This window comes from Chaetodon auriga, chromosome 11 (assembly GCF_051107435.1).
Source record: "Chaetodon auriga isolate fChaAug3 chromosome 11, fChaAug3.hap1, whole genome shotgun sequence".
In the NCBI taxonomy this organism is placed as follows: Eukaryota; Metazoa; Chordata; class Actinopteri; order Chaetodontiformes; family Chaetodontidae; genus Chaetodon; species Chaetodon auriga.
Window position 1 is genome coordinate 3,188,142 of NC_135084.1, and position 132,065 is coordinate 3,320,206.

Here is a 132,065-nt window from a genome sequence, read left to right on the forward strand (position 1 = left end):
GCCATGATAGGATCAGGTAGAATTCTCTAAATGCAAGAAAAAAAAATAGCTTCATGGTCCCTTTCTTATCTCCTGTAGCCTACAGATACAGATACAGATACAGATACAGAAAAACTTTATTGTCCCCTACAAAAGTAGTGGAAATTCGTCTTTGACGTGCTCACACGTGTGCATAAAATAACACAAGTAAAAACACAGTTCAACATAAAAACAGCAACACAATAAATAAATACAGTGCAGTACATACAACGCAGAATTAAAAAACGATTTTACAGTGTGTTGTTGATGATATTGATGGCGGATGGGATGAATGATTTTTTTGCTAAATAATAACCTCACTGCAATAAAAAATTCATCCTAAATAAAAAGAAGGTAGATACTGTCACTACAGATAAGTCAGTTTGGAATAATAAACGCAGTAAAGCATCAGTACCCTCAACTTGTAGAATATTTGAGTTAATATAGCCTTCATGGTTGCTTTCTACCAGCTGACCTTATGGCATATATCTTCTTAGTACCTGTCAGACCAGAAAGTGCCACAAGGAAATTTATTCTTGAGTGACATAATGACAACATGCAGGTCTAGTTGGAAAGCTACTGTGGCTGGTAAGCTAACCAGTAACATGCTATTGAGCTGGTTATGTGCTAGCACTAGCCAGTCACAACAGCGAGCCAAGGTAGCGTGCTTGACTTAAAAGATGTATTTGTACTATTAACTCCTGTCTCGTGACCGACTTAAAATCATCTTATGTCCTTAATTTAAAAAGTAACTTGGGGCTATCAGATGGTCTCAGACAAGAGAAGGGCTGAAGAAGGAGAAGGGGCCCATGTCTCCACTGTTCCAGCATGTGTATGGTTCTACCACCTGTTGCTGTTTGACACTGATATGGCTGTGAACCATTTCTTTGGTTTTAGAAGTCAATTCAGCAAGATTGGACTTTTGTTGCAGCGGAGGGGGCGATGTAAATGGGCTTCCCTCATGTCTTCCATGGGGAGGGCTTGTATCTGCAGCTGTTCGCGTTAATGACAGTTTATCCCTGCTTTGGACACATGTCCCCGATCAAAGGAGGCCCGGGGAGCGCCAAGCATGACCTCATATGACTATGTCCCTGTTGAGAGATGACAGCACCTCCTTGTCGTTCACCTCGTAAACACTCCCTGGTGTTATTCCTGCAGCCATAGCTGACAGCCGCAAAGTCAGCCTGTTCCCACACAGTGACTTATTGCGAAACTATTGCCATTCTTCACCTTCATATTTATAAGGTGGCAATCTGCAACATTTTAAAGAAGTCTTTTAAAGAAGTTTTTTCCCTCCCTATTCAGTGATAGAGGACTTACACTCAATCACAGGGTGAGCTCATTCTTCACACCTAACTATATCCTTGTCTTCACAGGGAAAGTGTTTCCCATGTGCAGACAACAAATGTCCTCTGATGGGCCACTATGCTGACAGGTTCGCTGTGACTGATAGCATTTCAAAGATGAAGTATTTCCTCAACACAGGAAGTTCAAATCCTTTTGGCTGTAAGTACACTGCTCTTCCTGTCCTGGCAAAAATAAAACTGTGACTTACACTTACACTGTGAAGAACCACTGAAACCTTCATGCCTTTTCAAAAACGCATTATCATCCATTAAAACAAGGCTATTTTAATAACATCCTGAAAGATAGTTCTTGTAAGTGTGAGTGTTATCTTTCTTTTGTGTGGACCTCTAGCTATACCAAATTTTCAAGTTTTCACATAGTGGCACGGTGGCGCAGCAGGTAGTGTGCGTGCCTCACAGCAAGAAGGTCGCTGGTTTGATCCCCAGGTCGGGCAGGGCCTTTCTTTGTGAAGTTTGCACGTTCTTCCCGCATGGGTTCTCTCCAAGCACTCCGGCTTCCCCCCAGAGACCAAAAACATGTTCCTTAGGTTAATTGGTGACTCTAAAATCGTCCTTAGGTGTGAGTGTGAGTGTGAATGGTTGTCTGTCTCTATATGTTGCCCTGCGATTGACTGGCGACCGGTTCAGGGTGTACCCCGCCTCTCGCCCATTGACAGCTGGGATAGGCCCCCCCCCCCACAACCCCGAAAGGGATAGGCGGAATAGAAGATGAATGAAGTTTTCACATTTTTTTGAGCATTACGCATTACACACTTTTATACCAACGTAATTTATACTATTTTATGCTATACATTATCCTGTCAAAATATTAAGTTATAGACTACATGTGGATGATCAAGAATAATCTCAACAGTAACGGCATACAGCTGCGCCAAGCCACAGCGGGGAACGTGTGAACCATTAGTCACGAGCTGCATTGCTTAAAGCAAGCTAAGCATTGTCACAAGGTATTCAAGTGAGTTTTGAAAAGTGTTTAAGTTTGTACTTCTTCCATTTTCATTGCTGTTTAGTTATATATAAATGCAGAATAGGCAGGAGAAGGTCGAGTATAAGGCTATTTCCTGGAAGCAGTACATACTAGTGCAGGCACGGTACATACCATACTTAGAAAAGAATTTTTTGCTTGCCAGTATGTAGATTTTCAAGGTTTTCACTCTAACAACAACATGAAAGTAACAGTGTTCTCTGAAAATTCTGTATTTACCAAGATGTTATGACGCTGCATGCCAGAGCTATGACACAATAATGTGACTTAACTATTTCTTTCCATTTCTAGGTTATAGCTTCAAGATTAAAGTGACCTTGGATGGTCCCAGCTGGCCTAACCCAGGCTTCATGTATGTGGCACTTGCCGGAGAGAATGACAGCACCAAGGAGTACAGGCTTCATGTGTAAGAACATTATAACATTGCTCTGTGAAACACACCAGAGTTTAGACTGTGTGACAACACACTGACTGGGGTGAAGTTACTGAAGGGGAGCTGTCTCTTTGTCATAGATATTGTGCTTCTCTTTGCTGACTAAGCCTGAGAATTTGAACAACTGTACCTTCTCTTATCTAATCATGTGACTCCCAGCTGCCGAGATGACAGATATGATCACTGACTACCATTTTACACCTCAGCCAGTGGACTACCGTTTGCCATATGTGTGCATTGTATGCCAACAGCAGAGGCAGCGTTCATTAAGTGTTTTAGACTGCAGTTTTAGTAATAGCCACCAAATTGTTCCTCCACAAAATCTCACTTTGAAAGTAGTTGTAGCCTATTACTATTAGTAGTATGTTAATGTACTAACTGCAATGAAAGTGCAAAATACTTTAATTGCATTAAGTATTATAATACTGCAGTTTGGAATAAGTATATTTCATGAGCAAACATCACATCACCACCAAACTCTGTTACAGTAATGGTGCTCAGATTGCAGTGTCAAAGCCATGCAAGAAGAAAGACTTTCCAATAAAGAACACATCCTTACATTTCATGAAGCGGGTTTCAAGTGTGACATGTTTCTCCAGGGGTACAATGATGCCTGGACGGACCTACGAATTGCTGTTGGATGCTGAGGTAGACGTGGGTGATGTGACAGAGGTGAAGTTTCGTTGGAACAACCATATCTTAAACCCTATGAGACCCAAATATGGTGCATCCATGGTGGAGCTGCAGAGAGGAAGAGACAAGAAGATGTAAGTTTGTCTTTGCTTTGCCAATAATAGTAAATAGCAATCAATAAAAACACTAGTAAAACACTTGTCATGAACCCTTAACTGGTTTTAACATGCATACATACATTCACTGAGCTGTGATATCTTGTTAAAAATGAGTTGTACTGTGCTACTCTGATGAAGTAAATAGACATATTCCCAAGGTGTACTGAGGTTTTAAAAATCATGCTCATGCTCAAATCAGTTTTTATGGATATGGATATGGATACTGCCATAGGATATGAATTTTTCTGATTAGAAACTGCTGTCAATCTAACATTATTTCATTGTATATTTGTTGAAACTACTACATCTGCTTTTTTAAGATTTATTGGATGTTTTCCTATTAATATACTATGAAAATTAGGTAAATTCAGGATGGTACCCGTAATAAATCAAGAAAGCAAAAAACTCTAATCACAAGGGCTAGTGAAACACACCACAAGAATCCATCACTCTAAAAACTGTGGAGCTGTTGGTCCACTAGATGAGAAAGTCTGATGTGATTCTGTAAAGATCACATCATATATTTACTGGCTGCTTGCAGTTTTATAAGGCCATTAGTTCATTTTATCTATTAATGTTTTATGTGAAATGTTTTGTATCCTGAGTTTACACCTTCTGTTGTCGTGAACAAGAGGTGTTAAATTAAAAACTGATTTTATTCATGTTGTCACTGTTGTAGTACAAAAGGAACTAAGAAATGCAAAAAAAAAAAGAGAAAGAAAACAAAACAAATTGTAACAAGCAGCCATTTTAAAAAGCACAAATTGAAATAGTTCCATTTTGATTAAATGAATCTAGATGAATCAAGCTTCATGTTTTCTTGACAAAAAGGTGTTTAGACTTGTGTCCCATTATGTTAATAAGATTACAAACAGTTGTGAATACATTATGTCTGAACAAATACAATTTTAATGAAATGCTTACCCAAAGAAATCTCACACAACAGAACTGCCGGTAAACAAATTGTATATTATATATATTTTTAGATATATAGTTAATATATTTAGAAAATATATTTTTCTTTTCTTCCGACATCACGAAAAAACAATATGTAGTATGAAGTGGTAACTCTTCCCTTTAGCACAATCCGGGCTTGCTGATTTAACGGTGAGTAAATACAGATATGGCCCTAAGTCATTGTTATTATCATTGCTATTACATACACATAAGGATTTTGTCCCTTTTTATGTATTTTATATGTTACACAAACTGTGCAGGAACAAATATAAACTTCATGGCCAATTTAGTAGGCACACTTGTACAATCTAATACAATCCAACGACATTAACAGTTCTGCCATAAAGTCAACTTTACCATAGTTCATCATAGAGTCCATAGTCAGTGATGTACTGTACTGAGCTGCATTATACTGAGTGGGGTTTCTAATATGCTGCCCCTTCCAACATGTGTGTAAATGGGAAGGACAAAAAATTAGGAACACCTCTCAATATATAGTAGTCCAGGACAACATCACTTTAAACTATGATCTCAGTATTAAACATGTAACTCAGTTTCTGATAATGTGGGTTTGCTAAAAAGAAATAGAAAGAGTATTACTCTATAGTGTTATGATACAGAAGTCTTTGGGGGTAAATGTAGACATTTATAAAAACTGATCAACAGAGAGACTTTGTTTCTGTTGTCAAGCTGTGGCAGTGTCCCACACTGCTGTGCTACAGTACATGACATGGACTAGTTTTGGTCACTGGAGGGCAGTATGGGACTGCCCCTAGTGCCCTCTAGTGGTTAGGGAAGGTGGGGGATGGGGTTGAGGTAAGATGGTATGGCTGAGGACATCCTTAGGATTTCTCTGTATGGTATTAACTGATGCTTTGTCATCATTTTCATATCATTACCATACATCTCTCAATAGAAATAAAAACAGTGACGGGGGAAAGATTTTGCTCATGCTAGAACAAAATTGGAACAAAATAATAATGTTAAGATTATATTAATAATATTAATTATTTCTGGAATTATTTGTGTTAATACGTTTTGGTTTGCCAGCCCTCACTGATTCAAAGCTCTCAGTGGACACTCAGATTTATTCCTCAGTGCTAATATAACTGAGCTGCATTAGATACTGTTGTAAAATTGATACTTAAGACAAAATATCAATTGAACATTCTCTTCTACAATGTCTCACTCAGTCTCTTCCCATTTTTATCTCCTCTCTTTTTTCACAGCAACTTCTTCTGTGGGACAGAGAACGTGGTGGAGAATGCCATCCAGTCTGTGCTTCCATGCCAACCTTAACCAGCCACAATCCTCATGTTACTCAGGGTCTTTCAATAAAGATTTTACATTCAAACTTCTTCAGCTCTCTCTGATTTGATCCTTTGTGCTGTTGTACACGATGTAGTGTGATATGATGTCATATGTTGATCAAACAATGAAGGGAGCCCGATGAAAGGGCAGATCAACTCCAAAGTCACTTAAAGACAGCAGACAGGAAAGAATATGCTGATGAGCCCAAAGTGAACGAGCTTTCCTACTGCATGCTTCATTGACCTGGAATATTAGGCATTGTGAAAGAAGAACAAAAGAACACTTCACATACCTATTTCATGACACAGGTGTGTAGGAGAAGGACGAGGTGACCAAAAGTTGCAAACAAGCTCAAGTGTGTAACTTGCAATAATACAGTTATTTGCTTTGCAACATTTTGGTGCTTCATCAGGCAAATGGTTTGTGACAATGAGAACATATCTTAAATGGGGAATGGCTGTATTTCTGCAACCAGTCATATTCTCCACAGGCAAGGAAAGCATGAATACCAAACAAGAATTTACTATATGACAGTCTCCAATATCATATGTAGAGTATCAATAAGCATATAACTATGAGGCCTTGTAATGTACTATGTGCATTGCCATGTTCACTGAATCCATACATATCAGTGATATCGATTTATTATATGGCTATATTGATCTAAGCTGAGAATAAACAAGTCATCATTTTATGACCCTTTAATACTTTTGTGACAGGAGAAGTGTGTGTAATTACAGAAGTAATTACAGACACGAACCAAATGTGTATCAACATCCAAGGAGGCTGTGAGTAGACTTGCTATAGGGACAACAAGGAAAAAAATAGTATAGCCTAATCTTTGTATTAATTGATTTTATTGGATTACTGCTGTGAGCTTCTGCATAATTAAAGTACAGCATCAGTATTTGACGTAAGAGCCCTTCAGCTTAATTGTAACTTTTTCAAAAGGTTACATGCGCTGTCCTCAGTGACATAAAAATGCAGGGTGTGTGTGGCATTTATTTAAGTCTGGGAGGCAAAACGCACTGGATGTAATCAAGCTTGCACAACATTAACCATCTTGCTGTCTTTTCACCCAGCCTCAGAAATGTTCTGGTTAATTTACATTATGCTCACTGGAACATTTATCTCTGTGTAACGTTCATACAGATTACATTTAACACAAAAGTGTGCTCCAAGCACTTTGGCATGAAGAGACTGGCAACACATGCCAGCTGCAATACATAATGTTTGCCAGCGTGTTATCAAATGTATCAGTTTGGTGAAATGATAACTATTTGTTAAATTCGAATACGACTTGCAACCTGGAACACGGCTGTGCGACAGTAAAATCTGAATCTTTAAGGAGTGAGGTGTTGGTGGTGGATTCAGTGTTTAAGGTGAGGGACACTGGTGCATGGTCACTGACAATGATTGGATGTATGATGGTCTCAGATACCTCTGTTACAAGTTTCTTAGTGATCAAAAAGAAGTCTAATTAGGAGAATGATTGGTGTAGTGGGGAGAAATAAGAATATTCTCTAGATGATGGGATATTCATTCTCCAATGGTTGCCAAGACCATAATCTCCATGTATTGTTTTAATAGTTCAGTAGAGGGCCAGTTTCTTAAGTTACCAGCTGTGCTAGACCAATTGATTGTGCATTTATATATTTGATTATTCTGGATTTTATTCTGGATATTTGGTGGCTCTTGTAATGTAGAGAACACTGTGTCAAAGAAATATTCATTAAAGAAAGTCATTATTAGGAACATATAGGTTGGCAAGTGTGTATTTTCTGTCATAGATGAATGCAGCAATTATGACATATCGTCCTTTGGAGTCAGCAGTTGTATTGTTTTGTGTACTTAAACAGACACCTCTTTGTCTGCTGTTGTAAGCTGCTGAGAACACCTGATTAAATTGTTAAGAGTTAAGGTTATATATTTCTGAATGGGATAAAGGAGTCTCTGGAAGTAAACATTTATCTGCGTTTGGTTTAATAACATGGTTTAAGATATTTATCCTTTTAGTATGAATATGAGTACAAATGCCGTGCACATTCCATGTTATTAAGACGAGTGTCTGTGTTATGTTAGTGTGACTGAGCCCCTGTTAGAGTTGACCTGTGTTTGTATGTGTGTGTGTGTGTGTGTGTGTGTGTGTGTGTGTGTGTGTGTGTGTGCGCGCGCGCACACTTATTGATGACAATGCAACATTTTGTGCATTGAGCAAATACCAGACAATGACACATCCTGCACAAACATAAAAGTGGATCACTGTGAAGGCATAAGGTGAAGGAGTGAGAAAAAGAAGAAAAAACAAAGGGATGGAAAAGAGCAAGAGGAAGGGAGAGAGGTAAGGAATGGGGGTAAAATAGAGAGGAGATGTGAAGTTTGGAGCGTGTGTATGGACATAAAAAACAGATACAAATGAATATAAATAAGTAAGGATGAGACGAAAAATAAAGACAATGCATAAATACAATCCAATTTCAAAATCTATTTAAAAATAGAGTGGAATAAAGACAAGAAGTCAATTAGGGGGAACTCTACTTGACCTCTGAACATCTTCTCATGGATGTAATCTCATTGTGGGTCTTATCTGCCTATAGGGCACAACCCAGTATTGCCCCAGAGACCACCGTATTCACGAGGCTTTATTCTATTCACCTAGAACAGAATAAGGGTCAAAATACATATAAAGAAAAAGCATCAAATCACGGCATAAAATGATGGTATAGGTAGGTTAAAATGGATTACATAGAATGCATTAAAAATCAAGTAAAATAGAACATTTTCAAAGAAATGCAGCAGTGTGTAAGTGCAAGGTAAAGCACAAAAGTTTCAGATCTGTACCAGGAAATCAAAGCTAGTGAAAGGCTAAAGTGAAGACAGATTTTAGCTTTCTTTTGAAAATATTCAGTGAGATGCTTCCCTGGTATTAGAGCTTTGGAGCTTAATGGACAATGGCTGCATCCCCAGTTTTTTTCCGACAGGTATTGGAAACTGATGTCCCCTAATTCCATACTACTGTATAAAGTCTGTGAAGGCTGTGAACTGATTGTTGTGGAGGAGGGTTAAAGCGTATGATACCTTCATGTCCCTGTGTGTGATAGTGGTGGACGGTGAGTTCTTTGTTGCTGTGTCCTGATCATCGTGTACAGCTCCTTCAGACAACAGCATGTTGTAGATTTTTTTTTTTTGATTATCACCGTATCATAGATGACCCTTTAATCTCTGGCCACCAGTAAAGAGACAAGAAGTGTTGTGAGTGGAACGACTTCCCTCCCCTCTGATGGCACAGCAGCGTGGTCCAACAAGAAGCATAAGAAGGATTGGTGTGTGTTTGACTTCGTCGGGCATGTGTACTGCAGAGGACACGAGGCCTGCGGAGACATTGTGTTGAGTGACACTCAAGAAAAAATGAATATTAAACCGTACATTTTGTATAAGATTTAATTTACTTTTTTACACGTGTGTACAGTAAATGATTGTTCGATGACAAGTCACGAACTGTTTTGAATTGGGACTTTTATTTTGCTAACGATGCTCAATGAGACTTTCCCCACTTTGATCTTCACTCAGCACAAAGCAGTTTTCTTGAGGAAGCGGAGGAAAAGTTTTTGTGTCCTCATGTCTGTTTGGTACATCACTTTTAGAAAACATCATCTGTTTTTATGCAGATTTAGTGCCAAATAATAACTTCATTCTAATCTGTATATCACCCAAGGAAAAGACAACATGGTTTCAAATCTCTTTGTAGCATTAAATAGTCAAGACTAAATAAGTATGAAGAGTTTAACACTCAGTATCATCATCAGGACTGTGTCTGCAAGATTTGATCAGATTTGATTCACTGTGGTTGAGTTTAGTTGTTTAGTCTTCCACAAAGTGAGAGACGAATGGTCTATTGAAGCAGCTGAGGCTGAGATATTTTGTTTCCAATATGGGTCAAGCTCAAGGAATGCTATAGCCTACATCTCCCATGATGCCTGCTTCAAACCAGTGAGCACAGCACAGGCAAAACAAAACATACTGAAACCTTTGATTTAAAACAACCAAACTATTCTAACTTTGAGAGAAAATGTGTTCATGTTGGACTTCATCGCTTATAGGTGGAACAGTGTTAACACTGTCGCCTCACAGCTAGAAGGTCCTGGGTTCGATTCCCGCTGTGGGCGTCGGGGGCGTGTCCTCCACCATGCCTTCAGTGCAGGCTGCTCGAGGAAAGGGGCCTTTCTGTGTGGGGTATGCATGTTCTCCCGTGTTCACCTGGGGTCTTCTCCTTAAAAAAAAAACCCTACTAAAAACATGCAAGAAGATCACCAAAAGGACCACCACTCCTGGTCTGCCGCGGAGGAAGGACTTGCCGGGATGGGATAAAAGCAGAGAAAAGAATTTCACAGAAGGCGTGTGCAGTTTCCCTCCCATAACTCTGCATGTTGTGTGAATTGTGACTAATAAAATGATGTCTTTCTTATAGAGACTGAAAAAAATCAGCCTTTAAGCACATTTCTTAACCACACATTCACACTGTGTGTTCATTTGCAACTATTTGTCAGATATGCACAGTTGCAGGTATAGAAACATTATTACCTGCAGCACCATGTGTGGGAATCTTCAGACTTGCCTTTTGATAATTTACAGGAAATATCTGCATATTTTTGCATGTTGAAATACCTATAAATAAATGCTTTGGTAAATATACTGTATTAACTTCTCAACATTTCTTTACACTAAGTTCCTGACTTAGATTAGTCACAATAAAACAGCTCCTGTTCATATTTTTGTACAGATATACGCTTTATGAAACTCAGGTCACTGAACAGGAAGGAAAAAATAACAACATAATGTTTTGCCATTCTGTAAGTCTTAATATAACACATTTCTGATTTCATGCCATCATTCAGTCTCATTGGCAGGAAGAAGCAGCTGACTTGTGGCCTGTCTTTTTTGTTTCTTCATCACATTCCTCATCTTCCTCCTCAAGATGTTTCTGCCTTACGAGTTGCCTTTTCTGATCACACTCATTGAACAGTCATCTACTGTGTAGGGGAGTCAGGTCATTAAACCTTTGAGTTTAATGTTTGCACTCATTAATATAAAAAGGGCATCAACCTTCCTCAGCTCAGAAGGATTTTATTCATTCTTTTCTTTTAATGCTGATTTAATAATAATTAATGAATTAACGATAGATCAGTCTAATCACCTGAAGTGTAAGCTCTCGATACAGTGATTGTCTGTTTCCAGTTCAAAAGGACACTGCCTGACAACGACTTAAATGAAAAATATTATTTATTTGACACAATAATGAGAATGGATATGAATAATGAATGATATGACAAAAAAAATATGGATTATATGATGTAACATAAACAGCTGGATGAAGAAACTATAGCAAAATTATTAAAGAATGAGTTTGGCAATAGTGAGAAGTAGTTTTGAGGAAAAATGAGGACGTGAATGTGGTGTTAATTTCTTGAATGAATGACTAAGTGAGTCTGATGAGAATTAAGATTGTTATGGCCTACGACACCAACTCTTATTCAAATGCAGCATGGAAAATGGCTACTTCTGTGCCAGCGGCGCTCCGATGGTGATCTGTCCCGAGCTGACGTGAAGGGGGCCCCAGGCTGTCGCTCGTGCCTGCGGTCTGCTCTGCGGTCCAACAGGGGGGGCCAGTCGAACCGCGGTGCTGTGCCAATATTGGACAGAGATGCTTCAGGGGTGGCCCTGTGTCGATAACACACGAGGAGCAGCTTTTTCAAATGTTATTTGACCCAGACAGATGGGTTGAGCCTGGCTGCAGGACTTCGGTCCAAAGAGGTTGACGGTCATATGGCAAAAACTTCTGGGTTAATAATAATGTTGAGAATACTTTCGATGGCCTGTTGAAAGTATCTAAAAAATACTATTACGTGATTCACCTTTAACTTTGAAAAAGTTCTGCGGTAATGTCTTTTCACAAAGACTGAAAAGAACTAGAGAAAAATGTTTTTTGGATAAAAGAGTAAACGTGCAGAAACGCAACTTGAAGTACAAAAGCAATTGAAGAGAAAACAAAGACTAGCTGAAAAACTGAAAACTGAGTAAAAACAAAACTAACAACTAACTGAGTTGTGCCGAGAGCTGCGGGGCGTGTCTGTGACGAACAGACCGTCGCACACGGAGAATGATTTCCAGGTGAACGCTGTGATTTCATCCTGTAGAGCAAGGGTGTCAAACTCAAATACACAGTGGACCAAAATTAAATAAATTGTTCCAAGTCGCGGGCCGGACTGGTTCAATGTTTATTGAAAAGTGGTTGAAATGACCATATTGCACATATTGAACCTGGAACTAACACAGCCTGTAAGTTACTGCCTATAAAACAACATTAATCATTAAATAAATGAAAAATCAGTTGTAATCATTTCTTATGGCTTTATCTGCAGCTTTCCATAGTAATTTCAAATGAAAACATTTTCCAACAGGCCAACAACAGCCAAAAAATCATTTCTTTCAAAGAAAAAACAAAAAGGCCCAAAGAGTACAAAAAGTCAACATATCTTAAACCTGAGTGCGCTGCTCTCTGATGCGCACTAGTTTGTTTTTAGTGGGGGTTTTTTATGGAGGATGCCCCAGGTGAACACGAGGAGAACAAACTCCACACAAAAAGGCCCCTTTCCTTGAGCAGCAGGCACTGAAGGCATGAAGGCAGGACATGCCCCCACCGTTCCACCAAAGTGAGATCTCTGTAGATCTGTGTCTCTGAGGGAAACTATCCCAGTACAGTGTGTCCAGGGGACGAGTTGGAAGTCTACACAAGAAGCCTCAAGCTGTGACAGTATCATGCATGTACTATGGTGTTGCTTCAGTCTATATTACCTTCAAGCTGTAACTCCCTGCAGAATGCAACAAATGACGACTACAACAATAAACTGTAATGCAATACCTGATCAAAGCATTTGTATTTTCTTTCTTTCTTGTCTGTAAAAACATGTTTTTCCTTCTCGTGGAATGGCTCCTGATGTCCCTCCAGGCAGGTCAGGATGGTGATGGTGGAAGTCTTCAATCAGGACCAGATCCAGAATGTCACTAGCTGAGACCCAGGAGTGCTCCTACAGACAGTTTAGGCCCTAAACATGATGTTAGTGTTTTAATTTATGGTATGCTACAGTATTTTTTGCCAACTGGTTGTTGCTTGGAGAATGCTGGATCTTGATGAGAGGTATTGATAGTCTACGTTTGGTAGTTTTGTCAAAAATTGTAAGTTAAGTTAATTAACCATTAAGAAACAAAAGTTAGAAATAATTTCCCAGTAGGGTCTTGTGAGGGGACACTAATTAAAAACAACTGTATTTTCTTCATCAGGATCTTATTAATGAAGGTAATCAAAAATAATACCTAAAAACTGATTCCCAGCAAGCTCGCTGTCCAGCAAGTGGGTGTTTGATTTGAAAATGTTACTTCAGTGAGGCTGTAATTTGAATAGCTGTGACTTTGTGATTAGTAGTTTGCGATTTTTTTGTGATTAGTAGCAGCTAGTCATTTCTGTTAGGGTCTGCAGTTTTCCTCTCCTTTCCCAATTGTGTTGTTGTGTTTCCCTTCCCCTCTGTCTCTTTCCTGTCTGTTGTGTATTTGTTTTACTGCAGGGTGTAGCTGACAGGTCTGTTCTGGCCTCCTCCTCTCTTGAGCACACCTGCTCTCAATTGTTCAATCAAGACTCACCCGCTGCCACATTATTTAAACCCTGGCCTTCTTTCCAGTATTCATCGAACCGTCTGTCCATCCTTCTGGTAACAACTGGGACTCCTGTTTTTTGTTTTTTTTTGTGTCTAGTTGGACCTCAGTCTGTGCTTTGTTAGTCTGTCCCGGAGGAGACCTCTGGATCTGGATTTCTCTCCAGCCTGTTCACTCTCTTGTCATTCCCTTTGTTTGAGGCTCTGCAAGGCTTGTCTGTTTTTGAATATTCATCAAACTGTTACCTTTAAACTCTACACCTGTCTGAGTTAAGCATTTGGGTCCAGTTTCTCTGCATGCAAATGTAATATTATCCCTTTTTTATATCATTAGGTGCAAACACGAAGAAAGAGCAGCCAGTAATTATCCTGGGCTTTCTGTGCTTTGTTGTTTTGGTCTAAGGTCAATGCAGAATATGTTTAAGTGTCAACACTAATTAAGTCCAGCACTTGTGTGGGTTACTTGCATTGCAAGCAAAAATGTTCCCTTGTCAGAGCTGTGTTCATAACTGTGTTGTGATATTTGCTTCTGTAATGCACATGAGAATTCATAAAAATACACTTCATTTAAATTTACAGTGTGCTTTTCAAAACTTGTTGACTTTGTCACACATACAGACATTAAGGACAAAGGTGTGGGTAGGCCAAGTTTCACAAGTGTAGTTGAATTAACGTCATATGGAATTCTGCAGTACAATATGTGAGAACTTGAAGGCCTTTTACTCTTATTTGATACTGCTTGGTATGCATTTCATTGATGGACATTATTCTTTGAGTTTACAGACGTTTACACAAGGTGAGATGCATTCTGATGCTGCTATCATATGAAGTTTCAGGTGGAATGGGCCAAGTCACTATTGGACCCTGGATGATCGCCCTAGAGGGTTGTGTCATATCTGAGGGCATCATTGCATTGGACAAATGCAATGTAAGCTTGCATAATGGCGTAATATGTGAACTGGCTCCAGTGCATTGTAATACACTGACAATTCTAAACAGATAAAGTAGTTCCAAGACACAGAAAAGTCTGATGGGATCACAGAGCAGAATTACACAAAGTACCTCATGATATCAGTACCAGTTTGCAACACATATCACTTTATGTAAAACCCAAACTGCACCTTGTTCTCCTTTCAGTCTGTGATCTACACTATTCTCATTTCAGGCACTTCATTGGTATCAGTCCAGAGAGAGAATGCAAGGCCTGCCAGGGCAAGGTTATCTGCAAGAAGATGGTTGTGATCATCTAGAAGAAGTCTGCCACCGTCAATACACACATCTTCACACCCCACACATCTGGGACTTATACAGGTCAGTGAGCTCTTTCTCTTGCTCCATGTGTTGTTTTGACAGTTCGATCATGCCACATTTAAGAGTTGAGTTCAACCTATTGGTCCGGCCTTCCACAACAGTCCTGGTTTCTCATGTGGCCCCTTAAGAAAATGAATTGCTCACCACTGACACAGAAAAAGCCATCTGCTAATATATGTTGAGAAATTACCTAATGGTGCATTAAGACTCATACAATGTTTAGGGAAAGGACAATGTTTAGAGGATGGACAAGTACAGTCCCAACTGTATAAAGCAGAAGCACCAGCCATTTTAGATCAGAGCTCTGTATCTTGTGTGTCGACGTAAAAGTCTTTGCTACCCAGAACTCTGACTGCTGCTGATGACATTGAACACCAACAAGAACATTTTCTTGAACAATTGAGCATAGCTAAAAACTCAGAATTCTTGGTCCATGTGGCTTGGGGCCTCGGTTCCAATACACCACATTAATTTTTGGTGAGCCAGCCAGGAGGGGATAGAATCCTGAGGAATCCACCAAGACGTCCACACTCTGCCACCAGACCCTTGGGCCCAAAAGTCTAAAGGTAAGCAGAGCCTTTATTTTCTGCAAATTCTGAGTGAAGGGTGTGGTCCGCCCAGGTAAAGGATAAACCTTTAATGTTGAGGAAGTGAATTTAGAGAACACCTTTTTTGATGTTTGGGAAGTGTATTCAAAAGAGGTAAGAAGTGACACAGATCCTAGCAAGAAGTAAATGAAGCTTAATGTTGAGGAAATGTAATCAAAAGCGCCTTTGATGTGCAGGAAGCGTATTCAAGGGCTAGAGGAGAGCACCTGTTGATGTCGAGGAAGTGGATTCACTGGTGAGTATCAGGCAAAATCAATTCAACTCAATTCAATTCAGTTCAATTTAATTCAGTTTTATTCGTATAGCGCCAAATCACAACAAAAGTTGTCTCAGGACACTTTCCATATAGAGCTGGTACAGGCCGAGCTCTTTTATCTACAGAGACCCAACAATTCCCTCATGAGCAAGCACTTGGCGACAGCGGTGAGGAAAACTTCCTTTTAACAGGCAGAAACCTCAGACAGAACCAGGCTCTGGGTGGGCGGCCATCTGCCTCGACCGGTTGGGTGAGAGAGGGAGAGCGAGAGAGAGAGAGTGAGACAGACAGAGAGAGACAGACAGACAGAAATGCAGTCAGAGAGAGAGAGAGAGAGAGAGAGAGAGAGAGAGAGAGAGAGAGAGAGAGAGAGAGAGAGAGACAGGCAGACAGACAGAGAGAGACAGAAAGAGACAGACAGAAATGCAGTCAGAGAGAGAGAGAGTGAGACAGACAGAGAGAGAGAGAGAGAGAGAGAGAGAGAGACAGACAGACAGACAGACAGACAGAAATGCAGTCAGAGACAGAGAGAGACAGACAGAAATGCAATCACAGTAACAATGACAGTGGATGTAATAACAGTAGTAGCAGTTGCAGTGGATGTCAGGCAGGGCCATGGCAGGAGACGCAGCTGTAATCCACAATCCAGATTCAGCCACTACTCGTGGGAACCTGCGAGATGACAAAGCACAGAGACGGAGCTAAGTTAGTAACACGCCGTGGTAGGACATGAAAGCATGCAGATGGAGAGGGAGAAAAGGACAGAGGAGCTTGGTGTATCTTTGGAGGTCCCCCAACAGGCTAATGCTATAGCAGCATAAGTAGGGGCTGGTCCAGGGCAAGCCTGAGTCAGCCCTAACTATAAGCTTTATCAAAAAGGAAAGTTTTAAGCCTACTCTTAAATGTAGAGACAGTATCTGCCCCCCGGGCAAAGACTGGAAGATGGTTCCACAGGAGAGGAGCTTGATAGCTAAATGCTCTGGCTCCTGTTCTGCTTTTGGAGACTTTATGAACCATAAGTAGGCCTGCATTCTGGGAACACAGTGTTCGAGTGGGGTAATAAGGTACTATGAGCTCTTTAAGATAAGAAGGTGCCTGGCCATTTATGGCTTTGTAAGTAAGGAGGAGAATTTTAAATTCTATTCTTAACTTTACAGGGAGCCAGTGCAGAGTGGCTAATATCTGAGAAATATGATCTTTTTGTTCTCCCTTTGACTTCAGGCTGTATGCTAGTCACCATTTTTGGCGGTTATGACTGACAGAACACTACAGGAGTGTGAGGTATGTGCACAATATAGCAAGGCGATCACCAAAATAGCAAAGGAGGTGGTGCATCCCTTCTACATAGAAGGGATTGAAATTTATAAACAGCAAAAGCCAGCGAACTAGGAGTGATAGCAAATGTAACATTGAGAAGTGGTCTGCAGTTTAATTACAGGTGGCTACGCATCCCAGTGCAAAATAGGAGACAGAACCAACCCCCTTGTATCCCCCATTCTTTGTACAGCACTACGAGTAAAGCAGCGATATGATGTGAACAAATAGTATTAGGCGGAACCAGGACACTAGGAATTATAAAAAAAACAACACGATCTATGCTCAATATGTGCTCCCTCCACTAGCAAATGGCACACGACCACTGGCAGATGTATTTGGGTTTGTGATGACAATCATCAAGTGAAAGTGACCTTACCAGACCAATGGACTGGGATACGTGCTCCAGCTATGCAAACAGGACATATTTAAACCTTGGAAGCCAGATGATAACATATACGTGGCATGGAATCAAGAGCCTACTGGGTTGCCAGATGAACACCGAGCTATAGAGGAAGACTGGATAAAAACTGGACAAGGGACAGGATGGATACCAGTGGTATCCATTTTCTTTATCTTTTGTTGCTCCTTAGGATCTCTGTTAATATTAGCAAGGTGCGAACCATCAATGACAATGTGACTCTAGAGTCACAAAGGGGGGAAATGTAGTATAATTGTTCTAACAGAGATACGTGAAGCGGTACTCCCTGGCAACTGCCAGCCGACAGCAGAGACCCTGGCGCCCCTCCATCCTCGCCATCAACAGGGCTCTCGCCTACTCTAGGGGAGTGTGGAGGCTGTTGTCATGACAGCGGGAGACCCCGCTAAGTTGAAAGTGGCCACCAAAACTCAAACCCACTGAAAACACTTTTAAACCACCAAAACCTCTTATAAACCATTACAATCATCTCTGAGTAAATCCGTGCAAAAATCAGAGAAACCTCGTACAAACAAGTATTCACAACAATGCATAGTTCTAAAATATCTACGGCTGCGTAGCTTCAGGCTAACGTTAGCTTAGACTAGCAGCTAGTTGCTATCTTTCATATTAGCCACTTGCACTTTGGCCAAAATCTCTTCTCCTCTAAATGTGCTGTTAAATTGTCAGTAGTTTTAAGCAAAGTCTCATCTGGAGATCGATCACTTAACTTTAGAATGATGTATCAGCAGCTCCTCTCGATCCATACATGCGAGACCTGCTTGGCTTCCTCGTTCACGTTCCTGCCGGTGAACGACTGAAATAGCGGCGTCGGTCGTTGACTGAGGCGGCTGCTCAGTGGCGAGTGTCCAGCGGTGATCGGCACAGATCACCAGTCGTGAGGTCTAGAGCTCAGCGGCACTCCGTCGCAGGTAGCCCTGTTGATAACACCAGAAACCCTGGCGCCCCTCCATCCTCGCCATCAACAGGGCTCTCGGCTCCTCTACGGTAGTGTGATCCTGTGAATCCACCGAAACCTGAAAGTGAATGCATGATCCTTCGAAGTCAACCCTTTTTATAGGCCAGCGAACAAAGCCAGCGTTTTAGTCCTTTGAACGTCACTATGTTCTACGTTCCATAAATGTGATTTGATCGTCGCGGATGACGTCACTGCTCAGCGTTATCATTTATTTTCTTCATTTCCATAGCAACAATCAAAACAATATTAAAGTCCTTTACGGTAGCAACGCAAAAACAAACAAATACGCCAAAGTCTAATATTTCCTGAGAAATTTCAGTACATTAAAGGATTGGTTCACATCTTTTCAAGTAAACGTTACTGTTGACTGCAATCATTGCTGACTGTACTGGGCCTGAACAGATCCCTTCCCCAACCCACGCTTGTCATTCATCTAGTATGTGTAGACATCCAAGGAATGAGACTGGTTTTAATTTTCTGTTTTGTGTAAATACTAGTTTCAAAGGTCAGGTGAAGGCTTTGTCGCAGCTCACCAAGAAAACACTATCAGATGAATTACAAAGAAGGAACTCCACACTAAGAAAACCCAAAATCAAAATCTGCCATTTGAGGCCCCGCTTCCACTTCAGCTGTGTTTCAGAATGCATTTTTGCACAGATAGGGCTGCAAATGAACCCCATCACTCACATTTGAATCGCTTTAGAAAAGGATCTCCTCTTAAGACAGGAGGAATGGTTACAAAAATCAGTAACTCTTTCAGTGTATATATGGGCATGTTGGTGATGTTTTAAGACGCACTTTAACTGAAATAACTACATGCAGAGGCCCAGATCACATGTTAGTCATCCATTTCAGTTGTTTAGGTTCAGATGATAGTACCAATCATCAGCTGGCTCTCACATGACACGATTTCAGCATTTTGACTGACGTTTGCGTGAAACCAGAGTTTCAATATGTTTACAGTTTAAGTAAGTTTAGTTTCTACTGTGATAAAGTTGCACAGTTAATGTTAGGGGGTGTTAAACACTGCAACTGCTCGTCAGTTGCAACAAAACATTTCACATGCATCACCTGAGACTGATCTTTGTGACACTTGATTTTACTGAAGGCAGGAAAGAAAAAAATCAGGTACAACTGAGCGAGAGCATAAACAAATGCGTTGATTTCTATTTGTGGTTTCAGCGTTCAGTCACAGAAAAACAATTTTCTTTCACTCAGCAAGAAAACACAACTGAAGAAATGTCCACAACATTCTGTAAAAGCAAGTGTGTGAAAAGTGATGGAAATGCGTGGCTGTCCTGCACAAAGCGGGACATGTGGTCACCTTAACTATGATAGATAAACCGTCTTCGTAGGCTGTGTAGATGTGTAAACACGTTCGGGGCGGATTTCATGCGCTGTTCGTTTTTCATTCGTAGGAGACAACAAACAGCGTGCCTGATTTAAATAACGTTTTTAACATATTAAACAAGCGAAATATAATGAGATATTTTCAGGAGCGATAGACAAGATGTTGTAAAAATAATAATTTAATGAAAACCCAATTTCACCAATATTTTGACTTTCGACCTATTTTCACGTTTTCCTGGAAAAGTGCCAGCGCGACATCCGACGGGTTTTCCCAGATCGATCACAAATTATTAGAAAACTTCAGCCATAATTGAAAGAGATAAACAAAAACAAAAACAAAAAAAAAAAAAAAAAAAATACTACACACTTCAGCCTCCAGGATGATAAGATGTACACTTTGATTAAATAAGTCCGACTCAGGTGAGCTCAGGCTGGGCGCTCAGGGTGAGGGACCTGTGCCCCCCTGCCTCAGCAGGGGCAGCATGGAGATGAACCAGGGCTGATCTCTGCTCTGTGCCCCTTCTGTTTCATGTCCAGGCTTTAGGGATAACATTAGGAGAGTCTGACACACACAAACATCACACAGGTTGATGAGATATCACAGCTCATTTCAACCTGTATTAAATCATTGTTTTTGATCTCTTGGGTTGCCTACTTACACATCCAGCAGATAAGAAGTAGCATTATTAATGTATGGACTCCTTTACATGCAATAACATGGGATGGCTGTTATACCTCAGGGAGCACACTTAGCAGCAGATAAAAGGACGACAGGTAAATCAACAGTATTGTTCTTTCCAGATGAATAGCAGCTTACCAATCAAATGTGACCAATTTTAGAATTTTTGGGAAACTCAAATCAACACTTTACATCAGTCAATCACTGAATCAGCAACTATTCAATAACTGTGTCGTCACCTCTTCAAATTGTAACATTTAATGGTGGTGTTAACTCATGAAAACCAAGCATTTCATTTGTAACTGAATCTCAACGTTGAAAACAGCAGCACAGTGCTGCTGATGGACAGCTAGTTTGTAGTTTCCATGACAGCCTTATTAAACATGTTCGCAACAGCCTCTGAAGACAGGTAGCCACCCACCAGGTACCTACAAGACACAAGGAGAGACTAGTTTCAATTAATGGCTCAATTGTCCTGGTTACATAATCCATTACTGCTGCTTCAAACAAAGACTGTGTTACAAAGGCTGATGAAAAAAGGCTTGCAAAGGTAGCATCACCCTTTACACTCACATTGCATGACACATAGTTTGATTGGGTGCTGACATCAGTTTTAGTCAGAGCTAAAACGATGAGTCGATTGACAGAAAAATACCTGGCATCTATATTGAAAATTGATTACATTTCAGTTAAGCAAAAATCCCCAAAAATGAAAAACACTCTCTGATTGGAGCATCTTAATGAGATGATTTGCTACTTTTCTTTGTACAGCTCAGGAGGTTGATAGAAGTCGTCCACCTATCAGAAGGTTGGATCCCTGGCCTCGGCAGCCTACATGTTGAAGTACCCTTGGGCAAGATACTGAACCCCAAATTGCCCCCGATGCTGTGCTATCGGTGTGTGAGTGTGTGTGAATGGGTGAATGCAGACTTGTGAAAGTGCTTTGAGTGATTGTCAAAAGCACGATGCAAATACAGTCCATTTACCATTTGTCATTATCATTGAAAATGGAATATATTTTAGTTTTTGGTCAAACAAACCCAAGAAATTGACATTTTTTGAAGTTTCACAGACTAAACAATTGATTATTATTACATCTGAGTCTCCCCCAGTCATTTTTGCCAAGGGTGATATTTCTGAACCTCATGTAATCCCTACGAAAGAGATATGGTGTATCAATACACATGGAATATCAATATGAAAGTAATGTTTAAAAATTAATGACCTTCAAATTAATAAAAATCCTCAGCAGGTGGGCGAGACTATCAGAAATCACATAGCTAGGCTTTTTTAGGGTTACCTGCATCAATTGCCTGCCAGGATTGCAAAGTCTGCCTTCAAATTCATGAGAGGGCTGTCCTTTATGAGGAAAAAAAAGATGACCTACCGTATTCTTTTTGCAGCATCTGCAGACTCAGCTTGCTCTGATTTATTTGCCATCGGGTCCAGCAAGAACACAGCCTTCATGGCAGGAAGTACATACTAAAGAGAATATATGAACGTTATCTCAAAGCAACACAAAAAGATACCAGATGAAGTAACAACCACTGACCAGTAACTTCCAGTGAACTCCCCCAACGTTTACAAAAGACAGTATGGCCTCATAGTTGCTGAAGTCTGTCTGTAATAGAAACAAAAACATCAACACATCACTTCAAGTAATTTTCAATTAAATGAGTTTTCTCTTTAATGAAACTTCATATTCTCAAAATTGATAACATAAACAAAATCCTTTAGTTGCACATAATTCATTTCTAATGTTTTTGTTACACAAATTAGCAGGTTCTGGTCTGGACAGGATGGAGCAATGAAAACAAGCATTACCCTTCGCAGGCTGTGCTGTCTGACCCTGTCTGCTGTTCCAAAAAGGATCACACCAGCTGTGTAGTGGTTTAGGATGAAAACAGCCCTTCCAAGGTTGAGCTGTTTGGCGTACAGATGCAATAGACCCTGCATAACCTAATATGGAAGAAGACAGGATATACAGCTGATCAAATAACAATTGTAAACACACAAGTATTATGTAAGTGTAATGAAAGGTCCTTTTTTTAAAACAAAAAATAAAATATGCATAACATCATATATGCTTATATTGTTGGTAACATTTAAATGATCAACCACCTCCCCTCTCAGCCACCGGTGAGGTCGCAGTGAACACAGTTCACTGTGATGTATCAGGAAACTGCAGCCTGCCCGGTTGACAGATGGTATTACAGCAACTACCACTTTGGTGTTCTTTTTTTTCCAGAGTGATTGTAGCTGGGAAAAAGTATAATATATCAATTATTTATGTAATTGGATTAAAATACACTAAAAAATCATCCATCCATCATCTTCCGCTTCATCCGGGGCCGGGATACGGGAACAGCAGTCTGAGCAGGGACACCCAAACTTCCCTCTCCCTGGACACTTCCTCCAGCTCTTCCAGGGGGACCCCAAGATGTTCCCAGGCCAGCTGGGTGACATAATCACTCCAGCATGTCCTGGGTCTTCCTCAGGGTCTCCTCCCAGTGGGACATGCCTGGAAAACCTCCCTGGGGAAGCGTCCAGGGGGCATCCGAAACAAATGCCCGAGCCACCTCAGCTGACTCCCCTCCATGCGGAGGAGCTGCAGCTCTACTTCGAGCTCCTCCTGGGTGACAGAGCTCCTCACCATATCTCTACGGGAGCACCCCACCACCCTGTGGAGGAAGCTCAATTCAGCCGCTTGTATCCAGGATCTTGTTCTTCTGATTCATGACCATAGGTGAGGGTAGGAGTGTAGATTGACCGGTAAATTGGGAGCTTCGCCTTTCGGCTCAGCACTGTCAATCTCACACTCCATTTTTCCCTCACTCATGAACAAGACCCCAATACACTTCAACTCCTCCAATTGATTATAAATGGAATTACAAATGGAATGAAATAATAATTAATAATGTAAAGCTCTGCGTATTTTAATTTAAAGTCCAAAACATATGCAGGAATAAAATGCCTGAGTGATTTTTGTTGGATATGGTTTCAAAATGTGAAAATCCTCCAATAGTAGTGTGGTGGTTACTCCTACCTGCTGTTCTTCATCTTGCTTTTTCTCCGAGACTGTGGCTTGGGTAGTGGTGGGTGGTAAAAGTATGTCCATACATGCTCTTTCCATTTCTTTTACAGAGGGTTCATCATGGTTCACAAGGTGAACCATGAGGTGTGGAGTTGTGACTAATAAAAAGAGAGATCTGTTGTTATTAACCTCTCTTTAGTAATCAGCAGTTAGTCTTTGTCAGGTTCTATTAGTCATTTGAGGTCTGTAATAGCAAGCATTAATTATTATTATTATTTATTGTTCTATATTGTTGTGTGGTTATTATCATCCTTTGGCTTTTTATACCTGTGAAAGACAACTGCATTCACCAGAAAACCAGTGAAAACATCATACCTTTTTCTTGATTTTTAGAGAGTCCTTGTACTCTCTTAAAAGAGCTTCATGCATCCTCTTGTATGTGTGCACAAAATTGTCAAATCTGGTGAGCCTCTTGTGTTGAAAACGGATCCTTTTTAGATCCCATTGAGACTTTCTAAGGATCTTAGATCTAAGGACAATAATTCTCTCATTGCAGTTTATTGCAGTTACCTGTTAACTCACATTAACACTTGCATTTACCTGTGTCGATCTCTGGGCAGCTCTTCTGTATTTTCTTGAGAGCATGTCGAAAACAGGACCTGTCCCGTGCTGTCCAAGGTCTCCTGCAATACAAGTACCTTACTTTAATATTTACAAAAACAATCTGAAAAAGCTTAACATATGTAGGGGAGTAAACAGACTTACCGAGTAACAGTTCTGACCACAGAACTGCCTGAGGCAGAAAGTACTGAAGACGCTTTGGGATGAAGGTGGGGCAGTAATACCCATTTGGCTCTCCCCGTGTGTCCAGGGGTGCCTGCTGAATGACTTGTGTTCATGAAATGGTGTTGGGCTCGATATATCCTGTAAGAGGCCAAATTATAGTCATGTCACCTATTATCTTCAGTGCTTTTTAGAGACAGTGCCAGTTATTATTTAGAACATCCTGTTTTTGTGGTACATGAAATTGTATATATGTTGACTGCATTGTTTGTGATGTCAATGTGTCAATATTTCCAAGCCAAACTACAAATATTGAGTTTAATGAAGAAAAAATCAAGACCAAAAAACTCTCAGAAACTCTGAAATTCATACATGGACCAAAAGACTTACTGTCCATAACTCAACACAGAAAAATTAAACATTTAAATTCCAAATGTAGCTACAAAAGGATAACTTACCTCAAAGTCTTCACCAATGACATCAGAGTCTTTTATGACTGGCTGCGCAGTTGAGGTGAGTTCTTTCTGCAGGTTATGGAAATGTTTCTCAACATTTTCGCCATTTGATGGACTGGAGAGAACCACAGAAGGACAACCTCATCAAGTTGTTGTAGTGTCGTAGCCTGAGTCATAAGCCCGGTCAGATGCATACACATGACGTAGTGCTTGCCAGCACTGTGGGAAAGAATGTTATAAGTAAATATAAATATTGCCAGTACAAAACCATAATGAAATATACAGAAAATAATGAATATTTAGTAGAAGAAGGCATCACTAACTGTTTCTTGCAGAGGACCTTTGCTTTCTTCATGATGTGACTTAAACACCTTTGTAGAATTGGCAGCTCAGTGACATTCTTCTTAGCTTTTCCAGTAACTATGTCATAGTACTGGGCAAGAAGCCCCGCGAGGCTCAGGCCACACGGATTCTGTGAGATGGCCTGCATCAAAACAGCAGAGCCATCGCAAATGTACATCACTGGGCTTTTTTTAATGTTTCTCCCATGTGCTCTCATGCAGTCCGTGATGAACGAGCCTAAGAAATACGACACAGATGCAGTGGTGTGTTCTGCGGTCACAAATGTCGCTACAGGCACGGGGGAGCGACCTTTCAGTGGGCCTCTTACAACAAGTTCATATATGTAAAAAGGTGCACTCTGTCCTTTGTCTTTTTTTTTACACCACACTACCTGTTGCATGAAGATACACCACATCAGTCTTTGACCGCTGATGGAAAAGACTTATAGTCTTTTTTGACCACAACATCAGTCCTTTGGGCTGAAGTATGATTTTTTGAATGAGCTTTTCCTCATTGTCTTCTTTTTCAGACATGAGTTGCAGACTGATCATTTCGTTCTCATGCAACCTATTTTTTTCCTTCTCAGAATATGCTATGTTTTTCAAAATGCCTGTTCTCTGCAACCGGATTCCATCGCATCCTCCTCCAACTTCATCAAGCTCTCAAGATGGTATTGGCGGGGAAGTTTTGAACTGAGTTTCTTTGAAATTTTTGTTCTCGCATGTGATCTTATAGGTCTTCTCTTGAGCTGATCCCACCTGTGATTCACCATGTCCCCATGAAAAATGACATCCGCCTTCAGAGAGTATTTGCTCTCCACTTTCACGTCAACCTGGACACTACAGTCTTTGAACAGACAGTATCCAGAACAGGTGAAGGCTGGACAGTTCTCCTTGGATCCTAGACTTTTTACAGTGTATTACAATGACTGAAATATCCAATAAATAGGTTCAGAAGAGCCATAACTCTCTTTACACAGAATATGCCTGTGTCTGTGGAGAAAATGCAGAATTCATTTTTGTTATGAGACAAGCCGGCCCGGCGCCCAGCCCCACCTCCTAAACAGCACGCATGTAAAGAGGATATCTGATACGCTGCGCCACTGGCCCCATCTAGTGGCTGAAAGAAGAATTGGAATTTGCAATAGTGTTATTTTTAAAGTTGTTACCTCAATTTCCAAGCTAGGTGAGGTTAAATTGATTTAATGCATTTTATCTGTTAGGTCTTTAAACAGGGGTACAGGGCTGAATGAGTCTGTTTCATGTGGGTGTGTGTTGTATGTTTCATTGTCATCCAGTTTATTGTTTCTTACCTCTTCACTCTCTGCTCTGGTCTGGTCGATCTCCTGGTCACCTGACTGGGGTGAAGACTGGATGTTGTATTGTTCTTCATCGTCACTGCCAGAAATGTCCTCCTCCTTCCCACTGCCATGGGTTTCAAAACCTGAACATATTAAAAAAAATGGTTAGGCGGTGTTTAGCTCAGTTGGTTGAGCAGCCACCCCATGTTAGAGGCTATAGTCCTCACTGCAGGCGGCCCTGGTTTGAATCCCGCATCGGGCAGCCCTTTCTTGCATGTCATTCCCCCTCTCTGTCTCCCCATTTCCTGTCTCTCTCTCCACTGTGCTGTATATTAAAGGCAAAAAAGCCCCAAAAATATACTTGAAAATAATTAGTCATGTTCTACTGTTGGATTTAGCATCCAGTGTATTGTGTATTCCTTGTTTACCTTCTTCTCTGGTCTGGTCCATATCCTGGTCACCTGACTGGGGTGAAGACTGGATGCTGCATTGTTTTGCATCATTCCTGCCAGATGTGTCCTCCTTCCCACTGCCCTGGGTTTGATGGGCTTAGCCCTTCAAACGAAACAAACAGTCGTAGATAGGCAACAGCCTGGAAACACATCCCAAGGCGTCACCAGGATGTATTAACCCTGTTGTACCCTTTGGGACATTTTTGTCCAAGGCAGGAAATTTTCACTCATTTTTGGCAATAACTTTCACAGTACGATGATGACTCTGGCCAGGAAGCTTAATTCTATTTAGCAATTTGGTTTTGGAAGTACAGTGTGAGAAATCTTGTCCCATGCACATTGAACTTTGATCATTCTGAGAAATCAAGGCACGCAGCACAAGTCTGAAAACTACACACAAGTCGCATTGTGTAAAAAAAAAAAAAAATGTATCTGACAGTCATTTCATAGTAAAATGAATAGGAGATACACCTGTTCTGAAGCTGTAGCCTGTGGGGCGATAACCATGCAGAATGAGGACGCTGGCGAGCTAGGGCAATACTCCTCATCTCCTTCTGACACTGACTCGTCGGGAAGCCCGTGTCAAAGGAGATGAGGATAAGTCCTGCCTCTTGCTGGCGTCCTCAGATCACTGTTAAATGAATTTTTAATGTAGGCTATGTCAAAATGTAGCTAAATAGCTCAATAACTATGAGCATTATCGTTTAATAACTCCCAGGTCATATGACCTATTGGCCAAAAATCACTGTAGGATAGTAGATCTAATCGTGCTCTATGATATGCACCTCTTTTTATTGCATTTGAACTCATTTAATAATTTTTAATGAATTTTTAATACCAGTCATAATGTAAATATGAGCAATATAGCTCAAAAACTCCCAGGTCATGTGACCTTTTGGCCCAAAATCAGTGTAGGACAGTAGATCTAAGCCTGCTCTATGACACACACCTCTTTTTATTGCATTTGGACACAATTAGTATTTTATATGAATTTTTAATTTAACATTTAATATTATTTTTTAATGAATTTTTAATCTGTTTTAGACTGTAAATATGACATTATATTTTTTATGTAGTTCTCATATTTTTAAAAATAAAATCTTAATACATTTAACACCCCCGTTTTATTTTGAAAACCGGAAGTTCCCACACGCTCTTGTAAGTTAGCGCTGACTTTCCCACTTGTTTCTGTGCGTTTGCCATGAAGTCTGTAATAAGAGCGCACTTAAAATGTTGGCGCGGCTGGCTTGACCACCCAAAAACGAGAGACGGCTGATGTGACCGCAGTGTAAAACTGCTCAGGTTCATTATTTTGGCATGTACTTTTGCACAGTTGGGTGATTCTTCATTTAAGGGAGTTTTTCTGCCCCCAGGATAGATTTTAAAGAAAAAAAATGTTTTTTAGACAAAATAATTACCGTATTTGTTAAGGTCTGGTTGTAATAGCTATGAAAAAAAAACAAACAACAACAACAAAAAAAAACGGTGTCTCGATGACGTTTTAATACTTTTTCAGTGTGTTGAAAATTCAATTGTGCAAGAATTTCACTGTTTTGGGCTTGTCCCCAACCCAGACTTTTTGACATCCCCTCTATAATAAAGCAATAAAAAGTGCTAAATTCATTAAATCTTTACTTTGCATTTCCTCATAACAACTTAAAAAAACATTTTTCAAATTCATATAGTTTATAATTGTTCAATTTGCAATTTATTTATAGTTAAATATCGCTGTCCCTCATACATCTGTCATTACCATCACAACATTTCAGAGAGCAATAAAGTTTTTACAAAAAGTTCTTACATTGTTGTATGCAAATTAGATGCTCCAGAGGACCATTCCCAGACATGAGGCAGAAGCCTGATTTTTTTTTTTATGCCTACATATGTAAGTAATTCGATGTTTTATACATCCTAATCTGAAAGTATGTTAGTCATAGGGTCATTACCACACAAGTTACTATTTGAGTATTTTAATTCATTAACAGGAAATTTCACTTTATTTACATATACTCAGTGTACATTTTATGCTAGCTAACCAGTTAGCTTAGCAAGTCTAAAACTTAACCAACATTTTCTTCAAAGAGTGAAAATTGTCATTACCATCACACAAGTGACTGTGATGGTAATGACAATTTATCTGTTCATTACCTTAAAACTAGAATATATTAGTTTAATTTACTATTTACTACCTTACTATGATACATAAATGAACGGTGACCAACCATGATTTACATTATTTTTGTTAGAAACTGTCAACATGGCCCCAAAAAAATACAGAGACAAAATAAAATCCCAAGTCATATGAGAGGACGGAAAACTATGAGAGCAAATAGGTCAAAAGCTTACCATGACCTTGCTGAGTGCCATCTGAAGCTCGAACATGCTCTGAGAAAGGTGGAGTAGTATAAAAAGAGATATCAAAGGCTCTCCGAGAAGCTGAAAACTTCAGAATCCCCCAAAATGAAATTAAAGCAATAAATGCAGCTAAAACCAAAGGCCCTTCGAAGAACACTACTGTTTCAGAATGTAGTGCTTTCTCAGCTAAAAAAAAAATATAGGGATTCTGGCACAAAAGAAAAACAAGTAGTGTCAAAGATTCTGGCTTTGATGATTCTAAAGAAGTACCACTTGGTGAAAGAAGTGCAAAACCAACTTGGTTTCTCAGCCAAGATGATGAGGAAAAACAGCGAACGGCCCGCTGGTCTTCACTTCCATAGGAAACCCTACAAAAACATAATCAGTGTGGATACCACTGAGAAAACCAAAATTTTCTTGGAACGAGATGATAACAGCAGAGCAACAACAGGGAAAAGGAAGACACTCACCCGACAGAGGGTGAAAAAGCAGAAGCGTTTTCTAAATGACACACTTCACAACATTTATCTGAAGTTCAAGATGGAAAGTCCACTGCTGAAGCTGTCATATACACAATTTTGCAAAAACCGACCTTTTTGGGTTGTGACACCTACTTCACGCAACAGAGATACCTGCTTATGCAAAATACATGCCAATGTGCAGTTTATGGCTGAAAAGCTAACGTAGCATGCAGCCTGTTGCAGTCGCTCCGATTTCTTTTCTTTGTTTTACAAATTCTTTTGCTCTATTCTTGATTATTAATACCTGCAATTTTATGACCATCATTTTGAAGCTGTGCCCTCTCCAAACATGTTGGCCGAGAGAGATCTGGTTTGTTTTCTCACTTTGGAATTACTACTCTCACTGGGACACAGCACCGATGTGCAGCGCATTGTTTACTCCAGAGATCAGCTGATCGCGCTGAGGCCGGCCGGCCAGAACATCAGAGATCCCCACTGAAATCTGGAGGAAAACACACAGAGGATGCTGGGGAGGACAGAAACAGCAGAGGAAAAGAGCTGGGTCGAGACAACAGAGGCTTATTGAGGAGGGGGGCTCGCCGTTCTAGTCAACAACAGATGGTGTAATCCTGGTCACATTACCATCAAGGAACATATCTGCTGCCCGGACATTGAACTGCTAGCTTTTGGGCTCAGGCCATATTAATTGCCCAGGGAGTTTTCACATGCCATTATCGATTATTGATTGACTGATATAAATATAACTCTATGCGTTACATTAACGCTCAACTGGGACTTCTTTCTGAAAAACAGTACTGTGTTTCTAACAATAACAGACTTGTGTATATATATTTAAATTGTTATTTTTTATGCTCTTATTTTAGTAGATGTGTCATATTTTAGTAGATGTGTCATGCACCAATTTCACCAGAAAAAATTCCTCGTATGTGTAAAAGCATTCTTGGCAATAAAGCTTTTTCTGATTCTGATTCTGATTCTGATTTCGTAGCTGTTTATATCCACCCCCTCTGCCAACCCGACGTTGGCATGTGACGTCATTCACTCCGCCGTGGCCCGTCAGCAAACTCAACACCCGAGCGCATTCATCGCTATCTCGGGTGACTTCAACCACGTCACCATGGCGACAACGCTGCCCAATTTCACTCAGTATGTGAGCAACTACAAGAGAGGAGAGAACCCTGGACTTGCTGTATGCTAACGTCAAGGATGCTTACAGCTGCTCCCCCCTCCCCCCCTCTGGGCAGGTCAGACCACAACCTTGTGCACCTCGCTCCCTGTTATGTGCCTCTGGTGAAGAGTCAGCCTACGACCACAAGGACAGTGAGGACATGGTCAGAGGAGACATACGAGACACTGCAGGGCTGTTTTGAGGTGACAGACTGGCAGGCACTCTGTGAGCCGCATGGGGAGGACATTGATGGGCTCACAGAGTGCATCAAGGACTACATCACTTTCTGTGTGGACTCCACTGTCCCAGCCAGGACTGTCCATTGTTATCCAAATAACAAGCCGTGGGTGACAATGGACATCAAAGTCATCCTCAATGAGAAGAAGAGGGCTTTCAGAGCTGGTAATAGGGAGGAGGTGAGAACGATACAGAGGGAAATGAAGGTGAAAATCAAGGAGGCTAAGGAGAAATATAGGAGGAAGCTGGAGTGGAAACTCCGCAGAACAACTTGAGAGAGGTCTGGAGGACCATCACTGGCTTCAGGACGAACAGCTCCGGCCCATGGTCAAGCCCTCTTGGACCCTCTTCAGTTCACTCATCAGCCCCGACTTGGAGTTGAGGATGCCATCATCTACTTGCTCAGCCGTGTCTATGCCCACCTGGACAAGCCGGCGAGCATTGTGAGGGTTATGTTTTTTGACTTCTCCAGTGCATTTAACACCATTTGTCCAACTCTACTGGGTGACAAACTGACAGCAATGCAGGTGGACGCCCCTCTAGTGTCCTGGACTACCTGGCAGACCACAGTATGTGCCCCTGCAACACTGTGTGTCAAACAGAGTGGTCTGCAACACTGGGACCCCACAGGGAACTGTTCTCTGTCCCTTCCTCTTCACCCTCTACACCACGGTCTTCAACTATTGCACAGAGACCATCTTCAGAAGTTTTCTGATGACTCTGCGATAGTTGAATGTATCAGCAAGGGTGATGAGGATGAGTACAGGGCTGCTGTGGACAACTTTGTCACATGGAGTGAGCAGAACCATCTGCAACTAAATGTGGCAAAGACAAAGGAACTGGTAGTGGACCTGAGGAGAACCAAGGCACCAGTGACCCCTGTTTCCATCCAGGGGGTCGGAGTGGACATTGTTGAGGATTACAAGTACCTGGGGGTACATATTGGCAATAAACTGGACTGGGCAAAGAATACTGACGCTCTCTACAGGAAGGGCCGTCGTCTCAGAGTCAGTCGTCTCTATTTTCTGAGGCGACTGAGGTCCTTCAACGTCTGCATGATTATGCTCAGGATCTTCTATGAGACTGTGGTGGCAAGTGCTATTCTCTATGCTGTTGCATGCTGGGGCAGCAGGCTGAGGATGGCGGACGCCAACAGACTCAACAAACTGATCTGCAAGGCCAGTGATGTCGTGGGGATGGAGTGTGACTCTCTGACGGTGGTGTCAGAGAGGAGGATGCTGACTAAGGTACGGACTATCTTGGGCAACGTCTCACACCCACTTCATGATGTGTTGGCCAGGCACAGGAGTATGTTCAATGAGAGACTCATCCCACCAAAACTCAAGACTGAACGCCGCAGGAAATCATTCCTGCCTGTGGCCATCAACCTGTACAATTCCTCCCTCTGAATGGCCCTTGAACTTTTCACTGCCTGATATTATATTATTATACTGATACATATTCGACCAAATTCAATTTTGCACATCCTCTGTGTATACTGTGTTTATTTTTCTCAGTATATATATTTTGTTTTATATTTTGTTATATATATATTTCAGTATAAATATTTGAGTGATACAAAGTAAAAACCCTGACAGGTTGATGGAGACCTTATGCTGTGAAAAGCCAACAAAAGAATGTGCATACAGAGAGTGTAACCTCTGCAAAGGAAAAGAGCTGCAAACTGGTGAGTTTGATCTTGGCTTACACACCCACTGGTTTAACTGAAAACATAAAGTTGAAGAGCATGAGAAGACAAAAAAAGATGGAACGAAACACAAGTTCTATATACACTTAACGACAAAGGAGCGGATATATGGTACCCTTCAATCTCTTGTGGAAGACTTCACAACTGCTTTAAAAGAGAGGTTTGCAAGACATGTCTTCAACATCCGCCATCAGTACTCCATGCTGAGTCGTCTGAAAGAAAATGTTCGGCAGAGTGAGATTATTCTTCAAGTGGATTTTGCTGAGAATTATCTCTGCAAATCTTCATCTGAGATTCAAGCCGTACATTTTGGCGACTCACACAAGCAAGCATCCCTTCACACTGGAGTTGCCTACACAGGAAAAGGGATATCGTCAGTGTGTTCAGTTTCCTCATCAATGAGGCATGAGCCTTTGGCTATATGGGCACATCTCTCTCCTGTGCTCTTCAAGGAACAGAACCCCTCTGCCACAACCCTCCTTGTCATAAGTGATGGCCCTACAACCCCGTACCGATCCAAGAAGAATTTTTACTTACTCTCCACAATGCTGTTTAGGTTTGGATTCAGCAGAGTGACTTGGAACTTTTGGAGGCCAGGCATGGCAAAGAAAGATAGATAGATAGATAGATAGATAGATAGATAGATAGATAGATAGATACTTTTTCAAGGGAAGTTCACAGATGGAGTTGGGTCAGCAATAAAAAGAATTGCAGATGCTAGTGTTGCCCATGGAATAGACGTACCAAGTCCTTTTCAATGTCCTGTCAAAGGAGCAATTAAAGATCAAGCTCTTCCATGTCATTGAAGAAGACATTTCAGCAAAGGATGCCTTGCTACCAAATCAACTGGAAAGAGTCCATGGAACAATGAAAATACATCAGAAAATACATCAAATATTATATTATAATATTTATTTATTAAATTAATCTTTATTTACTATGTGAATGTAGCATATTCAGTAACACCCAATTGTGTTAATTTTTGTACAGATTTTCACCAACAATTTAGGTCATATCAAGTGGCGGGCACTCAGCTGTTTCTGTTCAGCTCCAGAGGAGTGCAAGTGCTATGGCCCGCAGACAGTGGCCATTCAGCGAGATGAGCCAACAACAAGACAGGAAGGATCACCCCTGGATCTGCAGCCACCTGAGATGGACACACAGCCATCACCACTTGTCCCTGTTTCAGAGATCACAGATCAACTGACAGGACAATGGTGTGTCATTCAATATGACTAAGATGTGTATCCAGGCATCATTCAGGATGTAGATGCAGCAGGTTGTACCCTTGTGAAAACAATGAGCATCATTGGCAAGAACCGTTTCTTTTTGCTTATGAAAGATGATGGATGTTCTGTGGTATCAGCCACATGATCTGCTTGGCCTTGTCCCAGAGTCCCAGCCAGTCACAAAAAGGCACATGAGGCTACCAGAGGATGTGTGGGAGATGTTGTGCTCCCTCAGGGAATGAAACAAACTTGTGTCTAAGGTTTATGTTGGTAGCACACTCTAAACTGTCGAAGTAGCTTTTTACAAAGTGATATTTGAATGCTGTTAATTTAAAAAAGTGCTAAAAATAAAGCCAGACACTTTAATTCTGCTCTTGAGGTTCTGCGCATGATGAGTTTTTATATTGTTATGTGCATTTTCTTATTGCTAGTGTGTAAAATCAATTGGTTACTTATGTGGTTGTTACAGTCACAGAATGTGATATATGTTTTTTAATGACTTAAATACCATTTTTCTTACTATACTGTATTTCTTACTAGTATTTGTCTTTTTATGACATTGTTCCGGCAGGTCCCTGACTGTTGTTTAATATGGGTCACACCACTGTTGCTGTGCATGAATTAAAATACTACACACTTATTTGAGAGTGCTGAAAACTTTATTTTCTATTTTATCATTTTTGGATTGGCACCCATCATATGGGGCATTTGAGCTGAACATGCCAGTTCTCTTGTTTGATCCTTTTTTAAGTCAGAAACAAACCAGCCAGCCCGAAGAAGATATTATCACATAAGCAATGCTGTGGTAGTCCACCAACTGATTATTTTTAATGCAAGCAGTTAAAAAGCAGTTTGTTGTAAAAAAAAAACAAAAACAAAAACAAAAACAAAAACAAAAAAATACAAAACAAAACACCCAGTGGCGTCATTAGGCCTATTTTAGGGGGGCTTCAGCCCCCCTAAAATGTTCTTAAGCCCCCCTAAATAATTTGATATTTTTTATTGATTTTTTTTTTTTTGATTTTTTTTTTTTTTTTTTTTACAAAAAAAATCTCTGACAAATTTTATATAATAGGGCAAGAATAGGAGTTAAAATAAATAATCACATTACCTGTCATTAATTTATAATCATAAATCTGTCCATTTCCCTTTATTTCATGGTGTAAGGTAGAGAGCCCCTTCACTGCGCCATTACCCAGTCCATTCCACTTGGCCGTGTAGAGTACGCCCACATCACTGAGAATCCAGTCCATGTTTTCCCTGCAGCGCGTTGCAGCGTGTGTACCTACCTTTGCAGCACACAGAGCCAACTATTGACTAGAGCAGCAGTAGGAGAAGAATGGATATACGAAGGTTTTTCAAAAAAGTAAGTATTCATCACTGCTGGTAGCAATTAGTTAGCTCCAGCCCACAGTTAACAGCAGATTGAACCATGAACCAAGCATTTCCTATTTTACAAAAAAAGAAAAAATATAAATAAATTAAATGAAAAAAAAAAAAGATGTATAGGCGATCTCGGCTCACGTCTTTTACCTCTGTTGTTTTGCGGCCAAGAGGTAGATTCCAGCCATAAAGGAACACTGCATATGCTAATTAGCTAGCCAGTAGCTAATATTATGGTCCTGGTTGTAGTGTCAAGTGTGCCCTGCGCTCTCTTCAGCCTTTGGGGGCACAGCATCAGTTGTGTTTCTCTCACATTATGGATGCACACTGCGGGTTACTGAGTTGAACTGATTCCACTATGATTAATTTATCATTATCGTGAGTGGATGATAATAATAATGATAATAATAGTAATAATAAGCAGGCTAATACTAGCCTACTACTACTACTACTACTACTAGTAGTAGTAATAATCAGAAGAAGAATAATGATGATAGTAATAATAATAGGCTAATTAATAATATAATAATGATTATTATATAATTGATCTGTAGGAGTCAGCAGCACAGAGGAGTACAGAGAGTAAGAGGGGAGAGACCTCTACTGGAAAGGTGAGTCTAAAGGATTTCACAGAATGGAGTCATTTGTGAGTCATAGATAGATAGATAGGTAGATAGGTAGATAGAGAGATAGATAGAGAGATAGATAGATAGATATTATTAAAAACAGACGGCACACTTTGATGCTGCCACCCAGCAAGTAGCCAGCTACTGTTGTGTAATGTGTTGTGTAATATATGTACATAGGTATTTTTTGTTGACAGACTTCCTGAGTTTATTGTTTATTTTTGTTGTTGCAGTAGAGTATGTCTGTTAAATCTGTTGTGTTTTTCTTGTTGATGGTGTTAATGTGATCAAAAAAAAAATTCGGCATGTGTATTAAAATTTAATGGTGGCCTAAAACAATTGAGTATCTCTACTAAATCTGTCCAAAAGTGGGAAAGTTATATCCCGGTTCTTGTTCGTTATTTGTTTTTTGGATTTCCTAATGTCTACTACATTCATTCATATCCTGTGCATCTCCAGGGGGCTAAGCCCCCCCTGTCCTCAGAACCTAGTGACGCCCCTGAAAACACCTGTGTTAATTTTTATGTCATTACCAAATCATGTTGTCATTACCGTCACAATACATTTTTTTGACAGAAAAAGTTGCTTTAACTTGGGTTTTACCTCAATCATTGTGGTAACGTTTAAAAGTCTAAATTTGCATTTTCTGAAAAAAAAAATATACATTGCAATTCAAATATTCTGATTAGTACGCAATATTTCATTGTTGAGACAAGTCAAGTAAAAACATGATATTTCAAACATGATTCTTAAAGAGCATGTTTTGGACTTACTGGAATGATTGTGAAAACTTTGCTTGTAAAATCATTTTCTATTAAAATCAGTGTTTTGTTGTTGTGATGGTAATGACATTTTGCTGTGACAACTTTGAAAAAAGCATCATAATATCAAAATTATCATGAAGTACAATCAAAGCTATGCTACGATCTTTGTTCCAGACCAATTTATAAACCTTTTGAAATAGAAAAAACAGAGATCAAAGAACATTATTTTCTCAAAATTCCAAAAGTCAAAAGTGCCCTGAATTGAAGAATCACCCAGTTACTCATCAGATATTACTTTACTAATTTGCAGATGAATTTGGCTACTATCCCATGATTTAAAGGTGGTTTTCACTCAAAATAATGGGGTTTTTTTAGGCGGAGATAAAAATTAAAAATTTCTAATTTCTATGAATTTACTCTGACACAGTAACACATATCTTGATTCTGGCACTTCTGTAGTAATCTCACAGGTCCTAGCTTTCTTTTGAGACCAAGTTTATTCATACAGTCCTTGTACTTGTGAAGATATACTCTATTTATTTTGGGTAGGTCATTTCGGATAGGAGGCGGACAAAATAGGCTGCGTATTGAAGAGGATTTATAAGGCAACATACAAGAACTTGGTGTGGTAAACGGAGGCCTATTAAATCCTCATCTCTTATTTCTTTATCTTGGATGTCTTCATCTCCAGGACCTTGCGCAAGACTTCAAGGATGGTCTCCTTGTTGTTTAATATGTTGTAAGAGGCCAACTCCACCAGAGTCTCATAATCTTCTTCTGAGTAGGTCACGTTTTTGGTGGCGTATGGAGACTCGCTGGTGCTCACATCCACCTCCCCAGCTTTTATTTCTTCCTCAGTTTCACGCTTCACACCTGTTAAATCATATGACATTAATACAACTGGTTAAAACTTGTTTCATACAACCCATCCATCTATGTTGTCACTTCAGAATAAATAAGGGACAATGAGGGTAGCAACATTAAGTGAAAAATGAAAAAGGAGCCGTAAACTATTATGGAATATTTTGACTCATGTGATGTGTACAATGAAATTAGTGAAATGAAACTGGTCAATTGATTGGCTGCAGTCTTAAAGTTGCACTAATTAACATTTTAATAATATCAATGGACTATGTGTAATGTGAAAGGTGTTGCTTGTGGTGCAAACCCACAGAAAAGACACCCACTCTGAGGTTATCTTTAGTCTTATGGCACATTTAGCATCTTTGAGTATGAAGCTGCATCATTGACTTTAAAGTAAATTTGCATGTAATGCTCAGTAATTCAGCAGACCAAAAATAATTTAGAAATTCTAAAGTTCTCAGGGCAATTGGTTGATGTCTCAAGTGGTTGTGTTGAACATCAGTTTTAATTAGCAGAGTACATGGGATGCCCTGTTGGCCTTGGGGTTAATGAGGTGGGCATCTGGCTGGGGGACCTTTGTTGCATGTCATTATATTGCCAAATTTCCTGTAATCTCTCTATTGTAGCAATCTAATAAGGGTATGAAATGCACAAATAATACTAAAAATAAGTAACTCTGTCCTGCCATTATCAATAACATTTTTCCTTTTGAAAAGATCTTTGTTGGTCCATGACTTCCAGGATAACTAGACTAGCTTGAATAGTAAATCTTCATAGGAATTCTTCCTATTGCTATATTGCTAAAGTAATAAAAGCAACACTGTTGCACGGAAATTCAGCCACTTAAAATTTGCATACCGGGATGCTTGAAGTGTTTGTATGTGACATTGACAAGTGGGAAATGAACCACTATCGGGGCCTTGGGATTCTCCTTATCCTCAAAGATGTAGACCTCCTTCTGTGGCTCCTTTTCCAGACTGGCAAAATCAGCACTTGGGAAGGGGATGTTACGATCTTTGCAGTAAGCCACTGTCTTCTCTAGGACCTGACAGATTAAACATGATCATAAAGAGTAATGTTAATTAATTTATGGAATACATTCAGGAACCATTCTGTCTCTTTCCGGGATGAGCTTCTCCTCCTTCTGTTTACCCTGAGGATGTGCTCTGGATCCCATGAGTAACTCAGACATATGATGACATCCACATCTCTCTCTGGCCGCAGGACAGGCACACAGCCAATATTGATAACATGACCAGAGTCCACCAGGAACATGGTGGGGTCCTTGGGTGTCAGTTGGTTTGGGAAAGAATCCGGATGTTTCTCTGGACAGAAAATAGAAGATAATAACAAATAAGCTTTCAGCCAATTGCAAGAATTGGTGGACAAGTAAACAGAAAGTGAAAAAACTGACCCAGACATACTGTCCATTGTATTCTGTGCTTTACTTTTCTGTTCTTAGGCAACCATTATATGAAAGGATGCTGCCTTGCAACAGCAAACTATGTAAGGGTCCTGACACCAAGGAAGTGAGCAATATCTGTACAGTCTCCTCAACAGTTACTCTGCAAATTCAGCATATTAAGTTAAAGCAAATATAACTAGTTTGTGCATTTGGCTGTGTGTGCGCCGTTAAAATGCTGCACAATATGCTATTACAGTGCAGTTCTATAGCCAAATCTCCTCTGGAAAGTCACTACCTTGTTGTGGAAGACAATCTTATGTTTTCTTTCAATCCAAGAACCCAGTACACATCAGAATGTTGAGACTATTCCTTCAGTACCAAGGGAACAAGACATCCTTTCCCTTTCAGGGTAAAACAGGGGTCAAGATCATTGCCCTCTATCTATTTATCATTCTCCATTTCATCAATCAAAACCTGTCTCCTAAAAAACTGGCCTTTCTTGAAATATACATGATACTTTAACTTTATTTACCCTTAATGCATTGCTGTAAGAGGTCTAGTATTGTGCAAAAGATACTGAATTTTGTGTGACTGTGTTGTGTGCAAGCAACATATCAATAACAGGAGTGAGAGAGCCTACCTTTCCAGGCAACAAAGTTGTTGTTTTTATTGTAATCAAGGTGCATGAAGAGGCCACGCATGAAATTGTACATTTCAGCAATGACTGGACGATCTTTCATGAAACCACTCAGTATGCTTTGGATATCGGTGAGTGGATTTATCAGGTGTGTGTCTAGAGGTAATGGTTGAGAGCCAAGCTCTGTCAAAAGAACACAACATTTTAGTAACACAAGTAACAAAGTTCTGATGTAAACATGGAAGTGTCAGTACTTTAATAGACTATGGTGGTAATTAATACTGTCAAAGGTTTTAAAATACTGTTATATGGTTTGTTATGTAAACAATGAATGATTGCAATGACTTAAGAAAATGCTTTAAATGATTAGGTTGACAATAGTCTATATTTTTCTTATTATTCCATGAAATGACCAAAACCAACAATAAATCCATCCTACTAACAAGTATTGGGCAACTAAAGCCTGATATATCTTAATCCTCTGTGCCAAAGACCTCTGTTGATCAATGAACAACCACTGCAGTGACAGACATGTTTGCCATTATGATGAACATGGACACTGTAGTTGAATTTTAGTTCACCCCACATACAACATCATTGTGCCATACCGTAAGTACTCACTAGCACACCAAAGTTTCCCAAAACAATCCACACTATTCACTCCAGTCTGAATGACATCTGTTAAACATTATGATGGCTCACCTATATATTTTAGGAAAAAGCTGAACCTTTTTAAAAATCAAAGAATATATTTGTGAACTATTTTTAAAGAGGCTTGACACCATAGGGAAGTGAGAAAGAATTGAGAAATGGAATGACACATTGTTGGTTTTGGCCTTAAATAGGACGTACAATAGATTAAATAGAAACACCAGCAGCTGTACCTGATGCATTGACAGATGATCCAAGCCAGGATCTACAAGAAGGCAGGGACTCGGTGGCAAGTGTCCAAAGCTCGGTCAGGTTGACAGAAAATATGCTGCTCCATATTCCTGATAGGGTTGACAAATGAAAATAAAACACTGGACTACTTTAAATCTGTATTGTAGTACTGTGCATGGACACTGCGACAGGCACCGTGGTCTTACCCATCAGATACGGTATGCGGACTTCTTTGTGCCTCTTGATGATGTGACCAAGGAAGAACTCACTCCCAAAGTCCTCACTTTTGACAAATGCCCCATACTTCTGCATGCCTACCTCGTAGGGGGTAAACTCACACCACTCTGTCAAAGAGATTTGTTACATTATTACATAATATTAGAACAAATTCAGTCATTTTCACAGAATTTTCACTTTTTCACTTCTTCACTTCCTGCTGGATATTCACATATGCCCACGGTTGGAAAAAATGTAATATTCATTTCATTTGAAAACCTTTGTATAAAAACATAACATTCATAGGTTTTACTTCAGTTCCACATCAAACCTGCAGTTGTTTTTGGTACAGCTATGAACAATTCCATTTGATATGCTGTATACTGTATGTCCTTGGGCTTCAATTACCTTCCACTAAATATGTTCAGGATTACAAGATAATTTTTCAGCCATTACATTAATTAATGTACAAAGGAAATCCAGAAGAATTACCAGCTTCAGATTCACAGCCCGATAACTTATCCTTCATGTTGACAGCAGTGTATATGGGTAAAGGGTTTTGCCCTTCATCCACTGCCAACTGCTGCTCAGACAGTGTGCTGCTGACTTCCTGTAATTGCAACCACATGTAACAAATATTATTTGAGGAAAAAAGTAGTCTTTGCACCATAATTTTAAGATTTCAAATTAATATATAATTTAAAGTGACTGCAAAGTATTCAGTTACTTACTCTCCCAAAGACAAGATGCTCAAGGACCAGGCCTGCTGTATCAATGAGAGACACAATGTAACCCTCGTTTCTTCTCTTCATCTTTTCGTCAAAGTAATACTGCAGTTTCTCAAGAGAGAAGGCACTCAGAGTACTCTTGGTCATCTGTTCCTTCGCTGCTGAGATGACACGGTTTATGTCCTGCTGTGACCAGTTAGCTTCTTGATACAGAGTAGACATAGCCCTGTTCACATGGAAAAAAGTGTTAAGGGGATACAATGATCTGAAAACAATTCATATAACCTGGTAAATGTATACTTAGACAAAACACAAGGAATCAGCCGAGGGTTTGCCAGCATTTTCTCAACCATAACTCTATTTTTAGGTGTGGCCTCCACGAAAGAATTGTTTAAGGTCAGAACAAATAATTTTATTTAAAACCCATCACATTTTACTTCACAGTAAGTGCACTGCACTTACTTAGCACTTTTCTACCTTAACAGACAAATCATTATTCATCTCTCATTCACCCTCACAGATCAATGCAATGCGATGGCCTGTTCATCAGGAACAACCTGGGGTTGAGTGTCTTGTCCAAAGACACTTTAACAAATGGACAGGAGGAGGGTGTGTGGAACCTCCAACCTGGTGATTAGTGGATGATCCATTCTACCTCCTGATTTTCCCATAAGCTACAGTGACATAATGAGACTAGGGAAGATTTAGAGTGCTTAATTGAAAACAAATCAAACAAAGAAATATAATAAAACACAATAACACTGTTTCATTTTCTTTTCATGTATGCATGTAATGTGTCACAATTAGATGAAGAACATTTGTAAAAGAAAAGAGAGAAAACTTCATCAAATCACAACACAGAAATTAAGTAAAGATGTACGGGGGTGAAGTACAGGTGTTTCAGTGCTGTCCAGCAGAAAGTAGCACACACCTGCCAAATACAAATTACCATTAGTTTTCATGAGGAGGGACAATTTTCTTTTTGAGATGGACACACAATGTCCAAACTGTTTATACTGTGATATACATGAGTGTGACTCTTGTCTCTCTCTCTCTCTCTCTCTCTCTCTCTCTCTCTCTCTCTCTATATATATATATATATATATATATATATATATATATATATATATATTTTCTATTTTCTAGCATAAACAGGTCATGCTCCTTATTGCAATGTTTCCTTGTACACTATGCTAACTGCCTATGAAAATAAGATTGATAGTAGAATACTGTGGACACTGACTACTCAACTGGTTTTCTCACCATGTGGATCCAGAAACTCCAGTGATGTAAGTGGTAGCATCCAGGACCCCAATATCCTTCAGGGCCCTCAGACTACCAAGCAGGCCTGTCATGGCTCTGGTTCCTCCTCCTGAAGCCACCACTGCTATATTTGGCACCTGGCAGAGGATAGAGAAATGTGGTTCTCACAGATCAGTGGTGCTTTACACCAAATGCTAATGTCAGCATGCTCATAACAGTAATGTTAACATGGTGATCTTGAGTAGGTAATGTTTAATATACACCATGGTCACCTTTGTTAAGTAATCTTAGTTTAGCATGTTAGCATGCTAACATTTGCTAACTAGCACAAAGCACACAGCACTGCTAAGGCTGATGGTAATGTCTTTACATTGGCAGGTATTTGGTCGTAAACCAAAGAAATGGACAAACTGACATTTGGATGTGATGAAAGATTTCTGTAGCTACATAGGCTAGATGAGAGGTCACAATTTTTTTACAGTTCATCCTGTGGGCAACATTTATGCTTGTACCATAAATGTGGTACATTTATATGGTACAAATAAATGTACACACACACACACACACACACACACACACACACGCACACATATGTGTACACATACTGGAAGACGTGAACATGGCACTGATGACTATATCCACAGAAAACATCACCGAGACCAATCAGCTGATGTATGCAGCGGCAACAGTCATCCTGCCCATGCTAGGCTACAAGATGAACAGCAGAAGCTGGAAAGAGCAGGGGAACCCTCCATGGAAAAGGAGACTGGAGAGCAAGATCACGGCAACAAGGAGGGAGGTTAGCTTGCTAACTGAACTACAGAAAGGTGTAAAGATCAGGAAGGAAGTGCCAAGGAGATACAACAAGCTGTCCATAGATGAAGCTCTGGAGACTGCCAAGCAGAGACTCATAGCTCTGGCTACCCACCTTAAGAGATACGGCAGAGAAGTCGAGACCAGGAGAATAAATAGACTGGAAGAGTACTCTACTGGAAGAGTATCTGGGAGAAGGAGGCATTGCATAACACCAATGCCCAGTGGTTGCTCAAATTGAAAGCAGACCACAGCAGCCTTCCAGAACAGGAACCAGTAGAATTTACCACTGCAGACATCCAAGAAAGAGTGTCTAAGATGAAGAGCTGGACAGCACCTGGGCCCGACATGATCCACACCTACTGGCTCAAAAAGTTAACCGCACTCCATGAACGACTGGCAGCACAGATGAATCAGCTGCTAAGATCAGGAACCCACCCAGAGTGGCTGACTCAAGGCCGCACAGTCCTCATCATGAAGGACCCACAGAAGGGCCCGGTACCACCCAACTACTGGCCTATAACCTGCCTGAGTACAACATGGAAGCTCCTGTCAGGCATCATAGTGGCTAAGATGAGTAGGCACATGGATCAGTATGTGAGTAGAGCACAGAAAGGAATTGGCAACAACACCAGAGGAGCCAAACACCAACTACTGGTTGACAGGGCAGTCACCCAGGACTGTAAGACCAGAAGTACCAACCTGTGCACTGCCTGGATTGACTACAAGAACGCCTATGACTCGATGCCACACACGGATACTGGAGTGCCTAGACCTGTGTAAGATCGACAGGACACTTAGAGCCTTCATCAAGAACTCAATGGGGTTGTGGAAGACAACTCTGGAAGCCAGCTCACAGCCAATTGCAGAAGTGAGCATCAAATGTGGTATATACCAAGGAGATGCACTGTCCCCCCTGCTGTTCTGCATAGGCCTAAACCCCCTCAGCCAGATCATCACCAAGAGTGGCTTTGGATACTAATTCCAAAGTGGGACAACAATCAGCCACCTCCTCTACATGGATGACATCAAGCTGTATGCCAAGAGTGAGCGTGACATTGAGTCCCTCACTCACCTCCCCAGGATATACAGCAATGACATTGGGATGTCATTCGGACTGGATAAGTGTGGACGGATGGTGTGCAGAAGAGGGAAGATTATCGCCACTGAAGGGGTTGAACTACCTGAAGGCAATATAGCAGATGTTCAGGGCAGCTACAAATATCTAGGGATCCCACAGCAAATGGTAATCACGAGGAGGCAACATGGAGATCAGCCACAGCCAAATACCTTCAGAGGGTGAGGCAGGTCCTGAAGAGTCAGCTGAATGGCAAGAACAAGATCCAGGCAATAAACACCTACACCCTGCCAGTAATCAGATACTCTGCTAGTATAATATCCTGACCACTGGAAGAAATGGAAGCCACTGATATCAAGACAAGGAAGCTCCTTACGATGCATGGAGGGTTTCACCCTAAGTCCAGAGTCCTGAGGCTATACGGTAAGCGGAAGACAGGAGGCCCTGAACTAGTGAGCGTCAGAGCCACTATTCAGGAGGAAACAACAAGCCTCTGGGAGTACATCAGGAAGATGGCTCCCAATGATGACCTGCTGAGTGAATGGTAGCAGAAGCCCAGTAAGGAGGAGCCAGAAGGGTTGGCAACAGACAAGCCCCTGCATGGCATGTACCGTCGACAGCTTGAGGAAGTGGCTGACATAGCGAAAACATACCAGTGGCTGGAAAAGACTGGACTTAAAGACAGCACAGAGGCGTGGCTGCACAAGAGCAAGCCTTGAACACAAGGTCAATAGAGGCCAGGATCTACCACAGCAGACAAGACCCCAGTTGCAGGCTGTGCAAAGATGCTCCTGAGACAATTCAGCACACAACAGCGGGGTGTAAGATGCTAGCAGGGAAGGCATACATGGAGCATCATAATCAGGTGGCTAGCATTGTACACAGGAGCATCTGTACCGAGTATGGGCTGGAGGTCCCAGGATCAAGGTGGAAGACGCCTCCAAAGGTGATCCAGAACAACTGAGCCAAGATCCTGTGGGACTTCCAGTTCCAGACAGACAAACTGGTGATGGCGTACCAACCAGACATAGTGATGGTAGACAAAGAACAGAAGACAGTCACAGTGGTGGATGTAGCGATCCCAAGTGACGGTAACATCAGGACGAAAGAGCACGAGAAACTGGAGAAATACCAGGGTCTCAAGGAGGAGTTGGAGAAGATGTGGGGCATAAAGGCAGTGGTGGTGGTGGTCCTGGTAGTGATCAGGGCACTCGGAGCAGTAACCCCCAAGCTGGGAGAATGGATCCAGCAGATACCAGGAAGAACATCTGAGGCCTCTGTCCAGAAAAGTGCTGTCCTGGGAACAGCCAAGATCCTGCGCAGAACCCTCAAGCTCCCAGGCCTTTGGTAGAGGACCAGAGCTTGAAGGAGGCACAATACCGCCCCAGGTGGGGCGAGAAGGGCATTTTTTTTTGTGTGTGTGTATATATATTACATTTCTACCAGATGTGAATAAGACATGTGCTTGTAACTTTGTTGGTGGAGTGCATGATGTCATGGTGCTGTTTCATATCTTGGTCATGATGTTTGGTCCACTTACATAATATTGCTTTTTTTTTTTTTTCTGCAAATCATTTTTATTTATTTACTTTTACAGTAACCTAACCCTAACACTACGAATAACATTTGTTACATTCAAGCCCTTGGCAAACAAGTTCACTCAGTGCTGATTAAGCCTTTCACCACCAGGTAAATCTCTGCATTTTGCAGTACACCAGAGTTTTTAAATAACAATAATAAGGTAATAACAATGTAATAATGTCCAAGAGTTGCACTCTACCTTTTCAGGTTCTAGTTGTGAGCCAAGGCCTAAAATCTTCTGCAAAGCCTGTGCCACAACACCCTTCCTCTTCTTCAGATACTCTTTCTCTTGAGGTGGGATGTCAAAATCCAGACGAACTGCAAGAGGTTCCTCCTCACTGTGGATGTCCAAGGTAAATGCAAGTGAAGCAGAACACAAAACCAAAAAGCATTGTTTCACTGACTGACTCTTCTGGGTGAGAAGTGTCAAGTTTGTTGCACCCCTGTGCAGTATTGTGTTGTCTATGGTCAGAAGGATGCGCATGTCTGTAAACTTTGGTCTGGCTGTTTTCATGGTTTGGCAGAGGCCCCTTAGCTCCAATGAAGGGAAATCTTAATGTGAAATCATACAATGATATTTTAGACAATAGTGTTCTTCCAAGTCCCTTTCCTGTTTCAACATTACAGTACCCATGTGCACAACAACAGCTCTATAATAGAAAAAGAATCTTAAAAGAATGCCTTTCTAGTTTGGTGTAGAAGAACTTGACTTTCCTGCACAGACCGCTGACCTCAACCCCATCAGACATCTTTGGAATGAACTGGAATGCCAATATGAATGGTCAAGCTCATTTTATTCTGTACACACATCTGTCTCTTCTTTTGTCCTTCCTGAGGCCTCTTCCATTTTTTAAAGGGTTTTTTAGGCAACTTTTTCTGTATGTGAATTGAGGGTCTGAGGATCGATAGTGTCATATGCTGCACATTTTGTGAAGTCCCTTTAGGCAAAATTGATTGATGTATACAAATAAAATTTACTTGACTAATGCTTTTGTGGTAGAATGGGAGCAAATCCCTGCAGCCCTCTCAGAAGGGTGGAGGCTGTTACAGCAGCAGATCAGTGCCCATGGTTTTGGAATGACATATGGTGTAATATTTGGGTGCCCCCATACTGCTGCACCTTACCACTCATGCGTTTCCACATCTAAATCCACTGTGTCCTGTGAAGGAAAAAATGCCACATTACTATAAAACAAATATCATTTAAACAGCCAACAAGTAAGATTTCTTATGTTCATCTCCTATAAATCTGAGGTGAAAGAGAAATGAGTGACTACGGTAACTTTTCAGTCAGTTATTTCTAGCTGGTGAAAGACTTTTCCTGTCTTCAGGTGTCAACATTGTTAATGTGATTGTAGGATCTTTGAAATTACTCAAATGTTTGCAGAGAAAATGTAATGGTATTAAAGATGATGACAGTAATATTGATTAATTTGAATGTAAGGGCTACCTAAATTGGTTTTCTAGATAGCTTAATGAACACATCAATAATGATGGCAAGGGAGTGAAGGACATACTATTTTAACATATCTGAGGCAATAATGAAAAATGACAGCTTGGCCTGGCTCTACTTCATATGTTCAGCTGTTCAATACAAAGGCAGCACTTAATCTAGCTGCACACAAACTACTAAGTCCTTACCTGATCAATAACAAGGGACAATTTGTCAGCATGTTTGGCTGGTAGTGGCTTGACATTTACAGAAGATCGATGAGGAAAGACAAATGTATGATGACGCATCTGAAATACAAAGAGACTAATAACATGTTGTGTTAAACATTCCTTGCATTTTTGATTAATACGTTAATTTGTTGCACTTATTGAAGGCGCGTAGAGAAAAGCAGCTATGAAGTTCTTAAACAAGAACAGCATGAGGGTGAAAAGTTCTTTCTGTCAAACAGATAACACTAACAGACAGTTAAAACTCACTTCCACATTTAGCTCTGTCTCCAAGTCTCTATTGATGAGGAAGCGCAGTTTTGCGGTGTCCTTTCGATTAACTGTTTTGCTCTCCTGAAAGGCCCCCGTCAGCTTCACCACCATTTCCGTAATAGCTGGCAAAAAAATTTAAATTTGCAAGAGAATAATATCACATGCATATCTGTGAAAACTGATCAATAGCATTCAGGGTTGCTTCATAAGTCATTACTAATAGTTAGCATAATTCCAAAGCCATTCATTTGTCCTGAAGATGACGTCTCAAAGGACTCTTGATTTTTGTTATTTGTTGTACGTAACATGTCTCTTGGTCAAACTGAGAGGATCTACAAAGACTGAACAGCCACACTTAGGCTGCAATGTTCACTGTAAATAACACAAATGTAAAGATGGATAAAGCCATTGTATAAGTTTAATATCCATTCTACATTTAGCTCCTGTTCAGTCTCAACCAAGGCAACATCTGGTTCAATGGTTGCTGAATGCTCCACGACTAAAACAGTCAACTTAAGTGATAATTCACTGTGCGTTCATTACCATGAGTGACCCCTTCTGTATTACAGTCATTTGAACCATTGTTAATATAAGAACATTGATTTGAGCAGCTTAAAATTAAACGTTGGCCACCAATGAAGTCATTGTCCCTACAATCTTAAGAGTTCAATGAAGTCATTCATGCCTGTGAAGCTGGCTCAATCATTCTTTCCAATTAATGAAAGCACTATTTGACCAGGACAGTGACAGCTTTAAGTAATTTCAACCTAACTAATTGAATTGGACAGAATTGTAGCCTACATACATGTTTTGTTTAATAGCTTGTCAACATTGATATCGACTGCAGAGAATGGGGCAGCCTGAAAGACACAGACACACAGTTACTCTTGTTAGGGTCATTAAAGCAAGATACATTCATACTTCATAATTGTTTGTGCAAGTATCAGGACCTTCCTGGTCTGTGTTGTGAGGCAGCTTGATGGTCATATATAATCACTATCAAAACTCAAATGCATTGCTTCATTTCCATGTCAAATTAGTGTTTTACTGAAATTCATGGGAGTGTGTGACCTTAAGTTTCCTGTTGATTCCTTGTGCCATTTTGACCAAATTATTGAGAGCAATACATTGAGCTAGCTTGATGGCGATTTACACATTTGCTATACGAACCCTTAGAAAACGACATGAATCAGTGTCACAAGTGTGGCAGTGGGTGCGCTGATATTTTTGGTTTCACTCAATAACACACAGAAAGTCAAAGATTTCAGATTCAAGGGTCAGTGCCAACTTTTTGATGCAATTCCAAAATCCTCCTGCAGCCGCCTTAAAGGTACAATGTGTAAGAATTGGCCACCTGTGGAAGGTTGCTTGGGATTGTCCTGACAGGAGAGTCATGAAGTGAGAGAAGTGAGAGGAAGGTCATTTATCATCAGAGTGGAAAAGCAGCGTCTAGAGCCACAATATTTTCACATCTAGTTTAGAAAATCAAACCAGAATTGGTGATTGTTATAACAGTGGAAAGACAAGAGGTTTATTTTGTTTGTACTGAGTTTGAATGAAGTGTGTAGCTAGCTGGTTAGCATGCTAACTTCAGTAGATACCTCTGCAGCGCAATGCACAACATCTTTGGAAATACATCAGAACTGTTACTTCTTCACATTCTGTTCATAATGTATATACATTTTTGTCACTCTGATCCATGATTTCAATCATCCTGTCCTTGGGAATTACATGGCTTCTTGTATTCCAAGCTGGTGATCATCCATACTTTGTCAGGGTTTCAGCTAACATGGAGGATGGAGGGGTGTGTTTATTTAGACATACAAGCTGAAGCCATTTCAAAAGTCTTACCACAAGGACGCCATTACTCAGATATTCACATGGTTGGTCCTTACTACAAAAAAAAGACATTTATTTTGAAGAAGATCAGAAGGGGTATTAGAAAAAAAGCAAATTTCTGTAAATATCTTGTAAGAACGTAAACACAGCAATATATGAATCTCAGTTACCTGTCAAGTAGCTCAAACTCTATTTGCAGTGTGTCCTCTCTCTATACAGAAATAGACACAGGAATAATCTTGAATCATAATCATTTGGTTAATGGCCATATTATAAGCACATTCACGCTACTAACATGAGAAAGAACATGGCATACACTTAGAAACAACTTCTTTTCTTCTGACCAAGTACAGCTGGTCACAGATCAGTCCCATGCCAAAATGCATCACAATTACAGCAAGTGTTGCAAAAGTCATTTTCAATATTTTGTTGATGCTTTTACCTCAGGGTTTATGATGAAGACCTTGGTCTCCTTCTTCCCGACTGTGAGGTTAGTGATGTCAAACAAAAGTGTACAAATCATGTCATCACGTGCCATTGGGTCCTCATCATACATCCTGATCTCTAAAATGTTCTGGGGAAACAGCAGAGGAACTCACTCTTCGCAAGTGAAGCAGCCACCGTTAAAACTGTAGCAAAAAAGACTACACACTGTTGTCATTTGAATATTAATGTGCTTGCTACACCGCCGAGGAAAGATGAGGTGAACTGTTTTTTTTTTCCAGGGTGGACTGAGCATAACTGTACAGCCAGCCAGATGCTTGTGTTTGATGTCACGCTAATACTGAGTGGACTCACTTTCACATGGCTCGGGACCCTGAAGGTAAAAGTTTCATTCCACTCTGGGTTGTTATTGTTGGACACTGTTTTTGTGCGGTAGGTCCTTGTCGTCGCCGTGGGGAGAGAGAGAATGACATAGCAGTCGGATTCAGACACTGTAACAAAGAGACAGAGAAGACAGGAGCATGAAAACAGATGGCAGTTTCAGTTCAGCAATGATAAAGCACTGCCCTCTGCGTGTCACTGTATATGTCTCATGTGAAAAGGTAAAAATAAATAAAGTCGGTGAAAATGATTTTAAAAAGTGGTTGTCATTCCAAAAACACACACAGTACAAATGTGCTATTTAACAATCCTGTGACCTGAAAGCTGTTCTTACAGTAATCTTCGGATTGATGTGTGTTTGCCTTCAGTACGGTGGCATTCAGGATCCAGTAGGAGACAGCTTCTTTCTGTTGAACGAGCCAAACAAAGCAATTATAACAAGACCTATGCCATGACAACCATTCTTCTAGTTAGGTAGCCAGTTTTTGTTCCCGTTCCTGGTAAAGTGAAGTGGAATTCTGTTTGAAGCTTTTGGACTGGACACCCATCTGGGTGTGGACGACGCCATCATACACCTGCTGCAGCATGCTCACGCCCACCTGGATTGTAGTGGCAGCACTGTGAGGATCACTTTCTTTGCTTTCTCCAGTGCATTTAATACCATCCAGCCGCTGCTCCTGGGTGAGAAGCTGCGAGTGATGGGAGTCGACGCGCCCACAATCTCCTGGATTACTGACTACCAGACAGACAGACCGCAGTTTGTCCGACTGGGCAACGTTCTGTCTGAGACTGTGGAAAGTAGTACAGGAGCACCACAGGGGACTGTTCTGTCTCCTTTTCTCTTCACCTTGTACACCTCAGACTTTCAGCACAACTCTTCATAATGCCACCTACAGAAGTTTTCGGACGACTCAACGGTGGTGGGGTGTATAAAGTATGGACGAGAGGAGGAATACAGAGCAGTGATGGACGATTTTGTGGAATGGTCTGGTAGAAATCACCTGCTGCTTAACGTGGCCAAGACCAAGGAGATGGTTATTGATTTCAGAAGGAACAGGACGACCACACAACCACTGTGTATTCTGGGGGAGGATGTCGCAGTGGTGGAGGATTACAATACCTCGGAGTGCACCTCAACAACAGACTGAACTGGAAAACTAACATCAATACTGTTCACAAGAAGGGGATGAGCAGACTCTATTTCCTGAGGAGGCTCAGATCTTTCAACATGTGCAGCAAGATGTTGAAGATCTTCTACCAGTCTGTTGTTGCCAGTGCACTCTTCTTTGCTGCAGAGTGCTGGGGGAACAGCATCAGAGCCGGCGACACCAACAGCCTGAACAAACTGATCAGGAAGACCGGTTCCATTATTGGCTGCAAACTAGACACTGTTGAGGAGGTGGTGGAGAGGAGGACACTGGACAGACTGTTATCCATCATGGATAACCCTGAACATCCTCTTCACCACCTCGTGGACAGACAGCGGAGCTCCTTATCCAATAGACTGCTCCAGCTCCGCTGTCACACGGACCACTTCAGGAAATCATTCCTGCTACAAGCCATCACACTTTACAATAGCAACTTAAAAAGTTAATCCACCAACCTCATGTGACACCTGTAAAAAGATTTTTTTTTAAAATATATGTTTAGTTTGATTAACATGTTGTTTAATAAGACACTGTCAGCTCTACACATTATTGCACTCGCCAGTAGGGGACAGTATAAGCTCTCTGTGGCGCATTTTCTGCAAACAAGATAGAGACGACCTGTTGCAGCAAGGGGTCGAAGCACATAGTTAGTGATAAGAAAACGTGTGCCCAGTGCTGTGGTACCGCTAGCTTGTATGTGTTGCCAGTATTGCTGCAAAGTAATAAAACTGAAAATTTTTTCTACACCACCAATGCCATCGCAGTCTGAATGCTGTAACACTCACAACCCCAATACTTTATCTGCACTACTGCAATATTGCACAACATTTATTTATATTTACAGGATATTTACATTTACATTTAGTTTTATCTTGTATTCACTGCTGCTTTTTCTGTATATATTTTTTGTCACTTTATTGTTTATTTTTTTTAATTCTTTTATATATTCTATGGTCTTCTGTATGTTTTTTTGTTGATTGCTACTGCAACAAAACAATTTCCCAGATCAATAAAAAAGCAGTCTAAAGCCTAAAGTCTCAGTCTGGACAACACCAAACAGAGGAAAGCCCAGTAGAGTTATTGTGATCAAAATATGTACAACCCTGATTCCAAAAAAAAAGCTGGGATCCTGTGTAAAACATCAATAAAAACAACTGTTTACCAACAATAGTTTTACAAAGTGTTCCTGAGCCTGATATGTGGTAATATCTTTTATATCAGGGGTTATCAAACTTATCACTCAAACGTCTGCTTCTGATTTTTATTCAGGATCAGATGTCCAGAACGATTGGTGATAACAAAACATTTAATCAGTGAATTAAAGTCCACCTCTTGTGATTGAGCCAGCATGAAACCAAGGCAGACAAGGCTCAGACAGTTAGTCCATATTTATTTCTGACTCAGACATATTCTGACAACTACACTTACACCACTTAGTGTGTCCCAGAGAAAGCTAGACACATTCTGTATCTGTGATTTAGGTTAGCAGTTGCCATGACAACAATGTCAATCATAGAGAAATAACACACATTAAATCCACATTCATCTGGACTACACTGTATATTCAACATCACTTGATTTTTTATTTTTTATTGATTAATTGAAAATTTATTTCAAAATAGAAAACATTACACTTCATAATGTACTGTTAGCCTTTTCACAACATGAGGTACGATTACTGTATTTGTCCAAGGGCCCAAATTATTCAAAGCACTGTGGGGGCCGGACTTAATATACATATACAGTATATCCCAGGTTTATCTGTGTTTAATGTTTGTGTAAATATTATGTTTAGATAGTTAACTTCCTTTCTGGGTAAAGTAAAACACTGAAAAGTATTGTTTAAAAGTTTAGTTTGGTTAATTGGTTCAGTTCTGTGTTAAGTCAAGCATTTCCTCTCGTTGCTACTTACCCTCCCCTCCATGTCTTGCAGGTAGATGCACAAGTTGTTTGAACACTTCCTGCATATATATACACTGGGTGACATCATGAGTGATGTCACTGGGACAGACCAAGTATGAGGTGGTTAATTGTTGATTGAGATCTGTGTATGTCTGACTGTAATTGTATAATACATGGTAAACTATGTGAAGTGGTTCAACATGGAGAATGAATAATGTTATAACCTTCCTGTTGTCAGGTAGGTACTGTAGTCACCTGCACCACGTGTGGTACAGACTAGACTGGCTCATGCCTGACGGGGTTATTTTATTTCATTCTGTGTTCTGTGTTTACATTTGTCTCATGGCGCCACTTTTGTAAATAAACCACCTGTGTTAAAAACCTGGACATAGTTTCTCAAGTCAAGCTGTCCTCTGTCTCTGCTTTCTCCCTCCCCCACCTAGCTGCATGTAGATACCTGGCTGGGTCTAATGGCTCCACCCATCCTTTTCTTGTTCCTAGGAAATTATCATTACCACTGCTCTAACTCTGACTCACTTACATAAACAACAAAGAGGAAACAGACAGCAGGGGAAAGATTAGTTACCAGGATAATCTTATTTAGCTCAGTGCTGTGCTCTGGTTTCATTAATAATTCTGATATAGTGATTAATCAAGTACTCAAAAGCATTTTCTCGTCTTCTCTTACAGAACTTATAGGGAATGATCACACTGCACAGCTGCAAATGAAACCACAAAAAGCGCTGCATGAACTAAACCTGTTCACTACCAAAGTTAAGTTAGTCTGTAGGCTGTAGACTTTATTTTAAGTTACTTAATGTGAAATTGCATATTGGGGGGTATTGCTTGCTAGTATAAAGTAGTTGTTGTAGCCCTGTCAAGGCAGTAAGATGCACATTGTGTTTGCAGTTTTTTTTTTTAATATGGATGTATGAAACTCATTTTTTGTGTTTGGTTAGTTGATTCAGATTGTCTTGAGAAGGGTGTGTATGTAGAGGGACATCAGTGGGGAGCCCTAAAACTTCCTCCTCTCTTCTTTCTCAAAAAAACGAAACCAAAGCATGAATTATTTCAATCTAAGTTCAAAACTAAATAGTTGAAACTAAAACATAACTTTAGAAATACTGAGGAATGGAAGAAGAACAGTTACCCATCCAGCAGCTCAAAGGTCACCCAGAGTTTACCCTGGGACCAAAGAGAAGATGGCAGGAAAATATGTGAATGTGTGATGGAAAGCAAACATGGTAATCGTATCACATCCAGGCATGAATCTATCTAATGTCTGCTTCTACAGGTATGCAGTCTGATTTATAGACTGCCTCCAATCTACAGTTTGGGAGTCAACAGCCTTGCTCAAGGGCACCTGAATGATGGTAATGATGGAGGGGGCCTCACTGTCTGTGCTCCAGTCAATACTGTCATTTGTGTTGACACAACCAGAGGTGCTATTAGTGGTGGACAGCAGCGTTACCTCTGCACCACCTCTGTGCTCATGCTGCAGCACAAAATATATAAGTTCCTCCACCATATGCAAACACATTACTCAGCATTTAATTGCATTGAGCAGGCTATTTCATGATGAACTTTTTATTACAATGTCTACTATGTGAGCCTCTACATGCAGCTTTTGAAATGTGGAGCTATTTTGAGACATTCCGAGGTAAAAAGTGCAAGCTCATTTTAACCACTGGAGCTAAAGCTAAACCAGTTAGTGACATTTCCACATCTGCCAAACACGCAGATGAAGATGGCACTGTGTTAGGTGGCAGCTGTTGCTCCGTTGTTTTCGTTTGTCTTTTGTTCTTTTAGTGTGTTTTTCTACGTTTCTTTTAATTTCTATTTTCTTACAGCGTTTTTGGAAACTGCGTCGCAATGTTCGTGCACAGTTTGACAACTTTTTTGGTGGCCTTTCTGTTACTTTTTACACTCCTTGTAACAGAGGGCCATACAGAGGGCAGTGGAGGCATTGTCTACACACGTGAGCAGCTGACCACGCTGTGTAAATCCTCACTGCTGCCCAGAGAGAGGATTATAGTCCCGGACGAGCTGAAAAGACAACGTCGGGGCTGCAGAGCCAGAGCCAAACAGAGGACGAAGGCACGGAGATACGCACCGTTAGTTCCAAATACGATGGACGAGCTTGTCGCGCTAGTCAGGACTCAGTGGGAACGCTGACAGTGCAGCCTAATGACTTTTACAGAGTCATGGTTTGCTTTCAGATGTCCCGGACCGGAGCTTGGAGGTACCTGGCTTCAGCTGTGTGCGGGCTGACAGACACGTGGCTCGGAGTGGTAAGAAGAAGGGAAGAGGGATTGTGCTGGCTGTGAATGAAGCAGAGTGTAAAGTGTATCCCAGAATACATCAAATTCTGTGAACAGACCATACTGCCAACCCGGACTGTACACTGCTCTCCCAACACTATGCCCTGGATCACCAGTGAACTGAAAAGTCTCCTGAACAAGAAGAAAGAAGCTTTCAGGTCAGGGGACAAAAAAGAACTGTGGAGTGTGCAACACGAGCTGAGGGAGAAGCTGAGGCAGAGCAGAGATGCCTACAGGAGGAAGCTGGAGGCCAAACTCCTGCAGAACAGAGTGAAGGATGTGTGGACAGGAATGAAGGAGATCACAGGGCTCAAGGCAAAAGACAGACCAGCAGCTGGCAGCCTTGAGAAGTCCAATGAGCTAAACTGCTTTTTCAACAGATTTAGCTAGGAGTGGCCCTACATTCCCCCGGCCTTCACACCTCACCACTATCCACAACCCCCCTCTGCCCAAGCTTTCTCCCTCCAACCCTCAACCCTCCCTGGTGATCCCTCCCTTGGACTCAACTCAGAATCAGAATCAGAATCAGAATCAGAAAAAGCTTTATTGCCAAGTACGATTTTACACATATGAGGAATTTGTTGTGGTGTATTTGTTGTATGACACATCTACTAAAAATAAGAGTACAAAATATAACAATATAAATATATATACACATATATATATACACAAGTCTGTTTTTTGTTTGTTTGTTTTTTCCGGAAACACAGTCTGTTTTTTCAGAAAGAAGTCCAAGCTGAGCATTAATGTAACGCATAGAGCTGTATCTATGTCAATGTGACAAGATGAGGCAGAGGTGGAGTGTGAAGAGTGTCGGGGGGGTTCCAGGCCTTGTTAATAAGGCTGACAGGAGACGGGAAAAAACTGTTCTTATGGCGTGAGGTTTTGGTCCTGATGGACCACAGCCTCCTGCCAGAGGGGAGTGTCTCAAAGAGTTTGTGTCCGGGGTGAGAGGGATCGGCCACAATCTTTTCTGCACGCCTCAGGGTCCTGGAGGCGTACAGGTCCTGGAGAGATGGGAGATTGCAGCCAATCACCTTCTCTGCAGACCGAATGACACGCTGCAGTCTGCCCTTGTCCTTGGCGGTGGCAGCAGCATATCAGACAGTGATGGAGGAGGTGAGGATGGACTCAATGATGGCTGTGTAGAAGTGCACCATCATTGTCTTTGGCAGGCTGAATTTCTTCAGCTGCCGTAGGAAGTACATCCTCTGCTGTGCTTTCTTGATGAGGGAGCTGATGTTCGGCTCCCACTTGAGGGCCTGGGAGATGATAGTTCCCAGGAAGTGGAAAGACTCCACAGTGTCAATAGTGGAGTCACAGAGGGTGTTGGGGGCAGGTGAGGCTGAGTTCTTCCTGTTGTCCACAACCATCTCCACTGTCTTTAGAACGTTGAGCTCCAGGTTGTTCTGGTTGCACCAGGTCACCAGATGGTCAACCTCCAACCTGTAGGCGGACTCGTTGACATCAGAGATGGGTCTGATGAGGGTGGTGTCATCCGCAAACTTCAGGAGCTTGACAGACTGGTGACTGGAGGTGCAGCTGTTTGTGTACAGGGAGAAGAGCAGAGGAGAAAGAATGCAGCCCTGGGGGGATCCGGTGCTGATGGTCTTTGCGATGGAGATGTGTTTCCCCAGCTTCATGCACTGTTTCCTGTCAGACAGGAAGTCTGTAATCCACCTGCAAGTGGAGTCAGGCATGCTCAGCTGGGAGAGCTTCTCCTGAAGCAGAGTTGGGATGACGGTGTTGAAGGCAGAGCTGAAATCCACAAACAGGATCCTAGCATAGGTTCCTGCGGAGTCCAGGTGCTGGAGGATGAGGTGGAGGGCCAAGTTGACTGCATCGTCTACAGACCTGTTGGCTCTGTAGGCAAACTGCAGGGGGTCCAGAAGAGGGTCAGTGATGTCTTTGAGGTGTGAGAGCACAAGGCGCTCAAAGGACTTCATGACCACAGAGGTTAGGGCGACGGGTCTGAGGTCGTTAAGTCCTGTGGTCCTTGGCTTCTTGGGAACAGAGATGATGGTTGAAGACTTGAAACAGGCTGGCACATGACATGTCTCCAGTGAGGTGTTAGAAATGTCTGTGAACACTGGAGACAGCTGATCAGCGCAGTGCTTCAAGGCGGATGGGGAGACAGAATCCGGTCCAGCTGCTTTCCGGGGATTCTGTCTCCTGAAGAGTTTGTTGATGTCCCTCTCATGGATGGAAAGAGTCGTCACTGAGGTGTCGTGGGGGGTGGTTGCTGGACTGTCCCTTTGTCTTTCAAAGCAGCAGTAGAACTCGTTCAGGTCATTGGCTAGGCATCGATCGTTGATGGAGTGGGGGGCTTTCGGCTTGTAGTTGGTGATCTGCCTGAGCCCTTTTCAGACAGACGCAGAGTCGTTAGCTGAGAACTGGTGTTGGAGCTTCTCAGAGTACAGTCGTGTGGCCTCTTTCACCGCCTACTCCAAGTAATCAGTGCAATAGTCTGGACAATAAGCTGTGCAATAAAAACATGTACATAACAATCTGTAAATACGATCTACAATTTCTTACATTTTTTTTACAATTTCTTTCTTTTTATTTTTATTTAAATCCTCACTCTTTTGTATATACTGTTTTGTGTCTAATCTGCATTGCACTTCTTATATTAATCTTTACTGATGCTGCTGTATTCTGAAATTTCCCCTCGCTGGACAAATAAAGGAATATTGATCTTGATAAACTTGTACTTTGACTCTTTGTATCTGTCTCTGTCCCCACTCCTGAAGGCCTCTTCCTTTGCCAACCTTAGCTGTCTGAGTTGGGCTGTGAACCAGGGTTTGTCGTTGTTGTAACTCACCCTGGTGCGTGATGGAACACAGCAGTCCTCACAGAAGCTGATGTAGGACGTCACAGCCTCCGTGTACTCATCCAGACTGTTGGTAGCAGTCCTGAACACATCCCAGTCAGTAGAGTCCAAACATGCCTGGAGATCCTCCACAGCCTCGCTGGTCCACTTCCTTGATGTCCTCACTACAGGTTTGCAGAGCTTTAGTTTCTGCCTGTATGCAGGAATCAGGTGTACCATGACGTGGTCAGAGTGGCCCAGTGCAGTGGTCCAGGGGACGGCGTGATAAGCATCCCTGACTGTGGTGTAACAGTGATCCAGAATATTCTCCTCTCTGGTCGGGCATTTGATAAACTGTCTGTATTTAGGGAATTCATGCGTGAGTCATATGAACAATGGAAATGCAGGTGTGATAGTCTTATGACATCAATCCTGTATTCAAAGGCAGCATGGAAGATGCCTACTTTTTTGCCATCGGTGCTCTGACAAAGGGCTATCCTGATGGACAGCGGTGGACAGCCGGTGTAGGACAGACATACTTTAGCACCTGGGCCTTCTGGTGTCAGTAACAGCGGAGGAGCGGCGCCTTTAGTGGCTATGTAACCCAAATAAATGGGCGAGGCCTGCTGCAGGACTTCGGTCCAAAAAATGTTGTGTCTAGTGATAAAAACACTGCTGATTGCTCATCGAAATTATCTACAAAAATATTCTTACTTGGTTACCCTAATGATTAAAAAGGAATTTGGCTGTAACTCTTACAGGATATATGGGTGGCATTTGATAAACTGTCTGTATTTAGGGAGTTCACGGAAATGCAAGGCAGAATGTGTGTGGAAGGTGTCGGTATCACACTTGCTGATATGCAATCAACTGCTTAACCAGTTTCACAAAAGTTTTTTATAACTGAAGGCCATAGAGAAAAGAAACTTTGTTGAGAAATACTCTGTAAGGGACTGGACATAGATGGATAATGGGACAATGGAGCCAAACTGACAGGCTTTGCTACAAACATTAAACTAAATACTATGGAATACTACACAGAACATCGTAGGAAATCCTGAAAGGAAACCTGTGATGTGTGTTATTCTTTCATCACACATTCTTACTCTACTCAAATCCAAAAATCAAAACAAAATAAATGAAGAAAAAACTAGATTGGGACATCTCATTTTTTATATCACAACATACATCAAAGTATACACATCACAACCAGAATCAGAATCAGAATCAGAAATACTTTATTGATCCCCGAGGGGAAACTGTTTTTGTTACAGGTGCTCCTTACAAGAATAGAAGAGATAGAGGAGATGAAGAAAAGATAGAAGAGATAATAGAGGAGATAGAAGAGATAAACATGTAGTGTAAGTAAAAGGATATTACACAACTTGAGATATTGCACGGAGTAATTACGCTGTTGGTTATTGCACATGATTATTGTTCTAAGTCGGCAGTGAACTGCAGTATAAATATGAATGATCTGACAGGGAGTGAAAAAGTCCAAGGGCCATTCAGAGGGAGGAGTTGTACAGTTTGACGGCCACTGGCAGGAATGATTTCTTGTGGCGTTTGGTTGTGCATTTTGGTGGGATGAGTCCCTCACTGAAAGTACTCTTGTGCCTGACCAGCACATCATGAAGTGGGTGTGAGACATTGTCCAAGATAGTTCATAGCTTAGTCAGCATCTTCCTCTCTGAGACCATCGTCACACTCCATCCCCACGACATCACTGGCCTTGCAGATCAGTTTGTTGAGTCTGTTGGTGTCCGCCATCCTCAGCCTGCTGCTCCAGCATGCAACAGCATAGAGAATAGCTCTAGCCACCAGACTCATAGAAAATCTTGAGCATAGTCCTGCAGATGTTGAAGGACCTCAGTCGGCTCAGAAAATAGAGATGACTCTGGCCCTTGCTGTAGAGAGCGTCAGTGTTCTTTGCCCAGTCCAGTTTATTGTCAATATGTACCCCCATGTACTTGTGATCCTCCACAATGTCCGCACTGACCCCATAGACGGAAACAGGGGTCACCGGTGCCTTGGTTCTCCTCAGGTCCACTACCAGTTTCTTAGTCTTTGCCACGTTTAGTTGCAGATGGTTCTGCTCACTCCATGTGACAAAGTTGTCCACAGCAGCTCTGTACTCATTCTCATCACCCTTACTGATACATCCAACTATCGCAGAGTCATCAGAAAACTTCTGAAGATGGCAGGTCTCTGTGCAATAGTTGAAGTCCGTGGAGTAGAGGGTGAAGACGAAGGGAGAGAGGACCGTCCCCTGCTGGGCCCCAGTGTTGCTGACCACTCTGTCTGACACACAGTTGTTAGCTCCGATTCTTTTGTTGGAAGCCCAAGAACAGTCTGGCGCAATCTTCAGTTCACAGTCAAAGTACTTACTGAGGTCACACATAAAGCAATGCAGCGCTGTTCTCAGAATGACAGAGCTCCTGCAGGATCTCAGCCAGAATGAGCACAGTTTTCAGGCAAAAGTTCACATTTATCTTGTTGAGTTTGACCAACCCCGTACAATAAACATACATACGTTACAGAACGTAATTGGCCAGTTTCCAAGATGTAGACGTACCATATCTTTGTCCTAGACATGTGATAAACAACCTGTATGTGTGTGTGTTGTCACGAGACGTGGAACTAATGTAACAGGCGTCATAAACAGAGAAGAGAGGAGATGAAAGTATCTGTTGTTATCAGAACTGGTCTTTACCAGTCATTATTATCTTTATAGGCTATGAAGGACATTCGTACCATAACATACAAGCACAATAAAGATCATGGAATGAGAACACATGAAATCACTTTAAAGGACCAAATTGATACATTACAATTCCCCCTTTTGACATGATTCTATCATGTCTCTTCAAATGATGGACGTTATATGTATACACGTCTCATAAATGCTGATAAAATAATGATAAATAAAGTAATGGTAAATCAATTACATCATCAGCAGCATAAATTCTTCATACAGAGATTGTCTATATAGAGACACTATCCGACAATGATTTAAACAAAAACATATCACTCAAACTCAATTAACACAATAAATGAGTACAATCATGAATAACAAATGAAATGACAAATAATATGGATAATATGATGTATCACAAACCACGTGGATTTGGCGATCTTGTAACAGCGGAGGAGCGGCGCCTTTAGTGGCTATGTAACCCAAATAAATGGGCGAGGCCTGCTGCAGGACTTCGGTCCAAAAAATGTTGCGTCTAGTGATAAAAACACTGCTGATTGCTCATCGAAATTATCTACAAAAATATTCTTACTTGGTTACCCTAATGATTAAAAAGGAATTTGGCTGTAACTCTTACAGGATATATGGGTGGCAGAGATGGGATCAAGTCACCCATGTGCAAGTCTCAAGTAAGTCTCAAGTCTTAACCTTCAAGTCTCAAGTAAGTCCCAAGTAATTTTTTTCTTAAGCAAGTCAAGTCAAGTCAAGTCACAGGTAATGTCAAGTCAAGTCGAGTCAAGTCCTGTAATAGATCAAGTCAAGTCCAAGCCAAGTCACATTATTCCAATCTTACCTGCAGAATCTGGTCTTAATAAAGAGAAAACATAAGATATTAGTAACTGTTAGATAATATTAGCAGCCAATTTATCTAACCTGTTTAAAAAGTATGACTTTGTAATTACTGATAAATTTAGTAAAATACATGGAATCAAAACACAAATAACTTCAGGAAGTCATTTATTATTTGTCACCCAAAACTCAATTCCTTCCTTGAAGCATTTTAGTTACCTAGCAAAAAGCAAATAGAGGAAAAGTAAGAAAAAATAAACCTAATAATATAGAGCATCAAAGATGTATATGTGTTTCATCTGTGATCATCTTGAGACACCAAGTTGGACATCAGAGCTCTAAATACTTCCTGACGGTTTTACACACCAAACCTTCACTCTAAATAAAAAACAAATAACTTCAAGTTTTCTCGAAAAAATATTACCTGACAGCCAGGCTACAACATTTAACTTTGTTACATTACAAGTCTGGCTGTCTGTAGAATATCTCAGAAAGTCATTTCTTTTTCACAAATTGTTGCATTTGCAAAATATGAGGTTGGAAAGTGTCTTGTCTGCGAGCCGTGCACGATGTGGCCTCATAATTATGCCACCATGGCTGAAGACCCTTTTGTCCTACACACCGATGCTTCCAACCAGGGCTTAGGGGCAGTTCTGTACCAGGAACAGGAAGGAAAAATGCATGTCATAGTGTACACATCCCAGACCCTTCCTGGCTCAGAGAAGAGCTGCCATCTCCTTTCCGGAAAATTGGAGTTCCTTGCCCTTAAATGGGCCATGTGTGAAAAATTCAGAGATTATTTGATCAGCTCATCCTGCACTGTGTATACAGACAATAATCCGCTTACTTATGTTTGCGAAACTCAATGCCACCAGATGCCAGTGGGTTGCTGAATTAGCGGATTTCCACCTTACCATCAGATACGGACCAGGAAGGGAAAATGTCGACGCCGATAGTCTCTCGAGGATGCCTGTGGACATCAATGCCATGATGGAAGAATGTGTAGAGGAACTGTCATCCCGTTCAGTACAAGCAATAGTACAGTCCGTTGAGACACCAGATTCTCACACAGTATGGTCTATGGCTCTCTCTGTCAGAACATCAGCCTCTCTCACTTGCAGAGATTTGTTGAGCTCAGAGGGAAGATAAAAATATCGGCCCTGTGGTGGAGTGTCGTCAGTCAAATAACAGGCCTGATAGTAAACAATTAAAATCATTCAGTGCACAGATTAAAGACTGATAGGTGAATGGGAGAAACTCACTCTGGATGATGATGGCATCCTGCGTCGGAAAACAGTAACAGGAACACAGCTTGTCCTGCCAAAGAAATACAAGGCAGCCGTCTTGACAGAACTGCATGATGAAATGGGACATCAAGGAGTTGGCAGAACTACCTCGCTGGTAAGGGAACGCTTCTTTTGGCCCTGCATGCAGAAAGACATTGAACATTATGTGGCACAGAGTTGCTCCTGTTTGAAGCGAAAGAAGTCCAGTCAAAAGAATAGAGCACCGTTGACAAACATTGTCACAACTCAGCCATTTGAATTAGTTCCCGTGATTTTCTTGCATGTTATCAAATGTTCAGGTGGGTATGAATGCATCTTGGTTGTTATTGATCACTTCTCAAGATTTGCCCAGGCCTATGCTACAACCTCCAAGTCGGGTAAAACGGTGGCTGATAAGATATTCAACAATAATGCATTGAGGTTTGGATTTCCCCAGCGCATACACCATGACCAAGGAGGAGAATTTGAAAACCACAACTAAAAAAGAACTGTGGAGTGTCAGGCTCATGGACAACAACATACCATCCTCAAGGAAATGGCCAAGTTGAACGCTTCAATTGCACACTCATTCAGATGCTGAAAACACTTGCAGAAAAGGAGACCGACGCCTGGGAAGTCCTGGTCATTAATCCTTTTGCAGGATCATTGACCAACCCAGCTATCATGTGAGTCGTAACGGTCACATGAGTCATGGTGTTTATGGGTCAGTGGATGTTAATGGGTGAGGGATGGTGTGAATGGGTGGGTTGTTGACCCACCTGGCCATCATATCCTCCTGACTACCAGGAAAAAAAAATATTGCCCAATCACAACCTTTTTTTGAATTCCCCAAATCTCTGGAAGGTAATTAGAATACTGAAAACCAAAGTACCAAAGCCCACCCCTTCTTCACATTTGGTATTATTGAAAAGCCCTAAATGTTCTCTGTAGATAGCAAAAGGAGTTAATTCAGTAGTATGCAGTGGGTGAGAGATATTTAGATTTACAAATGTCCTCCACAGAGGACCAATTTGTACTACTGGTAGTCAGCAGGTTATGAGTCGGTAAGGTCACGTTAAGCTGCCTGGGGAGGGATATCAGGACTGTATTGCAAATGGCTGATAAGTAGTGTCGTAGGCCACCTCCTCTGTTCAGTGTTGCTTGTTCCAGTTTGATATGGGTGACTTCTTTCATCAAGTATAAATCCAGTTTAATCCTAAACTGAGGCTTCTGTTGACTTTTACAAAGCATTGCATGTGTGGATGACAGTGCAGTGTCGTCACAGGGGACTGTGATTTCCAGCAGGACCATTTGCTTTGTAGATTCCAATATTCCTTTGTCTGGTGGAGCGGGCTGAGTGGTTGCAATGTTTTTCTGGGAACCTGAGCTGCTTCCTAGGTCAACTAGCCAGTCCCGTGCAGTGGCAAGAGGCTCTCCTTAGGAGCTAGGTTGATATTGTGCCTTCTGCCCTGCTCTGATGAAACTGATGAACAGTTTGGGGGGGCTTGTTGATTGTTGCTGTTTTGAATTGTTGTGACTGTGTCTACCGAAGACCTTAGGACTGTAGAATTTAAGGAATTTACAGAGCATGTTCATGCTTCAAAGTATAGATGTCTCAGCAAAACAGTATGTTTTTTCACAATGACACCAATTAATTCCAATGAAAGTTGAACACTGGACCTAATGGCTCAATTCAAAGATCAAAATTTTAATGTGTGTGATTGATCATGAAATTTTCTTCATATTTTTCTTTTGTAATGGATGTGTGTTGCAAAAAGTCTGTCTACATCAGAGAGCATCATGTGACGTGCAGTTTCAACTGTCGCCACTAGAGCCAAATCACCTGTGTTGCTGGAGGTTTGTTCCCAGTGGAGGAAGCTTTTTCATTTTTGACACTCCATGAGCTTTTCAAACTATGATAATACAAATAATACTATAATACCATTAAATGAGGCCGCCCCTATAGCTCACTTGGTAGGGTGTGCACCACATGTATTGAGGCTGTCAGTCCTCTGCAGTGGCCGCGGTTTGACTTCCACCTGTGGCTCATTTGCTGCATGTCGTCCCCTCTCTCTCTGCCCCCTTTCCTGTTGTACCTTCAGCTGTCGCTATCATAAAGGCTAAAAAGCCCCCCCCCCCAAACAATTTAACAACAACAACAACAACAACAACAACAACAATAATGAACCCCTGCGTTTCCTCTCGTGCCAGCCCCAGAATAAACGTTACATTTTTAGCCCCATTACTATCATTAGCAGCTTGTTGTTCATTGTCATTTTATGTGCATCCCAGAGAGACCAGCAACCACTTTGCTGAAGCTAATGGGGGTGTGTGACACTTTGATATCATGGGGTGAAAAGAACATTGCAGCCTGTAGGGGCTTCTAGCAGGTTTCAGTCATTTAGTTTCAAAGTGCCTCAAGTGGGGACATGTAGGACTACCCATGCACTGAGTCTGTGCCCTTAGTATTCATCCATTTTCATTCTTCAGTTGGCCTGCTACTGATGATCAAGCAATTAAAACAGTTGTGTCTTTTTGTGTGTCTTTTTGTGTTTGATGCAAAATGAAGAATGGTGGTGGTATAGAATTCCTCCTTCATCACATCAAAATTTTTAACAATTTCAGCTATTACAATGAATTGAAAACTCAAATAGCATTAATTTTAAATTGCTTTTTTAAAACCCTACAGATGATTTAGATTTATATGTTCTACAATAGGCGCAGCAGGTAGTGCGCGTGCCTCACAGCAAGAAGGTTGCTGGTTCGAACCCTGGGTCGGGCAGGGCCTTTCTGTGTGAAGTTTGCATGTTCTTCCCGTGCATGCGTGGGTTCTCTCCGGGCACTCCGGCTTCCTCCCACAGACCAAAAACATGCTCATTAGGTTAATTGGTCTCTAAATTGTCCGTAGGTGTGAGTGTGAGTGTGTGAGTTGTCTGTCTGTGTGTCTGTGTATGTAGCCCTGCGATCGGCCGGCGACCGGTTCAGGGTGTACCCCGCCTCTCACCCATTGCTAGCTGGGATAGGCTCCAGCCCCCCGCAACCCCGAAATGGGATGCGCGGGTAAAGAAGATGAATGAATGAATGAATGTTCTACAATAATCCATTGAGTGACCAAGTCTTCAGAAGCACAGTTCACAAAGAAAGTTTATAAGGAAAAAATAAATTATAAGATTCCCATCAATTCCATTTGGACACAGAGGACTTGATAGCATACAAAGCTTTACATCACACCCATTACCACAATCTAATTGTAAGTCTTAAGGCGGTGCCTTCCCTCCAGTTAGGCAGACATTTTCCAACGATAATGCTTTTACCACTCAAAGCCTGTTTGGCCTGGGACCAGTGCCAGACTGTCTGATTTGGAATAAATCTTAGCCATAAACCTTACTGTTAATACTTTGTTGGCAGTGTCTCTGAGAATATACAAGATATGAGTTTTCAAACATTGCTGAGATCTTTGAATAATTATATTGACATATACTTCAAGACAGACATCAGACCATATTAAGCATCAATAAATTCATTGAATTAATACTAATTTATAATCAATATTAATTGTGATGTAGATTAGAGGTCCATCATAGAACATTGCTTTAATATGTCATAGAAGGCCTTTCAAACTCAAAATGACAAATAGTGAACTGCCATAGTTATGAGAGAACAGGGCATCAAAGCTGGTTCAGGTATTGAAAGTTTTCCAGTTCCATGCTGTTTTCCAGTGTTTACTCATGTAATCTTTCTCTGATGATTCAACACTGCAAAAAGAAATGCATGTACAATAAACTGCATACAGTGTTGGGTTGATGTTTATGGATGTCAGCAAGCATGCATGAGAAATTTGGTTTGTTGTTTTTTCTGTCATTGCGATAGATCTATAATTTTAAGGTAGGTGAAAAAGTTTAGGGAATAAATGATAAACAATTTGTGATACTTTAACTTTCAGTTCTACAAAGTGAAGATTAGTATGTGCCACATTGAAACGTTGTTTATAGTGTTGCTAAGCAAATATCCTGCTTAGTATCCTAAACAAGAGAGTCATATCAGGCTTAAGACAAATTACTGTAGCCACATGTCAGCTTGAATAGAGGTCTGCCAATTACCAATTAAGGCAACATACAAGAACTTGGTGTGGTAAACGGAGGCCTATTAAATCCTCATCTCTTATTTCTTTATCTTGGATGTCTTCATCTCCAGGACCTTGCCCAAGACTTCAAGGATGGTCTCCTTGTTGTTTAATATGTTGTAAGAGGCCAACTCCACCAGAGTCTCATAATCTTCTTCTGAGTAGGTCACGTTTTTGGTGGCGTATGGAGACTCGCTGGTGCTCACATCCACCTCCCCAGCTTTTATTTCTTCCTCAGTTTCACGCTTCACACCTGTTAAATCATATGACATTAATATAACTGGTTAAAACTTGTTTCATACAACCCATCCATCTATGTTGTCACTTCAGAATAAATAAGGGACAATGAGGGTAGCAACATTAAGTGAAAAATGAAAAAGGAGCCGTAAACTATTATGGAATATTTTGACTCATGTGATGTGTACAATGAAATTAGTGTTGAACATCAGTACATGGGAGTACATGGGATGCCCTGCTGGCCTTGGGGTTAATGAGGTGGGTATCTGGCTGGGGGACCTTTGTTGCACGTCATTATATCCCCAAATTTCCTGTAATCTCTCTATTGTAGCAATCTAATAAGGGTATGAAATGCACAAATAATACTAAAAATAAGTAACCCTGTCCTGCCATTATCAATAACATTTTTCCTTTTGAAAAGATCTTTGTTGGTCCATGACTTCCAGGATAACTAGACTAGCTTGAATAGTAAATCTTCATAGGAATTCTTCCTATTGCTATATTGCTAAAGTAATAAAAGCAACACCGTTGCACTGAAATTCAGCCACTTAAAATTTGCATACCGGGATGTTTGAAGTGTTTGTATGTGACATTGACAAGTGGGAAATGAACCACTATCGGGGCCTTGGGATTCTCCTTATCCTCAAAGATGTAGACCTCCTTCTGTGGCTCCTTTTCCAGACTGGCAAAATCAGCACTTGGGAAGGGGATGTTACGATCTTTGCAGTAAGCCGCTGTCTTCTCTAGGACCTGACAGATTAAACATGATCATAAAAAGTAATGTTAATTCATTTATGGAATACATTCAGGAACCATTCTGTCTCTTTCCGGGATGAGCTTCTCCTCCTTCTGTTTACCCTGAGGATGTGCTCTGGATCCCATGAGTAACTCAGACATATGATGACATCCACATCTCTCTCTGGCCGCAGGACAGGCGCACAGCCAATATTGATAACATGACCAGAGTCCACCAGGAACATGGTGGGGTCCTTGGGTGTCAGTTGGTTTGGGAAAGAATCCGGATGTGTCTCTGGACAGAAAATAGAAGATAATAACAAATAAGCTTTCAGCCAATTGCAAGAATTGGTGGACAAGTAAACAGAAAGTGAAAAAACTGACCCAGACATACTGTCCATTGTATTCTGTGCTTTACTTTTCTGTTCTTAGGCAACCATTATATGAAATGATGCTGCCTTGCAACAGCAAACTATGTAAGGGTCCTGACACCAAGGAAGTGAGCAATATCTGTACAGTCTCCTCAGCAGTTACTCTGCAAATTCAGCATATTAAGATAAAGCAAATATAACTAGTTTGTGCATTTGGCTGTGCATGCTGTTAAAATGCTGCACAATATGCTATTACAGCGCAGTTCTTTAGCCAAGTCTCCTCTGGAAAGTCACAACCTTGTTGTGGAAGACAATCTTGTGTTTTCCTTCAATCCAAGAATCCAATACACATCAGAATGTTGAGACTATTCCTGTCAGCACCAACAGAACAAGACATCCTTTCCCTTTCAGGTAAAACAGGGGTCAAGTTGGGGTGTATCATTGCCCTCTATCTATTTATCATTCTCCATTTCATCAATCAAAACCTGTCTCCTAAAAAAATGGGCATTCTTGAAATGTACATGCTACTTTAACTTTATTTACCCTTAATGCATTGCTGCTAGAGGTCCAGTATTGTGCAAAAGATACTGAATTTTGTGTGACTGTGTTGTGTGCAAGCAACATATCGATAACAGGAGTGAGAGAGCCTACCTTTCCAGGCAACAAAGTTGCTGTTTTTATTGTAATCAAGGTGCATGAAGAGGCCACGCATGAAATTGTACATTTCAGCGATGACTGGACGATTTTTGAAGAAATCACTCAGCATGCTTGTGACACCAGTGAGTGGATTTATCAGGTATGTGTCGAGAGTTGATGGTCGAGTGTCAACCTCTGTCAAAAGAACACAACAGTTTAGTAACACATACATGACATTCAGAAAGTTCTGATGTAAACATGGAAGTGTCAGTACTTTAGTAGACTATGGTAGTAATTAATACTGTCAAAGGTTTTGTGTGAACAATGAATGATTGCAATGACTTAAGAAAATGCTTGGAATGATTAGTGACAATAGTCTATATTTTTCTTATTGTCAACTATCCCATGAAATGACCAAAACCAACAATAAATCCATCCTACTAACATGTATTGTGCAACCAAAGCCTGATATATCTTAATCCTCTGTGATCAATGCACAACCACTGCAGTGACAGACATGTTTGCCATCATGATGAACATGGACACTGCAGTTGATTTTTAGTCCATCTCACATACAACATCATTGTGCCATACCGTAAGTACTCACTAGCACACCAAAGCTTCCTAAAACAGTCCACACTATTCACTCCAGTTTGAATGGCATCAGTTAAACATAATGATGGCTCAGCTAGATATTTTAGGAAATTGCTGAACCATTTGTAAAATCAAAGTATATATTTGTGAACACCGTGGGGAAGTGAGAAAGAACTGAGAAATGGAATGACACGTTGTTGGTTTTGGCCTTAAATAGGATTTTAAAATAGATTAAATAGAAACACCAGCAGCTGTACCTAATGCGCTGATATCTGGTCCGAGCCAGGGGCTCCAAGAAGGCAGGGACCCGGTGGCAAGTGTCCAAAGCTCGGTCAGGTTGACAGAAAATATGCTGCTCCATATTCCTGATAGGGTTGACAAATGAAAATAAAACACTGGACTACTTGTATTGTAGTACTGTGCATGGACACTGCGACAGGCACCGTGGTCTTACCCATCAGATACCGTATGCGGACTTCTTTGTGCCTCTTCATGATGTGACCAAGGAAGAACTCACTCCCAAAGTCCTCACTTTTGACAAATGCCCCATACTTCTGCATGCCTACCTCGTAGGGGGTAAACTCACACCACTCTGTCAAAGAGATTTGTTACATTACTACATAATATTATTAAATTCAGTCATTTTCACAGTATTTTCACAGAATTTTCACTTCTTCACTTCCTGCTGGATATTCACATATGCCCACGGTTGGAAAAATGTAATATTCATTTCATTTGAAAACCTTTGTATAAAAACATTGCATTCATAGGTTTTACTTCAGTTCCACATCAAACCTGCAGTTGTTTTTGGTACAGCTATGAACAATTCCATTTGATATGCTGTATACTGTATGTCCTTGGGCTTCAATTACCTTCCACTAAATATGTTCAGGATTACAAGATAATTTTTCAGCCATTACATTAATTCATGTACACATGAAACATATCCTCCAGAATAATTACCAGCTTCAGATTCACAGCCCGATAACTTATCCTTCATGTTGACAGCAGTGTATATGGGTAAAGGGTTTTGCCCTTCATCCACTGCCAACTGCTGCTCAGACAGTGTGCTGGTGACCTCCTGTAATTGCAACCACATATAACAAATATTATTTGAGGAAAAAAGTAGTCTTTGCACCTTAATTTTAAGATTTCAAATTAATATATAATTTAACTGCAAAGTATTCAGTTACTTACTCTCCCAAAGACAAGATGCTCAAGGACCAGGCCTGCCATATCAATGAGAGACACAATGTAACCCTCGTTTCCCTTCTTTGTCATTTCTTCACTGTAATACTGCAGTTTCTCAGGAGAGAAGGCACTCAGAGTACTCTTGGTCATCTGTTTCTTCGCTGCTGAGATGACACTGTCCATGTCCTCCTGTGACCAGTTAGCTTCTTGATACAGAGTAGACATAGCCCTGTTCACATGGAAAATAGTGTTAAGGGGATACAATGATCTGAAAACAATTCATATAACCTGGTAAATATATATTTAGACAAAACACAAAGAGACAGCCGAGGGTTTGCCAGCATTTTCTTAAAGCTGCAGTAGGTAAGATGGAGAAGAGAGCAGAATTAGCCTGAAAATTTGAACCAACACAAGTTCCACATCACCCCCCCTCCCTCTCCGCTGCACTCATGCCCTGCCTCCAAGCCCCTCCTCCCTGCGGCGTCTGCGCAGCTGCCATGACAACCAGTAACGTTAGCCTTAGCATCGGAAACAAGCTAACTCTGCCCAGCTGCTACATCACAGTTGCTAACATACCGTATGCGCTGCAGAGTGTTACTGTAACAATCACCATATTAGCTTTCTGGTTATTTGTTGTCTTAGCCGTATATGCTGTTGTCAGCAGCAGCGGTATGGGCAGTTTCTCCTTTGCGGGTGGCTGTTGCTCCGCCATAGCTTTCAGTAGCCTCCTGACGCTGCTCACAGAGTTGTTTGACTGAGCAGCAGCCGGCAGCATGAGCGGAGGGAGGGGGCGATTCACAGCGTGTGTGAGCAGTGATTGACAGATGTCAGACACTCTCTCAGACGCTCCTCTGATTGGTTGTTTTGTGCCAGGCGCGGTGGATTCTTGCAGATGGCATTAGGAGCAGTAGGTGGGATCAATGGAGCCGTTTTTTTCATAGATTACATGTTTCATGCACTGCTGTCTGGGCATAGGGACAGTTTTAGCAAATATGACAAAAAATTACTTTTATACAAGTTACCTACTGCAGCTTTAACCATAACTCTGTTTTTAGGTGTGGCCTCCATGAAAGAATTGTTTAAGGCCAGCACAAATAATTATTAATTATTAATTTAACCCATCACATTTTACTTCACAGTAAGTGCACTGCACTTTTAGCACTTTTCTACCTTAACAGACAAATCATTATTCATCTCTCATTCACCCTCACAGACCAATGCAATGCGATGGCCTGTTCATCAGGAACAACCTGGGGTTGAGTGTCTTGTCCAAAGACACTTTAACAAATGGACAGGAGGAGGGTGTGTGGAACCTCCAACCTGGTGATTAGTGGATGATCCATTCTACCTCCTGATTTGCCCATAAGCTACAGTGACATAATGAGGCTAAGGAAGATTTAGAGTAATTGAAAACAAATCAAACAAAGAAATATAATAAAACACAATAACACTGTTTCATTTTCTTTTCATGTATGCATGTAATGTGTCACAATTAGATGAAGAACATTTGTAAAAGAAAAGGGAGGAAACATCAAATCACAACACAGAAAATAAAATAAAGATGTAGGGGGATGAAGCACAGGTGTTTCAGTGCTGTCTAGCAGAAAGTAGCACACACCTGCCAAATACAAATTACCATTAGTTTTCATGAGGAGGGACAATTTTCTTTTTGAGATGGACACACAATGTCCATTCAAAAATACAAAAAAAAAAAGTTAAAAAAAAACTGTAGGACTCTTGTCTATATCTATCTATCTATCTATCTATCTATATATCTATAGATATATCTATATCTATATATATATATATACACGTATGTATATACGTGTGTATATATATATATATATATATATATATATATATATATATATATATATATATTCTATTTTCTAGCATAAACAGGTCATGCTCCTTATTCACAGCCCCACTGCAATGTTTCCTTGTATGCTATGCTAACTGCCTATGTAAAATAAGATTGATAGTAGAATACTGTGGACACTGACTACTCAACTGGTTTTCTCACCATGTGGATCCAGAAACTCCAGTGATGTAGGTGGTAGCATCCAGGACCCCAATATCCTTCAGGGCCCTCAGACTACCAAGGAGGCCTGTCATGGCTCTGGTCCCTCCTCCTGAAGCCACCACTGCTATAGTTGGCACCTGGGCAGAGGATAGAGAAATGTGGTTCTCACAGATCAGTGGTGCTTTACACCAAATGCTAATGTCAGCATGCTAACATGCTCATAACAGTAATATTAACATGGTGATCTTGAGTAGGTAATGTTTAATGTTCACCATGGTCACCTTTGTTAAGTAATCTTAGTTTAGCATGTTAGCATGCTAACATTTGCTAACTAGCACAAAACACGCAGGCTGATGGTAATGTCTTTACATTGGCAGGTATTTGGTCGGAAACCAAAGAAATGGACAAACTGACATTTGAATGTGATGAAAGATCTCTGTAGCTACATAGACTAGATGAGAATAATATTGCTTTTTTTCTATTTTTTTTTTTTTGTTAAGCAAATCATTTTTATTTATTTACTTTTACAGCTGCAGTGCAGTACTTTTATATATGAATAACATTTGTTACATTCAAGCCCTTGCCAAATGAGTTCACTCAATGCTGATTAAGCCTTTCACCATCAGGTAAATCTCTGCATTTTGCAGTACACCAGAGTTTTTAAATAACAATAATAAGGTAATAACAACGTAATAATGTCCAAGAGTTGCACTCTACCTTTTCAGGTTCTAGTTGTGAGCCAAGGCCTAAAATCTTCTGCAAAGCCTGTGCCACAACAACTTTCCTCTTCTTCAGATACTCTTTCTCTTGAGGTGGGATGTCAAAATCCAGACGAACTGCAAGAGGTTCCCCCTCGCTGTGGATATCCGAGGTAAATGCAAGTGAAGCAGAACACAAACCAAAAAGCATTGTTTCACTGACTGACTCTTCTGGATGAGAAGCATTGAGTTTGTTGCACCCCTGTGCAGTATTGTGTTGTCTATGGTCAGAAGGATGCGCATGTCTGTAAGCTTTGGTCTGGCTGTTTTCATGGTTTGGTAGAGGCCCCTTAGCTCCAATGAAGGGAAATCTTAATGCGAAATCATACAATGATATTTTAGACAATTGTGTTCTTACAAGTTTGTTTCAACTGATTGGGTTTGCCCTTTCCTGTTTCAACATTACAATACCCATACAAACAAAAGCAGCTCTATAAAATCTATTTAAAATCTAAAAAGAATCTTAAAAGAATGCCTTTCTAGTTTGGTGTGGAAGAACTTGACTTTCCTGCACAGAGCGCTGACCTCAACCCCACCAGACACCTTTGGAATGAACTGGAATACCTACATGAATGGTCAAGTTCACTTTACTCTATTCTGTACACACATCTGTCTTTCTTTCTTTTGCTCTTCCTGAGGCCTCCTCTATTTTTAAGGGTTTTTTAGGCAACTTTTTCTGTATCTGAATTGAGGGTCTGAGGATCGATAGTGTCATATGCTGCACATTTTGTAAAGCCCCTTTAGGCAAATTTGATTGATGTTTAGAAATAAAATTTACTTGACGAATGCTTTTGTGGTAGAATGGGAGCAAATGCCTGCAGCCCTCTCAGAAGGCTGGAGGCTGTTACAGCAGCAGATCAGTGCCCATGGTTTTGGAATGACATATGGTGTAATATTTGGGTGCCCCCATACTGCTGCACCTTACCACTCATGTGTTTCCACATCTAAATCCACTGTATCCTGTGAAGGAAAAAATGCCACATTACTATAAAACAAATATCATTTAAACAGCCAACAAGCAAAATTTCTTCTGTTCATCTCCTATAAATCTGAGGTGAAATAGAAAAGAGTGACTACGGTAACTTGTCAGTCAGTTATTTCTTGCTGGTAAAAGATTTTTCCTGTCTTCAGGTGTCAACAGGCAAACAGGTACTCGAGCTTTCAGCACTTGTTTCATTTGAAAACCACCAGGTGAAAAGTGTTAATGTGATTATTTTGATGATGATTTTATTTTGACATATCTGAGGCAATAATGAAAAATAACAGCTTGGCCTGGCTCTGCCTCATATGTTCAGCTGTTCAATACAAAGGCAGCACTTAATCTAGCTGCACACAAACTACTAAGTCCTTACCTGATCAATAACAAGGGACAATTTGTCAGCATGTTCGGCTGGTAGAGGCTTGACATTTACAGAATATTGCATTCCACCAGTAGAGACAAATGTATGATCATGCATCTGGAATACAAAGAGATAAATAACATGTTACGTTAAACATTTCTTGCAATTTTGATTAATATGTTAATTTGTTGCACTTTGTAGGCGTGTAGAGAAAAACAGCTACGAAGTTCTTATAAAAGAAAAGCATGAGGGTGAAAAGTTCTTTCTGTCAAACAGATAACACTAACAGACAGTTACAACTCACTTCCACATTTAGTTCTGTCTCCAAGTCTCTATTGATGAAGAAGCGCAGTTTTGCGGTGTCCTTTCGATTAACTGTTTGGCTCTCCTGAAAGGCCCCCCTCAGCTTCACCACCATTTCCGTAATAGCTGGCAAAAATTGAAGTTTGCAAGAGAATACTATCACATGCATATCTGTGAAAACTGATCAATAGCATTCAGGGTTGCTTCATAAGTCATTACTAATAGTTAGCATAATTCCAAAGCCATTCATTTGTCCTGAAGATGACCTCTCAAAGGACTCTTGATTTTTGTAATTTGAGGTATGTTACATGTCTCTTGGTCAGACTGTTTTCTTCCACAGCCTGCTGAGCTTGTAAAAACTGAGAGGACCTACAAATTTAACACAGACTAAACAGCCACACTTAGGCTGCAATGTTCACTGTAAATAACACAAATGTAAAGATGGATAAAGCCATTGTTTAGGTTTAATATCCATTCTACATTTAGCTCCTGTTTCGTCTCAAGCAAGGCAACATCTGGTTCAATGGTTGCTGAATGCTCCACGACTAAAACAGTCAACTTGCAGGCTGTGGAACCAAAACTATTAGTTAAAAACATTGAGAGTCTTTGTAGAGCTGAGGGGAATGGAGTTAAGAAGCTGAGTGATAATTCACTGTGTGTTCATTACCAAGTTACCCCTTCCACATTACAGTCATTTGAGCCATTGTAAATATAAAAATATTGATTTGAGCAGCTTAAAATTGAATGTTGGCCACCAATGAAGTCATTTTCCCTACAATCTTAAGATTTCAATGAAGTCATTCATGCCTGTGAAGCTGGCTCAATCATTCTTTCCAATTAATGAAAGCACTATTTGACCAGGACAGCGACAGCTTTAAGTCATTTCAACCTGACTAATTGAATTGGACAGAATTGTAGCCTACATACATTTATTGCTCAATAGCTTGTCAACATGGATATCGATTGCAGAGAATGGGGCAGCCTGGAAGACACAGAGACACAATTACTCTTGTTAGGGTCATTAAAGCAAGATACATTCATACTTCATAATTGTTTGTGCAAGTATCAGAACCTTCCTGGTCTGTGTTGTGAGGCAGCTTGATGGTCATATAAGATGCATTGCTTCATTTCCATGTCAAATTAGTGTTTTACTGAAATTTATGGGAGTGTGTGACCTTAAGTTTCCCGTTGATTCCTTGTGCCATTTGACCAAATTATTGAGGGCAATACATTGAGCTAGCTTGATGGCGATTTACACACTTGCTATACGAACCCTTAGAAAACGACATGAATCAGTGTCACAAGTGTGGCAGTGGGTGCGCTGATATTTTTGGTTTCACTCAATAATACACAGTCAGTCAAAGATTTCAGACTAAAACGTTAATGCCAACTTTTTGATGCAATTCGAAAATCCTCCTGCAGCCGTCTTAAAGGTACAATGTGTAAGAATTGGCCACCTGTGGAAGGTTGCTTGACAAAAAAAGTTAAGAGGGCTTTGAAATGTTGTAAACTTGCATTCATGCCAGCTGAAACAGACAGTGGGCTTTACTGTCAGACTATCACCTCTTGAGGTACAAAGTGGTATTACAAGACAGGACTGGCTGAGGCTAGCTGCTTAGCATGCTAACTTCAGTAGATATCTCTGCATCACAATGCACAACGTCTTTGGAAATACATCAGAACTGTTACTCCACATTCTGTTGATAACGTTCATTCATTCTTGTCACTCTGATCCATGATTTCAGTCATCCTGTCCTTGGGAATTACATGGCTTCTTATATTCCAAGCTGGTGATCATCCATACTTTGTCAGGATTTCAGCTAACATGGAGGATGGAGGGGTGTGTTTATTTAGACATACAAGCTGAAGCCATTTCAAAAGTCTTACCACAAGGACACCATTACTGAGATATTCACATGGTTGGTCCTCACTACAAAAAAAAGACATTTATTGTGAAGAAGATCAGAAGGTGTACTAGAATAAGAGCAAATTTCTGTAAATATCTTGTAAGAATGTAAAGTAAACAGAGCAATATATGAATCTCAGTTACCTGTCAAGTAGCTCAAACTCTATTTGCAGTGTGTCCTCTCTCTATACAGAAATAGACACAGGAATAATCTTGAATCATAATCATTTGGTTAATGGCCATATTATAAGCACATTCACGCTACTAACATGAGAAAGAACATGGCATACACTTAGAAACAACTTCTTTTCTTCTGACCAAGTACAGCTGGTCACAGATCAGTCCCATGCCAAAATGCATCACAATTACAGCAAGTGTTGCAAAAGTCATTTTCAATATTTTGTTGATGCTTTTACCTCAGGGTTTATGATGAAGACCTTGGTCTCCTTCTTCCCGACTGTGAGGTTGGTGATGTCAAACAAAAGTGTAGAAATCATGTCATCACGTGCCATTGGGTCCTCATCATACATCCTGATCTCTAAAATGTTCTGGGGAAACAGCAGAGGAACTCACTCTTCGCAAGTGAAGCAGCCACCGTTAAAACTGTAGCAAAAAAGACTACACACTGTTGTCATTTGAATATTAATGTGCTTGCTACACCACCGAGGAAAGATGAGGTGAACTGTTTTTTTTTTTTCCAGGGTGGACTGAGCATAACTGTACAGTCAGCCAGATGCTTGTGTTTGATGTCACGCTAATACTGAGTGGACTCACTTTCACATGGCTTGGGACCCTGAAGGTAAAAGTTTCATTCCACTCTGGGTTGTTATTGTTGGACACTGTTTTTGTGCGGTAGGTCCTTGTCGTCGCCGTGGGGAGAGAGAGAATGACATAGCAGTCGGATTCAGACACTGTAACAAAGAGACAGAAAAGACAGGAGCATGAAAACAGATGGCAGTTTCAGTTCAGCAATGATAAAGCACTGCCCTCTGCGTGTCACTGTGTATGTCTCATGTGAAAAGGTAAAAATAAATAAAGTCGGTGAAAATGATTTTAAAAAGTGGTTGTCATTCCAAAAACACGCACAGCACAAATGTGCTATTTAACAATCCTGTGACCTGAAAGCTGTTCTTACAGTAATCTTCGGATTGATGTGTGTTTGCCTTCAGTATGGTGGCATTCAGGATCCAGTGGGAGACAGCTTCTTTCTGTTGAACGAGCCAAACAAAGCAATTATAACAAGACCTATGCCATGACAACCGTTCCTCTATTTAGGTGGACAGTTTTTGTTCCCGTTCCTGGTAAAGTGCAGCAGAACTCTGTTTGAAGCTTTTGGACAACACCACACAGAAGAAAGCCCAGCAGAGTTATTGTGATCAAAATATGTACAACCCTGATTCCAAAAAAGCTGGGATGCTGTGTAAAATGTAAATAAAAACAACTTTTTACGAACAATAGTTTTACAACGTGTTCCTGAGCCTGATATGTGGTAATATCATTTATATCAGGGGTTCTCAAACGTATCACTCAAATGTCTGCTTCTGATTTTTATTCAAGATCAGATGTCCAGAACGATTGGTGATAACAAAACATTTAATCAGTGAATTAAAGTCCACCTCTTGTGAATGAGCCAGCATGAAACCAAGGCAGACAATGCTCAGACACTTAGTCCATATTTATTTCTGACTCAGACATATTCTGACAACTACATTTACACCAGTTAGTGTGTCCCAGAGAAAGCAAGACACATTCTGTATCTGTGATTTCAAGACACCTTACCGTTATGGGGACATCAGTGGGGGGGCCTAAAACTTCCTTCTCTCTTCTTTCTCAAAAAAAAAGAGAAACCAAAGCATGAATTATTTCAAACTAAGTTCAAAGCTAAATAGTTCCAACTAAAACATAACTTTAGAAATACTGAGGAATGGAAGAGGAACAGTTACCCATCCAGCAGCTCAAAGGTCACCCAGAGTTTACCCTGGGACCAAAGAGAAGATGGCAGGAAAATATGTGAATGTGTGATGGAAAGCAAACATGGTAATCGTATCACATCCAGGCATGAATCTATCTAATGTCTGCTTCTACAGGTATGCAGTCTGATTTATAGACTGCCTCCAATCTACAGTTTGGGAGTCAACAGCCTTGCTCAAGGGCACCTGAATGATGGTAATGATGGAGGGGGCCTCACTGTCTGTGCTCCAGTGAATACTGTCATTTGTGTTGACACAACCAGAGGTGCTATTAGTGGAGGACAGCAGCGTTACCTCTGCACCACCTCTGTGCTCATGCTGCAGCACAAAATATTATAGTTCCTCCACCATATGCAAACATATGGACAGTCATGTCTGTTTATAGTTTCTCAAATGTGGTTTGTTACAATCTGCCAGTTTCAATTCAATCAACTCTTTCAGATGGATAATCATGTAAATGTGTGTAATTACTGTGGAGGTATGTTTGAAATTTTTACCTGAGGGTCTATGAGGAATTCCTTGGTTTCCTTTTTCCCTACAGTCAGGCTGCTGATATCAAGCTTTAGGGTGGAGATCAGCTTGTCATATTTGAGAGAGTCCTCATCATACAGTGTCATCTCAAGAGTATTCTGGAAGCACAACACAGTTGTTATAGCAGGGTCTGGTTTTTCTACAAATAACAAAGAGTTCCTGGTAGCTACAGTGATTGTCTAAGAGTAGAGAGTATTATGTGTTTTACATATTGTAGCATACAGAAGCATATATATATTTACATTTCACTCGTCAAAAAACATATATTTTTGTTTTGAGTTAAGCACAAAGTCATTTAAAATGTCCTCAGAGAACCATTAATGAAGATGTATGAGAACAAAAGCTGAATTTTATAGGAGGTTCAAGGAAAAACAACTTTTATCTCTATGAAAAACCAAAAGCTCTGGACTGAATCCTACATGTACTGCTTCAAGAAAAACCCTTCAAATATGATTCTTAGGCCACGTGTTGTAAAATATTCAAACAAAGAGTAAAGAGTAATTCGTACAGTACATGTGTACATTCTATACATGAAATATCTTTGTCACTATGTTATATGTATGAACAGTTGAAGCGCTCTCACCTCGAGATTATCATTGACCTCAAAAGTAAAAGTTTCATTCCACTCTGGGTTTTTGCTGTTTGCCACGGTTTTAGTCCTGGAGACTCTTGCAGATGTGGAGGGGAGACATACAGTGACATAACAGTCTGCCTCAGACCCTGGTGTTTGAAAACACGGAAAAGATTAATAGACATGATTAACATATCAAACATAGGTCATAACAGATTTGCCCTGCTCCTCATTAATGTGAATGTTGGTGTTAAAGGCCCTGAAAAGCTAGTCAGAGTACGGCTTTGTTGGAAAAATGTCATGTCATCTACGCAGTCGCGATGAAGCTGTTTGGATTCATTTTTCATTTTTCAGTGGAAAAATTCTGAATAAATATTGTGTTTCTCATTGTCAAAGAAAAGTCATGTGAACAATGGGAAATGCAGATTAGAATGTTTGTGGAAGGTGTCGGTATCACACTTGCTGTTATGCAATCAACTGCTTAATCAGTTTTACAAAAGTTTCTTAGAACTGAAGGTCAAAGAGAAAAGAAGCTTTGATTAGAAATACTCTGTAAGGGACTGTGCATGGATGGATAATGGGACAATGGAGCCAAACTGACAGGCTTTACTACAAACATTAAACAAAATACTATGGAATACTACACAGAACATCGTAGGAAATCCTGAAAGGAAACCTGTGGTGTGGGTTATTCTTTCATCACACATTCTTACTCTACTCCAATCCAGAAATCAAAACAAAATAAACGAAGAAAAAACTAGATTGGGACATCCCTTTTTTATATCACAACATACATCAAAGTACACACATCACAGCATGTTCATTCAGATCAAATTGATAGCTATACATACAATAGTCTGTAGAGAGGATGTTTTCTGCTCTCAGTATGGTGACACCCAGTGTCCAGGAGGTGACAGTGTCCTTCTGTTGAAGAAAGCAACATATGAAACTAGAAAGCTATGTGATATGTTTAAGATGACAGGTTTCGAGATAGCACAAAGTGTGTAGATTTGAAAATAAAAGCATGTATGTATTAAAAGGCTTCTGGGACTAAATGGAGAGGGTTTTTTTTTTTTGAGTGTGGCTTAGACAGTGTCAGCTCATTAATCGGTTTTCTATTCTGAGCTCCATCAAACTAAACCTGTTTGTGAGTCTCTTTGATGCTTCTTTCTCTGACAAAGATTTTGAAACATCTCTATGTGATTAAGAAGAAACTTTAACATGAGAAGATTACAGTATGACAAGTCCTTTGGGAGATAGCGCTGCTGCAGTTCCATCAATCAATGTCAGCTGTACATACTCTGTTTTTACATATTTAATGCTTTAGAATGGTAAATCTGAAACCCATGATCAGGTAGGTATGTGATGAGTGATGTAAGAATGAGCTGATGAAAAGTGTTAGAAGTCTATCTTCATCAGGGTCCTAGATTCATTGTGATGTACCCCGCAGCTCTAATAAGTAGTGATGGGAATTCCGGCTCTTGTAAGAGAGCCAGTTCTCAGGGCTCGGCTCTCATAAAAGAGCCGGCTCTTTCGGCTCCCAAGTGGCTCTTCAGATTTTTTGTTGCTTAAATGTATTTATTACCAAAATAATGTAAAATTATGTGTAAAATTAATTACTAACGTGCAAAACATACGTTATATCAAATGTTACTGCATTTCCTGCGGTCACTCATTTTCTCACCTCTACAGCGTTTTGTCTGTCAGGGCTCTGTGTGTGTGTGTACGTGCGTGTATGTGCGTGCGTGTGTGCGTGCGTGCTGTGTCTGTAACCCCGCTCCGGCCCCCTCCTGCTCAGTCGAGAAAAAAAAAAAAACCCAAAGCGGCTCCTACTCCGGCTCCCAGGCAGGAGCCGGCTCCGATCATTCGCTTCAAAGAGCCGGCTGTAAGAGCCATTTCGTTCGCGACCGACACATCACGAGGTTACAGGAGGCTGCATGTCAGAGTGCAGCTGTTTACACATGATGTTAAATTACATTAAGATGCATTACTATAACATGAGTTTTGTTTAGTTCAGCCAAGTTCACTGTTCATTTGTTTCATTCTGTGTTGTACATATTTTTTTTACATGTGTCTCATGGCGCCACTTTTGTAAATAAGCCGCCTGTGTTAAAAACCTGGACATAGTTTCTCAAGTCAAGTTGTCCTCTCTCTCTTCTTTCTCCCTCTCCCACCTAGCTGCATGTAGATACCTGACTGGGTCTTATGGCTCCACCCATCCTTTTCTTGTTTCTGGAAAAGTACTGTACTCTGACCCAGTCACAGTGCACCGTTTCTGACTCACTTACATGAACAACAAAGAAGAAGCAGATAGCAGGAAAAAGATTAGGTTCCAGGGTAATGTTATTGAGCTCAGTGTTGTGCTCTGGTGCAATAAGACAAGCAACGATTCCCAGAAACCCTGAGCTTGGGTTTGCTAACACATGAAAAACCTTTTGTTTGAAAAAATTGATTAAACCTTACAGTCCTCTCCAAGACTAATCAGACAATGTCATATTGAATATAATGACCAATGACCATCAAGTGCACAGAAAGAAAAAAAATGACATGCAAACTCTCTGTCTGTCTCCTCAACTCATGTTGAGAAACCACATTTTCCCTACGTCCACAGAACTAAACTAACATTTTAGGGAAAATTCCAAAGTTTCTACTGTCCTCAACCATGGCAAGTTGAGTTTTGGAGAAATTAGCATGAAATGATGCATAATCTATCAGCAGTACTTACATTGGATGTAATGGCTTGGCCACATAAGGCAGTGTGTTTTTGTTTTTTAAGATTTAACAAAGAGCAAAAGCTGAGTTTATCTGCTTCATGTCCTCATGCCAAGTCCTACAAAATGACTTAGCGCTGATTTTGGCTATCATCAAAAACCAAGATGCTGCTAATTCAAGTTTTTTCTGGGTAAACCACATTCTACAAATATCTGAAACAGACATAGATACATACACTTAAACATACATGCATACATAGCTTAGGCTTTACACTATTTGCAAATAGGCACAGGCTAAATAATATATTACCTTGGACTGATACAAAAACATTACATGATAGAAAGTACAAGAAGTATAATGATTTTTCTTTGGAGTTATCCATTGTACTCACCGTTGCCATTAGGGCTGTTGACAGTTTCACCAAGAGTTGCAAGAAAGCAGCTGTACTGCAGCCCTGATGAGTGTGCTACTATCTGGACTAATAGCTGCTGAAGCAAGCTCTTTACATGATATGTTAATTTTCATATGGCATGGAAACCATAACCAAATGAGTGGAATAGGCACAGATCTTTCATTTCCATATGCAACTGAAGCAAACGACAGATAGAGGAAATTTTGCAATCTTCTGATCTGAATGTTCTTTTATTATATTGTTTATTCAGAGAACCGCAACCGCAGGGAGTGACCCTGTTCAGCTCCATCTATTTCAACTGACCGATGTGATTCCTCGCTTTCAGGTGGAGCGCGGGACTGAATGTTGGTCTTACTCTGGTTGGATGAAAGGGGTGCTGAGCTTCTTCAGTGAGGTTTTTCCCATGCACAACTGACAGTCATAATCAACTGTCATAATCGTAACCAACCACGTCCTAGCAACCGCTCATCAGGACTCATGAGAAACTAGGATTCATTTAGAGCAGTCACAAAGGAGCATTGAATTAAGTGTGTTTTAATGGGAAGACCAAGGTTCAGTGTGGGCCTATGTTCACTAGAAGGCACTTGTCTTTTATGTCTGTCCATTCAATTGTTGATGCTTAATAATGGTATAGCATGCCGTTTGTGGCAGCTTGAACATTCCTCTCTCTATCTGCTTCCTCCAGCTGTTTTTAGCAAACCCAAGACGTTCCAAGGCCCAAGGTGGGATTTATATTCCCTCAAGTGTGTTCTTGGTCTGCCCCGGGGTCTCCGGGGGCATTCTGATCAGATGCCCCATTATCATCCCAGCTGGAGCAGTACTTCTACTCCAAGCTCCTTCTAGATGTTCCAGCTGCTCAAACTGTTACGTAGACAAAGCCCTGCAAAGTAAAGTCATTTGAGCTGTTTGTATACGCATATCTCTTCCTTTCAGTCACTACCCAGGCCATTTCAACATGTGAAGTTCCACGTCACATTAGTTCTGTACTGTGGTACACATTACAGCCAACGCCACATCTCTCAATCTCACAAAACCCTCAAGGTACTCGACAGTCTTCACTTTAGGCAGCAACCTGTTCCAAACTCAAAGGGGGCAGTTCCCTATTTTCCAGCAGAGAACCACTGGCCTCAGACTCAGGTGCTGACTTTCTTCCCTTTACACTCAGCAGCAAACCATCCAGATTGATGATACCAGCAGAACTGCATAGGTCAAAAGCAAGTTCTATGTATTTTCTATGTGTGTGCATCATGAAGGGGAAACAGCTTACATTTGCACAATGAAATGTATTTCTGTTGTAAAACGACAATTAACTGAACCTTGATAACTTGATTATTTTGGTAAAATTAAAAGTTTGGCACACAGGGAGCAGGCCGGGGCGGTGATGTGAGCTGCAGCACCAAATGGAGTCAGCATGTCACGGCGAGAGGAAGGAAGGCCAGGACCCAGGAGCAGAGGCATAGTGAACCAAGATTTATTTACAAAAGATAGAACAAAAAAAACACCTGAACCAGGCACAAACACTAATCAGCGAGTCAAACTGAAAATCACCGTGAAACGGGAAAAAGAGACAAAAATCAAAAGAGCAAAAGTACCAAAACAATATCACGAAAATTCACTGGACAACCGGGAGACCGTCTAACAACTAACTAAAAGCGACTGCAAAAAGGCTACAGTGATGATCACAGGAGAACAGACGGCACACAGGAGGAGCGAGACGAGAGACGAGCGATCCCACTGGAGAGCTTGTTCAGCATGGAACCAGGAGAATAGTCCAGCACAGGAGTGGCGCATGAGGTGGCTTAAGTAGCTGCGTTAATGGCTGATGAGGTGCAGGTGTGGATCCTGAGTCTGCTCCGAGGAGATCGGTCCGCCTCTCTCCCGCTCCCTCCTGCTGCGTGAAAAAATGAGAGAACAGAATGCAGTATCAGACATAGGGAGAGCAAAACTGACCCGAGACCACAGCCGTCACAGTACCCCCCCCTCTAAGGGACGCCACCGGGCGTCCTGCCCGGTTTACCTGGATGTCTGGTGTAGAAATCTCGCAGCAGCTGTGGATCGAGGATGAGGGAGCGTGATACCCAGGAGCGCTCCTCGGGGCTGTACCCCTCCCAATCCATGAGATATTGAAAACCTCGGCCCTGCCTGCGGACATCCAAGATGCGGTTCACCGTGTAGGCGGGATGGCCATCAATGAGACGAGGGGGGGGCGGTGGTGGCGCAGGAGGCTGGAGGGGACTGTCCGCCACCGGCTTGAGGAGGGAGACGTGAAAACTGGGTGAACCTTGAGAGAAGCCGGGAGGCGGAGACAGTACGCGCTGGCGTTTATCCGCTTCTCTATGGGGTAGGGTCCGATGAATCTGGGCGCCATCTTCCGGGAGTCGGTTTGGAGGGGGAGGTCGCGGGAGGAGAGCCACACTCGTTGTCCCACCTGGTAATCCGGCTCGGGGGTCCGGTGGCGATCCGCCAGCCGTCGGTTTCTTTCCGCCGTCCTCCCTAGTGCCGCCCTGGCTTCACGCCACACCCGCCGGACCCGGCGGAGCTGAGCTTGGACTGAGGGGACTGATGCTTCCGACTCTTGGCTGGGAAATAGTGGAGGTTAGTAGCCCATCACCACCATGAAGGGCGACATGCCCGTAGCCGAGCTGATCAGGGAGTTGTGGGCGTACTCGACCCAGGGGAGGTGGGAGGACCAGGAGGCCGGTAAGCGGGAGGCTACACAGCGCAGTGTGGATTCCAGGTCTTGATTTGCCCGCTCCGTCTGGCCGTTGGATTGTGGGTGGTAACCGCAGGAGAGGCTGAAAGAGGCTCCCAGGGCTCGGCAGAAGGCCCTCCAGACTTGTGAAGTGAACTGCGGACCCCTGTCTGAGACGATGTCACGTGGCATGCCGTGTAGCCGGAAAACGTGTTGGCTCAACAGGTTGGCGGTCTCCAAAGCGGTGGGGAGTTTAGGGAGGGGGACAAAGTGCACTGCTTTGGAGAAACGGTCAATAATGGTTAGGATCGTGTCATTACCTTCAGACGGAGGGAGACCAGTGACAAAATCCACCGCTATGTGCGACCACGGGCGTGAAGGGATGGGCAGCGGTTGTAGGAGGCCAGCCGGAGCTTGGTGAGTGGGCTTGCTGCAAGCGCAGTCGGGACAGGCGGCGACGAAGGCTCGGACATCAGCGGCCAGGGAAGGCCACCAGAAACGCTGTCTGATTAGCGCGAGCGTCCTGTGGACCCCCGGGTGACAGGCTATCCGGGATGCGTGTCCCCATGTCAGCACCGCCGACGTAGCGGATGGGGGAACGAACAGCCGGTCGGGGGGACACTCGTCCGGTGTCGGATGACCCTGCTGGGCGTCACGGACCTCCTGCTCCACCTGCCAGTGGACCGCCCCCACGACGCACTTGGGACGGAGGATCGTCTCCGGGTCACCCTCCTCCTTCTCCTGCGCGAACAGCCGGGAGAGGGCGTCTGGTTTGATGTTCCGGGAACCCGGGCGGTATGTGAGAGTGAAATTGAATCTTCCTAGATACAGCGCCCATCGCGCCTGACGTGAGTTCAAACGGCGAGCCGAGCGGAGGTAGGCCAGGTTTTTGTGATCAGTCCATACCACGAAGGGGTGGACTGCCTCCTCCAGCCAGTGACGCCACTCCTGTAGAGCTAGCACCACAGCCAGCATCTCCCGATTACCGACGTCATAATTCCTGAAGGCGCAGGGGTGCAGCTTGTTGTCCGCAGGCAGGCGTTGGGAGAGGACGGCCTCGACCCCGGAATCTGAGGCATCAACCTCGATCACAAACTGCAGCTCTGGATCTGGGTGGATGAGAACAGGTGCATTAGTAAACAATTTCTTTAGTTTTTCGAAAGCTGCATTGGCTTCGGGTGACCAGGTGAAGGGAACTTTACTGGACGTAAGCTGGGAGAGGGGGGCTGCTACGCGGCTGTAATCCCGGATAAACCTATGGTAAAAATTAGCGAACCCCAGGAATCTTTGTAGGTGTTTTCGGGTAGAGGGGACAGGCCACTCTCAGACCACCTCCACCTTGGCCGGGTCAGCCCGGAGTTGTCCCTTCTCCACAATATAGCCCAGAAAACTTACGGATGTGGCATGGAAATCACATTTTTCGGCTTTTACGAATAACCTGTTTTCCATCAGTCTACGCAGCACATCTCTTACATGCTCAACATGTTCTTCTAGAGTGCGAGAAAAAATGAAGATATCGTCCAAATAGACAAATACCACCCTGTTCAGCAAGTTACGTAATACATTATTAACCATCGATTGAAAGACTGCGGGGGCGTTAGTTAAGCCGAAGGGCATGACTAGGTACTTCAAGTTTAGGCAATGCGCGTGGCAGTGTGTACTCCAGTCGCAGATGGTGGCAGTGGCCCAGTCTATGTGCGGGTTGTGTTGCTTCAGCCAGGGAATACCCAGAATAACAGAGGTGAGTAGAGACGATATAACAAACAGTTCTATATACTCATGGTGATTGCTTGAGAGGATTAACTTAAGGGGCGCTGTTCTGTGTGTTACCATTTCCAGCAATTTCCCGTCGATGGCTAGCACCTCTTTCGGTGTGGTCAGTTTGTGCATGGGAAGATTATTAGCTTTAACAAAGTCAATGTCTATAAAATTATCGTCAGCGCCGGAGTCCACCAAAACTTGAACCGGGAGAGTTTGTTGGGGCCCGTGTATCTTACCTGATACCTGGATCCGGACCGAGGATGATGAGGAGATCTGGCTCACCAGTGACCTCCGTCCTGCTGGTGAGCCTGGTCTTTTGGCAGCTCCAGGCAGTGTCTCAGCAAGTGACCGTCTCGACCGCAGTAGATACACAGCTTGTCCTGAACCCGTCGCTGACGCTCAGCCGGGAAGAGACGGGCTCGTCCCAGCTGCATGGGCTCTTTGGTCGGGCTGGATAGGGCTTCGGATGTCTGGTGGTCATCTCCTCGGGCAGATGGCGCGGGTGCAACAGAGGTGGGTTGGAAAACGACTGGTCATTGCCATTGGGATCTATCTGATCTCTCCCTGCGTCTTTCCCTTATGCGGTTGTCGAAGCAGATGGCTAATTCAATGAGGCTGTTCAGAGAGGAGCTCTCCTCCCGGACAGCCAGCTCGTCTTTAATTTCCCCCGACAACCCTTTTACAAAAATTGCCTGTAGGGCCGGGTCCCCCCACCCACTTTCTGCAGCTAGAATGCGGAACGTGATGGCATATTGTGAGACCGACTGAGTTCCCTGCCGTAGATCGAGCAGTTGACTCACGGCTTGTCTGCCCTTCACGGGGTGATCAAAAACTCTTTTCATTTCGTCTGAGAAGAGAGTGTAGTTCGTAGTTATGTCTGAGTGTTCACTTGAGATGGCTAGAGACCAAGCTGCGGCTTGACCGGTCAGTAGGCTCATCACGAACGCTATTTTCGACTGATGGGTGGAATAAGTGTGGGGCTACTGGTTAAAAACTAGTGAGCACTGGTGCAGAAATTGAGAGCATGTGTAATCTACAAAGTGAAGATTAGTATGTGCCACATTGAAATGTTGTTTATAGTGTTGCTAAGCAAATATCCTGCTTAGTATCCTAAACAAGAGAGTCATATCAGGCTTAATACAAATTGCTGTAACCACATGTCAGCTTTAATAGAGGTCTGCCAATTACCTTAAAATCTCTTTAATACAAACGCCCCCTGTAAAGGGTGCTGGTGAGATGCGTGCAGTTCAGATGGCCAGTGCTCATGCTAGGAAGCACCAATTCTAACTTGTAGCATACCAGAATGATTGGGAGAAACTCTGCTAAAAGCCTTGTTACGCCCCAGTCTAGGGGAGCCAAGACGCAAAATAAAAGAGTGACAAAAAAACAAACTTTGTCTCCAAATCAACAAATATTCTACGACCAAACCCAGGTTCAATAGTAAACAATCAATTTATTGGTATTAACAAAAAGAGACCTGATGTACAGGTAAAAAAAGGGCCACAGCCAAAACAAAACAAAATAGTGCTAACTATATACAGTGGAACAAACTACAAACCAAAACCTGGAGAAGATCCAAAACCCACCACCACAAACCACACTACCAAAACTAATTCTACCACAATACACAACCGAGATCTGGGGACAAAGTTCTTTAGTCCAAAACGCCAGAAACATAGGAGCCACTGCTGTCAAGCCGAGTCCCCCGGCGAATGAGAAATCCCTGGTTTAAGAGAGCTGGATGCTGCAGCAGGGACCAATCGGAGAGCGACACCACTTGGCTTACGGAGGAGGGCAGGACCAGCACAGCTGCTCAAAAAAAAAGAAGAGCACACACTCACACACAAAAACATGAACCGGACAAAAAGACGCCACAGGACCACACAGGAACAAACACATAGCACAATACGGCCAGGGCCGTAACAAGCCTCTACCAAGCATTGCCACCCAAACAAAACATAATTCATACAGCAATAAATCAGATGGGCATATAATGAAAACACAAAAATAGTGTATGTCCACTTTAGAGCGTCTGCTGTGTTCACCACTTCACACACGCCACACAAGCCTGGTATTATATGAAAGCAGAGAGTCTGATGATCACGACAATGTCTGCCTCCTCGCTGTACGACGAAATCTCGGTGAGCCAGCAGCCAAACAGTAGCAGAAAAATATTTCGCAAAATCATACAGTATGTCACCTTTGCTGTTTTGTGGTCAAAAGTTATATTCCAGCTCGAAAAAATGCTGTTAATACCTGCTCCTATGACTCTGTGTTAGTTTGAGATCGGCTGCGATGGTCCTGGTTGTTTGCATAAAGAGGAGGGGGTTTCTGGCGGGTGGGGGGTGTGCCAACCTATGCCCAAGTTCACCATAGTAACACCAATGATGATCCAGAAGGAAGTAAGCCCAGAGATAGTATATTTCATGTTAGCACCATAGACATATTAACAGTAGACGTCGCATTGGTTGCTGGGGCGCAAGAAATGTGGCTACCATCTAGGACCTGTCATCGTACTCCTAGTTGAGCAGCAGAAGGAACGAGATGCCAGAGCACTGTGCAGCATATTCCTGTTCAAATCGGTGGACCGTCGAAAACAGGGCACGGGGGATTACTTTTCACAAGTAAGATTGAACATTACTATTGGTTGTATTTTGTGAATCGAATATTACTGTACTGTATTTATGCCCACCAGCGAAATCATAGCCAGCTAGCTAGGCTATGTTAAGTGCCGGCATTCACCCATCTATGAACTGAGACTTTATAAGTCAAATTCCATAACACTGACTTAGATTACAACTGACACAAGAATGCTATTGTAGAAATAAAACAAATATTACTGGTATAACATTGACCAGCGAATTTTACACAGGTGGCACAGACTGTATGATTCACATGTAATTCACTCTAACAACAGTAAGCTACCTCTCATGTCTCATATCCACCCCACTTACTTAAAAATACAGACAACTGAACATCTGACTGTAGAATAGTTTGCAAACAAGCTTATTCACAGTTTTAGCAGTTTTGGTTCATTATCAACAGATATGCATCAAAATAGGAGTTTTGTTGAAGAAAGGTTGTAAGAAATTTGAAGGAAGAAAATAAGCTTGACCTCTGTAAAATGTTTTTGTGTAGACTCTCCCAAATCTCCCGTTTTCATTTTGAAGGTTTCCCAAAGACAAAGATGTAAGGAAGAGGTGGGAAATGGCTTTGAGGAGGGAAGGATTCACTGCAAGTGACTCCTCAGTGCTTTGGTGTGAACATTTTAAGCAGGGCGATTTTGATAGGACAGGTCAGATTGTCCGACTCAGAGATGGTGTTATTCCATCCATCTTCAGCTTCCCAGTTCACCTCCAAAGAGTAGGTGTATCATCATAAGGCTATTAGCATTCATAAATGTAAATATTCTATTATCAATCACAGGGCAGGGTGAGATACTTACCCCTGTATATTCTTTTTCATTTTAGCCAAAAAAGGGCAGGACTACATCTACCTCCAGAAGAGCTGAAGAGAGCCTGTCTGTGGCCTCTCAGGATGATCCAGAAAGTGGAACTTCCACCCACAACCTCAGCCTAATGATGTGAGTATTTCTACTGTAAACATCATATCATAATGGTCCTGGACATATTCAAATCTCACTTGTTTGCTGCCACTCATATTAAACACACTCACACATAAACCCATTCACACGCAATTGAAGACATGTTGAACATGCATTCCTGACACACACACACACACACACGCGCGCACACGCACACACACACACACACACACACACGGTGCTGGCAGTGGCTTTGACAGGTGATGACTATAAGAAAGAATGTGAGCCATACACTAGCGGTGTCAAAGTGATGTGTGTGAAGTGAAACATCACTCAAACCATGTTCATCCCTCTCTCTAGGATCATGGCTATGCTTTGCCTGCTTCTCCTACCGCTCTTAAGACCAGACTCGATGAAGCCCTAGCAAGAGTGGAAAGTCTGGAGCGAGAGACAAAGAACGCCATGGCCAGAGAAAAGAGGGCAAAAACCACAGTACAGAGTCTTTTGGGGGCTTTGAGAGAAAAGAACCTCATGCTGATTAAAAACTACACTGTATGCACATTACATTTTATATATTGAATTTTTAAGTTGAGCACCAAAACTCTGACACATAATATTTGACAGAGAAAAATAAATAACATTAATATTGCAGGACACAGGCACACATGGACATTACCTTAGTGACGATGACCCCACAGCTACACTTGTCTCGTTGTACTAGATCGTTAATCCCCTATAATAATAATAATAATTATAATCAGCAGATTGATTGATTGATAATGAAAATAACTTATTTTCAGACCTATTTTAGCTGTTTTATTTGCTCATTTACATTTGAAGATTGTAGTAAAAACACAATTGTTGCTAGCAGTAATTATTTGCTCATTAAATCAACTCATCTGATTTATTGATGTGGACACAAACATGAAGGATGTCTGATGGAAGAATATTATATGTAGGTGCCTCCTTTAGAGAGGCATAAACACTGTGTTGCTAAGACAACAACTCTGAACATGAAGTCAACACAACAGTTTTGAAGTTTTTACACTTCCACTGGAAATACGAACAGCTGTCTCTTGGCAACACAATATTCAAAGTCATTTTGTGCCTCAAAGCAGACTGAAGAACACTGACAGAGGGATATTTTGTCTGTTAAATTGCTGCGAGGGTGAGAGCATCAGAGCAACAGTGCTGTGCATCTTCTGTTACTGTTATTGAAGCAGCATTTAGAAAAGTGAACAGTTGATCCTAACACAAGTGTGGCTGCTTCCTCAACAGTTTTACAAGAGTACTAAGAGTATTAAAGGCTGACCCATAACAAAATAGAACTCGACCTAAGAAGCAGCACTGACCTCTGCCAAGACCAACAGTCCACTCTTCTATGACATGAAAATCTGCAAGAGTAGCCATTATATATGTCTGGTTATATTTCCAAAACAATGAGAACATTACATAACATAACACGAATAACGTGAAATAAGAGAATAAGAGTGTGATTAGTTGCATGATATCAATTGTACTGGTCCTCCTGTGAAACTACTGAGTACTCCATAGTAACTGCTTTCTGTATGAAGGCTGAGCAGCTCCGTGTGTTGGCTTCTCCAGAGGATTTCTGGTACCTGTGAATGTGAATTGTGGTATGAAGACGTCATATCTCAACACTTGGCTGTTTTGTCACTGTTCAACTTTACTACCATCTACTGGATGTTTGGATGTACAGCATTTACTCTGCTAAGGCCTAATGCTCTCTCTCACAGTGTTAACAAAAGTGAAAACAATTTGTGTGTCCAAATCCAAGCCAAGAAAAAAAAACCCTTTTCCTCCAGGCTTCCTACATTACCCAGTGTTCACTGCAACAGTAACTTTCCAGAGATGCAGAATAAAAAATTAGGATTCAGAAAAGATACATTTTGTAAAAGTATCCTTTAAAGGCAAATCCCATTGTTTCATCACCACACCGTCTATGGCCTTCTTGGTCAGTGTGGAGGAAACAGAGACCAAACTCAGCTCCTCCCAGCTCTCAGCCATCTTCGACTCCACCTTTCCATCATCGACTGCGTTGCACTGCACGACTGATCATTTACTGTCCAAATACAGAGTGCGCACACTGCCATAACAGAATAGCAAATGTTATCAAGATAAAAAAAAAAAAAAACATCTATTAACAACAAATATAAAACTTGAGTGCAAATACAAAAAAGAAAAAAAAAGGACATGACATTTATTCTCAGACGTCTGTCAACCAAACAGAATGAAATTAAAAACTGTGTCTATGGCCACAACCCAGAACAAATACATTAAATGTTAAGTACAGCCTATCCATCGGAAATGCTGCCATGATCAGGCAGGTGCATGTTTTCAGGGACCAGCATCTTTAGGTTCAACATCTGTTTTTTTCTAATTCCTCCTTCTGAGGAGGATATTCCTGTGAATCCTTGTGTTGCAAAATTACAGATAAATGTAGTCATTTATCTGTAATTTATGTTGTTTTAATACTATAATGTGTTCCAAATGCATATAAAAGTGTAGCGCTGCAGCTGAAGGCCCTCAGCAATACAGTAATGTCATCTAGTTGTTTGTATTAAGTTGTTTGGAGCCTGTCTGCTCTGCAGACAGCAGCTTGACTGGTTGGCGTTAAGCAGTGCGTTGTTATTATTTTGTTTTGTTGTTGTTCTGTGTTAAGTGTTGTGTGTGAGTTTCCTTCCAGTGTTGCAGTGGAGGTGTGTTCAGGCTGTTTGGTGAGCAGACGGCGCACCTGAATCTCATCCACTGATTCTGTCCTTATTTAAGCGGCATGGCAGAGATGTCTCGTCGACAGATTGTTCAAGCTTCATGCTAGACTTTCCAGCCATTTTGTCTTGTGTATTCCTAGTAGTCCTGGTATTGCTCCTTGTCGCCTGTGAGCGCATCTCAGTAGAAGTAGATTTATTATCCATAGCTTGTTTCTCTAGTTTGTGTTTGCTTGTTACTAGCTTTGTGTTGTTTCCTACCCGCTAGCTATGGTGTACTTGATTGTTTTGTTTCAGGGCTGTTTTTGTGTTTTGGAGATTGTGTTTTTTGGTTGTTTTCATTTTTACTATTGAATCTGGGTTTTCTTGTTCTTGTTAATAAACCATTTTTGGTTTAAACGGCTCCCTTCGTTTCGTGCTTTGTGTCTGCCCCTTGGGTCCTATTTAAAGTTAAACTTATTATCAAAACAGAACAATCTGGCCAATATGGACCTGGCAGATACTCGGCCCGTGGACTAGGACCCCGAGGTTCAGACTGTTCTTCACAAACAGGGTGAGTGATTAAGCCACTACGATTAAACACTTCGTTCCTTATCGGAAACCAGTCAGCAGTTAGCCTTGCAGGTTGCCCAGCTAACCACGCAAGTGGCTGGTCTTGCCGCTGCGCCCTCGGCTTCAGGGGTACAAGCCCCGGTGCCGGCTCCTGCCTCAGCCCCGGCGGACCTTAGCCCCGCTCGAGACATCCCCATCTCAAATCCCGAACCTTTTTCAAGTGAATTAGACAAATGTCGAGGATTTTTTTCCCCCTCATACATAAACTCATTTCACAACAACAGACAAAAAGTAGGTGTCACATTTTTAAAGCCTGTTTTATTATCATAAGATCAAACATCCAGAATGATGTATCATGCTGTCAGTGACAGGAAAAACAGGAAGTGACCAATATTTTGCGAGAACCAGACAATAAGACGTGCAAAATATGTCAAGGAAAGGCAGGCATTAATGTGCACTGAATGCATGATTTATCTGAGGACATATAGAGTATGTAGAGTACATCCTGTTCATCCCGAGTTTTAAAGCACACTTTAAGTGAAAATGTTCAACAAGTATGTAAAAATACATTAGTATCTGTGGCGGTACGAGGGCTGATACAGTCTTATGGACAAGATCAGAATATATAAATTTTGGATAGGAAAGCCGACAACGCCACCCTGGGATTTTTCACCCAGGGAATTCTGGATAGTAGAGGTTGTAGTAGAGAGGCACACAGGTAAGTTATACAAAGGAGGGCAGGAGGTGTGGTTCAATGTCAGTCAAAGGTTTATTAACAAATCACTCAAGATAAAAGAAAACAGACTTAAAAGGAACTAAGGTGTTAACACCGCACTCCAACGGGGAAGCTTACCGACAGTGCAGGGGAGACCTGGGGGAGGAGGTCCAACTTAAAAGAGGAGCACCCCACTCACACGTGACACCTAACCCGAAAGTGAATTACACCACAAACTAAACTCCAGGATCACACCACACACAAGGGACACCGCCACCCGGGACACCACCACCACCGTTGGCTCCCAACAACTAGAAAGGAGAGGGGAGAACACAATTAGTTTGCAATGTCACTGGTTATTGGCGTTAAAAGCCACAAAAGGCAAGTACTCGGTAGCGACAAAGAAAAACCAACCACAAAAAAACAAACCAAAAAAAGGAAACAAAGAACAAAAGCCTCTGGCCAGAGATACAAAAGAACAAATGTACATAAACTTTAATTCGAAATGAAAATTAAATAATAATTAACTAACCAATTAATTCAAAATAACACAATGCACTCAAAGAAACAGGCGAAAGTGCCTTATCCCATCTGAGCCCCCACGCGCATTCACCCGTCCACACACGCACGCACATGCACACTTGCACACTCACACACGCCCACACACACACACACACACACAGTCCAGGCTGGGCAACCGCCGCTGGGGCCCGTTAGGAGAGGAGCTGGGCCGGAGGAGCAGCATGCACAAGCTACAGGCAATAAGGGTCGGCGAAGAAGCAGCGTTCCTGTACTTATCTTAGCATCCAGATTCGATCCCCTGGTCCAGATCAACAGGCGTTCAGCCAGTGGGGAGAGAGATGAAGAGGCTCTGCACGGCTCTGTGCAAAGAGGAGCGTCTGTGGTGCGCCGGTGATGCCTTAGCGCCGCTGGTCTCCTTTCTGTCTAATACTTATGGCCAATAAGGAAGATCGCCACCATCCTCTTAACCACGATGGACCACTGCACGGAGAAGAGAGGAGGAAGTGGAAGGCTGGGAAGCGGAAGGGCCTTCGAGCCAGGAAGTGAGAGAGCATGAGGGAGGGACACAGTCTAACTTTTATACCTTCGCCCTCTGCACCGATAGGCTAATGCGCCAGGTATAATACAGAGCAGCCGACCCACCTGTATTCAGCCCCAGCAGCAAATCATACTGCTACAATCCACCCCCCCCTTTTCCATCGTCGACCCGACGATGCGCTGGAACAAGGTAACGTTAGTGCCAGGGTCTAAAGAAAGCAGACACAGCATTCGACTCGGCAGGTGGAGGCCTTGCCTGGGCCATTTCGTTGGCAGGCCTGGGAAGACGATGGGGGTTTGAATGATGGCCAGCGGTGGATCGGACTGTCCGCCGCATGACCACTTCGTTACTCCCTGAGGGAGGGACTACGAAAGGGGCAGAATGAGTGGAGGGTAGGGGTACTGCCGCCTCAGCAGGAGGGGCTGACGCCGGCTGTGCCATACGTCGCACAGCAGTCACACTGCTCTCTGGAGGGGAGACAGCTGAGGGTGCAGAATGGAACAGGGCCAAAGGTACTGTCGCAACGGCAGATGGTGCCACTGCAGGTGCCGTTTGGGCTTCTCTCACCACTTGCCCAGCTGGTGGAGCAGGGGTCCCCTTTACCAAGGCCATCAAATCCTCATCCGAAGATTCATCTTGCGCTACAAGCTGGTCAGGTGGGGTGGAAGGGGAAGCAGGAATGCTGTCTGGAGAAGCAATCCCCACAACGGCCTTAAGCAGTGTTCGGTGCACCTGCTTGACTTTGGTAAGGTCATCTACTGGGGCAACTGTATACACAGGACCTTCCCCAGTGGGGGCCTTAAGCACCCTATGCACAGCTGGATTCCACTTATCCTGAATCTTACAATGACCTCTCCTGCCAAAATCCCGCAATAGGACCATCTGACCCTCCACGAGGAGCCCAGACCGAACGGTCTGATCATGGCTCCTTTTCGGCGCTCAGCTGCAACCTTTAGCCTGTCTTGAACCCCTTCGAAGGCCAGTTGCAACCGAGTCTGGTGCTCTTGCACCCACTCGTTTACGGTGCCACCAACAGGATCCTGCACCCTTCCCAACAAGAAATCAACTGGGAGCCTTGCCTCACGACCAAACATGAGGAAAAAGGGTGACTCCCCAGTCGATTGATGGGGGGTGGTATTATAGGCATATAGTACCTGTGGTAGACAAAAATGCCAATCACGTTTTCGAGAGGCTGGAAGGGTGCGCAACAGGTCGTGAAGCGTGCGGTTAAACCGCTCGCATTGCCCATTCCCTTCTGGATGGTCTGGGGTGGTTCGGGACTTTTCAATCCCATAAAGTCCACAAAGCTGTCGGATGAGTGCGCTTTCAAAATTCCCACCTTGATCGGAATGTATGTGGGCCGGGACACCAAACTTAGAGAACCACTCAGTGACCAGCACCTGGGCCACAGTAGAGGCTCTCTGATCACGAGTGGGAACAGCAAGGGTATATTTGCTGAACACATCAGTCAGCACAAGAACACTCTCCAGCCCGTTACAGGTGGGTTCCAGCATGGTGTAATCCATGGCCAACAGTTTGTTAGGCTCTGAGGCTAGCAGATGTCCCATGAAGCTCCGGACCGGTGGCCCTGGATCCTTGGCCACCTGGCACCGCTCACAGGTTTGACACCAGTGCCTCAGATCAGAGGTCATCCCGGGCCAATAGCACCGCTGCCTAAGCAGTTCTAAGGTCCTGTCCACACTGGTTTTGGTGAACCTCGGTGAGGACCTTGTTCTTCAACGCAGCTGGCAACAGGACCTGGAGAACTGCTTCTCCACCATCTGGGCGCAAAACCTGCCGGTAGACCACTACAGCCCTTTCAGTCAGCCGATCCCACTGTTTGAGGAGAACCAAAGCTAGCGGGGATAGCTGTTTGCACTCCTCCCGGTCAGGATATCGCTTCTGCCTCCCAAAACGCTAGCACCTCCCCAATCACAGAGTCAGCCTGCTGAAGTGTGCTAATGTCAGCAGGTAGATGCTGTGGCAAAGCTAAGACGGCAGCCTGAGGGGCTTCAAGCCCCCGAGCTTGCAGGGCTTGCTTCAGGGGTGGTGGGAGTGTGGTTCCAGGGGCGACAGCGTCGAGATCCACTGCCACCGAAGGGTGCAGGCGGGACAGGGCATCCGCATTTGCATTGCTCTTACCCAGGCGGTAGCGAACCTCAAAGTCAAAGGCCGCAAGCTGGGCTGCCCAGCGCTGTTCCAGAGCACCGAGTTTGGCAGAGGACAAGTGGCTAAGCGGATTATTGTCTGTGAAGACAATACACCGGTGACCAAGCAGGTACTCATGGAACTTCTCCGTCATAGCCCACTTTAAGGCCAAAAACTCCAGCTTCATGGAGCTGTAATTGGCTGGGTTGCGCTCTGTAGCCCTCAAACCTCGGCTTGCATACGCTATCGGCCGGACCTTCCTATCCTGCTCTTGTGAGAGTACTCAAAGCTGCGCTGGTGTTCTGGTGTCCACTTCTCTGCCACCCGGCCTGCCGACCGCTTGGACTTTGATCCCCCAAGCTCGGCCACAAGGCGGTGTATAGGGGCAGCCAACTTGGCGAAACCCTCCATGAAGCGGCGATAATAGCTGGCGAAACCGAGAAAGGACCGCAGCTCCAAGATGGTAATGGGGGGTTGCCAGTTGGCTACCACCTCCACCTTGCCTGGGTCAGTGGAGACACCATTGGCAGAAATGACATGCCCGAGGTAGCTCACCTCTTGCTGGAAGAAAGAGCACTTTGACAGCTTGGCCTTCAGGCCCTCTTGTTGCAACCGCTGCAGCACCACCTCCAGCCGCTCAAGATGTTGCTGAAAGGTGGCGGAGAAGACCACAATGTCGTCCAGATACAAAAGCAAGGACTGACATTGCTGGTCTCCAAAGATCCTCTGCATGAGCCGCTGGAAGGTGCTAGGTGCATTACACAGCCCAAAGTGCATGCGGTTCCACTCAAACAGCCCGAAAGGAGTGCAAAAAGCTGTCTTGGGTCGGTCGGCCTCCGCAACCGGAACCTGATTGTACCTGCTGGCTAAATCCATAGTGGAAAACCAGCGGGCTCCAGTCAATGCATCCAGTGATTCCTCAATACGAGGAAGAGGGAAGGCGTCCTTCCTGGTCCTGCTGTTAAGTTGTTGGTAGTCGACGCACAAGCCCAGACTGCCGTCTTTCTTCTTAACAAGCACGATTGGCGAAGTGAAAGGGCTGCTGCTTTCTCGGATGACCTGCGCACCGAGCAGCTGGTTGATATGCTCTTTAACCACCTCGTATTCCGATGGGGGAATACGCCAGTAGCGTTGACGGACGGGGGTGTCATCCAAGAGAGGGATTTCATGGGAAATCAAGTTAGTGCAGCCCAAATCACCGTCGTGAGAAGAGAAGACTGTGGTGTGCTTACGAAGAAGGCCTCGTGCTTCCTCCTGTTCTTTGGCTGACAAAGCCGACAGGTCCACTGCATCCACTGGGTCTGACAGTGGAGGGGCCACAACCTGGGATGCCACAGTGGCTGCATGAGATGGAACCTCCTCAACACCAGGAGGCAATCTCACCACACGAACCTCACTCAGGGCACCTACCACTGTTCGAGGATAAAGCAGCACATCCGAAGAGCCCACATTCACAATGGGGATGTATGCAGTACCGTTCTCGACTCGAACCAGTGCTGGGGATGCCAACAGTCCAGCAGGAAGTCCCTGATCAGAGGGCTCAAAGAGCACAGTAGTGCCAGAGTACTGTGCTGAACACGTTGCCAGGACCACCTGCATGGTGCCACCAGGAATGCGGCACGCCTTCCTGCCTCACACCTTGACCGTACCGGCGGCCTCAGAAGGAGGGTCTTTGGAGGCCCGATGGCACCTCCGCAATGCCTGCACCACGGACTCTGGGGCTTCAGTGACAATGGGTAGATCAAACAAGCCTAGTCCATGTTGTCTGAACAGCACCCTATAACATCTCTGTAGGATGTTCATCCCCAAAACACCAGGTGCATGAGGAGAAGCATCCGCCGGAGGGTCTTTGACCACCAGTACCCCCACACCCTGGCAAAAGCCTACCACAAAGCTCTACTTCAAGCTCCAAGTAGCCAAGATAGGGGATGGGCAGCCCGTTGGCCGCACGAAGCCGCAGCCAATGGCAAGACCGAAGCCTCTCTTGGCCCCAAGCCTCAAAGTGCTGCCGAAAGAAGCTCTCGGTAATGGTGGACACCAGACAAGGAACCACTACTTCCCCCATGACCACATCCACGTGTGGACAAGCAGCAATTAGCTTAGCTTCGTCCCCATCCCCCAAGATAAGTGGTGAGCCGGTGGTTGCTCCCCCCGAACTTTGGCTCTGCAGTTCGGCGGGCGCTAGTTTCCCGGGTGCTGAGCTGATTTATGAGGCATTCCCGGCCGAGAAGAAGTGGGCGCTAAAGGTCTAGGGAGGGAAGGTGCACGCCCTGCTTCACACTCCCTGGCAAAATGGCCAGGTTGCTGACACCGCCTGCAAATTACTGGGCCACGGTGGGGAGGACGACTGCGCTGCTGGCTGGCCTGCAGCTGAACAAGGGTTTCTGTGAGCTTGTTAAGCTGTTCCTGTTGGAGCCTTAACATCTCTTTCACCTCCAGCGGCTCACCAGCCTGGGATGGGTTAGCCACCGAAGGGGCACTCTGGACACCGTATTGTAAACCCAGCACCGAGGGAACCGAATGGCTCCGGCCGCGCACACCTCCCGGTAACCCCTCTCGTTCCCACCTAATTGCTTCTGCTCTTACCTCGAGCAGGGTGACAGCAGGCTGCCTACGTACAAGCTGCTTTAGCTCGCGGCGAAGGGAACCCTCAATAACGTTCTCAACGAACTGGTCACGCAGCAGAGCATCTGCATTTAGCATGTCACTTGGAGCACGCTGTTTCACCAACGTGATCAGACTCATTAGCGCGAGGGAGAACTCCTGAAGAGTCTCCCCCTCTTGCTGGCGCCGCGAGAAAAAAGCTTCCTGTAAGGCAACGTACGAGTCTGAGCAACCATACAGCTCCCGGAGAACAGGAATAATTGTAGCCGGGTCACTTCTCTCTGCACTGGAACGATACTTTATCTCTTCACGCGGCTCTCCCTTCAAGTGGTCAAAAAGAAAAAAAGCCTGATCGATTGGGGACAGGTGGCGAGCCCTCATACATGCCTGAACCTCTTCTATCCACTCTTCTAGCCCTAGGCCTGACCTACCCCTTAAGACTGGGCACTTCCTGTCTCGGGGTACCAAGATCAGCCTCTCTGTTACAGGGGCACTAGAGATGGAGGGTGCTGGAAGAGGCTCAGTGGGAACGGGAGGTGCAGCACTAGGGCCAGGCACGGCCGCAGATAAATTTTGGAGAGGAAAGCCGACAACACCACCCTGGGATTTTTCACCCAGGGAATTCTGGACAGTAGAGGTTGTAGTAGAGAGGCACACAGGTAAGTTATACAAAGGAGGGCAGGAGGTGTAGTTCAATGTCAGTCAAAGGTTTATTAACAAATCACTCAAGATAAAAGAAAACAGACTTAAAAGGAACTAAGGTGTTAACACCCCACTCCAATGGGGAAGCTTACCGACAGTGCAGGGGAGACCTGGGGGAGGAGGTCCAACTTAAAAGAGGAGCACCCCACTCACACGTGACACCTAACCCGAAAGTGAATTACACCACAAACTAAACTCCAGGATCACACCACACACAAGGGACACCGCCACCCGGGACACCACCACCACCGTCGGCTCTCAACAACTAGAAAGGAGAGAGGAGAACACAATTAGTTTGCAATATCACTGGTTATTGGCGTTAAAAGCCACAAAAGGCAAGTACTCGGTAGCAACAAAGGAAAACCAACCACAAACAAACAAACCAAAAAAAGGAAACAAAGAACAAAAGCCTCTGGCCAGAGATACAAAAGAACAAATGTACATAAACTTTAATTCGAAATGAAAATTAAATAATAATTAATCAACCAATTAATTCAAAATAACACAATGCACTCAAAGAAACAGGCGAAAGTGCCTTATCCCATCTGAGCCCCCACGCGCATTCACCCGTCCACACACACACGCACACTCACACACGCCCACACACACAGTCCAGGCTGGGCAACCACCGCTGGGGCCCGTTAGGAGAGGAGCTGGGCCGGAGTACCAGGGCCCAAACAACCACTCCAAGCTAGTCCCAACACGAAGCGGTGGCAGCGATAGCAAGCCTGGCAAGCAGTGGCGAGCGGAGCAGGCAGTAGCGAGCGAAGCGGAAGCAGGAGCAGCATTCACAAGCTACAGGCAATAAGGGTCGGCGAAGAAGCAGCGTTCCTGCACTTATCTTAGCATCCAGATTCGATCCCCTGGTCTGGATCAACAGGCGTTCAGCCAGTGGGGAGAGAGATGAAGAGGCTCTGCACGGCTCTGTGCAAAGAGGAGCGTCTGTGGTGCGCCGGTGATGCCTTAGCGCCGCTGGTCTCCTTTCTGTCTAATACTTATGGCCAACAAGGAAGATCGCCACCATCCTCTTAACCACGATGGACCACTGCACGGAGAAGAGAGGAGGAAGTGGAAGGCTGGGAAGCGGAAGGGCCTTCAAGCCAGGAAGTGAGAGAGCATGAGGGAGGGACACAGTCTACCTTTTATACCTTCGCCCTCTGCACCGATAGGCTAATGCGCCAGGGATAATACAGAGCAGCCGACCCACCTGTATTCAGCCCCAGCAGCATATCATACTGCTACATATCCAAACGTACATGTGTTTGTAAATCTATCGATCTCAGATTTTATGCACCAATATGTAAGAGTAGCATGAGGAAATATGAAATAACTGTATATTTGCAGTATACTAAGTATACTTATAATAGTGCCATTTTAGGTTTACAATTCAAGTTTTGTACTTGCTGCTCAGTGTAATAATACACTTTAGTATGCTCAGTATACTGATATTTAGTCTATCTTAGTGCATTTTTTTAGTGCACCCCCCCAAAACTTTTTACATAAGTAAAAATTCTAATACCACAATGTAAAAATACCATAGTGCAAGTAAAAGTCCTGCATTCTAAATCAAAGTATCAAACGCAAAACCACCACAAAGTTTGTGGCACAGTGAAACAGTGGTAACACTGTGGCCTCACAGCTAGAAGGTCTCGGGTTCGATTCATGCTGTGGGTGCCGGGGGTGTGTCCTCCACCTTGCCTTCGGTGCCTTTCTGTGTGGAGTTTGCATGTTCTCCCCGTGTTCACCTGGGGTATCCTCCATAAAAAGCCCCCACTAAAAAAAACATGCAAGAAGATCACCACCTGACCAATGGTGACAAAAGGAACTGGGTCCCCAGGCGCTGCTGTCAGCTGGCAGCCCACCGCTCCTGGTCTGCTGTGGAGGAAGGACTTTCCAGGATGGGCCAAAGGCGGAGAAAATAATTTCACTAAAGCATGGCCCCTTGTAGCATGTGTGTGCTGTGATAAATAAAGTATATCTTATATCTTAAATCTTAAAGACACGGAAAAAACCCACAAAGATGTGTAACACAACTACACGTTGATGCAAAACCACCACAGAGAGAAGTATAACAACCACACAGACGCAAAACAGCCACAAAGACGTGAAACCACCACAAAGAGATGCAAAATGACCACAGAGACACAAATCGACCACAAAGAAGATACACAAACTCACCGAAAGAGCACAAGAATGCACAGCCACCACAAAAACATGCAAAACCAAAAAGAGATGCAAAGCAACTACAAAGACGTGCAAAACTACCACAGGAAGATGTAAAAAGCCCACAAACAGATGACAAACTGCCACAAATAGATGCAAAGCCACATCATGGAGATGCAGAACCAGAGACATAAAGCAACTGTAAATTGACACAAAACCACCAAAAAAATAAAAATAAGAACAACCACCACAAAGGAATGTCAAACAACCAAAAAGAGACGTGAAACCACCACAAAGAGATGTAAAAACCTCACATAGAGATACAAAACCACCACAAAAAATACAAAATGACAACAGGGGGATGCAAAACGATTACAAAGAGACGCAAAACCACAGTCATGCACTATCAGAAAGAGACGCAAAATAATCACAGAGACGCAAAAGCATCACAAACCTGTTGTTACAACCATTGTGACAGCAGGCTACAAGAGACTCAAGGAGTCTGCAAGTCTTGGTCCTATGAAGAAGAGTGGGGGGTCATTTGCATGTCTGTGCCCATTGTCTCACAATCTAATTTAATCTATGTGCCCACACAAACACAGCAAATCCCTGCAATGTTGCTTTCAGACAAGCTAGGAATTAGATATGAACAGACTGATAAAGCATGCAGTAATGTAACCTACTTATTTATTTAAACTAGCTTGTCAATGAGCGGACACTCTCAAGTCTCAAAAAACATGCAGCAAAATCAGGCGGTGCATCTTTAACTGCAAGTTTACAGTCTCCATGCATTATTTATCAGTCTTTGTAGCAGAGTGAGAATTCACATAAATTAAGATAAAACCATCCCTGACAACTTCATCGCTATTTATAGTCGCGCATTACTGTAATGTTATTACTGTCACTTCAACAGGCTCAACAATAGCAGCAGTATGAGGGATACTTCACATGTCCAACCATCTCATCTGCTTCTCACTATGGTCAATCACAGTCTAAATGATTAATTTTTTAATCACATTTCAACATTATTCAAAACACATATGTTGACACTGATATACATGCATCAGACCCCTTTTGATGATTAATGACAACATTCTTCAATACTCATACTAATGTATATGATAACTAATAGTATATCTAACTAATAGAGCAAAGAAACAAGGAAAGGCAGATTATATTTGCCGAATTAAGCACCACTAATTATAATTGTCTCATGTTAAGTATCTAAAACCTAACCGCTTCTAGTCTCTAGATGGCAGTATGGTTCCATGATAGAAACATAGTTTTGTCCTTTTACAAGCTAGGAACACGGGAAAAACACTGATACCATACAAATTATGAGTTTAGTACTGTGGGAACATCCAAAGTTGAATCAAACATATCATTTGCATTATCCTGATGTGGTAGAAAAGAAAGCACACAGACACACAAAACAGTTTGCAACAGGAATGTCTGATTTACAACTTGTCAGTACTATCTGATTCTTGAGGTTTCTTGAGGCCTGCAGATTGTCCATTCAGACGGTTTTAACGTCTTCATCTGGTGTGGAGCTATAAAGAAAGTGTTAGCATCTCCATGAAAACAGTTTAACTGACAGGCAACCCTTTGGAGTCAAGTGTTTTTTCTTCTTCGGCCCTCCTGAAGGATTGGGGGAGAGAGGTGTTCCAGGGCCAGACATCTCGTCTTTCTAAATGAGCACCCTCCTGCAAACAGTTCAAATGATAAGTAACTCTTTGATGTTGGGATGTTTTGCTCTGCGTTGCCTCCATGGGACCTTGACGGAGAAGAAGAGACATACTTTATTGATCACTCCACACAACCACACGCCATGCTTCTGTGAAATTAATTCCTCTGCGTTTGACCCATCCTGCCAAGTCCTTCCTCTGCGGCAGACAAGGAGCGGTGGGCTGCATTCTTGCATGTTGTTAGTGGGGGTTTTTTATGGAGGATGCCCCAGGTGAACACGAGGAGAACAAACTCCACACAAAAAGGCCCCTTTCCTTGAGCAGCAGGCACCGAAGGCATGAAGGAAGGACATGCCCCCAGCACTCACAGCGCCTCAACGGGTCGAACCCGTGACCTACTAGCTGTGAGTGCCACCGTTCCACCAAAGTGAGACCTCTGTAGATCTGTGTCTCTGAGGGAAACTATCCCAGTACAGTGTGTCCAGGGGACAAGTTGGAAGTCCACACAAGAAGCCTCAAGCTGTGACAGTATCATGCATGTACTACGGTGTTGCTTCAGTCTATATTACCTTCAAGCTGTAACTCCCTGCAGAATGCAACAAATGACTCTTGCTCCATGTGTTGTTTTGACAGTTCGATCATGCCACATTTAAGAGTTGAGTTCAACCTATTGGTCCGGCCTTCCACAACAGTCCTGGTTTCTCATGTGGCCCCTTAAGAAAATGAATTGCTCACCACTGACACAGAAAAAGCCATCTGCTAATATATGTTGAGAAATTGCCTAATGGTGCATTAAGATTAAGACTCATACAATGTTTAGGGAAAGGACAATACAATAGGCGTGGACAAGTACAGTCCCAACTGTATAAAGCAGAAGCACCAGCCATTTTAGATCAGAGCTCTTCATGTGTATCTTGTGTGCATGTTGAACAACTCTCCTTTTGTGTCGACATAAAAGTCTTTGCTACCCAGAACTCTGACTCCTGCTGATGATTTCATTGAACAACAATTGAGCATAGCTAAAAACTCAGAATTCTTGGTCCATGTGGCTTGGGGCCTCGGTTCCAATACACCACATTAATTTTTGGTGAGCCAGCCAGGAGGGCATAGAATCCTGAGGAATCCACCAAGACGTCCACACTCTGCCACCAGACCCTTGGGCCCAAAAGTCTAAAGGTAAGCAGAGCCTTTATTTTCTGCAAATTCTGAGTGAAGGGTGTGGTCCGCCCATGTAAAGGATAAACCTTTAATGTTGAGGAAGTGAATTTAGAGAACACCTTTTTTGATGTTTGGGAAGTGTATTCAAAAGAGGTAAGAAGTGACACAGATCCTAGCAAGAAGTAAATGAAGCTTAATGTTGAGGAAATGTAATCAAAAGCGCCTTTGATGTGCAGGAAGCGTATTCAAGGGCTAGAGGAGAGCACCTGTTGATGTCGAGGAAGTGGATTCACTGGTGAGTATCAGGCAAAATCAATTCAACTCCATTCAATTCAGTTCAATTCAGTTTTATTCGTATAGCGCCAAATCACAACAAAAGTTGTCTCAGGACACTTTCCATATAGAGCTGGTACAGGCCGAGCTCTTTTATCTACAGAGACCCAACAATTCCCTCATGAGCAAGCACTTGGCGACAGCGGTGAGGAAAACTTCCTTTTAACAGGCAGAAACCTCAGACAGAACCAGGCTCTGGGTGGGCGGCCATCTGCCTCGACCGGTTGGGTGAGACAGACAGAGAGAGACAGACAGACAGAAATGCAGTCAGAGAGAGAGAGAGAGAGAGAGAGAGAGACAGACAGACAGACAGACAGACAGACAGACAGACACAGACAGAAATGCAATCACAGTAACAATGACAGTGGATGTAATAACAGTAGTATGGCAGGAGTCACAGCTGTAATCCACAATCCAGATTCAGCCACTACACGTGGGAACCTGTAAGACGACAAAGCACAGAGACTCTGGGGAAGGAGCTAAGTTAGTAACACACCGTGGTAGGACATGAAAGCGTGCAGATGGAGAGGGAGAGAAGGACAGAGGTCCCCCAACAGGCTAATGCTTTAGCAGCATAACTAGGGGCTGGTCCAGGACAAGCCTGAGTCAGCCCTAACTATAAGCTTTATCAAAAAGGAAAGTTTTAAGCCTACTCTTAAATGTAGAGACAGTATCTGCCCCCCGGGCAAAGACTGGAAGATGGTTCCACAGGAGAGAAGCTTGATAGCTAAATGCTCTGGCTCCTGTTCTGCTTTTGAAGTCTTTATGAACCATAAGTAGGCCTGCATTCTGGGAACACAGTGTTCGAGTGGGGTAATAAGGTACTATGAGCTCTTTAAGATAAGAAGGTGCCTGGCCATTTATGGTTTTGTAAGTAAGGAGGAGAATTTTAAATTCTATTCTTAACTTTACAGGGAGCCAGTGCAGAGTGGCTAATATCTGAGAAATATGATCTCTCTTCTGGAGATATTCAGCAACAAATTTGGGCAGCCTGATATCAGAATCAGAATCAGATGCCTTTATTAGTCTCCCGAAGGAGAAATTCCATTTCAGTTACATCCCGTCCAAGAAACACAAAAAAAAGACAGTGACACAACAGGGGAGGACAGGAGCGGGAGAACTGTGGGTCGCACACATGGAGAGCGCCCCGTTTACTTAGATGTGAAAGAGGAAAAACAAGAGGGAAGAAGAGGGTAAAAAAAAGCAACTCCCAAACTAAGCTCCTGTGGGGGGGGGGGGGGGGGGGGGCACAGTGTGGGATTAGGAAAAAAAACACCTCGGCACATAAGCAACATAGTAAGACATTACAACAAAATGTCAAAGAATTGCACATGTGGGAAGGGTGGGGGGAGTTGGGGAGGGTAGGTGTCGCAGCACAGACACTGGGGGCGCGTGCACGCAGCCACATTTAAGTGCGTCGCAACTGCGACAAGGGGGGGGGGGGGGGGTAAATATATCCAAATTCGGTGGCCAATTTCACCTGAGCCGGGCTGAAAACTGATAGTACGGATTTTTGCAATGATACGTAGGTGGAAAAAGGCCGTCTTTGAAATTTGTTTTACATGGGAGTGAAAGGACATGTCCTGATCAAAGATAACTCCCAGATTCTTTACAGTGGTGCTGGAGGCCAGCGCAATGCCATCCATAACTGCTATGTCATCAGAAAGTGAGTTTCTAACATGTTTAGGGCCTAGTACTCTAACTTCAGTTTTGTCTCAGTTTAGTATCAGAAAACTGCAGGTCATCCAGGTCTTTGTGCCCTGAAGACATGCTTGTAGTCTAGTTAGACTAGTTTCTTCTGGCTTCATTGATATGAGAGCGATCTGACAAGTAGGATTTAAACCAGCTTAGCTGGTGTCTCTGCAATAGGACACCATGGTCAAGGGTGTCAAATGCAGCACTAAGATCCAATACGACTAGTACAGAGACAAATCCTTTATCAGATGCAATTAGGTCATTTGTAACTTTAACCAGTGCTGTCTCTGTGCTACGATGCACTCTAAATCCTGACTGGAAATCCTCAAATAAACTCTTTTTGTGTAGAAAGTCGCACAGCTGCTTAGCAACTGCTTTCTCAAGAGTTTTTGAGAGAACGGGAAGGTTGGATATTTGTCTATAGGTGGCTAAAACCCCTGGATCAAGAGAAGGCTTTTTAAGTAGAGGTTTCATTACAGCTACTTTAGGGTTAGGGTTAAAGGTATATCTTATCTTATCTTATCTTATCTTATCAAAGAAGCTCATGAAGTCATTATTGTTCAGAGCTAAAGGAATACACGGTTCAACAGAATTATGGCTCTCTGTCAGCCTGGCTACAGTGCTGAAGAGAAACCTGGGACTGTTCTTATTTTCCTCTATTAGTGCAGAGTCATAGGCTGCCCTGGCACTGTGGGGGACTTTCCTTTATATTTTAAGACTGTCTTGCCAGGCGAACCGAAATTCTTCCAAATTTGGTAGAACGCCATTTCCTTTCTATTTTTCGTGAAGTTTGCTTTACTTTGCAGGTTTGAGGGGTATACCATGGAGCTAACCTCCTCTGTTTTATAATCTTCTTTTTTAGGAGGGCAACAGAGTCAAGTGTCATACGCAGTGAGCCTGTAGCACTATCAACCAAGTAGTCAATTTGGGAGGGAGAAAGGTTAGCATAGGAATTCTCTGTTGTATTGAGACATGGCATTGAATTAAATGCTGATGGGATCATATCCTTAAATCTACAGCACTATCAGACAGGAGTCTGGTATAAGAATTTTTGCCTACTGGCTCGTAGTCTGGTAATGTGAATTCAAAAGTTATTAAATGATGATCCGATAAAAGAGGATTCTGTGAGGAGACTATTAAGTCTTCAATTTCAATGTCATATGTCAGAACAAGGTCGAGGGTGTGGTTAAAACAGTGAGTCGGTTCATGTACATTCTGACGGAAGCCAACTGAGTCTAATACTGAGATAAACGCAGTGCTAAGGCTGTCATTATCAACATCGACATGTACATTAAAGTCACCTACAATGATTACTTTATCTGCTTTAAGGACTAAACCTGCTAGAAACTCAGAGATCTCAGCTATAAATTTGGAGTAAGGAACAGAAGAGCGGTATACTATAACAAATAAAAGTGGCTGCACCGTTTTCCATTTTTCATGAGAAAGAGTGAGAACAAGGCTTTCAAATGAGTTATAGTCGAGTTTAGGTTTTTAGGGTTGATTAAAAGGCTTGAGTTAAAAATGGCTGCAACTCCACCTCCTCCCAGATTAGGACCAGATGGCATAAAAATAAACACACATGCAGCTTACAACATATACGTGGCATGAAATCAAGAGCCTACTGGGTTGCCAGATGAACACCAAGCTATAGGGGAAGACTGGATAAAGACTGGACAAGGGACAGGATGGATACCAGTGGTACTGTAGGCCCCATAATAAACTGGCATTATATAGCACGAAACAGTAGATGGGTGAACTTCCTATGGTACAACCAACAGCGATTTATTAACTGGACAATATCATCATTGGAAGGAATCAATTTGCAATTGCACGCTACAACTAAGATGACTTTACAAAACAGATTTGCAATACATAAATTAATGGCTGAGGAACAAGGTGTCTGTAGCTATTTTGGGGATGAGTGTTGCACAGTTATACTGAGGGCAACGGGCACAGACGGTAATCTGACAAAACTACTGAACAACCTGAAGACCCTAAGAGATGAACTCGTAGCAATGTCAAATTGGAACACTAAAAATCAAACCCTCTCTCAGATTTGGGAATGGCTGAATAACCTGTGATGGCATAAAATCCTTCAGATCATAGGAGTGCTCCTAGGAGGATTCGTACTGATAGCGGCGATTGTCATCTGGTTGGCAAGCATAAATGGCAGCAAGAGATGACTATTCAAATTAAAGAGAGCACCATTCAGATGCTGGATAAACCACGGTCCGAAACATCACATTCACCGGACTCCCCTGTGTACTCTCCCACTACTCCTCCTCCAATAGAGCCATTAACAAACACACACACCTTTCTGTACCACTATCACTTGCATGGGAGCACGATGTCACAAACTAAAAAAGCAACAACATAACTTGCACTGATATCAAGGACTATATACCTTGCATGCCTGAAGCACTGAATAATCACTGAAGAGGAGTAATCTGGGTCACTGAACTATGTACACTTATCTTACAACCGAATCATGTATTGAGTATGGTATTATTGTGTATTAAATAGAAACCTAATAGCAATGCTTAAACCTCACTAGCTTAAAGAAAGTTGCTACATTTTCTTTCTTAAAGGAAGTGGTAACATTTTCTTTATCTTTTGTTGCTCCTTAGGAACACAGAGTTCGAGTGGGGTAATAAGGTACTATGAGCTCTTTAAGATAAGAAGGTGCCTGGCCATTTATGGTTTTGTAAGTCAGGAGGAGAATTTTAAATTCTATTCTTAACTTTACAGGGAGCCAGTGCAGAGTGGCTAATATCTGAGAAATATGATCTCTCTTCCTCGTTTTTGTCAGAACACGTGCTGCAGCGTTCTGGAGCAACTGGAGATATTCAGCAACAAATTTGGGCAGCCTAATAGTAAGGATTTTTGCAATGATACGCAGGTGGAAAAAGGCAGTCTTTGAAATTTGTTTTACATGGGAGTGAAAGGACATGTCCTGATCAAAGATAACTCCCAGATTCTTTACAGTGGTGCTGGAGGCCAGCACAATGCCATCCATAACTGCTATGTCATCAGAAAGTGAGTTTCTAACATGTTTAGGGCCTAGTACTCTAACTTCAGTTTTGTCTCAGTTTAGTATCAGAAAATTACAGGTCATCCAGGTCTTTGTGCCCTGAAGACATGCTTGTAGTCTAGTTAGACTAGTTTCTTCTGGCTTCATTGATAAATATAGCTGGGTATCATCTGCATAGCATAATCTTCCCTAAAGGAAGCATATGTAAGGTGAGTAGAATTGGTCCAAGCACAGAACCCTGCGGAACTCCATAGCTGACTTCAGCGAGCACAGAGACGTCGTCATTAATGTGTACAAACTCAGAGCGATCTGACAAGTAGGATTTAAACCAGCTTAGTGCAGTTCCCTTAATGCCACTGAAGTGCTCCAGTCTCTGCAATAGGACACCATGGTCAAGGGTGTCAAATGCAGCACTAAGATCCAATACGACTAGTACAGAGACAAATCCTTTATCAGATGCAATTAGGTCATTTGTAACTTTAACCAGTGCTGTCTCTGTGCTACGATGCACTCTAAATCCTGACTGTAAATCATCAAATAAACTCTTTTTGTGTAGAAAGTCACACAGCTGCTTAGCAACTGCTTTCTCGAGAGTTTTTGAGAGAACGGGAAGGTTGGATATTTGTCTATAGGTGGCTAAAACCCCTGGATCAAGAGTAGGCTTTTTAAGTAGAGGTTTTATTACAGCTACTTTAGGGTTAGGGTTAAAGGTATATCTTATCTTATCTTATTAAAGAAGCTCATGAAGTCATTATTGTTCAGAGCTAAAGGAATACACGGTTCAACAGAATTATGGCTCTCTGTCAGCCTGGCTACAGTGCTGAAGAGAAACCTGGGACTGTTCTTATTTTCCTCTATTAGTGCAGAGTCATAGGCTGCCCTGGCACTGTGGGGGACTTTCCTTTATATTTTAAGACTGTCTTGCCAGGCGAACCAAAATTCTTCCAAATTTGGTAGAACGCCATTTCCTTTCTATTTTTCGTGAAGTTTGCTTTACTTTGCAGGTTTGAGGGGTATACCATGGAGCTAACCTCCTCTGTTTTATAATCTTCTTTTTTAGGAGGGCAACAGAGTCAAGTGTCATACGCAGTGAGCCTGTAGCACTATCAACCAAGTAGTCAATTTGGGAGGGAGAAAGGTTAGCATAGGAATTCTCTGTTGTATTGAGACATGGCATTGAATTAAATGCTGATGGGATCATATCCTTAAATCTACAGCACTATCAGACAGGAGTCTGGTATAAGAATTTTTGCCTACTGGCTCGTAGTCTGGTAATGTGAATTCAAAAGTTATTAAATGATGATCCGATAAAAGAGGATTCTGTGAGGAGACTATTAAGTCTTCAATTTCAATGTCATATGTCAGAACAAGGTCGAGGGTGTGGTTAAAACAGTGAGTCGGTTCATGTACATTCTGACGGAAGCCAACTGAGTCTAATACTGAGATAAACGCAGTGCTAAGGCTGTCATTATCAACATCGACATGTACATTAAAGTCACCTACAATGATTACTTTATCTGCTTTAAGGACTAAACCTGCTAGAAACTCAGAGATCTCAGCTATAAATTCGGAGTAAGGAACAGAAGAGCGGTATACTATAACAAATAAAAGTGGCTGCACCGTTTTCCATTTTTCATGAGAAAGAGTGAGAACAAGGCTTTCAAATGAGTTATAGTCGAGTTTAGGTTTTTAGGGTTGATTAAAAGGCTTGAGTTAAAAATGGCTGCAACTCCACCTCCTCCCAGATTAGGACCAGATGGCATAAAAATAAACACACATGCAGCTCACAACATATACGTGGCATGAAATCAAGAGCCTACTGGGTTGCCAGATGAACACCAAGCTATAGGGGAAGACTGGATAAAGACTGGACAAGGGACAGGATGGATACCAGTGGTAGGCCCCATAATAAACTGGCATTATATAGCACGAAACAGTAGATGGGTGAACTTCCTATGGTACAACCAACAGCGATTTATTAACTGGACAATATCATCATTGGAAGGAATCAATTTGCAATTGCACGCTACAACTAAGATGACTTTACAAAACAGATTTGCAATACATAAATTAATGGCTGAGGAACAAGGTGTCTGTAGCTATTTTGGGGATGAGTGTTGCACAGTTATACTGAGGGCAACGGGCACAGACGGTAATCTGACAAAACTACTGAACAACCTGAAGACCCTAAGAGATGAACTCGTAGCAATGTCAAATTGGAACACTAAAAATCAAACCCTCTCTCAGATTTGGGAATGGCTGAATAACCTGTGATGGCATAAAATCCTTCAGATCATAGGAGTGCTCCTAGGAGGATTCGTACTGATAGCGGCGATTGTCATCTGGTTGGCAAGCATAAATGGCAGCAAGAGATGACTATTCAAATTAAAGAGAGCACCATTCAGATGCTGGATAAACCACGGTCCGAAACATCACATTCACCGGACTCCCCTGTGTACTCTCCCACTACTCCTCCTCCAATAGAGCCATTAACAAACACACACACCTTTCTGTACCACTATCACTTGCATGGGAGCACGATGTCACAAACTAAAAAAGCAACAACATAACTTGCACTGATATCAAGGACTATATACCTTGCATGCCTGAAGCACTGAATAATCACTGAAGAGGAGTAATCTGGGTCACTGAACTATGTACACTTATCTTACAACCGAATCATGTATTGAGTATGGTATTATTGTGTATTAAATAGAAACCTAATAGCAATGCTTAAACCTCACTAGCTTAAAGAAAGTTGCTACATTTTCTTTCTTAAAGGAAGTGGTAACATTTTCTTTATCTTTTGTTGCTCCTTAGGAACACAGAGTTCGAGTGGGGTAATAAGGTACTATGAGCTCTTTAAGATAAGAAGGTGCCTGGCCATTTATGGTTTTGTAAGTCAGGAGGAGAATTTTAAATTCTATTCTTAACTTTACAGGGAGCCAGTGCAGAGTGGCTAATATCTGAGAAATATGATCTCTCTTCCTCGTTTTTGTCAGAACACGTGCTGCAGCGTTCTGGAGCAACTGGAGATATTCAGCAACAAATTTGGGCAGCCTAATAGTAAGGATTTTTGCAATGATACGCAGGTGGAAAAAGGCAGTCTTTGAAATTTGTTTTACATGGGAGTGAAAGGACATGTCCTGATCAAAGATAACTCCCAGATTCTTTACAGTGGTGCTGGAGGCCAGCACAATGCCATCCATAACTGCTATGTCATCAGAAAGTGAGTTTCTAACATGTTTAGGGCCTAGTACTCTAACTTCAGTTTTGTCTCAGTTTAGTATCAGAAAATTACAGGTCATCCAGGTCTTTGTGCCCTGAAGACATGCTTGTAGTCTAGTTAGACTAGTTTCTTCTGGCTTCATTGATAAATATAGCTGGGTATCATCTGCATAGCATAATCTTCCCTAAAGGAAGCATATGTAAGGTGAGTAGATTTGGTCCAAGCACAGAACCCTGCGGAACTCCATAGCTGACTTCAGCGAGCACAGAGACGTCGTCATTAATGTGTACAAACTCAGAGCGATCTGACAAGTAGGATTTAAACCAGCTTAGTGCAGTTCCCTTAATGCCACTGAAGTGCTCCAGTCTCTGCAATAGGACACCATGGTCAAGGGTGTCAAATGCAGCACTAAGATCCAATACGACTAGTACAGAGACAAATCCTTTATCAGATGCAATTAGGTCATTTGTAACTTTAACCAGTGCTGTCTCTGTGCTACGATGCACTCTAAATCCTGACTGTAAATCATCAAATAAACTCTTTTTGTGTAGAAAGTCACACAGCTGCTTAGCAACTGCTTTCTCGAGAGTTTTTGAGAGAACGGGAAGGTTGGATATTTGTCTATAGGTGGCTAAAACCCCTGGATCAAGAGTAGGCTTTTTAAGTAGAGGTTTTATTACAGCTACTTTAGGGTTAGGGTTAAAGGTATATCTTATCTTATCTTATTAAAGAAGCTCATGAAGTCATTATTGTTCAGAGCTAAAGGAATACACGGTTCAACAGAATTATGGCTCTCTGTCAGCCTGGCTACAGTGCTGAAGAGAAACCTGGGACTGTTCTTATTTTCCTCTATTAGTGCAGAGTCATAGGCTGCCCTGGCACTGTGGGGGACTTTCCTTTATATTTTAAGACTGTCTTGCCAGGCGAACCAAAATTCTTCCAAATTTGGTAGAACGCCATTTCCTTTCTATTTTTCGTGAAGTTTGCTTTACTTTGCAGGTTTGAGGGGTATACCATGGAGCTAACCTCCTCTGTTTTATAATCTTCTTTTTTAGGAGGGCAACAGAGTCAAGTGTCATACGCAGTGAGCCTGTAGCACTATCAACCAAGTAGTCAATTTGGGAGGGAGAAAGGTTAGCATAGGAATTCTCTGTTGTATTGAGACATGGCATTGAATTAAATGCTGATGGGATCATATCCTTAAATCTACAGCACTATCAGACAGGAGTCTGGTATAAGAATTTTTGCCTACTGGCTCGTAGTCTGGTAATGTGAATTCAAAAGTTATTAAATGATGATCCGATAAAAGAGGATTCTGTGAGGAGACTATTAAGTCTTCAATTTCAATGTCATATGTCAGAACAAGGTCGAGGGTGTGGTTAAAACAGTGAGTCGGTTCATGTACATTCTGACGGAAGCCAACTGAGTCTAATACTGAGATAAACGCAGTGCTAAGGCTGTCATTATCAACATCGACATGTACATTAAAGTCACCTACAATGATTACTTTATCTGCTTTAAGGACTAAACCTGCTAGAAACTCAGAGAACTCAGCTATAAATTCGGAGTAAGGAACAGAAGAGCGGTATACTATAACAAATAAAAGTGGCTGCACTGTTTTCCATTTTTCATGAGAAAGGGTGAGAACAAGGCTTTCAAATGAGTTATAGTCGAGTTTAGGTTTTTAGGGTTGATTAAAAGGCTTGAGTTAAAAATGGCTGCAACTCCACCTCCTCCCAGATTAGGACCAGATGGCATAAAAATAAACACACATGCAGCTCAGCTCACATATAGGATGTGAGCTGCATGTGTGCATGGTAGCCCGATATATGATAACATATACATGGCATGAAATCAAGAGCCTACTGGGTTGCCAGATGAGCACCGAGCTATAGGGGAAGACTGGATAAAGACTGGACAAGGGACAGGATGGATACCAGTGGTAGGCCCCATAATTAACTGGCATTATATAGCACGAAACAGTAGATGGGTGAACTTCCTATGGTACAACCAACAGCGATTTATTAACTGGACAATATCATCATTGGAAGGAATCAATTTGCAATTGCACGCTACAACTAAGATGACTTTACAAAACAGATTTGCAATACATAAATTAATGGCTGAGGAACAAGGTGTCTGTAGCTATTTTGGGGATGAGTGTTGCACAGTTATACTGAGGGTAACGGGCACAGACGGTAATCTGACAAAACTACTGAACAACCTGAAGACCCTAAGAGATGAACTTGTAGCAATGTCAAATTGGAACACTAAAAATCAAACCCTCTCTCAGATTTGGGAATGGCTGAATAACCTGTGATGGCATAAAATCCTTCAGATCATAGGAGTGCTCCTAGGAGGATTCGTACTGATAGCGGCGATTGTCATCTGGTTGGCAAGCATAAATGGCAGCAAGAGATGACTATTCAAATTAAAGAGAGCGCCATTCAGATGCTGGATAAACCACGGTCCGAAACATCACATTCACCGGATTCCCCTGTGTACTCTCCCACTACTTCTCCTCCAATAGAGCCATTAACAAACACACACACCTTTCTGTACCACTATCACTTGCATGGGAGCACGATGTCACAAACTAAAAAAGCAACAACATCACTTGCACTGATATCAAGGACTATATACCTTGCATGCCTGAAGCACTGAATAATCACTAAAGAGGAGTAATCTGGGTCACTGAACTATGTACACTTATCTTACAACCGAATCATGTATTGAGTATGGTATTACTGTGTATTAAATAGAAACCTAATAGCAATGCTTAAACCTCACTAGCTTAAAGAAAGTTGCTACATTTTCTTTCTTAAAGGAAGTGGTAACATTTTCTTTATCTTTTGTTGCTCCTTAGGATCTCTGTTAATATTAGCAAGGTGCGAACCATCAATGACAATGTGACTCTAGAGTCACAAAGGGGGGAAAATGTAGTATCATTTTTCTAACAGAGATACGTGAAGCGGCACTCTGGCGAGGATGGCGCCCCTCCATCCTCGCCATCAACAGGGCTGTCGCCTACTCTAGGGGAGTGTGGAGGCTGTTGTCATGACAGCGGGAGACCCGCTAACTTGAAAGTGGCCACCAAAACTCAAACCCACTGAAAACACTTTTAAACCACCAAAACCTCTTTTAAACCATTACAATCATCTCTGAGTAAATCCTTGCATAAATCAGAGAAACCTCGTACAAACAAGTATTCACAACAATGCATAGTTCTAAAATATCTACGGCTGCGTCGCTTCAGGCTAACGTTAGCTTAGACTAGCAGCTAGTTGCTATCTTTCATATTAGCCACTTGCACTTTGGCCAAAATCTCTTCTCCTCTAGATGCGCTGTTAAATTGTCAGTAGTTTTAAGCAAAGTCTCATCTGGAGATCACTTACTTTAGTCCTCTCGATCCATGCATGCTTGCCAGTGACTCGAGACCTGCTTGGCTTCCTCGTTCACGTTCCTGGCGGTGGACGACTGAAATAGCGGCGTAGGTCGTTGACTGGGGCGGCTGCTCAGTGGCGAGTGTCCATCGGTGAACGGCACTCCGTCGCAGGTAGCCCTGTTGATAACACCAGAAATCCTGGCGCCCCTCCATCCTCGCCATCAACAGGGCTCTCGGCTCCTATACGGTAGCGTGATCCTGTGAATCCACCGAAACCTGAAAGTGAATGCGCTGATCCTTCGAAGTCAACCCTTTTTATAGGCCAGCGAACAAGCCAGCGTTCCAGTCCTTTGAACGTCACTATGTTCTACGTTCCATAAATGTGATTTGATCGTCGCGGGTGACGTCACTGCTCAGTGTTGTCATTTATTTTCTTCATTTCCATAGCAACAATCAAAACAATATTAAAGTCCTTTACGGTAGCAACGCAAAAACAAACAAATACGCCAAAATCTAATATTTCCTGAGAAATTTCAGTACATTAAAGGATTGGTTCACATCTTTTCAAGTAAACGTTACTGTTGACTGCAATCATCCCTTAGCAAAAAGTAGTATACTTAAGTTTATTTTTTTAAGTATACTCCAGACCATGTACTTTTAGTTTACTAAAAAGTATACAAATTTAATACTTTTTCGCACTAAATTGGAACATTTCAAGTTTATAAAAGTATATTTTGAAGTTCATTTTAAGTGTGCAAAAGTACACTCTAAAGTATACAACAAGTACACTCATCCATATACTATCAATGTACTTGGTATATCCTTCTTGTATGCTTAAAGTATACAACAAGTACACTCATCTATATACTATCAATATACTTGGTATATCCCTCTTGTATGCTTAAAGTATACCACAAGTGCACTTATCTATATACTGCCACTGTACTAGTTACATACTTCAAGTCCCTATTTTTAGTGTATTATTGTATACTTTAAATATACTGTTATAAACTTTGGTTATTTTACTAGTTTACTTTAAGTTTGCTTGGCATATTACTTGTAGCTTACTATTTATATACTTGAAATATACTCCTTAAAGTATTCTTAAAGTTTACTCATACTGTATGTACATGAGAGTGTGATGCATTTACAAAATCACAAGACAGAATGTTGAAGATAAGTTTGATATATTTTCAAACATTTCAAATACAAAGACCTATGAAATCAAGTCCTTAATGGAGAAAATGAAAGGAAAAGGTGCATATTTGCATGTAAAAATATAAACATAATGGTCTCTCCGAGATCAAGTCCTTATTTGTAAAAAGTGGCAAAGCAAAACTTGTGCATATGCTTGTAGCATCCCCGGCTGAATGATGGTCATACTCTCCAACTGATGCTTCACAGTGTTTTATTCCATGAACCATTTTATCACATACACCATGGAACATTGTGTAACGCCGTGTAACACCACGTAGCACCGTGTAGCACCGTAAGAGCTACAAAAATAAAAAATACATACAGTTATCTTTCTGTATATTAATGACTTATTTTTAACCTTACAGGTTTTACACAATGAAATGAAATACTGTATTTATGCGTATTTTAACTGCTACTAACACGACTGTCGTAACAATCATGAATAAAATGCACATTTTTAACTGAATGACAACCTCCTATGGAGTGCATTGTATTTATAATATTTAACAGAAAATAAACATTTTAACTGTTCACTTTAATCACACATTGCTTTTTAACCGCATGAAGTGCGACACAATACACACAAACACCTTCTGTTACACTAGCAGAGCAAATAAAGAAGTAACCGGAGGTCTGTTTATGACAACCGGCCCCGATAGAGGGACACGGAAGGTCAGCTAATGCTAATTAGCACTCGTGCTAGCGATAACTTAAACACATTATAAAGAGCACTGAAGGTATGAAACTTCGAGCCTAACGCTCCACAACACATGACAGGCGATAAACGAACCTTGTGCCCCTATCAGCCAGGTGCTCAGAAAACACACTCTCTCCTCCTCTTAACAGACACGCTTTTCACTTCAAGAACACGTGTTCAGTTCTGTTAACACACTTTCTTGCTACCGATAGAAGATCGGAAAACCCGCGTTTTGGCGAGGCGCTTTCAAAATAAAAGCACAATCTTACGTCTGCTCTAAATAAAGAAAATAAAGGCCTGGCTTTAAAGAATATAATTAAATAAACATAAAAACACATTTATTGCAATACTGTATGTAATGTTAAAGGTAATTTACAATGCTTGTAAAAATATAAACATAGCGTCTTCAACTGAGAACTAAAGTCCTTCCTTTAACGTTTGGAACCAAATACAGTACATAGAACATAGAAACATAGAAGTACATAGAAACTACTTTGTACTTTGTGGCAGAGAGACGTAAAAAGTTTTAGTATTAAAGTATAAGTGTAAGTCTTAGTATTAATGTACTTAGTCTTAGACCTTTGTTTATACTTTTTAGTATAAGCCAAGTATACTTCACTATACTATTCTTAAGTATATAAAATATAGTTTATAAAAAGTCAACTTCAAGTGTACTCCCTCAGTTTTAGTAAAAAATAAGTATACTCATAGTACACTTGGACAAACTTCTTTTTGCTAAGGGATTGCTGACTGTACTGGGCCTGAACAGATCCCTTCCCCAACCCACGCTTATCATTCATCTAGTATGTGTAGACATCCAAGGAATGTGACTGGTTTTAATTTTCTGTTTTGTGTAAATACTAGTTTCAAAGGTCAGGTGAAGGCTTTGTCGCAGCTCACCAAGAAAACACTATCAGACGAATTACAAAGAGGGAACTACGCACTAAGAATACCCACCGGAAGAGGCCCATTTGAGGCCTTTTTCCACTTCAGCTGTGTTTCAGAATGCATTTTTGCACAGATAGGGTTGCAAATGAACCCCATCACTCACATTTGAATCGCTTTAGAAAAGGGTCTCCTCTTTGCTGGTTAGACAGGAGGAATGGTTACAAAAATCAGTAACTCTTTCAGTGTATATATGGGCATGTTGGCGATGTTTTAAGACACACTTTAACTGAAATAACTACATGCAGAAGCCCAGATCACATGTTAGTCATCCATTTCAGTTGTTTAGGTTATCAGATGATAGTACCAATTATCAGCTGGCTCTCACATGACACAATTTCAGCATTTTGACCGTCGTTTGCGTGAAACCAGAGTTTCAATATGTTTACAGTTTAAGTAAGTTTAGTTTCTACTGTGATAAAGTTGCACAGTTAATGTTAGGGGGTGTTAAACACTGCAACTGTTCGTCAGTTGCATCAAAACATTTCACATGCATCACCTGAGACTGATCTTTGTGACACTTGATTTTACTGAAGGCAGGAAAGAAAAAATCAGGTACAACTGAGCGAGAGCATAAACAAATGCTTTGATTTCTATTTGTGGTTTCAGCGTTCAGTCACAGAAAAACAATTTTCTTTCACTCAGCAAGAAAACACAACTGAAGAAATGTCCACAACATTCAGTGTCTTGTAATGATCAGGCCCTTTTTGGTCATTTCATGTGTTCTCATGCTCTGATCTTTAGCCTACATGGATGTCCTTCATAGCCTAGAGCTGTAAGGATAACATGGCTGGTGAGAGCCACTTCTCATAACAAAAAGGCAGGTGGCACACTGGTTGTTGACAGTCTCGTATCCTCTTCTCTTTTTGTGATGTCTATTGCATTTAGATCTGGCATTCACGCCTTGACCAATTATATTCTGTAACGTATATCTGATTATTGTACTGGGTTGGTCAAACCCAACATGATAAATGTGAACTTTTGTATGACAACTGGGCTCATTTTGGCTGAGATCCTCAGGGAACTCTGACTTTCTGAGACCAGCGCTGTATTACTTTATATGTGACCTCAATAAATACTTTGACTGTGAACTGAAGATTGCTTCGGACTGTTCTTGGGCTTCCAACAAAGAACCGAGTGCTTACAGTCTGTAAAAGCAAGTGTGGGAAAAGTGATGGAAATAGCTGTCCTGCACAAAGCGGGACATGTGGTCACCTTAACTGTGATAGATAAACCGTCTTCGTAGGATGTGTAGATGTGTAAACACGTTCGGGGCGGATTTCATGCGCTGTTCGTTTTTCATTCGTAGGAGACAACAAACAGCGTGCCTGATTTAAATAACGTTTTTAACATATTAAACAAGCGAAATATAATGAGATATTTTCAGGAACGATAGACAAGATGTTGTAAAATAATAATTTAATGAAAACCCAATTTCACCAATATTTTGACTTTCGACCTATTTTCACGTTTTCCTGGAAAGTGCCAGCGCGACATCGGACGGGTTTTCCCAGATCGCATCACAAATTATTAGAAAACTTCAGCCATAACTGAAAGAGATAACTTACCCAAATAAGACTGGCAACAGACTCAACACTAAACAAGACAAACAAAATACTACACACTTCAGCCTCCAGGATGATAAAATGTACACTTTGATTAAATAAGTCCGACTCAGGTGAGCTAAGGCTGGGCGCTCAGGGTGAGGGAACTGTACCCCCCTGCCTCAGCAGGGGCAGCATGGAGATGAACCAGGGCTGATCTCTGCTCTGTGCCCCTTCTGTTTCATGTCCAGGCTTTAGGGATAACTTTAGGAGAGTCTGACACACACAAACATCACACAGGTTGATGAGATATCACAGCTCATTTCAACCTGTATTAAATCATTGTTTTTTATCTCTTGGGTTGCCTACTTACACATCCAGCAGATAAGAAGTAACATTATTAATGTATGGACTCCTTTACATGCAATAACATGGGATGGCTGTTACACCTCAGGGAGCACATTTAGCAGCAGATAAAAGGACGACAGGTAAATCAACAGTATTGTTCTTTCCAGATGAATAGCAGCTTACCAATCAAATGTGACCAATTTTAGAATTTTTGGGAAACTCAAATCAACACTTTACATCAGTCAATCACTGCATCAGCAACTATTCAATAACTGTGTCGTCACCTTTTCAAATTGTAACATTTAATGGTGGTGTTAACTCATGAAAACCAAGCATTTCATTTGTAACTGAATCTCAATGTTGAAAACAGCAGCACAGTGCTGCTGATGGACAGCTAGTTTGTAGTTTCCATGACAGCCTTATTAAACATGTTCGCAACAGCCTCTGAAGACAGGTAGCCACCCACCAGGTACCTACAAGACACAAGGAGAGACTAGTTTCAATTAATGGCCCAATTGTCCTGGTTACATAATCCATTACTGCTGCTTCAAACAAAGACTGTGTTACAAAGGCTGATGAAAAAAGGCTTGCAAAGGTAGCATCACCCTTTACACTCACATTGCATGACACATAGTTTGATTCGGTGTTGACATCAGTTTTAGTCAGAGCTAAAACGATGAGTGACAGAAAAATAATTGGCATCTATATTGAAAATTGATTACATTTCAGTTAAGCAAAAATCCTAAAATGTAAATGAAAACACTCTCTGATTGGAGCATCTTAATGAGATGATTTGCTACTTTTCTTTGTACAGCTCAGGAGGTTGATAGAAGTCGTCCACCTATCAGAAGGTTGGATCCCTGGCCTCGGCAGCCTACATGTTGAAGTATCCTTGGGCAAGATACTGAACCCCAAATTGCCCCCGATGCTGTGCTATCAGTGTGTGAGTGTGTGTGAATGGGTGAATGCAGACTTGTAAAAGTGCTTTGAGTGATTGTCAAAAGCACGATGCAAATACAGTCCATTTACCATTTGTCATTATCATTGAAAATGGAATATATTTTAGTTTTTGGTCAAACAAACCAAAGAAATTGACATTTTTTGAAGTTTCACAGACTAAACAATTGATTATTATTACATCTGAGTCTCCCCCAGTCATTTTTGCCAAGGGTGATATTTCTGAACCTCATGTAATCCCTACGAAAGAGATATGCTGTATCAATACACATGGAATATCAATATGAAAGTAATGTTTAAAAATTAATGACCTTCAAATTAATAAAAATCCTCAGCAGGTGGGCGAGACTATCAGAAATCACATAGCTAGGCTTTTTTAGGGTTACCTGCATCAATTGCCTGCCAGGATTGCAAAGTCTGCCTTCAAATTCATGAGAGGGCTGTCCTTTATGAGGAAAAAAAAGATGACCTACCGTATTCTTTTTGCAGCATCTGCAGACTCAGCTTGCTCTGATTTATTTGCCATCGGGTCCAGCAAGAACACAGCCTTCATGGCAGGAATTACATACTAAAGAGAATATATGAACGTTACCTCAAAGCAACACAAAAAGATACCAGATGAAGTAACAACCACTGACCAGTAACTTCCAGTGAACTCCCCCAACATTTACAAAAGACAGTATGGCCTCATAGTTGCTGAAGTCTGTCTGTAATAGAAACAAAAACATCAACACATCACTTCAAGTAATTTTCAATTAAATGAGTTTTCTCTTTAATGAAACTTCATATTCTCAAAATTGATAACATAAACAAAATCCTTTCATTGCACATAATTCATTTCTAATGTTTTTGTTACACAAATTAGCAGGTTCTGGTCTGGACAGGATGGAGCAATGAAAACAAGCATTACCCTTCGCAGGCTGTGCTGTCTGACCCTGTCTGCTGTTCCAAAAAGGATCACACCAGCTGTGTAGTGGTTTAGGATGAAAACAGCCCTTCCAAGGTTGAGCTGTTTGGCGTACAGATGCAATAGACCCTGCATAACCTAATATGGAAGAAGACAGGATATACAGCTGATCAAATAACAATTGTAAACACACAAGTATTATGTAAGTGTAATGAAAGGTCCTTTTTTTAAAACAAAAAATAAAATATGCATAACATCATATATGCTTATATTGTTGGTAACATTTAAATGATCAACCACCTCCCCTCTCAGCCACCTGTGAGGTCGCAGTGAACACAGTTCACTGTGATGTATCAGGAAACTGCAGCCTGCCCGGTTGACAGATGGTATTACAGCAACTACCACTTTGGTGTTCTTTTTTTTCCAGAGTGATTGTAGCTGGGAAAAAGTATAATATATCAATTATTTATGTAATTGGATTAAAATACACTAAAAAATCATCCATCCATCATCTTCCGCTTCATCCGGGGCCGGGATACGGGAACAGCAGTCTGAGCAGGGACACCCAAACTTCCCTCTCCCTGGACACTTCCTCCAGCTCTTCCAGGAGGACCCCAAGGTGTTCCCAGGCCAGCTGGGTGACATAATCACTCCAGCATGTCCTGGGTCTTCCTCAGGGTCTCCTCCCGGTGGGACATGCCTGGAAAACCTCCCTGGGGAAGCATCCAGGGGGCATCCGAAACAGATGCCCGAGCCACCTCAGCTGACTCCCCTCCATGCGGAGGAGCTGCAGCTCTACTTCGAGCTCCTCCTGGGTGACAGAGCTCCTCACCATATCTCTACGGGAGCGCCCCGCCACCCTGTGGAGGAAGCTCAATTCAGCCGCTTGTATCCAGGATCTTGTTCTTCTGGTCAAGACCCAAAGTTCATGACCATAGGTGAGGGTAGGAGTGTAGATTGACCAGTAAATTGGGAGCTTCGCCTTTTGGCTCAGCACTGTCAATCTCATACTCCATTTTTCCCTCACTCGTGAACAAGACCCCAATACACTTCAACTCCTCCAATTGATTATAAATGGAATTACAAATGGAATTAAATAATAATTAATAATATAAAACTCTGCGTATTTTAATTTAAAGTCCAAAACATATGCAGGAATAAAATGCCTGATTTTTGTTGGATATGGTTTCAAAATGTGAAAATCCTCCAATAGTAGTGTGGTGGTTACTCCTACCTGCTGTTCTTCATCTTGCTTTTTTTCCGAGACTGTGGCTTGGGTAGTGGTGGGTGGTAAAAGTATGTCCATACATGCTCTTTCCATTTCTTTTACAGAGGGTTCATCATGGTTCACAAGGTGAACCATGAGGAGTGGAGTTGTGAATTTCTGTTGCTGATGGAACTCCTTGACAGTGGACACAATTGTTTCTGCACACAGTGCCAAGGGAAACCTGAAAGTGCCGGTGCTAATTGCTGGAACAGCAACTGATTGAATCTGATGTTCTATGACATGATTCAGGATGCTTTCTATTGTCTTCTTTAAAGTTTTCTGGGCTTTGGAAAGTGTTTGTGAGGATGGATTATTTCTGATTTGTGGGCCGACTGCATGAACAGCCTCTCCGGTTTTTAATTTGCCATACTTTTGAATATGGCTGTCACTCTCCTTAGTTATCTCAGGCCCTCCAGCTGTGGCCAAAGCCAGTGCAAGCCCTCCAGTGTGACGCAAACTCTTATTGGCAGCATTAACAATTGCATCCACAGTAAAGGATGTCAGATCTGCCTTCCACACACATACTGTCAGGGTTTCTGAGACTTCGACCGACAAACTCTTCACTTGAGACAGCAGGGGTGGTGGTGGGCCGGCCTCCTCCAGCAAAGTGTCAATGTCAGCTTGGATGGTTGGTTCGGTGTCCAACTGTACAGTGTACATGGTATGGATCAGGTTAGGTTCATGCAAGGAATAATGTAGTAAAACTCTGCATATCAATTAGTACATCACTTGTTTAGAAAACAAACCTTTGTTGGCCCATGTCCTGGCAAGGGCTGCTGCTCTGTATCTGCATCATTGAAAATGGAGCACTGCTGATGTTCAGACTGGAGCTGTGATGAACAAGACTGAATAAATACATGAAATGCATTCATCCCTCATTATAACAAATGTGCATTATCAACATTATTATCAAGTGAATGGCTTGTACTCTAGATCTCTTAAAATATAGCTGACTTTTACCACAAACCCCAAGAGCACTACACATACGATTACACAACTTATTAAACTATTACCTGAGGCTGTGTGTCCTGTTTAAGTTGAGTGGCATCGTTGTCTGTATCCTTCTCCTCTCCTTTGGTCTGGTTTGACGTCTTCTTCCTCTGAACCTGGTAATCACAACGGTGCACTGACTCCTCTTTTTATACAATATGGAATGTTATGGTACATAATGATACACTTTAGTGAACACTACAACATGTTGTTTCATTACCATGTTTTTATGGGGTTTCACAAAATCAAAGGGCTTGGTTATTCTTGAGACGTACACACCTCTCCTCCCCTGCTTCCTCTGTTTCCACTGTTCAACATCAGCCCTGTGTGTCTTGAACTAATAAAAAGAGAGATCTGTTGTTATTAACCTCTTTTTGGTAATCAGCAGTTAGTCTTTGTCCGGTTCTATTAGTCATTTGAGGTCTGTAATAGCAAGCATTATTTATTATTATTATTTATTGTTCTATATTGTTGTGTGGTTATTATCATCCTTTGGCTTTTTATACCTGTGAAAGACAACTGCGTTCACCAGAAAACCAGTGAAAACATCATACCTTTTTCTTGATTTTTAGAGAGTCCTTGTACTCTCTTAAAAGAGCTTCATGCATCCTCTTGTATGTGTGCACAAAACTGTCAAATCTGGTGAGCCTCTTGTGTTGAAAACAGATCCTTTTTAGATCCCATTGAGACTTTCTAAGGATCTTAGATCTAAGGACAATAATTCTCTCATTGCAGTTTATGGTTACCTGTTAACTCACATTAACACTTGCATTTACCTGTGTCGATCTCTGGGCAGCTCTTCTGTATTTTCTTGAGAGCATGTCGAAAACAGGACCTGTCCCGTGCTGTCCAAGGTCTCCTGCAATACAAGTACCTTACTTTAATATTTACAAAAACAATCTGAAAAAGCTTAACATATGTAGGGGAGTAAACAGACTTACCGAGTAACAGTTCTGACCACAGAACTGCCTGAGGCAGAAAGTACTGAAGAAGCTTTGGGATGAAGGTGGGGCAATAATACCCATTTGGCTCTCCCCGTGTGTCCAGGGGTGCCTGCTGAATGACTTGTGTTCATGAAATGGTGTTGGGCTCGATTCATCCTGTAAGAGGCCCAATTATAGTCATATCACCTATCATCTTCAGTGCTTTTTGGAGACAGTGCCAGTTATTATTTAGAACATCCTGTTTTTGTGGTACATGAAATTGTATATATGTTGACTGCATTGTTTGTGATGTCAATGTGTCAATATTTCCAAGCCAAACTACAAATATTGAGTTTAATTAAGAAAAAATCAAGACCAAAAAACTCTCAGAAACTCTGAAATTCAGACATGGACCAAAAGACTTACTGTCTATAACTCACCACAGAAAAATTAAACGTTTAAATTCCAAATGTAGCTACAAAAGGATAACTTACCTCAAAGTCTTCATCAATGACATCAGAGTCTTTTATGACTGGCTGCGCAGTTGAGGTGAGTTCTTTCTGCAGGTTATGGAAATGTTTCTCAACATTTTCGCCACTTGATGGGCTGGAGAGAACCACAGAAGGACAACCTCATCAAGTTGTTGTAGTGTCGTAGCCTGTGTGTCGAGTCATAAGCCCGGTCAGATGCATACACATGATGTAGTGCTTGCCAGCACTGTGGGAAAGAATGTTATAAGTAAATATAAATATTGCCAGTACAAAACCATAATGAAATATACAGAGAATAATGAATATTTAGTAGAAGAAGGCATCACTAACTGTTTCTGTTTCTTGCAGAGGACCTTTGCTTTCTTCATGATGTGACTTGTTGAATTGGCAGCTCAGTGACATTCTTCTTAGCTTTTCCAGTAACTATGTCATAGTACTGGGCAAGAAGCTCTGCGAGGCTCAGGCCACACGGATTTTGTGAGATGGCCTGCATCAAAACAGCAGAGCCATCGCAAATGTACATCACTGGCCTTTTTTTAATGTTTCTCCCATGTGCTCTCATGCAGTCCGTGATGGACGAGCCTAAGAAATACGACACAGATGCAGTGGTGTGTTCTGCGGTCACAAATGTCGCTACAGGCACGGGGGAGCGACCTTTCAGTGGACCTCTTACAACAAGTTCATATATGTAAAAAGGTGCACTCTGTCCTTTGTCTTTTTTTTTACACCACACTACCTGTTGCATGAAGATACACCACATCAGTCTTTGACCGCTGATGGAAAAGACTTATAGTCTTTTTTGACCACAACATCAGTCCTTTGGGCTGAAGTATGATTTTTTGAATGAGCTTTTCCTCATTGTCTTCTTTTTCAGACATGAGTTGCAGACTGATCATTTCGTTCTCATGCAACCTATTTTTTTTCCCTCTCAGAATATGCTATGTTTTTCAAAATGCCTGTTCTCTGCAACCGGATTCCATCGCATCCTCCTCCAACTTCATCAAGCTCTCAAGATGGTATTGGTGGGGAAGTTTTGAAAATTTTTGTTCTCGCATGTGATCTTATAGGTCTTCTCTTGAGCTGATCCCACCTGTGATTCACCATGTCCCCATGAAAAATGACATCCGCCTTCAGAGACTATTTGCTCTCCACTTTCACGTCAACCTGGACACTACAGTCTTTGAACAGGCAGTATCCAGAACAGGTGAAGGCTGGACAGTTCTCCCTGGATCCTAGACTTTTTACAGTGTATTACAATGACTGAAATATCCAATAAATAGGTCCAGGAGAGCCATAACTCTCTTTACACAGAATATGCCTGTGTCTGTGGAGAAAATGTAGAATTCATTTTTGTTATGAGACAAGCCGGCCCGGCACTCAGCCCCACCTCCTAAACAGCACGCATGTAAAGAGGATATCTGATATGCTGCGCCACTGGCCCCATCTAGTGGCTGAAAGAAGAATTGGAATTTGCAATAGTGTTATTTTTATAGTTGTTACCTCAATTTCCAAGCTAGGTGAGGTTAAATTGATTTAATGCATTTTATCTGTTAGGTCTTTAAACAGGGGTACAGGGCTGAATGAGTCTGTTTCATGTGGGTGTGTGTTGTATGTTTCATTGTCATCCAGTTTATTGTTTCTTACCTCTTCACTCTCTGCTCTGGTCTGGTCGATCTCCTGGTCACCTGACTGGGGTGAAGACTGGATGTTGCATTGTTCTGCATCATCCCTGCCAGATGTGTCCTCCTTCCCACTGCCCTGGGTTTGATGGGCTTAGCCCTTCAAACAAAGCAAACAGTTGTATATAGGCAACAGCCTGGAAACACATCCCAAGGCGTCACCAGGATGTATTAACCCTGTTGTACCCTTTGGGACATTTTTGTCCAAGGAAGGAAATTTTCACTCATTTTTGGCAATAACTTTCACAGTACGATGATGACTCTGGCCAGGAAGCTTAATTCTATTTAGCAATTTGGTTTTGGAAGTACAGTGTGAGAAATCTTGTCCCATGCACATTGAACTTTGATCATTCTGAGAAATCAAGGCACGCAGCACAAGTCTGAAAACTACACACAAGTCGCATTGTGTAACAAAAAAAAAAAAAAAAAAACGTATCCAACAGTCATTTCATAGTGAAATGAATAGGAGATACACCTGTTCCGAAGCTGTAGCCTGTGGGGCGATAACCATGCAGAATGAGGACGCTGGCGAGCTAGGGCAATACTCCTCATCAAAGGAGATGAGGATGAGTCCTGCCTCTTGCAGGCGTCCTCAGATCACTGTTCAATCTCTGCTCTATCTCTGTGCAAAAAATAATTATCTTTTAACCGTGACCTACCTTCAAGAA

General features: G+C 42.1%; 3 protein-coding genes and 1 pseudogene across 3 annotated transcripts in view; 2 read left to right on the plus strand and 2 right to left on the minus strand.

Moving 5' to 3' along the window:
* LOC143328259 (inactive pancreatic lipase-related protein 1-like) overlaps positions 1-5,850 on the plus strand; it is a 20,333-nt gene extending 14,483 nt beyond the window's left edge. Inside the window, exons 10-13 of the mRNA XM_076743327.1 lie at positions 1,395-1,524; positions 2,662-2,776; positions 3,403-3,570; positions 5,781-5,850. Of these exons, the coding sequence (XP_076599442.1) occupies positions 1,395-1,524; positions 2,662-2,776; positions 3,403-3,570; positions 5,781-5,850 (483 nt within the window). The remainder of the gene's footprint in view (positions 1-1,394; positions 1,525-2,661; positions 2,777-3,402; positions 3,571-5,780) is intronic.
* Positions 5,851-37,459: 31,609 nt separating this feature from the next.
* LOC143328274 (cytosolic phospholipase A2 zeta-like) lies at positions 37,460-55,442 on the minus strand. The gene is made up of 18 exons (XM_076743341.1): positions 55,245-55,442; positions 55,065-55,099; positions 51,199-51,308; positions 50,838-50,974; positions 50,482-50,613; positions 49,006-49,060; positions 48,198-48,322; positions 47,394-47,428; positions 46,468-46,606; positions 42,797-42,933; positions 41,537-41,759; positions 41,298-41,415; positions 40,796-40,933; positions 40,592-40,699; positions 39,711-39,890; positions 38,818-38,990; positions 38,524-38,710; positions 37,460-37,674 (listed from the first exon to the last, which is right to left on the minus strand). Exons 1-18 carry the CDS (start codon positions 55,440-55,442, stop codon positions 37,460-37,462), a joined length of 2,445 nt encoding a protein of 814 aa, XP_076599456.1.
* Positions 55,443-68,014: 12,572 nt separating this feature from the next.
* LOC143328275 (cytosolic phospholipase A2 zeta-like) lies at positions 68,015-81,182 on the minus strand. The gene is made up of 18 exons (XM_076743342.1): positions 81,155-81,182; positions 80,538-80,669; positions 80,014-80,048; positions 79,850-79,895; positions 79,206-79,278; positions 78,845-78,981; positions 78,487-78,618; positions 78,215-78,255; positions 74,481-74,619; positions 73,764-73,900; positions 71,747-71,969; positions 71,513-71,630; positions 71,004-71,141; positions 70,807-70,914; positions 69,971-70,150; positions 69,071-69,243; positions 68,777-68,963; positions 68,015-68,229 (listed from the first exon to the last, which is right to left on the minus strand). Exons 2-18 carry the CDS (start codon positions 80,655-80,657, stop codon positions 68,015-68,017), a joined length of 2,202 nt encoding a protein of 733 aa, XP_076599457.1. The 5' UTR covers positions 80,658-80,669; positions 81,155-81,182.
* A 10,081-nt stretch (positions 81,183-91,263) lies between these two features.
* On the plus strand, positions 91,264-95,720 carry LOC143328276 (THAP domain-containing protein 6-like; annotated as a pseudogene).
* Positions 95,721-132,065: the final 36,345 nt, after the last annotated feature.

Excerpts from the sequence above, each read along its gene's own strand:
- LOC143328274 (XM_076743341.1), bottom strand. The coding sequence starts at position 55,442 with ATGGTGGAGGAACTTATATATTTTGTGCTGCAGCATGAGCACAGAGGT. Across the intron at positions 55,100-55,244 it reads AGGCTGTTGACTCCCAAACT|GGTAAACTCTGGGTGACCTT; the intron begins GTAGATTGGAGG and ends CTTTGGTCCCAG. Across the intron at positions 39,891-40,591 it reads ATCATCTGTCAATGCATCAG|AGCTTGGCTCTCAACCATTA; the intron begins GTACAGCTGCTG and ends TTCTTTTGACAG.
- LOC143328275 (XM_076743342.1), bottom strand. The coding sequence starts at position 80,657 with ATGACACTGTATGATGAGGACTCTCTCAAATATGACAAGCTGATCTCC. Across the intron at positions 79,279-79,849 it reads CCACTGATGTCCCCATAACG|AAAGAAGCTGTCTCCCACTG; the intron begins GTAAGGTGTCTT and ends CTCGTTCAACAG. Across the intron at positions 73,901-74,480 it reads CACAACTAGAACCTGAAAAG|GTGCCAACTATAGCAGTGGT; the intron begins GTAGAGTGCAAC and ends TCCTCTGCCCAG.